Source organism: Cydia strobilella, chromosome 7, assembly GCF_947568885.1.
Source record: "Cydia strobilella chromosome 7, ilCydStro3.1, whole genome shotgun sequence".
In the NCBI taxonomy this organism is placed as follows: domain Eukaryota; kingdom Metazoa; phylum Arthropoda; class Insecta; order Lepidoptera; family Tortricidae; genus Cydia; species Cydia strobilella.
In genome coordinates, this window is record NC_086047.1 from 647321 (window position 1) to 791499 (window position 144179).

General features: G+C 37.9%; 3 protein-coding genes across 4 annotated transcripts; 2 read left to right on the plus strand and 1 right to left on the minus strand.

The window, feature by feature from the left end:
* The first annotated feature begins 274 nt into the window (after window positions 1–274).
* Window positions 275–10036, plus strand: LOC134742699 (uncharacterized). The gene is made up of 7 exons (XM_063675889.1): window positions 275–401; window positions 2351–2471; window positions 4002–4163; window positions 4558–4657; window positions 7712–7820; window positions 8364–8464; window positions 9042–10036. The coding sequence occupies exons 1-7, from the start codon at window positions 340–342 to the stop codon at window positions 9236–9238; spliced, it is 852 nt and encodes a 283-aa protein (XP_063531959.1). The 5' UTR covers window positions 275–339; the 3' UTR covers window positions 9239–10036.
* Window positions 10037–19646: 9610 nt separating this feature from the next.
* Window positions 19647–60817, minus strand: LOC134742739 (amiloride-sensitive sodium channel subunit gamma-like). Its single transcript, XM_063675926.1, has 16 exons — window positions 60800–60817; window positions 58940–59101; window positions 55967–56119; window positions 42569–42672; window positions 42037–42190; window positions 38356–38501; window positions 37371–37469; window positions 37096–37194; window positions 35427–35508; window positions 34250–34313; window positions 33908–34008; window positions 33418–33596; window positions 32159–32316; window positions 23685–23802; window positions 21129–21235; window positions 19647–19807 (listed from the first exon to the last, which is right to left on the minus strand). Exons 1-16 carry the CDS (start codon window positions 60815–60817, stop codon window positions 19647–19649), a joined length of 1905 nt encoding a protein of 634 aa, XP_063531996.1.
* Window positions 60818–86490: 25673 nt separating this feature from the next.
* LOC134742878 (uncharacterized protein K02A2.6-like) lies at window positions 86491–91108 on the plus strand. 2 transcript variants are annotated; one of them, XM_063676065.1, is made up of 2 exons: window positions 86491–87952; window positions 88916–91108. In XM_063676065.1, the coding sequence occupies exon 2, from the start codon at window positions 89122–89124 to the stop codon at window positions 90898–90900; it is 1779 nt and encodes a 592-aa protein (XP_063532135.1). In that variant the 5' UTR covers window positions 86491–87952; window positions 88916–89121; the 3' UTR covers window positions 90901–91108. Both variants share the same exon structure in this region, with proteins under 2 accessions (XP_063532135.1, XP_063532136.1).
* Window positions 91109–144179: the final 53071 nt, after the last annotated feature.

The window sequence follows — 144179 nt, forward strand, 5'->3', positions numbered from 1 at the left end:
TTACCCCACAGAATAATACCGTAATTCTATCTTCAGTCACCAGTGAACATGATGCATGTAACTGCGTCGAAATATCGGGAACTCATAAATAATACAAAAGGTAATCACGGTCTATATCCCGGTCAATATAAGTCTAGTGAAACTAACCGTGAATCATTCAAAACTCAAACAAAGTTTTAGTAAGTAATAACATAAATTACAAGTAATCCATAAGCGAGCATAACATTTTTATTAAAAATGGATGTCGGTATTTTTAACATCTGTTGACAGTTAAAGAAGCCATGTGACGTGACGTTGGTGAAGTGCCGGTGGTGGTCGAAGGAGTTCAAGTGTTCGGAAATGTTCCTCGAGGCGTCCACCATCGTCGGCCATTGCTGTCAATTTGACATAGCTCATTTGAAGTAAGGAGTTGACTTTTTAGCCCCCCCCATACATGGTTACGATTAATCGCTATGATCAATCTGACGGAAATCGTGACGATCGGTCGCTTTGAAAATGCCAGTTAATACACGGAGCAATTGGTCGCTCGTTACGATCGATGCGCGATCGAGGGATGCAGCGCGTGCGGCGTCTGCGTCAAGCACGAGACAAAAATAACATGGTTGATTGCAAAGAGCCATACAATGTGATACAAATGTCGAATAGGAATGTTAAGTTGCAGTTTGCAGTCCGTTTGTACCGACCCCAAATAATTTTTGAAATATAAAATACGTTAAAAATTAAAAATGAAAATGCAGGTAGTTTTATTTTCTTTACTTTCATAAGTATTTCCGTTAAAAAAAGATTACTTAACGGTACAATTAGCATCAAAAGCAGCGGATCAGACTACGCAGTATGATTGTGACAGATAGATGATGAGGGTGGCAGATAGGTACTTTTAATGCATTGTTTCATCCGCTACTATTGTTACTGACTGTACGTAGAGAGTTTTATTAGAATTATAACTTTTATTATAATGTATGTATAAGCGAACATTGAGGCAATTTATTTGTCTACCCCGAACATTTATATAAACTAATGTCGGGTAGTTTAGTGTTGTTTACCAATATCTCAATTGACATTTGCTGGGACGTCAGTGACCTAGTTGAAACGTCGGAAAAAAGGTAAAATAATGAAGTTTAATCACGTTACACCCCGTAATGACATTAATTATGTGTACAAACGCGAGAGCTTAGTGTTATAATTGATAGTAATTTGTTAATTATTGTGTCTTTGTACCTATTCTGCAAAACCACTTTGTAGTAATATAGTTAATCCAAAATAATATATTCCATGTATTAATAGTATCCATGTATTAGTAATTGATTTACCTCGCTGGGTCTCTTAAGCGGGACTGGGTTAAGGTATTGTTCGGATTCAGAGTACACCAGCAGCATTGCCGCAGCACTGCAGTAATGTCACGCTGCAGTAGGTACTGCAGCAGTAATGCTTAGCTGGTGTACTCTGTCTAGTTCACCCACCGGTGCGCGGTGCCGATCCGAGTTTCGTTGTGAAGCGAACAAACGATCGCAGTTTTATGTAAACCTTCTTCGGACAGAGATGCTACCACGAATATCGAATTTGTAAGATCCTCTATTCCATTAATGTACCTAATGGAGATGCAGGATAGGATGGTTCAAAAAACCTATTTTTATATTTTCCGGCGGGGCACCTCCATATTTTGTCACACTTTATGTCGTTAAATACGTCATTTAATCTTATTTACAAAGGGGTGCAAAACAACTTTTTTTTTATTTTATTGTTTTGTGAAATCCAAAAAAACATTTTTTTTTCGATTTTTATTTGTCGTTTTTAAGTTATGAAGTAGAAAAGCATTTTTATTTCTATTTTTCATAATTTTAAGCTGTCGTTTATAGCAAGTCGTCGATGTTGGGATGAAGACAGCCAGACTAAAGTGGGACTGGGCTGGACGTGTCTGCCGGATGAATGATGACAGATGGGCCAAAACAGCAACAAAAAAAAAACGAAAAAAGGCAAACGAAGCTAGCTGTGGTTAAAATACAACAAACTCAATTCAATTCAATTTATTTATTTAAGACAACACTGGCCCATAATGGTTAGTAACAAGATTTAAAACTAAAGCGAAACAGAAAGCGACAAAACAAAAACAGACAGCAATAACATTCTAACAACAATCACCTAATAGCGGTTATAACACACTCAAAATGCTGCATTATAGGTAAGTCGTATCGGCCCGCAACGTAGCCAGGATGGCCTGGGGTTGGAGCTGGCCCGCACTCTGCAGAGCAACGAGGCAATTTTCTTGCGTATTATGGCATAGTAGCCATCCGTGAAATTGTGTGAAAATATTTTCTAACAATACTCAGAGGGGAAAATTTACTTTTTTCAGACGTTTCGCTCCCAGCAAAACAAAGTTTGTACCCGGCAACACGATTTCCCAAGGACTCGAGCTTACTGTAAACGGTGTCAAAGAATATGCAAATGGAACTGTACGCGAAGGAGCAGTGTTGGTAAGTGAACGGTTTTGACGATCCTCTACCGGAGACACTATCTTAACATTATTTTGAAAAACCTACTAGTATCCAGTACTTATTTAATTTTTGAATTGATATTTTATTGATTATGTTCTTGTATATCTGTTTTGACGATCATAATATGAATTCTTGTAGATAGACATGCCTGCAATTTATAATGTAATCTGTATTGTGAAATAAATAAATCTAAATCTAATAATGTGTAACGTTGGAAACTGCCCTGAGGGGTAAATAAATGTCACACATCGAACGTATCTGAAACCAATATGCGTATGTCACTAGGTACACGGTAAATAGTAATTAAACGATTAATTAATATCCAAAATCTGTTCTCTTTAACCGCTTGGCTTGATTTGTATATTAATTATCCATGTTTTATTAATAGGCAAATCTGCCTTCTGATTTTTAGATGTAAATTAACGGTTTGGTTGTATGAACAAAATGTATTTATATTTAACATCAATGTAGGGGAAGGTTGCTATCATTGGACCACTTAATTTCGCTGCCTTATAATTTACACAATTCATGTAAGAAATTAAAACAAGATTGACAATTTTGAACCATTGAAATATATTTATTCGTTACCTTACAGACAAATGAATATAGTTTAATAATCTATGAAAAAAACGTGAAAAGGATTTTTCGCACAGTTGCCTTGTTTGGACCAGGGTCACCTTGATTGAACCACGGAGTCACCATCAATGGACTTAGGATTTTTTTACTGATGGTCCAATCAAGAAGACTTATAGAAATTGACATTTTTATTTCTTTTAAGATGAGATTTTTTTTATGATGAGATGACGGGTGACAGAGAGGTAAGGAAGAAAAAACCATGCTGCGCCGACCCCAAGTGAATGGGACAAGGGCAAGCGAATGATGATGATGATTTTTATTTCTTTTAAAAAAAATTTTTTTATTGAATTGATTTTTTATTTTTTATTTGCGTGAAAACAATTATAAGTAAATAAATATATAAATGGCAGACGTATGGCAGCCTTCTTTAGATGACATTTTTAAAACGAAAAAAAAGTTGACATGATTGGACAGGTCCGATGATAGGACATACATGCGGTTCATTGATAGCAACTTGATAACAAAAGAATAAAAATAACGAAATTAACCGGCTAGAAACTATTATTATAAATTTAATGATTAATAGATTTCTAACCATCATACGTCAATACATTCAAACAAATGCAAATATAATGACACTTACTTGCGTTTCTCCTTCGCGTAATTATTACATCGCCAACGCTCGAAACACACTTGCTCACGTCATCGTCACTCTTCGTCGAGAAGCGCGGCGCGACTGAGGAAGCGGCGGGGCCGTTTGGATCGCTTAAGGAGACTTTGTACCTTGTCTATCTCTGTCTAGCATGCGTAAGTTTTAAAATATTTCGATGGTCCATTCAAAGCGCCGGTCCAATGATAGCAACCTTCCCCTAAAATGCAAGAACGCTATATAAAAACTTATTATTTAAAGCATAATCTCTATTTTTTTTTCAGATGTACATTTTTGACCCTAACAACAAGGTCACCACTTTTGACAGCCCCATATCCCTCGTTTCATCCAGCTATTTCGAAGTGGAAATAGGGATCTTTGCCATCGATTCCTCTCCAGAGGTCAAAGCCCTGCCTCTGAAGACCAGGAAATGTTCCTTAAGTACAGTAAGTAGGGGAACATACCCATGCTACGTGACCCATTATTAAAAAACAGAAGTATACTTTCAGTTTTTGACGTAATACCCGAGAGATCGCCAAATATTCAGTCGCAAATTTCTAATTTGCTTTACGCCCCCTCTTAAGCATCTCTAGTTTTGTGATCAAGAAATCAATTCCAAGAGCAATTAAATACATCGCTTTACATATACTTACTTACTTACTTACTTATCGCTGTGGCGCGACGACCCGAAGTGGATCTTGGCCTCCGACACCAAAGACCGCCATGCTACTCTGTCCAAAGCCGTTTCTGTCCAGTCGACGGCGCCGAGTTCGCTGAGGTGAGGTGAGGTGAGGTGAGGTCATATAAATATATTAATATTCGAAAAAATATTTTTTTAAGGACCGAGACGTCGGAGCCAGTTTTTACCAAAAATGCCTTTCAACGCTGGTAATAAGAAAAGTCGTGAATATGTGCAAATGTCTCCCATTTTTCCATTCAGGTAAGTAACACTTGCTTTATCTTAAGAACATCCTGTTTTATCAATGACTTCTTTTGTTCGTTATAACCTCAGACCCTAAAAAAAAGAAAAATAAATTCAATCACGTAGTCAGCATCACTAAGTACCTAGCGGATGAAACAACTCTCCAAAAGTTCCTGCGGAATCCTGCCATCCTGGGATACTTTTTCAAATAGAGATATGAAAATGAAAATGGCTGTACCTGGGTCATACACATTCAGAATCAGAATCAGAATCGTTTATTGCACTCATATTAGTATACAGTTCTTAAAACTACTTAATACAGTTCCACATGAACCCTGTAAGGGTATAGCAATATACTAACTCATGAGATAACATGCGAAGACTGATGACTTGTCTCATGTGTTGTTGGAATGCGTCCGGAATTCGGACTTGAGAAAAAGACTTTTTGGTAGTCTGGGCTCCATGCACAATGGACAGATCAATTGTTGGTTGGCAGAGCCTATATCAGACAAAACAACTTTATTGAGCTCTCCCTTGAGTAGGGAACTATGTAAGCACCCACGAGGCTGACATGTTCACCTAGTGTCCAAAGCCTCAATAAAAACCAGATTACAAAAAAAATAACATGCATCATAGGCATAAGATAATTCCTAAGGACTAGAGTGTATAATTTATAAGAGCAATTACTACTTAAAACTTGTGACTCTTGTGAGAATCAAAAACATTTTTTTCCGCTACAAACGGGACGATACATTTCTTCAGGCTCAAATAAGAAAAACGTGATGTAAATGCACGTTAACTTTTAATTGTATTGTCCACAGAAGTGACCTTCTAAATTATGTTTAACCATACCACAGGCACTCGTACGCCGAGGATTCCGAACCATTGAGTTATTATTACTATAGAGAAGCCATACAATTAAATTCTCACAATCCCCACCTGTACAGTCACCATCAGATAAATCGGAGCGCCCGAGGTGTTCACAATATCTGAACACGCACTCTACAATAGAGGCGTGTTCAGATATTTGTGAGAGCCTTGACCGCTCAGATATATCTGATGGCGAATGTACAACGCGACCAAAACGTCGTAAGCCGTAAAATTAATGGCGCTTACGCGTTTAGGTCGCGAGATTCACGCTCCGCTTCTATGGTTTGATGAACAACAAAAACTCATAGCATAAAATACTGGTTATCTGTACCGGTTCAATACGTTAGTAATAATATTTCAATGATCGAATTTAAACTATCGTGAGACATATTAACTTAACTAACTTCGCGGTTTCACTCACGTATTTTTAGTCACTCGCGCGACATGTTTCGCCCACCCGTCGTGACCGCTACTCACTCAGGCACTGTAAGTGCTTGAAAATGGAGACCTAGGCTCTCCGAAACATGTCGCGCGAGTGACTAAAAATACGTGAATGAAACCGCGAAGTTAGTTAAATTAATATTTCAATGTTCTGAACTATACAAACAAAGCTGTATTTATATACCCCAACTCATGTTACGATTAATATTTTTAGCTGAAGACTTGTCAGTAGAAAACTACCCAAACTGTACTTTCGAGAGATACTTATGCATAATTCCACAACTGGGTAAGTGTCGATATAAGAAGCAACGGCCTGCTAGCCTAGTCGGTAGTGACCCTGCCTGCGAAGCCCATAATAAAATGCCGTAAGACATGACGCTATGGAAATATCCACAATACACCAGCCGTGCTGTCTCAACATCTGCAAGTTGATGGATTAAAATATTTATCAGTACGGTTTTTACTCACTGTTATTTTTAGTCGCTTTTGGCGACATGTTTCGGATTCTTTGGGAATCCATCCTCAGGCACGAGTGTCCGCGGCGGTTGTACGTCGTGCACTGCCCGCGCCGCCCGCCTCGTCGCTCGGCGCGGGGCAGTCCGCAGATGGAGTCGTCAAGTGAAGGTCTGGTAGGGCGGCTGTATCGAACGAAGTCAAGCACACTGCACTCACTATGTCCCCGCGATCGTCACAACACACTTGCCGCTTTTCCCTAGGTATTATAGGCTTCCATACACAGTTGATGGATTCTTTCAACTGCGTTCTGACCTTAGTCTACCTGCCAGTGTAGAAATGTGCGTACCCCACTGTAATTTTGAATCCACGGTTAAGCCTAGAAAAACGAACTAAGAATCATAAAAAAATACATTGTTAAAAATTGTGTAAACGTACGGAACCCTTGGAACGCGAGTCCCACTCGCACTTGGCCGGTTTTTTTTAGATAAGACTTCCGTGACTTCCAATTATTTAAAGAATTTTTGGTAGTCTGGGCTAAGCGGATCATTGACGTATTTTAAGTTGAAAATTTCTCGACAGATTTCTCTCTATAACGAGCTTAACGGGAGCACGCGTTGACGGACCGACCCAAAACGAGGGTAGTTTCTCGCCTCCCCTGTCGCCGCCTTCGCCCGCCGAGCAATCGGTCGCAGAGAGCTGCAGCCCACAGCAGTCTGCGTCGGGATATCCTGCCTTTTCGTCGAACTTCTTTTAGCCGAATTTCACTTGCCAACCAACGTTTCGCCGATGATTCACCTTGACAACTAACTATTGCCAAATTTTTGTATGACAACGTTTCATTTGGCAGAATTATTCTTTTAAAGCAGATTATTATAACGATTCACGATTGATGCGTATCTTTTTACATAAACGAAACTGCTTAATAAAACATTTGGTAAACATTAAACAGCGAGATGGATATTTCGCATACTAAACCATTCTACTACTCGAAACGTGGCATTTTGAAAAGTGACTTTTTAAAACACATACCAAACGTACAGTTGGTAACTGTAAGGTTGGGAAGTAAAACAAAATCTTCTGACAAGTTGGCACATGACCATTCCGCGAAATGAAATTATGAGAAAAGTTGGTTGGGAACTGATAATCGGCAATACAATTTACGGCGATAAATTAGTGAACCCTGCGTCGGTCCGCCAACGCTTGCTCCCGTTGATGCTTCTCTGTATGGAACGAAGCATGTCGAGCAAGTTTCTACTTAAAATATGTGAGTGACCCGTTTTAATATATCTTAATTCACTTTAACAGAAGTCACTTTTGCGGACATGCACTCACTCATTCGCATGAACGACTGTTACCAGAGTTGCGACTACGTGGAGTACAACCCGAAAGTGGAGTTCGTACGGAAATTGAAAAAGTAAGTTGGCTCACGTATCTTTATAATTCAAGATGGATTGACTGGACTTTAACAGAAGTCACTTATGCGGACATGCACTCACTCATTCGCATGAACGACTGTTACCAGTTTTTTTTTATATTATAAACTGATCGGCGATTGGCCCTAGTCACACCTGATGGAAAGTGAAGACAGGGCCTAAGAAAAATAAAGTTGCGACTACGTGGAGTACAACCCGAAAGTGGAGTTCGTACGGAAATTGAAAAAGTAAGTTGGCTCACGTATCTTTATAATTCAAGATGGATTGGGCTAGAAGCATTTTTATAAAGGATATTTTAGCTTAGGCACCTCGCCGTCTAAACATTGCTGTAGGTGGAACTGACTTTACATTTCCATCCAATTTCCATATATATTGAACATATTTTTACACAATTTGATGTATATTTACCAAAACGAAGGGGCATAGCATTACATTAGACCAAATTGTGTAAAAATATATGTATTTGTATGGAAAGGCGTTCTTGTGTGGTCGTCCACTTTCGTCTTAAACGTTTATGGTTGCAGCGCGAAGAACAAAAACTACACCAAACTAGCTGTCCACTACGCATCTACAACCTGCATGAAGCACAGGAGACAGATTATCTATACCTGGGATCAGATGTTAGGTACAAATATTCCTTCAACAACTTACTCTGCGTCTTACGTAGGCGAACACTCGCCAACGCGAAGCGAAGCGGCGCGGCGCGGCGCGGCAGGCCCAAGGCGTTCGCGTTTGCAACGAGATCGCCCACGTAAGACACTTCTATAGGTATCAAAGGATTGATTCACCCTGCGCCGCGCCGCGCCGACTCACGTTCGCGTGTTGTTCGCCTACGTAGTACGCTGCGTAGGTGATATTAGAAGGTTTACTTTGTGTTCAGTTTCGTGTTTCATTTTGCATCTTTCATTTAAAGTTACACGTTAGAACACAAAGTGAACCAAAAATTAAGAATGAATTAATTACTGAAATAATTCAACAATGTCGGATATTTTCATTTTTCATCATTCACATGCACTCCGAAATAAAAAATAACTTAAATAGCCTAAACATAGAAAGAACGTTTACTCTGATTCTACAAGTTAACATTAGGAGAGTTAATCCATATATATTTACTTCTCTTCAAGATGTATTCATATCTCTTATAAATAAAAGTTCTCCAAATACAGTAATTTTAAATTTGATGTGGCTTAATTTGTTCACAGCTAACCTCGGTGGAATATTCGGTCTCTGCTTGGGCGGCTCATTTATAAGTCTCATAGAAATTGTATGGTTCCTCGTGGACATCCTCGTCACCACAATTAATAGTTATAAACAGAAAAAAAAGAAGGTCTTGCTTTGTAACGAAAAAGATAAGAAACATGGCAAAAACGAAGATGGATATTATAAGTTTACACATTAATTTACTCGTTGGCACTTTAATAAGATAATGGACGACCGTGTCTTCTCAGTAGTCCCCATTTTCATCTCTATATATCTCTCTTTTATGGAAAATATACTCATGGCCAAATTAGAGGAACGCAAAAAAAAGGTTTAATTACTGGCCAGCAACTAAAGTAATTTCAAAATGTGTAAATAAACTTTTTTTTGCGTTCCTCTAAATTTCTCTATGAGTATAATTTTACACAATTTCATGTTTAGGATAACCAAAGTTATCGCCATTCGTTTGATTTTTTTTAAATTTTTTGATTATTAATAAATTGTACTATATGTCTAAATTAACATATTGCCAGTAACTATACGTTACTGCCTGCAACATAAATTTGCGACGCACGGAATTGCATAAATAGCATGTAAGCAATAATAGTCTATAAATAACTAATGTTTAGATTTATTTACTCTCTTAAATACTTGACTACCGATAATATAACACATATACGGAATGTTTGGTTTTAATTAAAAAACTCCATTCGACTTTCCGCTGCGCTACCAATTTATCTGATGGACAAGGAAAATCAAATTTCATACAAATAATAAAAAAATAACGAAGGGGCTATGGTTACTTTACATCAAATTAATCTAATCAGGTAACCTAAGCTATTGATAATTATTTTAAATGATTACGGATAATCAAATTATTTCTAACAATTATTTTGATCGCACTTAAACTATCGTGAGACATATTTCAAAATATTTAGACCAGTACGGTTTTTACTCACTATTATTTTTAGTCTGATCTAAATATTTGGAATTATTTTGATATTCGGCTACCTTTGTATTAGTTATTTTCAATTCTTTGAAATAATTAGAAGAAGACATAATAAAAAGTTATGGAGTATCTCTCGTCTTTTTATTTTTTGGCACACCTTACGTAAGGAAATAAAAATATTGGACAAATCGAACTAGAGCCCGATTCAGATTCAACAACTTGTTGCGGTTTTGATCTTATTTTTATACGACCTTGAACATCGCTCACGCTTATTGGTGCATGCAAAATGGAGTGAAAGTAGTGCGTGAGATGCGCGCCAATCCAATCACCGGGATTCGAACCCAGGACCATTTGGCTTAAGCTACTCTTTAGGGTCAGTGTGCAGCGAAAAACATCAATTAAGACACAAAATATGTATATATTTCTTCACCTTATTCCATTGCAATAAGGTGAAAAATGTATACATATCTATGGGGTCTCTATTGTTTCCCATATAGTTTTAAGTCATAATGTATTGTTTGTCCACAGTTTTGTTAGTCATAATTTGGTTTTTCTCAGAAACGCCAATTCGCCCTTTTCAGGAGCGCCATTAAACAAACCTAACCTAACCTATCTATAGGATAACCTGAGGAAAATCCTGAAAAGCTAACGGTTTTAGAATTATGACTAATGATAATATGACAATTAAATCATTACATTATGAGTTTCAATATTTATGTCAAACAAAGGGACCCCATATTTATGAACTCGATTGTACCTACCTACTTAATTAATAGTTGCGGCCTTTGCAAACACTATCAGTTATTGATAACTCGATATTTTGTGTGTTTTATTAATGGAGTAGAAAATTTTAATAATGTCCCATATAAGGAAGCTGGTTCTGTTTTATGAATTTAATATGGTTTTCATTTGGATACGACCTTGATAGCGAGCACCGATGCGGCTTGAATGGCTTGATAGCGGCGCACGAAATGCAAACGTAGTCATCTCAGGGTGCGTAGCCAACGTGCAATCTTTAACGCCCCGTAGCGAACGGAACGCATTTTGTCACTGTCGCACTTTTTTTTTTTTTTTGTTATGATGAATAGGCAGGCGTTTGACCACGATCCCACCTGATGGTAAGTGATGATGTGGTCTACGGTGGAGCACGCTTACCTATGAGATACCTATTAACTCTTGCCTTGAAGAGCCCCAAATTGTACTCATGCGGAAACACAGACTCGGGCAGGGCGTTCCACTCCTTGGCAGTTTTCGCATAAGAAATGTGGAAGCAATCCGCTTTGTGCGTATTTTTGGAGTTCCTACCATGAAGAGATTGCCGAGAGTGCCGTTTGTCGTGTGGTCCGATGGTAAAAATGGGACGGAGGAATAAGGTTGTGCAGTTCCTCGGCACACTCTCCGAAATGTATCCTATAAAAGATCGACAGGCTGGCAACTTTGCGACGATGCTCCAGACTTTGGAGTCGAGCATTCGTCAGATTGCTGTCATTGATGATTCTCTTGGCTCTCCTCTCAACTGACTCGAGCGCACTAGTGTGGAAGTGACAGAGAGAGACTACTACGATACGCTACGGAGCGTTAACGATTGGCACGTTGGCTACGCGCCTTGGGCACTATAGATAAGTCTGACAGAAGCTTAAAAACCGGCCAAGTGCGAGTCGGACTCGCGCACAAAGGGTTCCGTACCATTACGCAAAAAACGGCAAAAAAATCACGTTTCTTGTATGGGAGTCCCACTTAAATATTTATTTTATTCTGTTTTTAGTATTTGTTGTTATAGCGGCTACAGAAATACATCATCTGTGAAAATTGCAACTGTCTACATATTACGGTTCACGAGATACAGCCTGGGGACAGACGGATAGTCAGACAGCGGAGTCTTAATAATAGGGTCCAGTTTTATCCTTTGGGAATGGAACCCTAGATCCCACGTGTATTGTGTCGAGCATCGAGCAACCTGTACCCAGTAATACCATATTATACTAACCTATGACTACAGGGGCCCGTTTCTCAAAAGCTTGTAACTTGTAATATAAGTGGAAGTCCCTTTCTAACAAAAGCTGTCAAAAAGTGACATCCGCTTTGTATTACAAGTTACAAGCTTTTGAGAAACTTGACAACGTCAAATATTGAAATATTGAGGTTTGCCTAGAATTAAATTTTAGCCAATCAGGACTTTTATTGACCAATTACCAAAGATAGATATAACTCCGTAATAGATGGATACAGTATAAGGAAAAAACGTGCCTCGAAAATCACGAAAATTTGATTCTCGATCAGATGGCGCCACTATAGATGGCGTTGACGGTTTCGTTTGTTATTTAACAATTATAACGCATATTAGTGAAAGAACATGGGTCAAAATCATATAAAAATAATTAAGCAAATGAAAAAATCATTTATACATATTTAAATACATTTTAACGTATTTTTATAAATCTTCAATTTTAGTTTTAAAGTATGTCGATAGATGGCAGTGAATTTACAGTGGTTACAAAATTTACTATGACAGTACCGCTCTATCTTATTATATTCTCTTTGATAAAGGTCTTCTACTTCTTCCTCGGTCCCTCATTGCTGAGGATCGCGACCATGTATGGTCCGTCTCCATAGCCGGTCATAAGCCATATGAGTCACGCACTGCATGTTGCCGCCAACCACCCTCTTCACACCATAAGACCATCTCGTGGGTGCTTTTCCTCGCCCGCGCTTGCCATCCATTTGACCCAAGATAATCTGCCTTTCTAGGTAATTCTTCTTAGGCCGCATAATATGTCCAAAAAAGCTGAGTGCGCGTTCTTGACATATTGTAAAGATAAAGATATTATATATATTATGTATATTGTTGATAAAGGTAAAGATAGTTTATTTTTGAAGTAGGCATATTACAATGCGCTTATGAACGTCAAATAAAGCTACACCGGCTACCCTACGCCTACTTTTTTGATAGCGGGTAATTGTGTATTCAGAGCTGCGAGCGGGCATGGAGACGGGATATATATTACTTCTCTACATATCGCTGCCCTAATATTACAGGGTTCTATGTTACATTTTCAAGATAGTTGAAATTCGACTTAATGTTACTATGATAAAGTTCAAATTTCAGTTCGATAAAAGTGAAACATAGAACCCTGTAATATTAAGCCAGCGATATATGACAGAAATATGCCAGATAAGTGTCAGTCATACTCGTATGGATCATCTTTTGAAGTCAAAATGTACCGAGAGCTTTGTCTATACCACAGATATAAATATACCATAGATGACGCAAATGCATCTATTTCGCGTGTCCGAACCCCGACCAAGCGTCGAGGTTGACCGTCGCTCTCGACAGTCCACGCGCGTCAGTTGTTGCAGCCGGACGTCCGTGAAAACTTTAAAAATGCTTCGTTGCGTGATAATTAACTGGAACAGCCCAAAAATTGCGAGCACCCAAAGGCAAGGACCTCCTATCACATTTAAGTAATTTTAAAATTATATTATGCGTAAATTTTGTATGAAAAAGTCGACACGCTTGGTTTCAATACATATCGTGTTATTTGCGTCATCTAACGTATACATATATTAAAGCTGTGGTCTATATACCTAAGTATATTCTGTCCGTACCAAATATAAAATTTTAAATCAGAATTAGCCTCAAGGTAAACGGGGTGACACCTTGAATGATAACCTTAATAAATCACTCACAGTGAATAATTAACCACTTTAAAGCTGTCGTTTTAATTTTAAAGGAAATGTCCAAACTTATCTAATTTTACTGAAGGCGCCTCATTAGGTCGTTTCTGTCATTATTACTGCTGTGACATGACGAAATGCTGAATCTCTTAACACCCTTAAGCGCTATAATTAGGGACAGGAGGACATTAGACAAAGACTAGGTTTAACCTGTTAACCCTGGTTTGGTGAATGCTGCAAGTGGCCCTAAGCAATATTAATGAGCAAACAAAACCGGCCAAGTGCGAGTCGGAATCGCGCACCGAGGGTTCCGTACTTTTTAGTATTTGTTGTTATAGCGGCAACAGAAATACATCATCTGTGAAAATTTCAACTGTCTAGCTATCACGGTTCATGAGATACAGCCTGGTGACAGACAGACAGACGGATAGACGGACAGCGGAGTCTAAGTAATAGGGTCCCGCTTTTACCCTTTGGGTACGGAACCCTAGAAAACAAAGGAATTAATCACGACGCGATGGCGCTTCGTTCGGTCAATACTTTTAATTACTTTAAAATTTTACCGCAATAAATGCCAGATCATTAAGCGTCAGAACGCGCTTACTTCATCTACGGGACTGACAGGCAGGTGAAAAAGTTAATCTAATATCCCAACATATCATGAATATAGCTGCCTAAATATAAAAACGGCTGTGACAGGCAGATGCAGACACCGACCTGAGCCCATAAGCTGAATGATACGCATACACATTCCATTCCACAGTCAGTGTATGATATTACGAGTATATTATTATGTGATGTGTTACTTCTATTCTTCCTGTGTATATTTTTTCTTAAAAAAAATTTTGTGTAGATTTTATTCTTGAAATGATTTTTTTGTTAGCTAAAGTTTCTCGGTGTATTAGTATGTTTATGCTGTAATGCGATGAAACCATAATTGTAATAAATAAATTATACGGTTATGATATTATGTAGGGTAAGTGTATATGTACAACTGAAATAAATGAAAATTAGACCTGTCTAGGCTTTGAACATATTAATCACATTTACAATCGGGTCTATCGCGAATTTATTTTGTTACCATTATTTACCGACGCTTCGACACCGGTTTCACGGTCGTGGTCGCGGCTAACGGCTAACCTGTGTCGAAACGTCGGTAAATAAAGGTAACAAAATAAATTCGCGTTAGATCCGATTGTAAATGTGATTTAATAGGTCTCATATTAAGTTTTCGTGTTTTTTTTCTATCAAATCAACTTTGATATTTTAAGGTTTTGGTTCGAATCTGCCCTTGCAAATCTTGGTCTAGTTTTCGTGTAATTTTTTCCATGGAATTTTCTCTTGATTAAAATGAGTTATATTTCAATAAAACTATGTCAGGTGTGCAATTAAGAGTATTGTATTGTTTGTATAAAGCCTACAATTTAGTGTAGGCTACGGAGATTGCTTACCATCAGGCGGGCCACCATGATTGCGGGCGGGCATGCTTGTCTGTCAGACTGTCACCGACGTAGTATATATAAAAAAAACCGCCAAGTGCGAGTCGGACTAGCGCACCGAGGGTTCCGTACTTTTAAATATTTGTTGTTATAGCGGCAACAGAAATACATCATCTGTGAAAATTTCAACTGTCTAGCTATCACGGTTCATGAGATACAGCCTGGTGACAGACAGACAGACGGACAGACGGACTGACGGACAGACGGACAGACGGACAGCGGAGTCTTAGTAATAGGGTCCCGTTTTTACACTTTGGGTACGGAACCCTAAAAAGCTCTTATGCGCGCTCCATTCTTGGCCTGTTTGTATATCCGATATTTACATAGTAACCACATTACCTACTGTACCTACTTCCAAACTAGTATTTTATGCAATCGTGATATAATAGAGAGCTTTTCAGCCCAGTACCGTGTTTAGGCCATGAAGGTTTCTGAGTGGCCTAATGAAGGTACGAGATTGAAAAGCTTGATTATATCACTATTGTATACATAACTTCTTCTACGAGTCATCTAAAATAATACTTTTTCTACTATAAAACTTGGTAAGTATCTCAGTAGTACAAAAGACATTAACATATTACTCATGAAATAGTCGCGCGTTGTTGTCTTTTCTACAGGACCGCGACGCCACGTGATTAGTCAAATTCATTATAGTTGACTAAACCGTATCGAAATGGATAATCATAAGTTGAGTTGGGAGCCCATACATGAAAAGTACCCAATTACAGTTTGGTATACGAAATCTTAAGTGGCAGTGGGCGGGGCACATTGCTCGCAGAACTGATGGCCGGTGGGGCCGGAAGGTTCTGGAGTGGCGTCCGCGTACCGGAAGACGAACTGCCGGTAGGCCTCCAACGAGATGGAGCGACGACCTGGTGAAGGTCGCGGGAATTCGCTGGTTGCGAGCGGCACAGGATCGGTCGGAGTGGCGAGCCTTGGGGGAGGCCTATGTCCAGCAGTGGACGTCTATCGGCTGACATGATGATGATGATGATGATACGAAATCTTAATTCAACCATTACAGTTGACGAGTACAAGAAAAATATTTGATTTCTTTTTGTTCGTAATATACTTACGTGCTCATCCAACCAAAACGCCTCGGTTTACTTATTCCAAAATCTAATCTCGAAGTTAAGGGGCCCACTGATTAAGAGAGTTGGAACAAAAATTTGACAGTTCCGAACAACTGACAGGCCGATATCGTCCGGAGAACTGGTAATTAGTGTAGTAATGTAGGCGTGTAACAGAACGCAACTACAGACTGCTTATAATGACCCAATGCATACGGGAGTGGGGGCGACAACGAGCGTCGTTTCTTAGTACAGACGCTGTCAGATTATAATGAACTGTGTAACTATAGGATTAGCAATATTAGATCCCTCTCTCTTATCTGGACGATCAATGGTGGTGCTTGTGTAAACCATAACATTAAAGGAATATTATAATAAACACGGTGTTAACAGAAGAAACGTTTTATTACTAAACATTACAATTAGTAGGCCCCTTTATTATGAAAACCGTTTAGGAGATGTAACCTACATCTCGAATTTATTTGCAGAATAACACTTTAAACTCTCGCGTTTTGATTATATACATATTTATATTAAATCACATTTAGAAACGGGTCTATCGCGAATTTATTTTGTTACCTTTATTTACCGACGTTTCGACACAGGTTTCACTGGTCGTGGTCGCGGCTAACTGACCGGCGACCCCCGACCGACCGGCGGCGATAGACCCGTTTCAATGTGATTTAATATGTGTTCAAACCGCGAAAGTTTTAAATGTTATATATACATATTTAATTATAGAATTATTGAATACATATTAAGTTTAGTTCGCGTTTAATTTAATACTCTATTTGTATATTCTGCCCATGTCTGAAAGACTCGAATTATAACTTGTGTATCTTACTGAAGCTGAGTTCAGTAACTCTAGCTAAAATTAAACTTAATTTACATTCAGTAATCAGTACACAAATAAATTGACAAGACGGCGACAGCTAACTACGTACTTGTTAACAGTTTGTTAAGAAACATTTATTAATGCAAATGGACCCTTTGAAGCTTCACCCTTTCATGCTTTCACCTTTGTATCTAAATGCCATATACCTCTTACTAGAGTTAGACCTAGAAAAGTCTGCAGCGATTTTGATAGCACACGCAGTGCAAGTGTTATTTATACGTCATAATTTCATAGACGTTTGACGTTTAAAATAACACTTGCACTGCTATGCTGTCAAAATCGCTGCAGACTTTTCTTGGTTTAACTCTGCAATTCGAGTCGCGGGCTCAAAAATGTATCCCTTATATGTGAATCAAAACATTCGTGTTGCATCCCTTTATTTATATGGCAAATAACGGAAGTAAACTATGCAAACCCAAATCACGAAATAGATATTCATGTAGGATGATTAATCCTACGACTTGTGTACCATCAGCCGCAAAAGTGAATGGCGACTTTATCAATGAATTCATTCATAATTTCTCCATGCAGTTTCGCAGCTCACTGTACAATTTGATAGACAGATCTACAGACCAGTGTTACCGAAAGTTTCAAAAAAAGTTGAAGTTCTCGGGAAAACTCGTAGGAAACCAAGTAAACTTTTAGTTTGTAAATGAAAAATTTTAATTCACATACAAAACTATAATACATTTCTGAAAATTTTCCATGTCAACATTGCGCAATTTTAAAACTTTCAAATGCTTACTCCGCAGGACGCGATTTACTTGTACTGTTTTAAGAAGCAGGATTTTTTTAATGAGACATCCAATACCACTCGTAAGCACTAAATTAAGGAGAAAATGAACAGCAAATTGAACTCAGTTTAACACGAATTGACAGCATACTCTGTTTGCCACCGAACCACGTTCGACGTGTTGCGTCTCTGTCGCACTTGTAAATTCGTACGTAAGTGTGATAGGGTGATGTCGAACGTAGTTCGCGGTAGACCCTCAGGTATTTAACGCGTTTCTTGGCCTTGGACGGCTTGGATGGTACAGATATATCGGAGCGGCCGAGGTGCTCACAAATATCTGAAAACGCTTGTATTGTCAAGGTGTTAGAGTGCGTGTTCAGATATTTTTGAGCATCTCGGCCGCTCCGATATATCTGATGGCGACTGTTATATCGCAAACCTCCGCTTTTTCTGCATTTACTTATCATTGGTCGTTAAAATTGCATTCTACTTTAATGTTTCCTTTATTGCTCTACAGTAAATAAACAGCTAATTTACAAACATTGACGTGCAGGTATCTTACAAGTTATTTCAAAGTCTTAAAAGCCATATTCGTTTGATATTAAATTATAGTTAATTTGTTTAAAGGGCGCGAATTGAAAGCAAAGTTAAATGCGCGTGTTTTACGGTCTAGCTAGATACCGTCATTGATTTATGACTTGTAAAGTGTATGTTTGCCTTTGAATAGAATATAGAATAGAAAAGAATAGAATAGAATATTTTTTATTCGTAAACACACAGACAATAGACATACATTTAAAGAACATAGTAAAAATAAAGTGTCACGAAATGGCCCCATCTCAGCATGCTGCTGGCGACTTCCAGCGCTGATCTTCCGATGAGACCATCAGGTGAGAATCACGGAAGGTAACAGACAAAAAGAAAGCAACATAAAAGAAAGAGATAAAATATGGCGAAAAATAAAATTACACATCGTTTACACAAACTAATACAAAAAGAGATACAATATGACGACATAAGAACATAACATAAGTAAAATGCTTTGCGTAGTAAAATGTAAAATAAACAGCAATACATCATATTTATTTTCGCTGAACTACAATACTTATAAAATACCACTTAAAATATTATTCAAATTATTTTAAAATACACACGTGGGGGCTGCGGATAATGCGGCGAGACAAAAACACGCCAAGTACTCAAACTTAAAGTCGGTTTATGATTTTGTCCCTCTTGCTGTTGAGTCAACCGGCCTTGGTGTTCCGAGGTAAAGGGTTTTATGAGGGACTTGGGTAAGCGCTTGCAGGATAGGTTGCAATCCTAGGTCTGGTTCGTACCTGGTCCAACGTATATCGTTGGCTGTTCAAAAATCTGGTATCTCCAGCAGACAAACTTTATAAAATAAAAATACGTTTATTACCAGTTACAATTTAAAATGGTACAGCGATGGAAAAAAAAACACAGAAAAAGAAACATTATGGTGTAGGTAACTTAAACTATAGATTTTTTAGTGTTTGGTAAAAGGATACCAGGATGCTAGGTCAGCTGGTGACGCCCAGCGTTGATTTTCAGACTGTTCCCTCTGCCAAGCATTATCCTAGTATTACAATTTAATTAGTTGGAAAATTATGGTGCCATTTATTATGCATGTGCGGTATGCATGCAGCATTTAGTAGTGTGATTAGTGTGTAGTGTGTAGTGTGTGTGTGTGTGTATGTGTGTGTGTGTGTGTGTGTGTGTGTGTGTGTGTGTGTGCTTTACATGTAAATTTATAACTTTATATGTAAATTTATGTGCGTTTGGGCGAAACTTTGGCTAATCTTCCCAGTTTTCCGCTTTTTCTAATGAGATATATTTTTTCAGAGATCATAATAACTAATAAATATACTACTTCTGCTGCAGTTACTAGCGATGCTCCAAAACTTAAGCCGAGTACGCCTCCGTAAGTTGCTGAAAAAAAATGTTTAGAGTTAGACCAAGAAAATTCTGCAACGATTTTGATAGCACACGCAGTGAAAGTGTTATTTTAAATGTCAAACTTCTATGAAATTATGACGTATAGATAACACTTGCACTGCGTAAGCTATCAAAGTCGTTGCAGACTTTTCTTGGTCTAACTCTAGTTTAGCACCTCTTATATAATATAATATAATATAATAAATGTAATATAATAAACAGTTTAAATTTTAATTTTTTTTGTTTACCTACAGGCGTAATTTGGTTTTTATAAAAGGTTATGAATTTGATCTGGGTTATTTATGGATTGTAACTGTCAATGTACGTAAGTAAGTAAAGTAAATACACTTTAATGCACCACAAAAGAAAAATCAATAACATATTTACAAAGTAAATAAAGGTAGCAACAGGCAGGATGTAATTTTTTTACTTTAAGGGGCCCACTGACTATTAGTCCGTCGGACGATATGGGCCTGTTAGTTGTTCGGAACTGTCAAATTTTTGTTCTAACTGACAGGCCAATATCGTCCGGCGGACTGATAGTCAGTGGGCCCCTTTAGTATGTACTGCAGTCGTGGGCAATAATGAAACACATGAGAATTCTCGCTTTTCGATGTTTACGATAGGTCTTCTGGCAACGAACTAGAATAACTATAAAAGCCTGACTAGAGCTAAAAAACCGGCCAAGTGCGAGTCGGATTCACACAAAAAAACACGTTTGTTGTATGGGAGCCCCACTTAAAAAAATCTGTTTTTAGTATTTGTTGTTCTATAAGCAACAGAAATACATCATCTGTGAAAATTTCAACTGTCTAGCTATCACGGTTCATTAGATACAGCCTGGTTTTGGTCCCATAGTAAAACTTGTTCAGAGACCTACATATTCACCCCTCAGAGTATGGTCCGCATTTTCCTTGCGTTATCCCGGCTTTTTGCTACGACTCGTGGAAGATTGGGGTCCGCTTGGCAACTAATCCCAAGAATTGGTGTAGGCACTAGTTTTTACGAAAGCGACTGCCATCTGACCTTCCAAGTTCCAACCAGAGAGTAAACTAGGCCCTTATAGCGATTAGTCCGGTTTCCTCACGATGTTTTCCTTCACCGAAAAGCGACTAATATCAAATGACATTTCGTACATAAATTCGAAAAATTAATTGGTACGAGCCGGGGTTTGAACCCGCAACCTGATTGAAAGGACAGACATAACAAAATCACTATATATTTCGTGGCTGTCCTCTGTATATTTCGTGGCTGTCCTCTGTATATTTCGTCGCAGTCCTCTGTATATTTCGTGGCTGTTCTCTGGTAATCTTACCGATGAAGTAGTTGGCGTCCATGAGCAACGAAAGCTTGTAGCAGCTGCACGAAGACTTTCCAAAATATACTTTGATTGACGCGAGGTGGTCTACGTTTACACTTTTCCTGTAAATATCGTATTTTATTAACGCTGCGTATTACGTAAGCGAACAACTCGCGAACGCGAAGCGGCGCGGCGCGGCGGGCCCACGGCGTTCGCGTTCGCAACGAGATCGCCCACGTAGGACACTTCTATAGGTATCAAAGGATTGATTCACCCCGCGCCGCACTGCTTCGCTTCGCGTTCGCGTGTTGTTCGCCTACGTCAGGGGTTCCCAAACTTTTTTTAGGCACGGCCCCCTGCTGCCTGAAATGAAATTCCCACGCCCCCTTCCTTCCCAAAATGTTCTAGTTTTCAAAATCAAACAAGTTTAATTCCAGAGGCCCCGCGCCCCCACTTTGAAAACCCCTGGCTTACGTAGTACGCTGCGCTGCGTAAGACGATAGCGGGCGATCGTGAGAGCATCGAATAAATGTGCCATTTTCAATCAAAAGGTTACTTATTGTCGGTTGTCAATAAGGCGCTATTTCCATATAGCTTCAATTCGAAATCAACCTTATCGACAAGCGACAATGTGGTATCTTTTGGTTGAAAACGTCACAAATACCCACACAAATTGTATCATGTAAAATCTTATATTATGTTCAATTGCATTATACAATTTGCATGGGTTATCTAGTAAATGTCATTCCCAAGTTTCCATATTCACCCCGGTTGATGGTACATTAGAATTATTGGTGTACGAATACTATGGATGGACTACGTATTTTTAAGATATTATGTATTTTTAGGGTTCCGTAGCCAAATGGCAAAAAACGAAACCCTTATAGATTCGGCATGTCTGTCTGTCTGTCTGTCTGTCCGTCCGTCCGTATGACACAGCCACTTTTCTCTGAAACTATAAGAACTATACTGTTGAAATTTGGTAAGTAGATGTATTCTGTGAACTGCATTAGGATTTTCGCACAAAAATGAAAAAAAAAAAACAATAAATTTTGGGGGTTCCCCATATTTTTTTTTTCATCAAACCCATACGTGTGGGGTATCTATAGATAGGTCTTCAAAAATGATATTGAGGTTTCTAATATCATTTTTTTCTAAAGTGAATAGTTTGCGCGAGAGACACTTCCAGTGGTAAAATGTGTCCCCCCCCTGTAACTTCTAAAATAAGAGAATGATAAAACTGAAAAAAGTATATGATGTTCATTACCATGCAAACTTCCACCGAAAATTGGTTTGAACGAGATCTAGTAAGTAGTTTTTTTTTATACGTCACAAATCGTAAACCGCAATTTACCTTTCACTCACGTTTCACATAAAAAATACATTGTTAAAATTATGTAATGTACGGAACCCTCGGTGCGCGAGTCCGACTCGCACTTGGCCGGTTTTTTTTAATGCATCTCGCCAAGTTTTTGCTGTAGGGTTAGAACCGGTGGTAGTTTTTGAGATTCATAATATTAATATGGCAAAATTTTAGCAGTTACAAGCAACAGTAACATTAATTATTAATTTATAAAAGAATTAATTACATCACACATATAATTTTCGTAAAGACTCTTAATTCTTCATTACAAGTCATTAAAATCATTTTCAGTTAATACATAAATACATAAAATCCTTACATACAAATTACAATCTAACACAATAATAATAATAAATAAATAAAAGAATTTTATTTCGGACATAAATCCATAGTTGTTAGTTACATATTACATTAACTTATAAAATAGTGTTAGAAGAATTACAAAACTAATCTTAACCTACATACCTACGTATAAATTAATACAACAACAATACATTCAATAAAACCCTTAATAACTAATGGTTATCTAACCATATTGTTGCCCGAGGCATTGTTCCCAAGACACTGGCCGCATTTCCTCTTTGCAGGGCTAAGCGTAGTCTCTGGGCAAAACACGCCGAAAAATTGTAATAAATAAATTATAATGAAAATGGCTAAATTGAAGAATAAATACTTTCATTTTCACTTTCACTTCCGAATAATAGGAGAGACTAGGAAATTATAAAAAAACCATACATCGACACTTTCTAGAGAATTTGTAATTTTAAAATAAACAGTTTCTTCTAAACTGTTTATTTTAAAATTATAAAAAAGAACTAAGATTGCTCTTTCATTTGATATGTAACACGATATAGTTTGAAAAACTTTATTTTTTAATTATCTCATTTACCCCCCAAAAGTGGCCCTCATGTTTAAAATTCATTTGTTTACGTTACATGTCCGTCTTTGGGTTACAAATTTACATACGTGTACCAAATTTCAACTTAACTGGTCGAGTAGTTTTGGACAAAATGGGCTGTGACAGACAGACAAACAGACAGACAGACAAACAGACAGACAGACAGACAGACAGACAAACAGACAGACAGACAGACAGACAGACAGACGCACGAGTGATCATACCAGGGTTCCGTTTTTTTTTCTTTTGAGGTGGAACCCTAAATCCCTAAATGGAACCCTAAAAAAAAAGAAAAAAGAATGGTACTCACGTGTTGAGTTTACGGTGTTCCGAAGCATAGAACGGTAGGGTGTTTTTACTTATAGCGTAGCCTTTATCGCGGCACTCCACATAGCAAGGCGGGTCGCAGGGTATTCTTTTGCCGTTTACTGTAAATACAGAGCAATGTTAACCTAGTAAGTCCCCGTGTACTTGTACAAGTACAAATTAAATTCAAGTTTTGAACTCATAAAAATAAAAGAACGTTACAAATTAAAAAGCGCAAAAATTGTTATGGGTCTTACGAGTATAGGCGAAAGTGGAGGACCCGCGCGAAATCGCCTTTTTATACAAACTTAGTCCTCATTTTCCTCCCTGTTTTTTTTTTTATGAAATAGGAGGCAAACGAGCAGACGGATCACCTGATGGTAAGCGATTACCGCCGCCCATGGACACCCGCAACACCAGAGGGGTTGTAAGTGCGTTGCCGGCCTTTAAGATGGGAGTACGCTCTTTTCTTGAAGGTTTGAAGGTCATATCGGTCCGGAAATACCGCAGGCGACAGTTCATTCCACAGTTTAGCTGTGCGAGGCAGGAAGTTTCTAGAGAAACGCACAGTTGAGGACTGCCAACCATCTAAGTGGTAAGGATGGTAATGTTGTCGCGTAGGGCGATGGCGAAAAGAAGCGGCAGGGATTAATCCGAACAATTCCTCGGAGCACTCCCCGTTATACACATATAAACATTTTTTTAAATATTTTGAAACAATTTGTTGTATATTAGCGACTGCTATGCCACAGAGCGGACACGCTATACACATTAAAAATCACTTGCGTTTCTATGTGTGAACGGCACGTCTGTACACGCGGCATGCGTTATAGTGTGAGTAAGTTGTTTAAAAATAGTACTGAGCGGCCGGCAAACGGCCGTCAATCTGCTGTCGCGGGGCGAGGTAATTCGAGTTGGGGCGGGGCGGTGTGTGGCCGTTCCGTATGATAATACTATTACTTATTCTGTGGCTATGCTATGCCCCTACGTTTTTAATTTTTTTAATTATTATAACAGTTACAAGCATTTGGTTGTTACACGTAAGAATAGCATATTTTAAAGAAAATATGTAAACTTTATATCAATATACTTCGCAATTTACCTCTAGTTTCGTCAACCTAAATGTATTGTCATAAGTAATGTAATTGTAATGTTTAATTTGTTGTGTGAGAGACCCACTTAAATATTGATTTTATTCTGTTTTTACTAATTTGTTGTTGTAGCGGCAACAGAAATACATCATCTGTGAAAATTTCAACTGTCTAGCTATCACGCCTGGTAACAGACAGACAGACAGACGGATAGTGGAGTCTTAGTAATAATATGGTCCCGTTTTTACCCTTTACCAACGTCTAAACACAATTTTACCTGTCAAATTATACGTGCACGGTAAGTCTCCTAAATCGCAGAACCGGTTGGACACATCTATAATAAATAAAAAATACATAATTAGAAAAATCAAATACAAAACAACATCAAAATAGGTAGTTTATTTAGTTAGTAATTACAAGTTATAACACACATGTCATACAAAATAAAACATTACAAAGATCTTAACCTAAACTAAAACCTAACAAACACAAAAACTATTCACAAAATGCTCCCCGCGCCCCTCCAGATGCAAAGGAGCCCATCACGCTCGCCGCGTTGCCACGTTGAACAGCGATGGACAACCTTTGCAAAAGGAACGACCCGGAGCGAGGGTCATGACCACTCTCCCGCAACTAATAAACTACCTTAAGTGGATATCATTAACTTAAAATATAAAATGTTTATTTAGTAGATAATTCCTTAAAAGCATAATACATAATACAAGTTAAAATTGTACAATATTAAACATAAATCATTTTGAAACTGCGCATCCCTCTCAGAGTAAATACGCTCAAATATGTTGAGCAATAAAATAGTTATTTGTGCAACAAGAGAGGAAAGTTGGTTTTTCTTGCGAGTGTTTAATTTGAGTCCCGAGAAAGCGAAAGATTCTAAGGTAGAATCTTAAACGTAGCGAGGGACTCAAAAACACGAGATGTAAAATAACTTTGCTCTCGTGTTGCACACATAATTTTTCACCTCAGTAGTGAGAACATATTATTGTATTTCGAATTACACAGAATAAACAAAAAAAAAGTATTATAATATGTACGATACGATAAGATACGATACGATACGAGACGAGACGAGACCGGACCGGACCGGACCGGACCGGACCGGACCGGACCGTATCGTACCGTACCGTACCGTACCATAAAAAAAATGTAATAAAAGTATGAAGTTCATGGCCTTCACTAAATTAAAAAACTACATTGTACCGTACCGTACCGTACCGTACCATAAAAAAAATGTAATAAAAGTATGAAGTTCATGGCCTTCACTAATTAAATTAAAAAGCTACATTGTTTCACTCCCTGGAGTGAGGAAAGTCGCACTTTCCTCACTCCAGGGAGTGACGAAAGTAAGCTTGTTCGAGCTGCTGAGGTGAAAAAATGGTTGTCTGTAAAGTCGGTTTACGGAAGATAATTTTGCGTGATAACGTCATAAGAAAACATTTATAAAAATTTCATACTTTTGTTTATGAATTGAATTGAATTATTATTACTATTAATTAAATTCGTCGATTTATAAGACGTTATCACGTCAAAATACCTGCGAAAAAAAAAGAGGGTGTAGGTAAAAATACTGTAAGAACCGTTGCCAAACGTTGAAAAGGGCAAATAGAGGCATGGCATCTGTGAACTAACTCGGACTAGGTACATGATACATAATTATACCATTACGGCCCGGCCACGACGGCCGGCACGATGTCGTGGCCGGGTCGTGAGCCCGATTGAGATGTGACAACGTGTTTTGATCTCGTTTTGATACGACCTTGATGGTCGTCTTGGTAGCGCGCATCTCACGCACAACTTTCACTATTCCGTGTGCACCTATCAGCGTGAGTGATCTTCAAGGACATCAAAAAAAGATCAAAACCGTAACAAGTTGTTAAATTAGAATTGGGATCCCGTGGCACTGGCATGAAATAAAAGCTATCGAGATCGTAACTTACTTTCTATGCATCACGCTCGTACTCGCATATTAGTGCGAGCGAGATGTATAGAAAGTAAATTACTTAGACGTTAGCGTATATGACAGTTTCACACTATCAGTGACTCATGGTACGGACACAGGATAAATAATAGTACTAGGTCGAGAAGTTCCACTCTCTAACAAAACGTGTCTATTAAGACAGATATGACCGCTAGGTGGCGCAAGCGCGAGCTGGCGTCCGTTCCATAGCGATGCGCGGCAATTACTATGGCTAGACACCAAAATCGGTGTGGGCCGCATGTACATGTAGCGACACAACGAAATAGCGAAGTGAGCCACGCCTGGTACGGGTACCAGAGCAAATAAGGCAGAAGCCGAGTATGCGTCGTACAAATAATTTACCTTGTATGAAATATACATATTCCCAAGTCCTCTAATTAGCATACTTAATACATGCTTTTTAGAAGTAAGTAGAAAGGGAATCCCTTTGATTCGTAATATTATAATATTCTCTAAGAAGGTACAGATGTAGTGCATAATCGTTTGCTCTCGTATATTCTCGGAAACGTTCGTTTGTCATGCTACTTCAGTCAGTCTCAGTAATTTTTGTACCGAGCCTGACTGAAATAGCATATCACGTTCGTGCGTTTCCGTGAAAATACGATGATAAAAGATTATGCACCACATCTGTCTATATGGTAGTTGTGGATTTTTGTACATCAAAAATGCGTGCGTCAGCTATTTTTAGCCCTGAAATAATTAAATCTGAAATGGTAATTTTCTTAAAGGGGGCATAGTTGTTGTTTAACCCTTCGTGCAATTGATACCCGAGCAAGTGAAACATTCCAGAATTGAACCACGAGAGTCGGACTCGCCCACCAAGGGTTTCCGTACTTTTAAGTATTTGTTGTTATAGCGGCAACAAAAATACATCATCTGTGAAAATTTCAACTGTCTAGCTGTCACGGTTGATGAGATAAAGCCTGGTGACAGACAGACGGACAGAGGAGTCTTAGTAATAGGGTCCCGTTTTTACCCTTTGGTACCCAAAGCGCGAAGGTTAAATAAACTTTGATCCCGAGCGAAACACAAAATTTTATTGCGACAGCTGTTGTGCTTCCCAAGACGTCGGCGTCGGTAAGATGTCGGATTTAATCCAGTCAATAAAACCTAGCAACCAATCATTCATAGATGACGTTTATAAAAGAAACTAGCTGTTGCCCGCGACTTCGTACGCGTAGATTTGTATGTTGGTGTTGGTGGTTATATATTTTACATGAGCATAGAACATTATGCAGCAAAAGATATCAGTAGGGACGGTTAATCATTTGTTAATAAATTTGTCTTTCACAAAGTACGAAGTTACAAGCCCCTAATTGAAAAAAAATGTTCTCAATATAATCTCTCTAAACACTGGATTTTCAAGTCCACTATTTAAAAAAAAATGTTCGCTCCCGATGTCGCTTTATTAAGAGGCCGGTGTTGATTTTAGTCGCAAAAATGTAAAATTGATAGATTTAGTCGGTGAAATTGTACACCTTTTGTTACCTAATTGAAACAACAAGTACTGGTTTCTATTAGCGCATCTTCTTATCTTACCTTTTATCAGATCAATTTGTTGAAAACAGACTCACTAAATCAGTAATGTTTGCTTTTCTGATGGACGTTTAGGTAAACGCGCGTAAAGCACTGATTTTGACGCTCTTATTTGTAAATTTTGTAAAGTTTGGACGGATAAACATAGTATTTTTGTATTACATATATCCTGTACTTGACGTTTATCAGACTACATTTTTATTATTATGACTTTGAAGTAGTGTAAATGAAAGTTAGACGAAATCAATTTTCTCCAGAAATTACTTCAAAACAAGTGACAACTTCTCTGAAAATCGACTTAATTTCAACGTAATTTTGGTACTTAAACAATCTAAAACATTTGTTGAAACTATTCTTATACATCAATTTGTATAATTTACCACCATAAATTTTTGATGAATTTTTAAAAACTGCCCCTTGTTTTCATATATATTACCGGTGACGCACGCTTGCGACCTCATTATTAAAAGGCAAGATGAGAAGACGTGCTAATAGTAACCAATACTTGTTATTTAGATATTACGTAACAAAACGTGTATAATTTCAACGACTAAATCTATCAATTTAAAATTTTTGCTCCAAAATCGACTACGGCCCCTTAATACAAACTTTTCAAACACGGTGCAATTAGTTTTCGTCTATTTTAATAAATATAATGCCCTTTTACCAAGTTTCATGTTTCTAGCTTAAACTTGTAGTACATATAAACTTATATCCCCTTTTTAACCCCCTTAGGGGTTAAATTATTAAGAACGTGGAAATAACTTTTTTTGTAATATTATACAATGCCTTTCTAAGAAGTTTCAAAGCATTTGTAATGGTTTCAAAGTCTCAACCCCTTTTTAACCCTTTTAGGGGATGAATATTTAAAAACGCTTAAATTACTTTTCTTGTATTCTAATAATATGTCTTTATAAAAAGACTGAAGTCCTGTACTCAAAAAAAGGTTTGATCTCCATACAAATTTTCAGCCTCTTTTTACCACCTTGGGGAATTTTCAAAACTGCTAAAATAAGTTTTCTTCCCTTTTAATTTAATAACTTTCTACGAAGTTTCAAGTACCTAGCTTAAAATAAAATTAGGACCGCTACAAATTTTCAGCCACTTTACGGGATGAATTTTTAAAAACGGTGAATTTACTTTTCTTGTATTCTAATAATATGCCTTCGTGCAAAGATTCAAGTCCCGCACTCAAAGAAATGTTTGATCTCCATAAAGCATTTGTAATGGCTTCAAACTTTCAACTCCTTTTTAACCCTTTTAGGGGATGAATTTTTAAAAACGCTGAAATTAATTTTCCTGTATTCTAATAATATGTCCACAAAGTTATAGGTCCCGCATTTGATAAAATTGTTGATCTCATACAAACTTTCAACCCCTTTTCACCACCTTAGGGGATGAATTTTCAAAAGCGCTGAAAGTAGTTTTCTTGTTTTTTAATAGTATATTTTTTACCCAAGGTTCGAATTCATAGCTTAAATTAAAACTTGAACCCCATACAAACTTTGAACCCTTATTTCATTCCCTTAGGGTATGAATTTTGAAAAACCCCTTCTTAGTGGATACTAACGTTATAAAAACTACCTATTGAAAATTCAGCTCTCTTCCAACGGTTTGGGCTGGGCTTTGATTTAAGTGAGTCAGTTAGTCAGTCAGTCAGTCAGGACTTTTACGTTTATATATATATTGTATACATTATCGTGAAGCAAAATTCAGAGCTTTAGTAAACAAGTATTAAGTAAGTACCTTATTCGTATAGAAATTAATATTAGTCAATCAGTTCTTGTGTAAGAAAATATACTTAAAGGTTTTTATAAAGACGAAAATTCTTGCTAGGTTTAGGTGCCTTTAATAATTAGTTTTTCCAAGTTTTTTTATTCACTAGTACGTGTCAGCAGGAGAAAAAAGTCAATTGAAGGAGCATAGTAGGAGCAGGAGTACCCTAATGTTGATTTATAACCTTTGTTGTGTCTTCCATTCTAAATAAACAAATAACATGAAATAATACTAGTTTTTTTTACGTTTAATGCGATTTCCCGCCGCTTATACGACGCTTTCTTTCTCCCCTTAGAATTGTCTTAAGCGGGTTTAACTGTAGTTCGAATGCGTCAGGAATATTCGTTCAATTATCTTAAAATCAACCGATGCAGGTAATTGGCTGGCCTGTTCGAGGCAGCGTAATGGAACAACCGTCCAGCTTAGATTTAGATAGAGAACCGGATTATTCCTGAATAATCGGAACGAATGAGGAACGGTTTTTGAAAAGGACAGTGTTTCTTTCAAACATTTTCGGAATTCATGATAATAGATTGCATTTCTGTAGTATACAGTACGAGTAGAATGTGAAGGAGGCTGATATAATAAGTCATTGTATGGCGCTCTCCGATTTCCGGCAAATACATAATAACGCTTTTAAAAAAGTTCTGGGTGTTTTTTTAGGGTTCCGTACCTCAAAAGGAAAAAAACAGAACCCTTATAGGATCACTCGTACGTCTGTCTGTCTGTCTGTCCGTCTGTCACAGCCTATTTTCTCCGAAACTACTGGACCAATTAAGTTGAAATTTGGTACACATATGTAAGTTTGTGACCCAAAGACGGACATGTAACGCAAACAAATGAATTTTAAACATGAGGGCCACTTTTGGGGGGTAAATGAGAAAATTTAAAAATGAAGTTTTTCAAACTATATCGTGTTATATATCAAATGAAAGAGCTCATTGTGCGAATCTCAAATATATATTTTTTATAATTTTAGGATAAACAATTTAGAAGTTATTCAAGAAAATAGGCAAAAAATGACCATTCCCCCCTCTATCTCCAAAACTACTGGGTCTAAAATTTTTAAAAAAATAAACAAAATAGATCTTTACCTATAGATTATAGAAAAACCTATTAGAAATTGCAGTCAAGCGTGAGTCGGACTTAATTTCTTTGATCCGACCCCTACTGGTTTTTTAAAGACATTTCAGTCACGTTTCACATAAAAAAATACATTGTTTAAATTGTGTAATATACGGAACCCTTGGAACGCGAGTCTGACTCGCTCTTGGCCGGTTTTTTTTTAATAGACATGCGATATAGTTACAATATTATACGAAATAAGATGGGTTTGCACGGGACACCTCGTGAAATGCACCTCACCTCATGCAATGAATAGATATTACAACTTTGCTATATATAGGTATATAGTTATGCATATATATAGACTGAATCACGCAATTCACGCATGTGTAGGTCTCTAATTAATTACAGATCAAAGCACTACGTACTACGTACCAATATTCTAATTGGAAATCTGAGATACTGCAGGCTTATATCGATTTATCATGCTATATTTCTGATACAAATGAGAGCTACATGAGGTACCTAGCTATAGGGCGAGTAGCGTGAGTAACCATTTGAACCGATTTTTTTTAAATACACGACGAGCTTGACTTAATTATAAAGCGTTTCATAAAATATTTTTTCTACGACTAAGTACTTACTTAACACTTAAAACTCTCGCGTTTTGAACACATATTTAATGATACGAACGGCTCTACCGCGATTTAATTTCATTGTTTTACCTTAAATTCCGACGTTTCAGCTGAGTTGCACCAGCTGTGGTCACGGAAAAACTGACATCCCAGCAAAATGTCAACGGAGATCTAAGTAAACAATATTAACCTATCCTAAATTAGTTTGAATGTTATGTTCGGGGTAAACACGGAAATTGCAACTACCCATTTCTGACCACAGCTGGTGCAACTCAGCTGAAACGTCGGAATTAAACAATGAAATTAAATCGCGGTAGAGCCGTTTGTATAATTAAATAAGTACTTTAAAAAAAATGTTAAATTTATTAAACAACAATACTTTTCAATTCCCATACGATGACGCAAGTCTCGTCTAGTACAGTATCAGCCGTGTGTTGGATGTAGAAGGAACTTAAGTGGTAACTTCGGGGGTACTTGTAGGGCGTGCAGCCACATTCGGCGATGAAGTTAGCCATCACTCGGTGACGCAGGTCTCGTCTAGCACAGTATCAGCCATGTGTTGGATGTAGAAGGAACTTAAGTGGTAACCTCGGGGGTACTTGTAGGGCGTGCAGCCACATTGGCCATCACTCGGTGACGCAGGTCTCGTCTAGCACAGTATCAGCCATGTGGTGGATGTAGAAGGAACTTAAGTGGTAACCTCGGGGGTACTTGTAGGGCGTGCAGCCACATTGGCCATCACTCGGTGACACAGGTCTCGTCTAGCACAGTATCAGCCATGTGGTGGATGTAGAAGGAACTTAAGTGGTAACCTCGGAGGTACTTGTAGGGCGTGCAGCCACATTGGCCATCACTCGGTGACGCAGGTCTCGTCTAGCACAGTATCAGCCATGTGTTGGATGTAGAAGGAACTTAAGTGGTAACCTCGGGGGTACTTGTAGGGCGTGCAGCCACATTGGCCATCACTCGGTGACGCAGGTCTCGTCTAGCACAGTATCAGCCATGTGTTGGATGTAGAAGGAACTTAAGTGGTAACCTCGGGGGTACTTGTAGGGCGACAAGCCACATTGGCCATCACTCGGTGACGCAGGTCTCGTCTAGCACAGTATCAGCCATGTGTTGGATGTAGAAGGAACTTAAGTGGTAACCTCGGGGGTACTTGTAGGGCGTGCAGCCACATTGGCCATCACTCGGTGACGCAGGTCTCGTCTAGCACAGTATCAGCCATGTGTTGGATGTAGAAGGAACTTAAGTGGTAACCTCGGGGGTACTTGTAGGGCGTGCAGCCACATTGGCCATCACTCGGTGACGCAGGTCTCGTCTAGCACAGTATCAGCCATGTGTTGGATGTAGAAGGAACTTAAGTGGTAACCTCGGGGGTACTTGTAGGGCGTGCAGCCACATTGGCCATCACTCGGTGACGCAGGTCTCGTCTAGCACAGTATCAGCCATGTGTTGGATGTAGAAGGAACTTAATTGGTAACCTCGGGGGTACTTGTAGGGCGTGCAGCCACATTGGCCATCACTCGGTGACGCAGGTCTCGTCTAGCACAGTATCAGCCATGTGTTGGATGTAGAAGGAACTTAAGTGGTAACCTCGGGGGTACTTGTAGGGCGTGCAGCCACATTGGCCATCACTCGGTGACGCAGGTCTCGTCTAGCACAGTATCAGCCATGTGTTGGATGTAGAAGTAACTTAAGTGGTAACCTCGGGGGTACTTGTAGGGCGTGCAGCCACATTCGGCGATGAAGTTAGCCATCACGCACTCGGTGACGCAGGTCTCGTAGCTGTAGCGGTCCGTATGTTCCAGCTCCACCTAGATAAAGATAAATATAGCTTATTTTTCAAGTAGGCATATAGCAATGCGCATATGAACGTCAAATAAAGCTACACTGGCTCTAACCCTACACTTCTTTCCGAGAAGATTTAAATTCCGTCTTAATTGCAGGAAAGTATCCCAATATGGGACCGGCAAGAAACTCGGCGGGATATCTTTTCAAAATATTACATCTTACGTTTCTTCAAACGTCACTTTTGACACTGACATATCCGATCCATATTGTATCTAGACCTAATATTTGACGTATCTTAGTTCGAATTGGGCCGTACCGCCCGTACCGGCCGTACCTCATCATGGAACCAGCAGGCGCGGTGCGCGGGCGATACACGTCGTACATCTGCTTCGCTCTGGTACACTGTTGGCTCCACCTTTATGTCCACGGATGTACCTGGAGTAGAATGTTTCCTTTTAGGGTAGAGTATGAGCTCCCTGCCGAGGTTTTCTCTTCGGTTTTTAAATATTGATTAACATGTAATATTTAAAATATTATGAATAAAAATGTCTATGCCTATGTCTATTTCTATGTGTTGCTTGTTGAAGAGCAATGGTGCTCTCAAAACATTTCTACAATTTACACTGTAGAGTTTTTATGCAATATGCGTGGTGGCCGAGTTAACCTTAATATTTACCTAGAGTCACATACGTGTCCCGTGCAGACGTCTCTGGAAAGTCATTTGGATCATTTATAATAATCTGAAACAGGAAAAATAATCATTCATAAAATATATTACAAATAAATTCTCCTTTGATCTAGGGGAAGTGAAACTGTAACATGATTCCTTTACATAAAATTAGGTAACGTTTGTTTTTTGAAGTATTTCAATTAAAAAGAAACAAAATAATGTAATTTAAACATTGTTTTTGTTACCGCCATAGTTACTTATGAAATAATATATAATTCGCCAATAAGCATCCGACAATAGACAGGCCTAACTTCTTCATGTCCCCTCTGGATTTTTTCAGCCAAGTAAGGTACTAAAGAAGGCCTATCGTTATTTTTATTTTTTATTCTTCTTATGTTTAATATGAACTTGCAGTTTTATCTATGTTACTAGCGAACATGGACGCAAAATTCGAACCCATTCACACTTATAAGTATGAAATTTTGAAAATAAGCAAGCTTATAAGAACCAGGCCTTCTTTGGTGCTGGTACCTTTATTAGTGGCCCACCTTTCCCTCTTTTTGGAGCCATGCAAATTAAGGCACTTATGTACGACATGATTTTAAGGTCTACGCGTAATGGACATGTTACCTTAGTCTGGATTATGTTCTAGCCTGTGGCCCTGGGGTTAAAAAGTTTGGAAACCCCAGAGACAGAGGATACGTATAGATCGAATCATATAAACTGAGCTAATGCACTTACCTGTACTAACAATGGCATTGTATTATTACAATACTATTATCCGCTTTTCCTCGTAGCCGCCAACTAGTTACTTACAAAATAAGTTAGAAGTGTATTGCATGTATATTTAATTTTTAACCTTATTCCTTGTTGAATGGGGTTAAAATGGTCTAAAAACATATTGTAACAAATGGTTTTCTACAGAGTGCATTCGTTTTGGGTGTCGACGGTTGTATAATGCAAATAAAGTTATGTTAGCCATTATTTAGTTAGTGTATTTTGTAGCCTATTGTTATAAAATAGAGTCGTTAATCTATACTTACATTTCAAGGCGGTTATAATCTGCTTTACTACGAGGTAGTTATCCTAATTTGTGGTTTACCACTCAATGGCATTGTATTCTTGAGACTCTTTGAGTAAACAGGTAAGTGCATTAGCTCAATTGATATGATTATAACTATACCAGCGCGCCGTAGTTGATGGCACGGGACCAGCCGGGATAATCGTCGGGTTCGACGTTGAACACGACGGTAAGGCCCGATGTCCTGGAACAATCAGTGTAAACTAATACATAGGGTAAATTGTAACTGGTAGCTTTACTAAATAGGCCACAGGTACCTATCGGTGCTATAGTTAAATCTAAAACTCGCTTGCCATATTCGTGTGCAGCGAGTGTTTAAATAAACTATAGTTTGGAGATTGTACTATACTAACTATAGTTATACAGGGTGACCTTAGCCATTGGACAAACCCTGAAATCCCACGTAGGGTTACTTCTCAGGAATGCTCTAACGTTAATATTTTTTTATTAGAACAAAATATAAAAAATAAATTTTCTAACGAAATTAATTCCAATGATCGACAACAAAAAGAAACATGATGTATTAATCATTGGCAGTGTTATTGACAATTTGTTCGAAAATGTGCGGCAATGATGACATTTGTCAAAAGTCAGAATCTTATTAATGTCATAAATAAAACGGTTTAATATCAATTATAAATGTATAAAAAGCAATATTCTTGTTACAAACAGACAGAAGATAAATAAAAAGGTAGGTCAAAGAAGGTTTCATACTATTTATTACCTCAGGAGCTACTAACACATACAGGCTGCTCCAAAGTAAAAAATCGTAATTCGTTAATTTCTTCGTAACCGCTACACCGGTTGTTATGATACTTTGTATAGTGGTTCTAAATACCCTAATGCATAATTATGTATATTTCGGCTTGTCCATTGGCTAAGGACATCCTGTATATCGAAACGGCCGAGGTGCTCAAAAATATCTGAACATAAATGTTATTAATATTGTGATATTTAAAATGTTGACAAATGTTGACGTGTAACTCTGTTATTAATAATAAATTTAATTTAATTTAATTTAATTTCATTTCATGGACTTTAACGCCTTACCGTCCCGATATAATTATATCTGATGGCGACTACAACATTCTTTATTAAAGAATGAAAATAATTTTGTATACATATTGACTGGTAACGCTATTAAAGTACCCAACCGATTTGAAGATACGTGTGTAGAAACATTTCGCGATATTGTGCTATTTTCTGCATAAATTTGACTGCTATTACATTTGCTTAGCTTTCAGAACGTGACGGACCGTCAAATACATCACAGGAAAACCTTTTAGGCTTTGATTTTTTTTTCGATAAGATGAGGTCCTAATAGGGAATTTTCCGGTACACGTTGGTTTTGTTTTATTTCGCGAGAACAAGGAATTTCAAGGAAAAAAAAAAAAAAAACAAATCAAAATATTTAAAAAAATAATTTGATTTGTTCTCAAACTTGTTCAAGGAATTTCCGGTTCCGGTAGATACTGTATAGGAAAATTATCTCAAAATAGTCCGGTCCGGTAGTCGAATTTTAGCCACGCTGACAATTTTCTGTACATTTTCCGGACGATGAGGAAGTTGTGTCGATCCATTTACTTGTTGGGACAGCAATATACGGCAAAGATGGAAATATTTTGACGCAGCTCTTGGTACATTTCCTACTTCGAAATACGGTGGATTTAACTGACACTCATCTTGTCAGACTTCTAAAGTTATTCCAGTCCGTTGTCGGCAAAAATTGCCATTTGACAACTGTCACAATGATAAAACCGGGGTCAGGTACCTGCCAGACTCTGACGTGGCTATAATGGTGCCCGACACGTGGTCAGATTCTTCGTCGCCGTCGTAATACTCCAGGGTGTCATCGTGAGGCAGGAGAGAACTGTAAACAGACTACATGTGATGAAACGGGGGCCAGGTACCTGCCAGACTGACGTGGCGATAATGGTGCCCGACCATGGTCAGATTCTTCGTCGCCGTCGTAATACTTCAGGGTGTCGTCGTGCGGCAGAAGAGAACTGTAAACAGACTACATGTGATGAAACAGGGGCCAGGTACCTGCCAGACTCTGACGTGGCGATAATGGTGCCCGACACGTGGTCAGATTCTTCGTCGCCGTCGTAATACTCCAGGGTGTCATCGTGAGGCAGGAGTGAACTGTGAACAGATTATACAATTAGAACCTTATTGTTGAAGACATAAGGTGCATCGACGGTCGGTTGGCTTACTGCTCAAGAAGGCTTGTGTTGTGTATACAAATATACAAATATACAAATCTCATCACACAAATAAATGCTTTTACCGGGAATCGAACCCCGGACCATCGGCTTCATAGACGGGGTCACTACCGACTAGGGCAGACGCACAGATTAATAAATAGTTACGTCAAATATCGTAGAATTTCAGCGTAGATAATTTATTAGCTCGCTTCAAATACCCATCCTTAATTAAAAGTACTCTGGTAAATAATGAAATGTTTCACGTATCGGCTCGGACCCGCCTTGTCAAAGCCAAATTATGTCAAAGTGAAAAGGCGTGTATAACCTAATGAGGTGCAGGCGTGGCCGTGAGCGAAAAATGTGTGCCAGATTATTTAAATTTTGCAAAGCCTTAAAAATTTTACACTAAAGCAGTGTCGCACTTATGTGTGAATTTTAATGAATGATTAATGGATTTTAATGAAAACAAGACCAGCGGGAAGTGATTTTCGATACGATATACCTGAAATATCTGATTTCATAGACATAGTTAAGTAATTTTGATACTTGATACTAGTATGTAAAATAAAGTAACTATTATCGAAATTACGAATGATTTTTCTATTATCAGAGACTATTAAGTTTGAGTTTGTTGAGTGATACGTGCAGGGAGGTAAAGTCAATACGGGTAGGTACGTTTGGCTGAGGGGTAAGTGTTAGGGAAACCCGCACTAAACACTAATTAATGTGTAAACAGGCCCCATGAAGGCCAGTTCCTTCCACAGCCAGTTCCCTATATACATTCAGTAGCCAAAGTAAAGTCTACTTATAACATATTTACTTACAGTTCAGATGCGTCGTTTAAGGCGGCGTAGTTAAAGGCGCAGCAGTGGCCCTCCCCCGTTTTTATCAGAGTAAAAATATCCGTACACTGCTTTGCCTTTCTATTAAACTCGCAGTACAACAAGAGGTTTTCGCATTTTTGAATAACCTTGAAAAAACGTAACACTGATTTCAACTTTCACGATTTTTATACATTTCTTAATTTAAAATGAGACTGGAGTCTAGCAAATGCACAGTTGCAGAGGGTTAATTTGAAATTGTGATTTCTGCAGCTGAGTAAAAAAGTAAACGAAGCATAACAAGTTACTTGCAGAGTAAAATGAATAAAGATGGATGTTGGTTTTCCACTTGGGGACAAAATTAGATGGAAATGGAATGCACGAAAACAATTATTGCTACATCTATATTTTAATAATAGCACATTGTAGGAGAGGCCGGAAAACCCCCTCAAAGACGGACCAGTGAGTTTGAGGGCCGACACGTTAGTGGAGGCCGAAATGTACATAAATGCATTAGGGTATTAAAAATCAGTATACAAAGTATCATAACAACCCCCCGGTTGTTATGATACTTTGTATACTGATCGGCGGCTGTAGCGGTTACGAAGAAATTAACAAATAACGATTTTTTACTTTGGAGCAGCCTGTATGTGTTTATAGCTCCTGAGGTAATAAATAATATGAAACCTTATTGATTGTCTTTTTTTTAGGGTTCCGTACCTCAAAAGGAAAAAACGGAACCCTTATAGAATCACTCGTGCATCTGTCTGTCTGTCTGTCCGTGTGTCACAGCCTATTTTCTCCGAAACTACTGGACCAATTAAGTAAACAAATGAATTTTAAACACGGGGGCACTTTTGGGGGGGTAAATCAGAAAATTAAAAAATAAAGTTGTTCAAACTGTATTGTGTTATATATCAAATGAAAGAGCTCGTTATGCGAATCTCAAATATATTTTTTTAATAATATTAAGATGAACAGTTTAGAAGTTATTTAAGAAAATAGGCAAAAATTACCATTTGACCTGTACATCACAGGAAAACCTATTAGAAATGTGCAGTCAAGCGTGCGGGCTTAATTACTTAGTTTTTTAACCGACCCATACGGGTTTTTAAAGACATTTCACTCACGTAAAAAATACATTGTGTAAATTGTGTAATGTACGGAACCCTTGGAACGCGAGTCCGACTCGCACTTGGCCGGTTTTTTATTTATGACGACATTAATAAGATTCTGAGTTTTGACAAATGTCATCATTGACGCTCATTTACAGTATGTTTCTTTTTGTTGAAGATCATTGAAATTAATTTTTGTTTGAAAAACAAAAAAACGTTCTAATTATAAAAAATATTAAAGTTAAAGCATTCCTGAGAAGTATCCCTTCGTGGGATATCAGGGTTTGTCCAATGGCTAAGGTCACCCTGTATATCAGGGGTCGGCAACCTTTTAGCAGCCAAGGGCCACATAGTAGTTAACGAAATTGACGCGGGCCGCACTTTGTTAATATTTATGACTTTATCAGGTATTGTCGTTTGTCAAAATTATATACAAAATAGCCAGGGAGGCTCGCGGGCCGCAAGTGAGAGGTTATATAAAGTTTTAATTTATCCACGTGCAATGGTTAAAGTCTGTGACCGTTTTTATTTCCGTTTATTATCTGCGTCTAATCCTTTTGATTTAAGTGGAAATAAAGAAAGCACTTTGCGTACTTAAATGGGTACTTAAGAGCGCTTTTGAAAAGCTCACTGAGCGACCTGAGCTACAACGTTTCGGTGTTTGTTTTTGTATGGATTACCGTAAAATCTGCCTTCTTTGATCCCAAATTTGTTTCGAAATTATTATTTTTTGCAGACGGATCACCTGATGGTAAGCGATCACCGCCGCCCATGGACACCCGCAACACCTGAGGTGCTGCAAGCAGGGACCGGCCCGCTATCCCTTATCGGGGTTTTATAAGGGTATTGCATAAGGCTTAACTCACCATACCCTTTGCCAGACGAAACCCTTTGTTTTGCTTTTAAAAACCCTTATATAAAGCTACCACATTTGAGTAATCGGTAGCCCAAATACCCTTACAAAACCCTTATCATCCGCTCACCAACACCTTGCATATTGCTTATAAGGGTTAGCCTTATAAAGGGCTTCACTTTTAGCATATAAGCGTGCTAATTTAAGTCGTCTATGTTCCTTGTTCATACTTGTTCATAAAGCACACATTACTTCGAATCCGAGCGATCGTCGGCGGCGACGGCGGCGTTCTTTGACTAGGCACGTATTTTCTTTCCTTTTCATACACTACCGTAGACTAATCCTGTCTCTTTCACGCAAAGGGAAACCTTTATAAAAAGCGCTTAAAGATAAGGGTAACCCTTATTAAGGGCTAGCCTTATTTTTGGTTAGCTTTTCGGTAAGGGTTAGTCAAAGGTAGGGGTATGAATGGGCTTGCAGTTCAAAAGGGAAAGTCTTTCAATGTATTAGCCGTGTTTAAGTGTCGCCCATTGAAAGGGTTTTATCGCGGAAAGGGTTGTCCGGTCCCTGGTTGCAAGTTCGTTGACGGCCTTTAAGATGGGAGTACGCTCTTTTCTTGAAGGTTTGAAGGTCGTATCGGTCCGGAAATATCGCAGGTGACAGTTCATTCCACAGTTTAGCTGTAGTTTAGTTTAGTCACAGAATAACTAATAGTACTACCGGTTTAGTGTATTGTATTGTAGTTATTGTACAATAAAGAAATATCTTATCTTATCTTATCTTATCTTATGTTGATTGTCTTGTTTTAGCACCTTTATTATATCGAAGTTATTTATTATCAAACCTCGGTAACACGAGTCTGTGTCTGTGTCATCTTCACGACTAAACCGCAGAACAGATTTAGTTGAAATTTGGCACAGAGATAGTTTGAGTCCCGGAGAAGGACATAGGATAGTTTTTATCACGAAAAACATCCCTTAAGAGGGTCGAAAGTGGGGTGGAACTGAAATAATTAATGAAGTGCCTGATAATTTTTGTATGTACATAAGTAATTAAGCATATGCTCAAATTGCATGATTGCTATTACACTTTATCCAGGCGCTATTATTACTCTAGCTGCGGCTACTAAGTGCACGCAGACGAAGTCGCGAGCAAAAGGACAAAAGGTCAACAAGATTAAATTGTACTTGACGCGTTTTCATGATTACCTCTTTAATACCATTTTTCATTATTTTTCCCTCAGTAACTCGAAACCTCTGTAAGACGAACAATATAACCTATAAATATAAGAACCTCTCTGACTTAAACTTGTCGAACTTTTTAACAGATTTTGTCTTGAGATTCGTGATATCGAGTTTCCACAGTAAAATAATACCTCGTTTCATGGAGACTGTATAAAGGAGCCAAATCTCTATGTATGAAAAGTGTCCATCAAAAAACAGTAATTAGGCGGCGCCACCATACACCGAAATACTATCAAAAACAACCTACGTAATTTGGTCGGGTTATTTGTTGCCTTATATGGTTCATGTTATACTCATGTCCCAGAGCCTAAATAGCGCCACCGGAGAGATTAGGAACTATTATTTAAAGCTTAACGCGGTCACTTTTACAACAATTCTGCCACAAGAGATTGCGATCCTTTCTATACCATCCATACCTCGTTTTCATTTGTATTTTATAAAATAGAAAATGTTATGTTCCCGCAAACTTCACCTCTTCCATAATGGTGTCCATGGTATAGAAATATCCCTTTAGGATGTTCATTATATCCGTGGCGTTGTGCGCGTACGGCGTTATATTGTGTTTCAGTTTCGGTAAGTCTTCAAGGAACTTACCGATCTCTTTTTCTGTTCGGTTGTGTTTCTTCCTGAAAATTAATAATAAATAAATAAATATTATAGGACAATTTAACACAGATCGACTCCAATTCGAACGCGCACTGACAGCAGAATGCTGAATGACATCATTTATCTGTTCGAATTGTCCTGGCAGTCCCACGGTAAATTCTGCTTTATTCTATTATTATTAAACTGTTCTATTATTAAACTGTTTGTGCTCATGGATTACTTACTTACTACTTACTTCGCTGGCTCAGCGACCCGAAGTGGATCTTGGCCTCCGATACTAGGTTTCGCCATTCGTTCCTATCCATCATCATGTATTAGTCATATAAATTATATTCTGTATAATTGTAAGCTGTTTGTCTTCCAATAATAAAATAACACAGTTGTTTACCCATACTTACAAAAGTTCAGCGATATTGGCAGTCTCTCTAACGGAGACCATGTTCATGTTACAGATGCTGATGCAGGGGAAAGGCACCTGGTTCACCTGGCAGGTCGAGTCTACCTGGAAAACGATCATGGTCATTGTTAGTTCGCCCAGAGCAGACCGCTCGACCATTTATGGGGCCCACTGATCAGTCCGCTGGACGATATCGGCCTGTCAGTTGTTCGGAACTGTTAATTTTTTGTTGTAACTGGCAGGCCGATATCGTCCGGCGGACTTATAGTCAGTGGGCTGGGCCCCTTTAGGCTCTAGGGTGTGCGGATGAACACTGCCGACGGCGAGCGGTGCGGTGCGGTGATAGTAAGTGGCATTTGGCGTCATTCCCAACAATTCTTCAGAGTACAGCCCATTGTACAAGCGATAGAACACACATCAGAGTATCCCTAAATACTTCTACATAGGACCTATTGGGGACGTGGTGAAATGATATGCAGTTTGATAGTAAGACTACGTACAAGGGTGGTTAGATAGCGAGAAGCATGTGTATTAGAGCGTAATTGCATGGATCGGCTCACATGGCCGCTTCCCTCGATAGCCGACAACCGGCTTATATCACTCTGTCACAGAATAAATAATAGTATTATCATACAGAACGGCCACGCATCGCCCCGCCCCGATTCGAATTACCTCGCCCCGCGACAGCAGATTGACGGCCGTTTGCCGGCCGCTCAGTACTATTTTTAAGCAACTTACACTATGAACACGACGCGTGTACAGACGTGCCGTTCACATAGAAACGCAAGTGATTTTTGATGTATAGCGTGTCCGCCCTGTGACTCTGTATTCATAGTATGACATACTACTCTTACCTTCGTATATATTTGGTCACTACGTAATTTTTCTTGAATTATCAGTATAAAAACTCCGGTTACAACAAGAGTTGCCGCCATCGCCATCCACCATAGTGCTCTGTGTCTTCCTGATTTCAGTTGGAATTGATTTGTCCCGTGAATTGTAGTGACATTTTCTAAAAACGTGCTAGTTTTTTCTTTATAGATTTTTTGTGACTTTTCTTGTTTTTTACGCCATTTAAGACCCATGTTAAACAGCTTAGTTAATTAAGTACAGAATTGTCCTAAACTTATTAACTCAAAAATAGAAAGTTCTAAATATGAGATTGAACCATCTGTTACGCTTACTTGTAGTGCAGTATCCAACAAAGAAATCAATGTTTTAACTCGTAGTAAAATAATTAAAAACTACTTTGGTCGCGTTTTATGTAGTTCCTTTAAATCATAAAGTTAATTAGTTTTTGTTTCAAAAAGTTTCACAGGTATTAAAACAGCATTAAGTAAAAAACCTATCAATTTTGTTAAAACTAAAAAATAGAAAGCTTCCTTGTCAATTAAATCGGGTATTAGAAGGTTTTGTAGGTTTGATAGGTACCTACTGATCTATACAAAATATTTGCTTACAACATTTGTTCATGTTTATTCCGTCGTCGTCGTCGTTATAAATACAAGTTGAAAATAAACGTAATTGAGTTACAAAACAATCAAAATAATAATTAATGTCATTAACGGGACTAACGTCGGGAAAAAGGTAAAATAATGAAATTTAATAGCGTTAGACCCGAAATTACATTAATTATGTGGACAAAACGCGAGAGTTTAAATGATCAAAACAATCTTATGTATTAGGTTATGAGTCCCTGGCAAGCTCGGCCGAATAGCACCTTCCCATACAAACGTAGTTCCGCTCTCATTTTAAAACTACGCGTTGGACTGTAATAAAACTTTGCCATGACATGAGGTATATCTAGGTCTGAAATTAGTTTATATAGTTCCAGTTTATGAAACAAACGAAATAGAGCAAAAACAAGTTTTTGTATGAAAAACTTAAATACGCTGTATTTTTTTAACTATGGTATCTGAAGCTACATAAACTAATTACATCAGACATACATGTGTAACTGTGGAATGAACTGTCGCCTGCGGTATTTCCGGACCGATATGACCTTCAAACCTTCAAGAAAAGAGCGTATTCCCATCTTAAAGGCCGGCAACGCACTTACAACCCCTCTGGTGTTGCGGGTGTCCATGGGCGGCGGTAATCGCTTATCATCAGGTGATCCGTCTGCTCGTTTGCCTCCTATTTCATAAAAAAAACATGTAGGTATATAGGTATTATTATTTTCTTTATAGATATTTGTGTAAATATAGTATCATAGTAGTCTGACTTGGATCTTTTTCATATTTACTCTTTACAATCCTGCATCAAACTAACTGTCTCTGTTTAGCCCAATGGTTGACTGGTAGAGAATGCCTCAAGGCGTTAAGTCCGCCATTTGTACTCTTTTTGTGTAAATTTGTGCAATAAAGTTTAAATAAATAAAAAATACCTTATCCTATTGTAAGTACAAAGTTTCAGAGCAATCTAGCTAGTAATTTTAAAATGAGAGCGGAACTACGTTTGTATGGAGAACCGAGCTTGCCGGAGACTCTTAAGAGTTACATGAACGCATGAACGCACCGCCAAAAGCCGCTCCTATATTATGTACAATTGAAGTTACGCACTCATCTTAAAACGTCATGCTTAAAAATCTTAAAATACATGAAAATTGGTATGAAACGTATTTTTATGTCGGGTATAAATTTTTAGTTATGCCGTTCTCGAGACCGTTCTCCATTTTGTATGGTTCCATGCTTCTTTTTTTTTTATACTACGTCGGTGGCAAACAAGCATACGGCCCGTCTGATGTTAAGCAGTCTCCGTAGCCTATGTACGCCTGCAACTCCAGAGGAGTTACATGCGCGTTGCCGACCCTAACACTCCTCTCCCTCGTTGAGCTCTGGCAACCTTACTCACCGGCAGGAACACAACACTATGAGTAGGGTCTAGTGTTATTTGGCTGCGGTTTTCTGTAAGGTGGAGGTACTTCCCCAGTTGGGATCTGCTCTAGATCTGGAATGACATCCGCTGTCCTGTACCACACAAAGCGAGATGTCATTCACAGTGCCCATGCCTCTCTTTTGGACGAAGTTTAAGGACATACCCGGGTCCGGACGTAGTTTAAGGACATACCCGGGTCCAAAGGACACGTTCTCTGAAACGTTTTTATTTTGTCCTTTACCTTATTCGAGAATTTCCAAGTTTGTATGTAAGTTGATATGTAATGTATGTACAAATGAAGCGATATTAGGCCTCTGCAAAAACGCCATTCATTTCTTCCTGAATTTGGTCGCTAATGTCGCTATACAAAACAGATTGCCAGTTAAGTGGAGACATGGAATCGGTCATTTCACAGCCCATTGATTTCGTTACAATCTAATCAACGGTCTGTTTACTTGGCCTTTGTTTTATTGTAATACCATTAGGGCTAATTTATATTTGTTCTTTATTTCTTGTTTTCGTCAGATTTCGATAAAATTTATTGGATAGATATAGTTACAGTTCCCATTCAAAACTATATGTCACAATCGAATTATCCATACTAATATTATAAATGCGAAAGTCTGTCTGTCTGTCTGTTACCTCTTCACGCTTAAACCGCTGAACCGATTTAGTTGAAATTTGGTATACAGATAGTTTGAGTCCCGGGGAAGGACATAGGATACTTTTTATCCCAGAACTCACCCTTCAAGGGGGTGAAAAGGGTAGTGGAAATTTGTATGGGGAATTAATAACCGCTGAACCGATTTAGATGAAACTTGGTATAGGGATAGTTTGAGCTGTGGGAAAGGATATAGAAAAACTTTTATCCCCGAAATCATCCCTTAAGGGTGTAAAAATGGGGTGGAAATGTATAGTGTGGACCAATTTGGGGGTGAAAAAATTTGTTTAAGAATTAACGTACCCAAATTACTAGTTCCACGCAGACGAAGTCGCGGGCAAAAGCTAGTTCTACATATAGAGAAAAAACCCATTTTGTTATTAGTCCCAATAGCCTCTTGAGAGCAATCCTTGAAAAATATGACTGCCATGTAATGAGAAAATGGAAATCAGTTCATACAAGCGACAGACCTCATATTTTAAATGTAAAATAGTTATGAAATGTAAAGTTAATTACCTATTTAATCATCTATCATTTTTGACAGTAATGCGCAAATCTTGACTAGCCTTGATATTAGGCTTAAGATGTCAATAGGAAAAAGTAAAGAATAAAATAACTAGCGTGGCGGGGTGGCCTAGGGGTTCATGGCGTTAGCCGCGATAGCTAAAGACGCCGGTTCGAATCCGGCCTTCACCACTGGAGGGCTTCGTCACTTTTTCTTCAATATCTATTACAGTTTTTAATAAAATAACTACTTAAAAATAGCAAATATCAAGCGCTCTACACTGATATATTACGAGTAAAGTATCAACCCGATATCTAAAAAATGTCATTTAGTTATCATGCATTTCGCTCGTTACGGCGAAGGAATTAAAATTCAGTACCATTTCGTACCTTGTCACAGTGACAATAGCATGCAAAAGAAAAGGATGAGTATAGTTTTTTTGAAAGAAATTGAATTATTTGATTGTACCTTACCCTTACCTATATTTGGTCAACAAAAAAAAAACTATACTCATCCTTTTCTTTTGGGTGCTAGTACTAGTGTAAGACAAAGATAGTATGATTCTCTCTGTCTATGTTTTAAATGAGACAGTCCCTTGGCAAACTATATTATATTAGCTCGCGCCAAGGGCGAGACGCACGATAACTGTAATGACATCACATTATCACAGTATAAGTAGTGACATTATGTCAGTGAGGGGTAAACTTGCATTATTTGGTGACACCCCTAATTCGGTGATACAAGTTTTGAAGCATGACACCCAGGAAAGCTAGTGAACGGCAAAGCCGCCGAAGGGAGGTCCCATTTAAATTCACTAGCTTTCCTGGGTGTCATGCTTCAAAACTTGTATCACCGAATTAGGCGTGTCACCAAATAATGCGTTTACCCTACGTTCGAATTGGCCTCACAAACTTTTTGCGTGTTATTTTTCGTGACTCAATTTACTGTGGTAAGTAAAATTAAAAACAATAAATAAAACAAACAGAAAATTTTCTTACATTTTATTTTAGCATTTCTGGTGGTTTAAAGAACCCTGTAACCTAGCAAATCCGGCTCTCTTTAGCATTAGTGCCGGATTAGTAAGATTTATTTATTTATTTATTTAATCTTTATTGCACAAAAGAAAATACAATCGTACAAAAGGCGGACTTAATGCTATGAGGCATTCTCTACCAGTCAACCTTCGTAGATTGTAGGTACTGTAACAATAGTTATACCACAGAATAAGTAATAGTATTAGTTATACTTTTCGATGTCAATAAAATCACGGGACAAGCTTTGCCTAGTGTGGGGGTCAGTATAAATTGCAAATGCTCTAATATTTTTCTGGAAAAAAAAACAATTGTATTAAATTTGTATTTGTAAAATTGGAGGAGGAAATTAGTTCACAAATTTGTATCTAGCGTTTTCACTTTTATCATTCTTCTTAGCAAGGCTTTGTTCGATGACAAATATCTTTGTTGTAGATTTATTTCCTTTGAAATTGAAGGTTGTGACGAGCAAGTCTACTAAAAACCATACAATTTCTATAACGCTTATGATGGAGCCGCCAATACAGAGGCCGAATATGCCGCCGAGATTAGCTGGAAATAAAGAAATAAGTTATTGGGGAAAATATATTTTTTATAAGCTTTTATTACTTTTAGAGGTCGTAGATTTAAGACATTTTATTAGTTTGTTTACTCTAAGTTGTTTACTCTGACAAGAGTGTACGACTGAGAAGAAGAAACGTGCGAAACGCACGCGCGACTAACATCATTTAGATATCCATACTAATATTATAAATGCGAAAGTGTGTCTGTCTGTTACCTCTTCACGCTTAAACCGCTGAACCAATTTAGTTGAAATTTGGTATAGAGATAGTTTGAGTCCCGGGGAAGGACATAGGGTAGTTTTTATCCCAGAAATCGTCCTTTAAGGGGGTGAAAAGGGGGGTGGAAGTTTGTATGGGAAATCGATAAAAATGATAAAGCAGATTGGATAAAAAATAAACTACTCAAATTACTAACTCTGCGCAGACGAAGTCGCGGGCAAAAGCTAGTAATCATATAATGTTAATATCAGAATGCTAGTTTTAACCGTCTGGCCTCTATGCTCGTACCTAACATCTGGTCCCAAGTGTAGATAACCTCTCTCCTGTACTTCAAGCAGGTGCTGGCTGCGTAAGCGATCCCCACTTCTGTGTACGTGTCATTCTTACCACTGGAACAGAATCGTAGTCCGTTTAAGCTAACTTTAATATACACTCATGGACAAAAGAGGAACGCAAAAAAAGTTTAATCTCTAGTTTAAGCTCTATTGAAAGATCAAGTGATATTGCTGACCATGCTATGGTATTTATGCTTCAAGGAATATATCGAAAATTCAAGCAACCTACAGGATTTTACTTTGTGAAAGAAACCATTTTCACAAAAAAATTGTCAGTGCTTATAAAATCCATACTAATATTATAAATGCGAAAGTCTGTCTGTCTGTCTGTCTGTCTGTGTGTTCCCTCTTCACGCTTAAACCGCTGAATCGATTTAGATGAAATTTGGCATAGAGATAGGTTGAATCCCTGAGAAGGACATATGATAGTTTTTATCCCGAAAATCATCCCTTAAGAAAGTAAAAAGCGGGGTGGAATTGAGATAATTAATGAAGTGTCTGCTAATTTGTGTGCATATTATGCTCAAATTGAATAATTGCTATAAGACTTTCTCCAGGCGCTATTCTTACTCTAGCTAGGGTTACTAAGTCCACGCAGACGAAGTTGCGGGCAAAAGCTAGTATATAATAACCGCCGTAAATGCTACGGGGCACAAAATACTGGCTACGGTCTGCGATCAAGGACGTTCCTTCAAGTGTGTTAGCAAAGATAGATATAACTCCGTAATAGATGGATACAGTCTAAGGAAAAAACGTGCCTCGAAAATCAAGAAAATTTGACTCTCGATCAGAGGGCGCTACTAGCTTTGGCCTACTGTCGTATAGATGGCGTTGACGGTTTCGTTTGTTATTTAACAATTTTTACGCATATCAGTGAAAGAGCATGGGTCAAAATCATAAAAATAGTTAATGCAAATAAAAAAAAACATTTATCCATATTTAAATAAATTTTATCGTATTTTTATAAATCTTCATTTTTAATTTTAAACTGTGTCGATAGATGGCAGTGAATTTACTGTGGTTACAAAATTTACTATGACAGTACCGTTACTCTCTCTAGTATAAGTTACTCTATGGTGTTAGAAAACTCCTTCGTTTTAAATGGGTAGGAAATATTTACCCCCTTATTCATAAAGGTCTACTAAAGTTGAGAAGCCGCTAATAACCGTTTGTCCCTTTCCGACGTACTGGTATGATGGAAAGGGACAAACGATTATTAGCGGCTTCTCAACTTTAGTAGACCTTTATGAATAAGGGGGTAAATATTTCCTTCCAATTTAAAACGAAGGAGTTTTCTAACGCACTTGAAGGTATTTTTTTAGGGTTTAGAGTAACCCTCTATTGATATATAATTATTGTTATAATTTTAAAATTACTAAAAAATTTCTGTGAGTGTAGTGGAAACTTTCTGAGTTGATTTTTTGGGTACCTATAAATAATCTGTTAAACAAAAGCCTTTGTTAGGGTTCCGTACCCAAAGGGTAAAAACGGGACCCTATTACAAAGACTCCGCTGTCCGTCTGTCTGTCACCTGGCTGTATCTCATGAACCGTAATAGCTAGACAGTTGATTTTTTTACTCAAAACTTCAAATGTATTTATGTTGCCGCTATAACAACAAATACTAAAAAGTAAGGAACCTTCGGTGCGCGAGTCGGACTCGCACTTGGCCGGTTTATTTTTATGCAGTGGTCAGGGTGGGTATCTTTCGGATTCAGACTAGATACACCAGCATTACAGCTGCAGTTATGCGGCGCGAGTGGCGCGACATTGCTGCCTGATTTTGGCGGTTTTTTTTTTAAATACCATGACGGTGGCAAACAAGTATATGGCCCGCCTGATGGTAAGCAGTCACCGTAGCCTATGGACGCCTGCAACACCAGAGATATTACATGCGCGTTGCCGACCCTTTAAAAACCTGTACACTCCTTTTTTGAAGAACCCCATACTGTAGCCCCTCGGGATAACCTCGGCAGGGAGCTCATTCCACAGCCGAAGCGTACGCGGGAGGAAATTCCTCTTAAACCGCACAGGCGTTTGCGGCAGCAATGCAATTAACAATAATATCGCGCTGCAATACTGCAGTAGTAATGTTGCAATAATCCCTCACCCGTATTATGTAGCAGTGACACAATAGTATTTTGTGCAACAGGCACATAATATGGGTTCTTAAAATTCAAGGGGCGAAGTTACAAATCGAGTATTTGCACCAATTTGCACACAATTTATCTCTAAGACTGCGGCAAAGACTTAAATGATAAATAAAATCAAAGTAAATGCATATACAAGAGTAAATTCAATTTGGTGTTGATCTTTGCCTAGAATAAGAATAATAATAATTTATTGAGATAACAGCATTTAAAAAAAATAACAGTTGTACATTTAAGGATGACTCACGTTAGACCGGGCCGTGTCCGGGTCGGAGCTTCCGGCGCTTACTTTTCTATGACATGACAGGTGGTCACGTGATGCTTTCCATAGAAAACGAAGCGCCGGAAGCTCCGGCCCGGACACGGCCCGGTCTAACGTGAGTCATCCTTTATGATGACTATTTTGGGCCCGGCACCCCACACGCCGCGCTTCTAATGAAGTTTATATAGATATCACTGGCAGTCATTTAATTGGCAAATAGAAACGGGTCTATCGCGAATTTATTTCGCCGAACATCTACTTACATGCGGCGCAAATCACTGGATTGAGCTTCATAAACCAAAAGTTGTCTCCACTGAACGCCATTATTATCCTCGAGTTGTGCGAGAAGCGATTGAAATCAAGAAGCACCCCAGAAATTTTAATAGGGAAGATGGTTTTAACTTATCGGCAACTTGGGGACCAGTGATCCAGAAGTTAAAACCAAGGGGTCTATCTTCGGATGTGTGCGCGGATGTTGTGAGTGTTGTGTGTCGGACTATTGACAATAATTAACTTTTTTGTGTAGTGGGTGGTTTGAAAATGTGATGTCTACCTCGAACTTTAAATGCACTTTTCGTGGGGTAGTCACACAAATCTCTGTTTTGACATTTTGCTGGGACGTCAGTTAGCCGCGACCACGACCAGTGAAACCTGTGTCGAAACGTCGGTAAATAAAGGTAACAAAATAAATTCGCGATAGACCCGTTTCTAAATGTGATTTAATATGTGTTTAAACCGCGAAAGTTTTAAATGTTATATGGCAAATAGAAGTGCTGGAGTAGATAAACCACAATTACGTACGTCCTTATCATTTTTAAGAACTCCGCCTTCGGGTCGTACTCCACGTAGTCACACCTCTGATAGCAATCATTAATGCCGATAAGCGATTGCATGTCAAACGAAGATTTTTCTGAAATAAGCTAACGTTAAAAAAATTACATTAAGGCGGTTCCCTGAGCCAAAAGGCGAAAAATCTCCTTACATGATCATGTTTCTCTAAGAGGCGTTGATATTAGTAGACGTGGAAAAAATATATGTAGTTCTTGACTATATTATCTTTAATAACATAGCTTCCTATACACGAATTATGACACTTCGCTCGATACAATTAATTCCCAAAGTAACCTCTAACTCGGACTTTTAATCCAACTTTACTCGGTTATTTATTATGTGATATATAAACAAAAAAGAAGAAAAAACAATCTTAACTTAAATAGTAATTTCATAGCTTTCGAATTTCGATATTGTAAGGTAACGTTTTTAAAATAAATAAAAATCGACAAAATTCGATCAAAATTAACACTTGGCGTGCATTATCTTTCCCGTTCTTTCTTGAGAAATGTGACAGTGACAGCGGCAAACCGATGGAATGGCCTTAAAGGAAAAATTTAAAAATTCACCGCTTCCGGCGTGACTCGAACTTGCGATCTTTCAGAACACCAATCGCTCTTAATCAACTCAGCTACGGAAGCTACACCCTAACAGCATTTATTCGCTGACGTCATTTAGCTACCTGGGCAGAAGCGTGCCAATCTTTCCATTCCTTCGTTTATTTTATTTTATTTATTCACTTTAAATTTAAATACACCACCATGCCACTATTGTCTATATGAGAATGACACATGAGAATCGTGTTATCAATGGAATAAATCCTATCAGTCTCTTTAACTGGGGACTGAACAATCGGCTCTTAATTGTTAACGCCACTTACCATACTGCGAATTGATACATAAGTGCTGCTCCCATGTGCAATTTGGAAAATTTTCCACGTATAAATCTTCAGCTAAAACATTAATTCTATTAAAAACTAAGGCTTATTTTCATCTTCGATACTCCATCCATCTCCTTAAATGTCATCGTCCATTATGTCAATTTTCTAACTTTATCTTTTGTTATGAATACTTATCAATATCCTGAGTTAAATATAAAGCATCTCTCCTTTTCCCATTAGAGCAGCAATTCAGTAAATAAGTAAAAATAGAATTACATTTATTTGAGTCAGATGTAAAAATAAATACCTATATAAAAGATTGATTGTATTTAAAGGACAAATCCGTGTTTCGAATTGAACAGCTAATGAAAGAAAGAAAGAAAATACCTTTATTTATTTACCTACCAATAAATAATATAGATGACGCTGTACGGTTTTGTATTTCAGAGTAAAAATGCTATAGAAGCGATAAGGGGGGACGGGGGAGATGACCGAACGAGATGGTCTTATGGAACTTTCCAGTAGGCAACAGTGCAGGTAACAGAGAAATTATTGTTTGCCCTTGTCAGTCTCAGTTTTCATTTCTGAATACTTCTTAAAAGTTCTGCTACGTCAAAAGGGTAAGATGTATTGTTGTTACCTACCCACCAGAGCTTGGTGGGCAATAATGTACCCGACTATATCACGTAGTAACGTGTTTTTGGTATGTTGCCAGGTATGTTAAACGTGTTTTTAATTTCGTCGCATTACGTATTAATTTAATCGCGTATTAATAATTTAACGCCCGGTCGGGCTCGTTCCGAGCAGACGTGTCGCTGGACGCGATCTAATGACAATTAATTAAGACAATTGTTTTGACAGCAAATCATACACGGATACAAAAAGTATACCAGTATTGTATTCAAAATTAAATAAAATTTGCGTAATAGCCGGGTGATATAATGTCCATTCTGCCGTTACATTTTTTATTATCTCTATTCATTCGATTTTGCTTCTTATCAAAGAAGTTAGAGTAGTAACTAAAATTGTCAATCTGATTTAAAAACTTCTAAAATTCAGTTTAACTTTACGAAACGAATATCTCAATAAAGGAAATAATACAAAAGAAAGCTAGATCAAATGATATTTTCTCTGTCTTTTTACAATGTTCCTTTTTCAGTCTCACTTCCTTAAAGACGGCCAGTAGTTAATACAAAACTAAAAAAATGACACCTTAAAAAAACATTAGGGGTCGCTGACCTATCCTAATAAATTGAGGTAGTGTGCGAGAAGTGTGTTGGTGTGTGTGAAGTGTGTTGGTGTGTGTGTAATGGGGTAATTTGACAGAGTCTGTAAACTTACCATCTGCTACGGACTCTGTATACAAAATTAATTTTGTCTTGTCAAAAAATGTGGGGAGATAACAAAATTGTAAGCTCGAGTTATTAAAAATCTCAGCTTTGATCTCGGATTTATATTTAAGCTCAAAAAATGACGGCCATTTCATTCTTATTGTAGGGTACCTATTATGTACGGAGAAAAAGCGACTAAAAATATGTTTAGCTTAGAATAAATTTTTAAAAGTGGAAAAATTACTGCCTTGGGTGACACTTGGAACTCCGGTGGCCGTTTAAGAAGTGTAACACTCTTACGGTAGATGTCGCTAGGGTCCCCTAGACCCATATAGTGGGAAGATTTGCTGACTATGGATTAGGTCTTGGTGGCTCAGTTAGCAGAGCGCTGGAGTATCGATCCAGAGGCCGTGAGTTCAAGTCTCACCCAAGGCAGTAATTTTTCCACTTTTAAAATTTATTCTAAGCTTAATAGCATCGATCGCAGATGTTTCTGCTTGTTAAAAATTAATTTAAAAATATGTTGCTGAAAAACCTGGCAGTAGCATATCGGGCTATGCTTATTGCAGGGTTCTGTAGTTGGCCGTCCGTCACAGTACACAGATTATAAAGAACTTCCTTTTACTAAGAAGTGTAAGAAGGAATTACTTTTTGCGGACCTCAAAAAGCGTTTTTTTTTTATACAACGTCGGTGGCAATCAATCATACGGCCCACCTGATGGTAAGCAGTTACCGTAGCCTATGGACGCCTGCAACACCGGATATATTACACGCGCGTTGCCGACCCTTTAAAAACCTGTACACTCCTTTTTTGAAGAACCTCATACTGTAGCCCCTCGGGAAAACCTCGGCAGGGAGCTCATTCCACAGCCGAAGCGTACGCGGGAGGAAATTGTCCGTCTGTCTGTCACCTGGCTGTATCTCATGAACCGTAATAGCTAGACAGTTGAGTTTTTTACTCAAAACTTCAAATGTTTTTATGTTGCCGCTATAACAACAAATACTAAAAAGTAAGGAACCTTCGGTGCGCGAGTCCGACTCGCACTTGGCCGGTTTATTTTTATGCAGTGGTCAGGGTGGGTATCTTTCGGATTCAGACTAGATAGACCAGCATTACAGCTGTAGTTATGCGGCACGAGTGGCGCGACATTGCTGCCTGATTTTGGCGGTTTTTTTTTTTTTAAATACCACGACGGTGGCAAACAAGTATACGGCCCGCCTGATGGTAAGCAGTCACCGTAGCCTATGGACGCCTGCAACACCAGAGATATTACATGCGCGTTGCCGACCCTTTAAAAACCTGTACACTCCTTTTTTGAAGAACCTCATACTGTAGCCCCTCGGGAAAACCTCGGCAGGGAGCTCATTCCACAGCCGAAGCGTACGCGGGAGGAAAACCGCACAGTACGCGACCATTTAGGTGCTAGGGTGTGAGGATGAACACCCTGCCAATGGCGAGCGGTGCGGTGATAGAAAGCGGCCGTTGGCATCATGTCAAACAGTTCTTCAGAGCACAGCCCATTGTACAAGCGGTAGAACACGCATAAGGAGGCGAAGGTGGCGGTTTAACCAGACATGCTCATTACTTCATATTTTTTATGGTTTTTGGACTTGCGGTTCATAAATTAGGGGGCACTCATTTATGTCCACTTTCGAAGCGATTATTTCCGAAAATTTCCGATTCGATTATTTCCGAAGAATTAGATATGGCAAACCCTCCGAAGACCAGAGGACAACACGGCCAGGATCGCTTACAAGTGGAAGCCGCACGGGAGCAGGCGACGTGGCCGGCCGGTGCTCACATGGCAGCACTGTCGACGCTGAGCTGCGGGCAGCAGGACTGAGTTGGAGGGACGCGGAGCCCGAGGCACAGGACAGGAGCGGATGGCGACGTCTCAAGAAGGTCCTCTGTACCAATGGGGTACCATAGGACGACAACAACATTTCCGAAAATATTTCTTTTATCAAACAAATAGTTATGGAGTACCTACTCGTATTTACACAGCCTCTTAGTTACTACATAGAGAAATACGTTAGCTTAGAGTGCTCGCTCCATACATTAATAATATCTTTTTTTTATACTACGTCGGTGGCAAACAAGCATACGGCCCGCCTGATGTTAAGCAGTCTCGGTTACATGGAGTTACATGCGCGTTGCCGACCCTAACACTCCTCTCCCTCGAGCTCTGGCAACCTTACTCACCGGCAGGAACACAACACTATTAGTAGGGTCTAGTGTTATTTGGCTGCGGTTTTCTGTAAGGTGGAGGTACCTCCCCAGTTGGGCTCTGCTCTAGATCTGGAATGACATCCGCTGTCCTGTGCCCTACCACACAAAGCGAGATGTCATTCACAGTGCCCATACCTCTCTTTTGGACGTAGTTTAAGGACATACCAGGGTCCAACTCATTTATATTAAATTTTAAGCGAGGTTTGCGAAACATTATTCATAATATAACTTTAATCTTAATAAGTGTCAATTTTTAAGTTAGTTTAAAATATTTTAATAGTATATTATAGGAACCATACCTCCTATACAACATATTGTTTATTAATTAAGGATACTGATGTATGGAGTGACTTATTTATATCTTTTATTATTTATGGAACCCTAATAAACATATAATAAAAAAATATTATTCACGCAAAACCCGGCAGAAGTTATAGAAAACTTTCCAAGCACTTGTTTGCTTTTTGGGCCTTATTAACTTGCATGATCTGTTTATGGTTCTATATTTAATATTAACGTAGGTTACTACGTGTATAAGTAGTTATACAGGGTGTTTTTTTTAAGTCCATTAATTACAAGAGTGCATTCCTGAGCTTAAATTAAGTAACTTTCTCGAAGAAACTGGTATTCTAATTAACCTGATTTGTCCATTTTGGAGATAATTAATGATTTATTAGGGTTCCGTACCTCAAAAGGAAAAAACGGAACCCTTATAGGATCACTCGTGCATCTGTCTGTCTGTCTGTCCGTCTGTCCATCTGCGTCTGTCACAGCCTATTTTCTCTATCTATCTATCTAAGTTTGTGACCCAAAAACGGACATGTAACGTAAACAAATTAATTTTAAACATGGCGGCCACATGTGTCCCCTTGGGTCCTTGTAATTTAAATGGTGGAAATTATAGGTACCACTGGTACTTCCCATCCCAGGTCGAAGATCCAGGGGCAGACCAAGATGTAAGGATGTAGTGCTAAAGGACATGAGTGAGTGCAAGTTATCAGAGGACGATGTCGTGGACTCTTGAACAGGGCTAAGTGGAGAAGGTTAAGCAGGAAAGCTGACCCCACCACCATGTGGAATAGATAGCTAGGAAGAGAGAGAGAGAGAGAGAGAGAGAGAGAGAGAGAGAGAGAGAGAGAGAGAGACTGGTGTTAGTGCTCTCAATATATATATATGATCGGGTGAGCCGTTTAATGGAAGTCATTAAGTAAAATAAAGTTAGTACTTACTTAAAGGAAACAAAAGTGCTGCCAAGATTTAGTACCCACGAATAGCATATAGCAAGCAAAAATTATGACTGAATGTATACACGGTGGCTAAAAAATAAGTGCATTCCCGTTGCCAGGAAGGTTTTGGGAATATACTGAGCCACTTTTACTATGGGACCAACCCCGAAATCACGAAAACAAATTTGGATTTTTATACATTTTGGCTGGTCCATTTTCTATGGGAGGGTAAATTTTCTTTTCGCGATTTCGTTGTTGTTCCCATAGTAAAAGATGCTCAGTATAATCCCAAAGGGAACGCACTTATTTTTTTGCCACCCTGTATAACTACAGAAGTTCTTTTCAAGTAGGTATTGCCTATTGTGACGGACAGACAATTACGAAATCCCACACTGAGCATGCTCTTAATATTCATTACCTGGAAACAAACCAAAGTATTTTATGAAAATATTTTGATTTGTACTGTTCCACCTTAAGAGTAGATCATAGGGCGTAAGACTTTAAGAGATTGTATATACTCGAGAAAATTCGACCCATACCGTCGTGACTCGGGTCTGATGATCTGGCCCGAATGTAAAGGACGCTGGTTCAATCCCAGCCCTGTCCAGGGCTGAGATTGAACCAGCGTCCTGGAGGCTTTGGTTACTTTTTCTTTCGTATATGACATCTATTTCAGTTTATTAATTACCTGTATACATAAAAGGTAGACATCTACAGTAGTGCACTACTTTTATCATCAACAACATGGAAATACAATTTTGATTTGCACTGATGCCTTGGTCCTGAAGAAAATAGAAAGCCATTCTTTAAGCAGTTCACATGTAAAATTAGGTACATCAAAACAATCGCAATATTCAATTTAAGAAACCATACAATAAAATTATACACACGCAATCATACAATAAAAACCGGCCAAGTGCGAGTCGGACTCGCGCACCGAGGGTTCCGTACTTTTTAATATTTGTTGTTATAGCGGCAACAGAAATACATCATCTGTGAAAATTTCAACTGTCTAGCTACCACGGTTCATGAGATACAGCCTGGTGACAGACGGACAGACAGACGGACAGCGGAGTCGTAGTAATAGGGTCCCGTTTTTACCCTTTGGGTACGGAACCCTAAAAATAGACTTTTTTTGTATTTGCAAAAATTGGATCTTGTCGTGGGAAAGGGCTCTAACCCGACTTTTCTGATACCGCGCCGCGGCGCGATAAGAAGACGGGGCTATAATTTGTCGTTATCAACGCTTGTCGTGCTACTTTCAGAACTTACGCTGTTTAGAGAACATTTCCTCTTCTTCAGAGAAAGCGCCTTGACATCCGCCGATGACTCAATGACAAATAAATCAATGTCAACATTATAGTATTTGGACTCCGACATAGTTATGAAGTTGGTAATCTTGGATACTTTGTTGTCTGCGTTGAAAACGTACATCTGAAAGTGTTTTGATACAGTTGCTTTTAGTAGTAGTAAATTACTACTTTTAGTAGTAGTGTATTACTACTAGTAATAGTAAATACTTTATTGTACAAAAATAGGTTCACATGAAATTCACATAAATTTAGGAAAGGAAAAGGCGGAGGAGGCTTTTAATGCCGGCTACACACGTTACTTATACATCGTAGCGATTTTAGACTGTGCAGATAAATCTAAGGTTTAATATATGAACGATAATCTACAACTATTTGTCATACACATGATCGATAAATCTGTGCAAATCTGTTTATTAATAGCTACGATATATAGTTACGTGTCTACTTGCCAACCAACTTTTCGCATAAGTTTCATTTGGCCGAATAACTTTTAACAAATAATTATTTCGCAACCATTTTATTTCCCAACCCCATAGTTGGGAAATGAAAATGACGTACTAGGTTGGGTTAGCTTAGGTTGGATTATGTAAAGTTAGGAAATGAAATTCGGCCAAATGAGACTTCTGTGAAAAGTTGGTTGGTAAATGAAATTCGGCAATACAATTTTCGGCGAAAAGGCAGAGAACCTTAACATAATAACGTAATCATGTTTTTGAACCCTTCACATATATTAAAAAACGCTAGCTTTGTAATTCAAAGAGCAAATGCTCTTCAAACAACTAGTAAGCATCGCATTGGATCGCCGCGGTGCCGAGACTCCCGGCGAGAGGCTCTAGATGAGTGTGTATAGCCGACATAAGACGTACGTATCTCCATGAAAGCAACAAAGACTTTGTTTAACCTCGTAACGCCCACCATACAAAGTTTTCCTATTTTTAATTTAAACCTTGTTGTATAGTAGATTAGGGTGACTTTCGTTTGTTTTAGAAAACAATGAAACATAAGAAATGCTACTTAATTCAGTTAGTGTAAAGTTGAAATTAGATTGAAACAGAGTGTACATTGTAATGCACATTGGGCCTTACGAGGTTAAAAGATTAGGGCCCGGCCGAAAAAATCATTTCATAAAATTCCCAGGGTATTAGCCATTGGACAAACCCAATATTCCCACGTAGGGTTACTTCTCAGGAATGCTCAACGATAATACTTTTTTAACTAGAACTAAAGATATAAAAATACATTTTCAAACAAAAATTAATTCCAATGATCGACAACAAAAAGAAATATACTGTATTAATCATTGGCAGTGTTTTAGACAATTTGTTCGAAAATGTGCGGCAATGATGACATTTGTCAAAAGTCAGAATCTTAATAAGATTAATAATATCAAAGATAGATATAACTCCGTAATAGATGGATACAGTCCAAGGAAAAAACGTGCCTCGAAAATCACGAAAATTTGATTCTCGATCAGATGGCGCCACTAGTTTTGACCTACTCTCGTATAGAGGGCGGTGACTGTTTCGTTTGTTATTTATAATTTTAACTTATACCAGTGAAAAAACATGGGTCAAAATCATATAAAAATAATTAATGCAAAAAAAATCATTTATCCATATTATAATACATTTTGACGTATTTTTATAAATCTTCATTTTTAGTTTTAAAGTATATAGATAGATGGCAGTGAATTTACAGTGGTTACAAAATTTACTATGACAGTACCGCTCTATCTTATTATATCCTCATTGATATTATTAATGTCATAAATAAAAAAGATAATCAATAAGGTCCAAAAAGGTTTCATACTATTTATTACCTCAGGAGCTATTAACATTTTGGAGTCTTTCTAATGCTTGGTTATGGTTATCAATATTAATTAGCACCTTGTAAAAAAAATTACTATTGTAACATTTCGTGACTCAACCGTAACTTTCAAAACTGAAATATTTCACACATGAAAAAATATTTGATTTAGCAAATTTTCCATCACCAAATGGGCCCCAAGAAATTAAATTAAGTAAAACAATACCTCCAAAAAGGGCCGCTAATAACGTTACCGAAAGGTAAATTCATTATTGTTCTGTTAATTAGGGTAAGACCTCCAGTGAATGAACACTTAAGCAATTATCCAAGTTTAAAAAATCATTTCTCGGCGTTCATTAATAATTGGAATAATTAACTGCAATTTAATCAATCCTCATTTAATAAATAAGAAAGTTATTTCTGGGATTTTTTATTACTTTTATAGTTTTTGAGTTATAGCAGAATTTATCAAAAACTACCTAAAAACCTAATGACCGAACAATAAAACTAGTGAATGAACACCTTAAAACCCAGTGAATGAACATTATTTAGATATATTTAATCAGCATTAAAAACATTTTGAACACAATAATCGTTTCCAGCTCTATTTTACTAAGTATAGCAAAAGCGTTCATAACTTTTTATCCGAACAATATAAGAGAAAAAAAATGGTTGTCTGTAAAGTCGGTTTACGGACGATAATTTTGCGTGATAACGACAAGAAAACATTGATGAAAAGGTCGTAACGTTACCATGGAGATCTGTCCACAACGTTACCATGGAGATCTGTCCACAACGTTACCATGGAGATCTGTCCACAACGTGACACTTTTTCATGCATGCTACCGGTGTTCATTGATTTATAAGACGTTATCACGTCAAAAATACGACAAGTCGTAGAAATTGCTATAATTATTTCTTATTTTAGGCAAAAAAAACGTGATTTTGTTCATTCACTGGGGGGTTTACCCTACCACTGTCTTCCAATTTGCCAAGCGCATCACGGAATGTACCTACCAACCGCACAGTATAAAACTAATCAGTAGGGAAGAATCAGACGGTTTCTAGTAAAATCAGACGCCACTTCGTCAGTGGGGCGCTAATCGACGAATTGAAATCGACGCCGCTATCACAGCCGTAAAGGGGCCCACTGACTATCAGTACGCCGGACGATATCGGCCTGTCAGTTGTCAAATCGTCCGGCGGACTGATAGTCAGTGGGGCCCTTAAGGCGGATATACACAGCCCGATTCGAACGTTAAGATACGTCAAATATAGATACGATATGGATTAGATATGTCAGTATCAAAAGTGACGTTTTTGTTTAGCGAAACGTCACTTTTGACACTGACATATCTACTATCTATCTTATATCTATCTTCTGAGGTTCTAGTATATTGTGGCAAATGTCACCGGCTACTTGAAATCAAATTAAGTTAAGAACAAAGGATGAAGTTACATTGTTTATAGAAATAAGCGCATTTACCCATTATTTGTTTTTGATTGGGTTTATGTTTAAGGTGGTTCGATTTTCATACAAAATTCAATTTGCTTTAATTAAGGCACTACACACTATTACTACAGAAATATTTGCTCATTTATCTACTTTCGAATATTCGTTTGCGCTAAATTAATAGAAAAACTTTGTTTCATACAGAAATCATACATAAATCAACGTAATTTTTTCATCGATTTTACGTATGTGTGTGTCACAAATGTCGTGTACAAATACGTTGCGTGCGGCGTTGCCACTCTATGACGTTGGCGACGTTGCCTGGCCGACCTGGCAGGATTTGCTGTGCCGTCATGTTTAGTGAATTTTTATTTGACAGTGTTGACACTGACACATAGGGTCATGTTTATTGTGACATCAATTTGTTTGTATAAATTGAAACTGATAGCAACGTCTAAATCAAGTTACAAAAACCATCGGTGTTCTGGTCCGCGAAAATCCAGAAAAATTCAGACTCAATTGAAGCGGAATTCATGATGGTGAAGTTTCGTAAGGTAGGTACAGTTTCATTCCTTCATTGTACATTGTAATTTTCTCGTGCCGATCTTTTTAGAAAATAATTCTCACTTCTTCCGTAATGGTAGATATAAGCAGTGAACAATACCTATATAATGTAATTATTACTGTTTTGGTTGCCGAATAGTCAATGTGTCACTAACTCTAAGTTTTTTTAGGTATTGTGCAAAATTAAGAGGCATTCTTGGAAATAAAATGTTTTCCTTCATTAGCCAGAAAAAATCAGGACATCCTCACTGCAATAAAGTAAAATAAAACATTTCCTGGGGATGAAAATTATGGAATTTTGTCTATGAATGAAAAACACAATTATTACTAGGTAAGTAAATGATAACTTTATTAGAATCCATATTGTTGCATCATCTTTCTTCCTATAACATTAGAGAATTTGTGCTATCATGATATTATTTTTCTTTCAGGTACAGGGACAACTACGGATAACAAATATGAAAAAATGTTATTTCATTTGTTGTGTGAATCCATCTACACCAACAAGACATCCACTGCTGGACATAGGCCTCCCCAGGGATCTCCACAACGACTGGTCTTGCAAGACCGGCCAAAATATCGAGAAATAAATAATATAAATAAACATGATAAATATCCCGTTTTCTATAATAGTTATAATTAGAAGGCCATGCAATGTTGTTACTCACTGTACCTACTTGAATCCAAAAAAATAAATATAAAAAAAGTTTTTATTTTATTTTACCATTACTACTTTATTATTAGTACATTACGATACAAGTGCGAAAAGTAGGAAATTGGCAACGAGTGGCGATAAATTGAAACACGACCGAAGGAAGTGTTTTAATCGACACGAGTTGCGAATTGCCTTTTCGCACGTGTATTGTACAACGTTTTACAGTACATAATTATGGCCCTTTACATTTTCGACATATGCACGTATTGTACTAATTACCGCACTAGGGCGGTAACGTATATGTAGCACCATATGTACTAAAAAGTATTTTACAGTACATATGGTGCAACTTTCTCGCCCTAGTGCGTAAAGAGCACTTTTCATGCATATGTCGAAAGTTTAAAGGGCCATATGTACTGTAAAACGTTGTACGATACACGTGCGAATAGGTAATTCGCAACTCGTGTCGATTTAAAACACTCTCTGCGGTCGTGTTTTAATCTGTCGCCACTCGTTTCGAATTTTCTCTTTTCCGCACTTGTATCGTAAATAACTATTTCAAACTGCAAGGGTACGATGATAGATCTCAATTCAATATAATTTTGCAACATTTGGCATTATTAGGTTATAAATTGTATGGAGATGAAATCTATCATCGTACCCTTCCAGTTTGAAAAATACTATAGAGGCTGGGCAGTAAGGGATTGCTTTACTTGTAGAACTATATTTAGCGCTTTAAAAAAAACTGATACCTGACACTTACAAACCTGGACTTCCTTGGGCTAGTGCTACTAAGAATCGTCAGTATTCTCCATCCTTTCTGAGTTGGAAGAACCCAAAAAGGTGAGATTTGTGAAAGTCAGGTTTTCAATATATGTGGCGTTTTCAACCAAACGGGTACCTACTTATTGTTGTCATATTTCCATAAAGCTTCAAAATGAAATCAACCTAATCGACAACCGACAATGTGGTACCTTTTAGTTCAAAACGTCACATATTTTTATTAAATGTTATAAACTAATTTATTAATAATAATGAATATCTGGGAGAAAAAGAAAACATAAGTAAAAACTCAAAAATGCTCGTTTTCCCAGAGATAAGACCTAGCTAGATCGAACCCCTTACAGCAAATTTCATCGAAATCGTTAGAGCCGTTTCCGATATCACTGAAATATATTTCGGTTATATCGGAATCGGACAAGAATTCGAAGAATAAAAGGTATAAGAAACATAAGATAACACAAAAAGGACAAAAAAAAGTACCCCTGTCGTAAGTACCAGTCTCGAACCCGAATCCTCTTGCACGTATTTCCACGAACATACCGCAACGCCATTGCAGCATACTTACACTGCATGAAATTGTCTACTACAAGCAATCACGGAAACACTGTTTGCATGTGTGAGTAATAGTAGGAAATAGCATGACAGAAACACTCTGTCGACTTTAAAAGTGTTTTTTGCACTAATGAAGTATTCAATGTTTATTATAATAGTTCAATATTTGTGTAAAGAGTGCGCTAAACATACTTTTAAGTATACAGATACCAACACTATTCCACAAAAAAATAAAACCTGAAAATTTGCGAAAGTGACGCCATCTAGCGGGGTTTAAGCTTTGGGTAACCTAGTCGAACCACCTTAAGGTTTTCCAATATTTATTTTGTATCACGTTTCATGAACTAGACTTGTTATTCATAAGTGCCAGAAATTATGCAAAATTGAACCCTATTACATTGAAAAAAGTTCAAAACCATGTGGGTCAATATCAATATACATCGCCATCATCATCATCATCATCATGTCAGCCGATAGACGTCCACTGCCAGCAGTCCAGACATAGGCCTCCCCCAAGGCTCGCCACTCCGACCGATCCTGTGCCGCTCGCAACCACCGCATTCCCGCGACCTTCACCAGGTCGTCGCTCCATCTCGTTGGAGGCCTACCGGCAGTTCGTCTTCCGGTACGCGGACGCCACTCCAGAACCTTCCGGCCCCACCGGCCATCAGTTCTGCGAGCAATGTGCCCCGCCCACTGCCACTCAATATACATATAATTAATATAACCTCGTGCTTACTTCTGAGAAGTTACGCCCGCCGAGGGTTCCGTAATAATTTAACTTTTTATTTTATTTATTTTTTACAAATTCAGTTTTCAGATTTTGAGTAGTAGTAGGTAGTAAACTCTTTATCGTACAAAAATACATATTAAAAATAACATACAAAGGGGTGTTCTTTTTATAACTTCAGTATATTTTTTTCTTTTTATATAGTTTTTCTTTTTATATTTAGCTTTAATTTAGTTTTAATATAGTTTTATTTAACATTAATTTAATTTTTAAGTAGATATATAGCTATATTTATTGTATACTTATTTAATAAAAATTGTAAGAATGAAAAAAAAAACATACAAATAATAAGATGTAGAAAGGCGAACTTATCCCGAGGGATTTTTCCCTGTATTATTTGTAGTGTAAGACGATATCACTTGGAAAGTACCCTATCAATTTTGATTCCCTTGAGAGTGTCGAAATATATTATTTTTTGCGGCATAAACGGCCGTATCTTTTTTTTACGTTAACTTAGAAGTTTGATTTTTTCACATCTTCAAGGGACCGTAGGTAGACCTAAAAACTAACACGGGACTTAATCGCGTACAAACTTACGTTTATTTATGGCCTGACGTTTCGAACGTGACGTTACGTTCGTGGTCACAGGCAGACAGCCCCGCAGCTGCCGCAGGCAGCCGCGATTAAGACCCGTCATCATTTTCTTTGGGTTGTCCCGGCATTTTGCCACGGCTCCATGGGAGCCTGGGGTCCGCTTGGCAACTAATCCCAAGAATTGGCGTAGGCACTAATTTTTACGAAAGCGACTGCCATCTGACCGTTCAACCCAGGGGGGAAACTAGGCCTTGTCGGGATTAGTCCGGTTTCCTCACGATGTTTTCCTTCACCGAAAAGTAAATCTGGTAAATATCAAATGATATTTCGTACATAAGTTTCGAAAAACTCATCGGTACGAGCCGGGGTTTGAACCCGCGACCTCCGGATTGCAAGTCGCACGCTCTTACCGCTAGGCCACCAGCGCTCTTAAGACCAGTGTTAATTTTAAATTATGAGTGAAAATCGTGTTAGTTTAAATCAGTATACTGAGTTCTTTCATACATATATTATATGTTTGAAATTTCAACTCGATACCTCCACGCTTTCCCGAGATTTAAAGGGTCTTCACAGACAGACGCAAGGACAGACGGACGGACGGACAGCAAAGTTCCGTTTTCCGTTTTTTCCTTTTGAGGTACGGAACCCTAAAAAAGGAAAGAATATTCCACCACCTAACTCAATGATTTTTATTTCACAAAAATTTACTCATACTTGTAGTTATGGTTAGTAAGTACTAATAGTTAAGTTAAAATCTATAGTTTGTCAAAGGACTGTCTCATTTCAAATATGGACATAGAGAATCATACTATCTTTGTCTTACACTAGTACTATCACCCAAAAGAAAAGGATGAGTATAGTTTTTTAGGGTTCCATACCCAAAGGGTAAAAACGGGACCCTATTACTACGACTTCGCTGTCTGTCTGTCTGTTTGTCTGTCTCCAGGCTGTATCTCATGAACTGTATAGCTAAACAGTTGAAAATTTCACAGATGATGTATTTCTATTGCCGCTATAACAACAAATACTAAAAACAGAATAAAATAAATATTTAAGTGGGGCTCAAACGTGATTTTTTTGCGTAACGGTACAGAACCCTTCGTGCGCGAGCCCGACTTGCACTTGACCGTTTTTTTTTGTTCTTATTTACTGACAATTTGGTTTGACCAACTATACATAATTATTAATGGCTAGCTATTTGTGTTTTCGAAATTCAACTAATAACCCCTCGGGCGGCAAGCTACCTCGAATGGGACGCTCTCTGACAACCGCGCGTATGGATGGTATAGAAAGATGCCAATCTCTTATGGCAGAATTGTTGCAAAAGTGACCGCTTTCAGCTTTAAATAATAGTTCCTAATCTCTCCGATGGCGCTAGTTAGGCTCTGGGACATGAGTATAACATGAACCATATAAGGCAACAAATAACCCGACCAAATTACGTAGGTTGTTTTTGGTAGTATTTCGGTGTATGGTGGCGCCGCCTAATTACTGTTTTTTGATGGACACGTTTCATACATAGAGATTTGGCTCCTTTATATAGTCTCCATGACCGCGCGTGTGGCGGGCCGCCATTTTTAATATGGAAAACACGCCCCCTGGCGGCTGCGCGCCGCACGGCGCGAAAATTTAAAATATTTCTTTGCCGCTCGAGGCGTTATCGATCAGTCTTAAAAAAAAAAGTCTAAACATTACAAATGAATTATATCGAGGTACTTTCACTTGGATGAATTTTTCCACTGGATAAACCGGGAAACCCACATCTCCGGTAGCCCGATTCAGATTCAGCAACTTGTTACGGTTTTTATCTTATTTTGATACGACCTTGAACATCACGCTAATTGGTGGATGCAGTCGTGCGTGAAATACGCGCCAATCACGAGACAATTGTCAAGGTCAAATCAAAACCAATTCAAAACTATAACAAATTGCTGAATTAGAATCGACCTTTGGGATTTTGCATAGCAACCACAAAGTGCGATGACCCGTGAATGTTCTTTTTCACTTGTCTAATCGTCTTAGGAAGGAGTTGGTAAAATACATAACAAAACAATGTTTACCATGATAAAACGACGCTTGCCTCGTTACGCAGCGTACTACGTAGGCGAACAATACGCGAACGCGAAGCGAAGCGATGTAGCGCGGGGTGAATCAATCCTTTGATACCTATAGAAGTGTCCTAGTGGGCCCGCCACGCCGCGAGTTGTTCGCTTACGTAAGACGCTGCGTTAATATTGTTGTAGAATTTGTAGATGGCGCCATTTACGATGATTAAGAGGAAGCTCAAATTTTTAGTTTTTATTGAATTTTATAGTTTTACGGTTCTACAAAGGAAAATACCACGAAAAAAATCACAAGGAGAGACTCTAACCAAAACTCGACAGCCATTGCGTGAAACGAGGTAGCGCTACTCTAACCACCCCAGCTCCTCAATGAAGCCTAGCAATGTTTTCAGATTGCTAACTGCCTCTTATAATGTGCACGGAGTCTAGGTATTTGCTCCTGTATACTTCTACCTGTTTGCAGTCTAGGAGAATGTGTTTTGTTGTTTCCTCTTCTTCCATGCACGCTCTGCACATGGGGCTGGCTGTTTTACCCATATTATGGAGGTGTTTGTTTAGTGTGTTATGTCCTGTAATTAATCCTACTATTTTGCGTAGTTGGTGTCTATGTGTTTTCAGTAGTATTTATTTTGGTGAGTTTGTAGTTCAGTTCCGGTAAAATATCCTTGGCAACTAGCAACTTCTTGAATATACTTACTAAAACAGATCCGGCTCTGACAGTTCCATTTGAGAACGATTTGATTCCATTCACGATAAGTTCTAGACTCTCTGCCGCTTTGATACCAGGCTTCAGAGTCGTATTAACGGGGACATTTTGTCTGAAACAATAAGTCTCATTTAGGGCGTCTGTTAGGTGGCGCGGGAGCACGGAGCGGGGCAGAGGGTTAACAGAAAATAGTATCCCACCAAAAACATTTTCATGTAAAATGTTGCCAAGACGAAACCATAAGGCTAGCACTGTCAAAAAGTTATCAGATCTCTTGTAGTTATCACAAACTCTACACCTTAGTCAAAATATGTAGCTTGGCTGGCGCGGACGTGTGCGGCGGATTTTACCTGCAATTGGCTGACGAACTGGCAGGAAAGTCAGACGACAGTGGCCACCTCACGGATCATCTCCGAGCAATTGCACTGCTTGGGCCGCCATCGGCATATAAATAGACTAGATTAGGTTATGTATAGGTCTGTGGATACTAACCTGAATAGAGCCATGTCGAACTGACAGCAATGTCCGACGACAGTGGCCACCTCAAGGAACATGTCCGAGCAATTGTACTGCTTGGACCGCCATCGGTATATAAATAGAGTAGGTTAAGTTATGTGTAGGTCTGTGGGGATACTAACCTGAATAGAGCCATGTCGAACTGGCAGCAATGTCCGACGACAGTGGCCACCTCACGGAACATGTCCGAGCAATTGTACTGCTTGGGCCGCCATCGGCATATAAATAGATTAGGTTAGGTTATCTATAGGTCTGTGGATACTAACCTGAATAGAGCCATGTCGAACTGACAGCAATGTCCGACGACAGTGGCCACCTCACGGAACATGTCCGAGCAATTGTACTGCATGGACCGTCATCGGCATATAAATAGACTAGGTTAGGTTATCTATAGGTCTGTGGATACTAACCTGAATAGAGCCATGTCGAACTGACAGCAATGTCCGACGACAGTGGCCACCTCACGGAACATGTCCGAGCAATTGTATTGCTTGGACCGCCATCGGCATATAAATAGACTAGGTTAAGTTAAGTGTAGGTCTGTGGGGATACTAACCTGAATAGAGCCATGTCGAACAGGCAGCAATGTCCAACAACAGTGGCCACCTCACGGAACATGTCCGAGCAATTGTACTGCTTGGACCGCCAAAGGCATTTCACCAAGGTAACGCTGCACGGCTTCCTCAACTGTCAACGAATTAAGACGAAAGTGAAGGACCCGCGCGAATCGCCTTTTCATACAAACGTAGTCCTCATTTTCCTCTCTGGATATTAACATTGTTCAAAATATTTTGACACAATTTGTTCTATATCAACCTCTCTTAATTTTGGATTTATAATTATTATAAGAATCATTTAAAAATTTGTATGAAGTCGGTTTTTCGCTCCTATTTTTACAATAATTAAAAAACCAAAAAAAGTCAAACCTAGAGGCATAGCTACGGTTAATATACATCAAATTATGTAAAAATATTTTTCATAATGTCAATAGCCAGAGAGGAAAATGGGGACTACGTTTGTATGGAGAAGCGGCCGTCCTCATATCAGTTAGCTGACATTCGCGTGGACGTCTCGCTCGCACTTATACATGTATATGTTGTGTCAGAGCGAAATGAACGCGCGATAACAGCTAACTGATATGATTACAATATTATTCAAATAACGGTTTAATCTCAGGTGCACGTTCGAATTAGTTAAGATAATTTAACAGGATCTAATATGTTTTTTGTAAAAAAAAAAAACATTTATTTAAGCTTTTATCGCTGACGTTACTTTTATTTCAATGGTCAACAACTAATACTCGATGAAACAATTCTTACAAACCCAAACATATATAGGATATTTTATCGTCAAATTCGCAATTTTCTTGTTTTCCATACTTCAAGACGGCTTTGAGTGGTCGTGACGTCACGATCACTTGCCGTTTTGTTAGGGGCGTTTTGTGTGTACAGTATAATCAGATTTCTGACGTTTGTATTGATTTAATGCAATGGGTCTCATACCCACAAAATTCATCGTGGTAAGCGTCCTTTCTTTACTGTTAGAAGTATTAGAACAAATTAAATTATTTACAGAAAATACTTTAATTTGTTTTTATTTTAAGTAGAAACACTACTATATAAGGCACCTGCCGCGATAGCAGAGGACGCTGGTTCGATTCCAGCCTGGGGCACTGGAGGCCTTGGTCATTTTTTCTTAGTATATGACATTTATTTCAGTCCTTTCTTTAGCCGATTGCTTACCGTTGCAAGTAAAGTTTCCAATGTAAAACCAAGATCGTTCAAAAGAGTATGCATGTTTTTAATGTACATCGGAGGGACGTCGGAAGTGTTCTTGATACCCGAAAAACTGTTGAAGAACTCGTCAATTTCCTTTTCGCCGTAGGCATACTTGGTTCTGAAACATAATAGGTACAACTTAACAGTGATAATTAAAGTTAAAGAGATAAAGAAAGTTTATTATTCAAGTATTATTGCGTTTCTCTAGAAACTTCCTGCCTCGCACAGCTAAACTGTGGAATGAACTGTCTCGCCTGCGGTATTTCCGGACCGATATGACCTTCAAACCTTCAAGAAAAGAGCGTACTCCCATCTTAAAGGCCGGCAACGCACTTACAACCCCTCTGGTGTTGCGGGTGTCCATGGGCGGCGGTAATCGCTTACCATCAGGTGATCCGTCTGCTCGTTTGCCTCCTATTTCATTAAAAAAAGGCATATTACAATGCGCTTATGAACGTCAAATAAAGCTACGCCGGCTCTAACCCTATACCTCTGCCCCGAGAAGATTTAACCCCCCCCTCAATTGGAAGAGGGTATCCCAACATGGGACCGGCAACAAACTCGGCGGGACACATCTTTTCAAAACAATGCATCCTATACGAGTAAATAAGAAAAAATACAATTTAAATTACTATAGAATTCATGCAATTACATACAGTAGGTACTTTTCCTTGTAGAAATTTGATTTAAAAATATATATGTACATCAAATCATACAAATACTCTTTCAGGAAACTCTTTTTCTTTCGTGGTCAAACGCCTGCCTATTCATCATAAAAAAAAAACAAATTTTTAAAAATGGAAAAGAAAATAAATAAATAAAATAAATGAGATTATATAAATATTATATAAATCTGACTGATTGTTATGAAATACTTACATAAAATATTTGATGGGCTTAAAACTAATAAACACCTGCCAGGAACCCGGAGCAAGTAATAAACATAACGATTCGCGAAGAATTGAATTTGGTCTATAAATTGCAAACGTTCTTCCACGTTAATTTGACTAGCAAATTACAATTCAAATACTTAATTAAATTTAATAAATCAATAAATCGATTAATGAAATATGGAGCCGACGCGATGTAGAGGCGACGGACCAAAGTCGTAGACATCGGCCGACGGATTGCAACTCTGAAATGGGCCTGGGCCGGACACGTATGTCGCAGGGATGATAGAAGATGGAGCAAGCGTGTCCTAGCGTGGAGGCCTCGCTCAAAAAGACCAGATCACAGACCTCCAAGAAGATGGGAGGATGATATTAAGGTTCCCATACCCAAATGAAATCTAAAATCGAGCCTCTCCTTACGCCACCCGTCCCGCCCCTCGGTACAATGACGATACAACAGCGCCACGTAAGAAGTGGCGACTTAAATGAACTAACACGACACTGATTTATAAAACGTTATTACTAAAGACCAAAAAAAAAGCATGCTGGATCTCATAGATGGCGTTAAAGTTAAAATTGAATAATAGAATAAAGCATAGTGTGAATTAAATATTCATTTTAATGAAGTCTTTGCGGGCCCACTCTGGAGGAGAGAAGCAGCAAATCGGGCTGCTTGGAGGAGTTTTGGAGAGGCGTATGCCCAACAGTGGGCGCATACTCGCTGAGGAAGAAGAAGAAGAGGGCCAAGTATAAATATTTTTCGACGTTTTTTAATGCTTAATCTGGTAGGTAAGTGGTCACTGAAAGAATTAGATTTCTCAGTTTACAGAATTAGTTTCCGAAGAACCATGATTGTGAATACGCCTACGCTTAATATACCTCGTTCTATTAATTTATTTATTCATACAGTTTATTGACCTGAAAAATACCTAAATATTAATTTAGTATTCCAAGGCTTATTTATACAAGAATTATTACGCAATGTAGCAATTTCGTATGGTTTTACAAAGATAATAATATTTATTTGGGTCCACATTTACTTTAATTCTAAATGGTTTCATGATACTGCTACTTTATTTAACATTCCATTTCTATCCGAGTTAATGAAGGGCAAATTCCTGTAATTAAGTCTTAAATTTATTTTTCATTCATTTATTAACAATGTATATACATTCTACAAACTATGACAGCAAACAAATAATCGCTCTTATTTACTCTTAATACTATCTTATCTCATATATAATTTTTTAAGCTATGGAGTATGTATTTCATTTCATGAAGTCGGCAATCATGTTTGTTCGAGATATGAGACATTCCTTTAAGTATTTACTCCCAGTTCAAAATATGTGTAAACTAGCCATACTAACAGAAGAATATCACCATGTTACTAAACTAAAAGAACACAAAAGATGTACAAAACTAAAAAGTTTACAGAACCAAAACAAATATTGTATACCCAAATATAACAACATATATGGAACTAGGCTGTACACATATATATTACCTAAAATATTGAATGATCTGCCAGAAGTTGTTTGTGCTAAATATTTAAATGGTAAACATATAAAAAAAGTCGTTAAAATGCACTTATTAAAAACTAACGACACAAGCTATGTATACTAAGAATCATATTTATGATGATATAGGATATATGATAAGATATAGGATATAATATTGTTTTTCTTTATGTTATCCTCGAACTCCCCATCGGCACACAAACCTCCATAAGGTTTTGCCTACGATGGGTCTTGTAATGATCTAAAAAACTGTAATTTGCTTCCTTATTCAATAAATTAAAAAAAAAAAGTGTGACGAACATACAGTATGTCACAGACCATGGGGCTTTAAATTCAGGGCTCGATTCTACTCGCTAAACCGAGCTACTTTTATGATGGGATCAGCCCTAATATCGCGATTTTTTTTTGCTTTTCTATAGAAAACGTCGACATCTGATCAGCCAAAATGTATGAAAAAGCCAAGTTTTTTTTCGCGATTTCGGGGTTGGTCCTATAATAAAAGTAGCTCAGTTTAGCGAGTAGAATTGAGCCCTGAATTTAAAACCCCATGGTCAGAAACATCCTGTATAATTTAAACCTAAGCAGTGTCAATATGATATATTCGCTAAATAATGTGTCTGCGTAACTTATATTCTATATATCTCGCTCGCACTAATACCTAAAGCCTATTTTTTTATTGCGTAGACTAAAATGACATTTCATGTGTTGCTAGTTTTTTACGTCTTATAAGACACACACATCACACACACATCACACACACATCACACACACACACACACACACACACACACACACACACACACACACACACACACACACACACACACACACACACACACACACACACACACACACACACACACACACACACACACACACACACACACACACACACACACACACACACACACACACACACACACACACACACACACATCTATTTATAAATAGCGATGTGCTACAACCGGTACTAACCGAAAATAAACTATTGGGAGGTACTTATATTTGTTGATGTAGTGTCTGTAACACAATGAATGGATAATCGAAATTCGAACTCGTGCATCACCCGCTCCTCCTAGCGAAGTTGGACCATTATGGTGTGACAGGTAAACTTCATCACATGATCGCCTCTTTTCTCCAGGGACGTAAACAACTAATGTCAGTCAAGGGAGAACGATCAGAGCTCCTTGACCTCGGAAATTGTGCTGTACCCCAAGGCTCCACAATGGGAAATAACCTGTTTCTCATTCTTATGAACGACTTCTCAGAAGCATCCAATGAAGCTGGGTTTGTCCTTTTTGCCGACGACGGCTGTGTAATTGTTGCAGCCGACAACCAGGACCAACTAATACTAAAACTGGACACAGTGATGCAGCAGGTTGCGACGTGGTTCGCGGCGAACGGTATGTCCCTCAACATTGAAAAAACTAATATTGTCCATTTCGGCCTAAGGGGAACTAGAGAGCACACCCTTAACATCACATGCAACGGATTGCTAGTGCCGCAAGTCGACCACGTAAAATATTTAGGCCTTACATTCGACTCTGGCCTAACATGGGGACCACATATCGATTCTCTGTGTGACCGCCTTGCTGCCGCTTGCTTCGCGCTCTCAAGGTTGCGCCAAAGTCTGCACCCCGACAACGTCAAAAAGGCTTACTTTGGCTATTTTCACTCCCTATTAACGTATGGTATAGACCTATGGGGTGACGCCGCGGAGCGCGAGAGAGTCTTCAAACTACAGAAGCGCGCAATTCGTGTAGTCGCCGGTGTCAAATGGGACCACCCTGCCAAAGAACTGTTCACTAGTAACAAAATACTAACGCTACCCTGCCTTTATATCCTAGAGGTAGCTAAACAGGTAAGGTTTAATTACGAACAGTTCCAGTCTAACGCTGCGGAACCCAAATACAACTTAAGGCGCCGCCACGAACTTCGTCCACCCCGCACACGGCTAGCTAAATCTAAAAAATGTCTGCACACAATTGGCCCTAAAATCTATAACCGAGTCTCTGAAGACATAAAAACTGCGAATAGCTACAATTCTTTCGTACTCAAACTTAAAAAATACCTAGTCTCTGCTGCCTTTTACTCGTTAAACGAATTCTTCTGATAGGAATAGAATGTCACATGAGTCCCGCATATTTAAAACATTATAATATTATATATAATAAACATTTGGTTAACAATTGTGTACCGAATTTATAATAATGCATTGTAATTTTTATAATTTAATGTATGTGAATAATAATGTAATTTAGAATAGCATTGTAAATTACTATGACGTGTAAAATTTTAATTTTATTAATAAAAGATTGTATTGTATTGTATTAATCCGTGACGTGCTAAAAGGGGACACTAGGAGAGGTATTAAAAAGGGTGAAATAGTGTAGGTAAAAATGTGAGGTGACTACTTAAGGGGGGTTCTGGAATAAAAAGTACCCAATGTCCTTCCCCGGGACTCAAAACTACCCCTATACCAAATTTCAACTAAATCGGATTAGCTGTTTAAGCGTGAAGAGGTAACAGACAGACAGACAGACACACTATTAAGTATGGATTTCCTATCATGTAGCGAGCAGATTTCATTTATTGTTTATTTTGAATCTAAAATTAATTTAATATTTATCGGTTATTCACAAACCGAAATCAAAGATGGTATCATTATTTCTACGTTTGACATTTGTGGTTGTTATTTTAGTCTACGCAATTAAAAAATAGACTTTATGTTCGTTCAAAAGCTAAAAATATGAAAATTGCTTCTAAAAGTGAGCAATTTTATTTTTGAACTCATCCAACCCTTTTTTTTAACTGACAAGTAATTAAAATTTAAAACCATTATATCCGCGGTTCCGAGCTCGCACATCCATCTCGCTATAAATACTGTCGAACCCTTCAAAAGAAAACTCGAACTTTTAAAATTAAGCTAACTTATCTTCAAGTTGGTCTCCTTGCCTTATTTGAGTGCTATCTTTAATCAGCTATCCGGGCACGCGAACTGAATATTGGTTCGCTTTATTGGCGGCATATAGTAACCTATACTAGAGCGGTACTGTCATAGTAAATTTTGTAACCACAGTAAATTCACTGCCATCTGTCGTCACACTTTAAAATTAAAAATTAAGATTTATAAAAATACGATAAAATGTATTTAAATATGGATAAATGATTTTTTTTAATTTGCATTAATTATTTTTATGACTTTGACCCATGTTCTTTCACTGATATGCGTTAAAATTGTTAAATAACAAACGAAACCGTCAACGCCATCTATACGACAGTAGGCCAAAGCTAGTAGCGCCCTCTGATCGAGAATCAAATTTTCTTGATTTTCGAGGCACGTTTTTTCCTTAGACTGTATCCATCTATTACGGAGTTATATCCATCTTTGATTGGCGGCATATGACAAAAATGGTGCGGCTTTGGAAATATCGGCGGAAATGGGGTGAAACCGAATAGCGGGTAAAACTAGAGGGCGCTATTTCACGTTCGAACTATGTATAATACATATATCTGACTCGTACTGGCAAGTTAGATTGCACAGGCGGATAACAATTATCAGTTTTTTTTATTGATTGATGCAAAAATAAGTGTGTCACCCAGAAATTTAGTTGACGAGTAACCAAATGGATTAATTTACTTGTCTGTATTCTGTACAAACAGTCTGCCGATTTTTGCAGGGGAGCCGCACGTCAAATGTATACGTAACGTAGAAATGTCAGTCCATACAATGTGCATGACTATTGATCATAGATCATAGAGTTTTGACAGAGGGGAACGCCCATGGAGACTGTATAAAGGAGCCAAATCTCTATGTATGAAAAGTGTCCATCAAAAAACAGTAATTAGGCGGCGCCACCATACACCGAAATACTACCAAAAACAACCTACGTATTTTGGTCGGGTTATTTGTTGCATTATATGGTTCATGTTATACTCATGTCCCAGAGCCTAACTAGCGCCACCGGAGAGATTAGGAACTATTATTTAAAGCTTAACGCGGGCACTTTTACAACAATTCTGCCATAAGAGATTGCGATCCTTTCTATACCATCCATAGGAACGCCTGTTAATGGCTACTCCGTTTGGTTATATCCTCCAAGACGAGAAATGTAGTGTACATTTCTCTAAACTTTTTAACTAAGTTTGGCAGTGCCCTCCTCTCCTCTCCTCCTCCTTTAACGTTATATTTTTGTAGAAATTTGACGTTTTGATGACACTGCTTCACTTTGTCATATCATAGTCCGTGGAGATTAGCTTGTTCCGAATGTAATTAAAAAGTAAATTTTTATATGAAAAATAATCTTTTGAACGAAAAAAGTATTTTCTTATCAACGCCCACTGATGTTAGCGTTGCGTAGGAGTTATTAAGTGTTCGGTGTTCGGATTACTAAATTTTATAGCACTAAAAATAAACCTCTTTTTCTTCTCGAAGTTACTTCTGAAAATCCGGTTTAATTTTATTCCAATTCTACTAAAATACTAAAAGTAAACCGGTCTCAACTCTACTGGAATCTAAATTTGAAGATACCGGCGGCTGGATTAAGAGGCCTAACGCAAAATATTAGTTTTTATATTGAATTTTTACATGTTTCAATGAAAGGCAAATGCATGGAAAAAACGTAAAGTAGACTAGGTAGGTATATTTGCAACGGCAGACTTCAACCGAAACCTTGAAAGCATGGAGACTATATAAAGGAGCCAAATCTCTATGTATGAAAAGTGTCCATCAAAAAACAGTAATTAGGCGGCGCCACCATACACCGAAATACTACCAAAAACAACCTACGTAATTTGGTCGGGTTATTTGTTGCCTTATATGGTTCATGTTATACTCATGTCCCAGAGCCTAACTAGCGCCACCGGAGAGATTGGGAACTATTATTTAAAGCTGAAAGCGGTCACTTTTGCAACAATTCTGCCATAAGAGTTTGGCATCCTTTCTATACCATCCATACTTGAAAGGTTAAACTTCTTTGACGATGACGTTTATCGCTATATTGGCACTTTGACGTGTGTCCTATAATATTGTGCGTGTCACTACTGAGCGTTACTTCCGTCAGAAAAAAATCTCAGACCCTCTAGTCGCGCCTAAATAAGTTTTACTTCAAAAAAGAAAACAATGTCAAGTTTACATTTATTTTTAATTGTGTGCATACCACAGCAGAATAAAATGTGGTATTTTCTATAAAAAGGGACCTTATTGTCGATGGCGCTTACGCCATTATAAACGATGCTCCGAAATAAATACAATGCCGCGCGACGCTGTGCGGCGTAACCGCCATCGACAATAAGGTCCCTTTTCATAGAAAATGCCCCAAATATAGTCTAAAAAGCTTGTGATATCCTCGGTTATATTGACAAGCAAAATTTGAATCAGAACAGGGTTATTGAGGTAAAACTAGCACTCGCGAGGTCGCCAAATCTTCCGTCGCAAGTTTCGCGCGGTGCGGAGCGCCATATCTTTTAAGGGTCAAAATAGAAGCCGGTCTTGTGGAAGTTTTTTCTCTGCGGCGTTGTCGTTCGGCAAGTTATATGTATCCTGTTCCCAAGTTTTACGTTTCTCGTATATTTTATCTTTATTTTTATAATAATGTAAACGCCTAGACACTTTTTAATTTTTAAACTGATTTTACGGTTTAGCTCACGTGTTTTTAGTCGCTCGCACGACATGTTTTGGAGAGCCACATGTATATATATAGTGTAGTGTTGTGTATATGTAGTGAATATATACATATATAATATATGTACAGGTGCATGTGCAGGGTAACTAATATAATAATTCCTGCTGGACTTGTTCTAGTAGGACGTGCTTATGAAGTTTAATGTTAGTGTAACTCACGATATTTTAAATTGATTCTGAAATCTATTTTAATATTTGTATACTTACAGTATATTAGACACATTTGTCGTTTTGGGCCCGTAGACTGGCTGCGGGTCACATATCATGACAGCGGGGAAAGTAATCAGGTCACTCTGGTAGTAAGTGGACTCCACCTAAAGATAATGCAAATTAACGTCAGATTTTATGCAGCTTGATAGTTAATTAACTATTCAAAGATTTCAAAGTCAAAATATTTAGATCACTACGGTTAAACTCAATAGTATTTTTAGTCGCTTTTGGCGACATGTTTCGGAGTCGTCGGGAGTCCTTCCTCAGGCTCGAGTACCCGCGGCGGCTGTACTCCGCTGCACTAGAACAAAAATACTATTGCTTCTGCTTCCTTTAAAAAATGGCTTTCATCTAATTCATGATGATGTCGCCAATGTCATGTGTGCTCGTAGAGCAATGACGTTGTTCGGTAGTTGCACACACACACACACACACACACACACACACACACACACACACACAAACGAAGTATAAAGACTAGTATGTAGGTACTTTTGACGCGTAGTCTGATCCGGTATTTTTGATTCTGTGTACCTTAATTTAACAATATGTAAAACACAGTAATTACCACGGTGACGGTAGGATCCGTGCTATACTTATGCCAGATCATCTGGCTAAGCACACCCATCAGCGCAAAACCGGCAGCCATTATGGCGCCCCAGGTGAAGCAAGCGGCTCGGCCTCTCGGCAGGTAATATGCCCCGTGGAGCGTACAGTATGTGCAGAACAGACGTAGCTTCTCTGAGAGAATCCGCTTGAGGGCTGGGTGCATTTTGAGCTGAAAAATACCTAACCTCTAAGGAACCTTTTTAAGATCGTCAAGAAAGTGCAATGAAATCAAATTTAAATGAATAACAATAGGTGTTCTGCCTTTTCGCAGAAGTTTTATTGTCCGAATTTCATTTTCCAACCAACTTTTCGCGGATGATTTACTTTGGCAACCAACATTCGGGAAAATTTTCATTATAACGTTTTACTTGGTAGAATGATTGTTAAGCAGATTATTATTATGACATACAACATTTGTAATACATTTTTTTCGTTTCATTCATTCTTTTGGCTAAATATTTTTAATACGATAACGTCTAGTCATTTGACAGAGTCAAGATAGGTGCGACGATGAGCGAAGCGAGGCGGAGCGTGCGTTAGATGAACTGGAAAATGGACCTAACATACAATTTATTTTACAAAATCAGGACTGAACTCAGACTATAAGGCGGTCGCTCCCGAATAAATGATCCAACAAATTTTATACCAAGTGTTTATTGTGTTTCTTACGGTATGTTATCCTTCTCTAACTCGCTACCTAATTTTGCGCGCTAGAAGAGTGTAACAATACTTAAATGCGTTCAATTTCATCTCTAAATACGGCAACACCTCATTAACCACTCAATGGTGGCCGACAGTTTACTGGTTTTCGCATCAACCCGTGAGTAGTGGGCCGCCAGTTTACTGCTTTTCGATCCGACAATTCACGGGTTGACCGCCACTTGAAGAGATATTAGACTCCCTAAGTCATTTTGCTACTAAAACATTGCGTTTTGGAAAGTGTCTTTTTAAGTTTTTAAAATTGTTTGGGAAATGACATTCGGCATATAATTTTTCGGCAATTATTTAGAGAACCCAAACTGGATATCTAAAAACATCGAATTTCTAAGTTAACTAAATCAAATCATACGACCTGGCCGTTTATAAAGCAAATTTTAAAACATACAATAAGGGAATCGAAACCTACTTACATCACTAGGCACTTCTTGTTGACCTAGAAATATGGATGGTATAGAAAGGATGCCAATCTTTTATGGCAGAATTGTTGCAAAAGTGACCGCTTTCAGCTTTAAATAATAGTTCCTAATCACTCCGGTGGCGCTAGTTAGGCTCTGGGACATGAGTATAACATGAACTATAATATAAGGGGATCAAATAACCCGACCAAATTACGTAGGTTGTTTTTGGTAGTATTTCGGTGTATGGTGGCGCTGCCTAATTACTGTTTTTTGATGGACACTTTTCATACATAGAGATTTGGCTCCTTTATATAGTCTCCATGCCTAGAAACTTAAATTTTTACAGAAACAATATCTTATCTAACAAAAGACGTAAGTAGTAGCAAAAAATAACGGTTCTTATTTCTTACCGGATCTCTTGTACGGAGTCGTCGGCGTGTGCTTACTTTCTTTCACCGTTGCCTAAAACTAACCTTAGAATAAGGTAAACGTTCATATTAGGATTTACACTTATGGTGAACACCCCTAATGGACGTGGCACCAATAATGATAAGTAAACCACAAATTCTGTAATCAGTATTAAACATCAGTTTTTAAACAATGGCAACATTTTACCATAAACAAAAGCCAAGCTGCTTAATAATTTATTATTTTCAGCCTTTTCTTAAATAAATGTTGTCCATGATAGGAGAAAAATAAAGATACTTTTAATTTGTTTATTATGTTGAAATTTCAGTATCAGGCATTAAACACGTCGAAAACATAAAAGACGAATATTTTAACGCGCAAAGATAGGGAAATTTTACACGTATCGGTAAAATATCAAAAATACTCCACGAAGCTTATACGCCTGCATACTCGTATACCACCGTAAAAAATGGAATATAAAATTCCTCACTTAAGAGGCCGGTGTCGATTTTAGTCGCAAAAATGTAAAATTGATAGATTTAGTCCGTGAAATTTTACACCTTTTGTTACCTAATTGAAATAACAAGTACTGGTTTCTATTAGCACGTCTTCTTATCTTGCCTTTTATCAGATCAATTTTTTGAAAACAGACTCACTAAATTAGTAATGTTTGCTTTTCTGATGGACGTTTAGGTAAACGCGCGTAAAGCACTGATTTTGTCGCTCTTATTTGTAAATTTCGTAAAGTTTGGACGGCTAAACATGGCAATTTTGTATTACACATATCCTGTACTTGACGTTTATCAGACTACATTTTTATTATTATGACTTTGAAGTAGTGTAAATGAAAGTTAGACGAAATCAATTTTCTCCAGAAATTACTTCAAAACAAGTGACAATTTCTCTGAAAATCGACTTAATTTCAACGTAATTTTGATACCTAAACAATCTACAACATTTGCTGAAACTATTCTTATACATCAATTTGTATAATTTACCACCATAATTTTTTGATGAATTTTTAAAAACTGCCCCTTCTCTTCATGCATTACTGGTGACGCACGCTCGCAACCTCATTATTAAAATGCAAGATGAGAAGACGTGCAAATAGAAATCAATACTTGTTATTTAGATATTACGTAACAAAACGTGTATAATCTCATCGACTAAATCTATCAATTTTACATTTTTGCTCCAAAATCGACTACGGCCTCTTAATTAACACGAACAACCAGAAAAGAATAAAACTATTAAAAGTAAATCTAATTCCTATTAACAAAGCAAACTTTTAATGAAAAGCTTCCATAAGTACTTAAAATATTTAGCGATGAAATGAACGCTAATGAAAAAACTTTTAAATAAAATACACTTGAAGCTCTTAAAATCTTAGAACAATGCACACGAAGTAATAGAATCAATGCTTTTATTTTTCTAATGCGGTCCAAACACTTTAGACGGTGGCTAAAAAATAAATGCATTCCCTTGCATCTTTGAATGTAGTTTTGTTTCCTTTTAAAAATAAAAGAATGTTTCCTTTGAGCAAAATGAGCTAACTTAAGCTTTTAAGGCACTTTCCCTCCAGGGCCCATTCATTATTTCCACACTGTGTGGTAAAGTTTTATATTACTTACGTTTGACTTCATTACCTAAGCGGAAAAATGTGGCCACTATTTGCCGTTTAATTGATAACGCACAAAATAAGCAAAATAAAACTATGTGACAAATGCCAAAAGTTGGGGAATTATTAGTACTAGCATAGAGTAACTTATACTAGAGCGGTACTGTCATAGTAAAATTTGTAACCACAGTAAATTCACTGCCATCTGTCGACACACTTTAAAACTAAAAATGAAGATTTATAAAAATACGATAAAATGTATTTAAATATGGATAAATGTTTTTTTTTTATTTGCATTAATTATTTTTATGATTTTGACCCATGTTCTTTCACTGATATGCGTTAAAATTGTTAAATAACAAACGAAACCGTCAACGCCATCTATACGACAGTAGGCCAAATCTAGTAGCGCCCTCTGATCGAGAATCAAATTTTCTTGATTTTCGAGGCACGTTTTTTCCTTAGACTGTATCCATCTATTACGGAGTTATATCTATCTTTGGTACTAGGACAATAATATAAATATACTGATATATACAGAAATTAATTGGTATATTAGAAAACACAATTCCCCTAATGGGGGCGCCGGACGATGGCCTCTTTAAGGCGATTAAGAAATAGATGTTATATCTTATACCTTTTAACGAGCAATTCTTGTATATATGTATATATTTAGGGGATCTCGGAAACGGCTCTAACGATTACGATGAAATTTGCTTTATGAGGGTTTTCGGGGGCGAAAAATCGATCTCGCTGGGTCTTATCTCTGCTCCCAGCTCTGCTCTATCAAAGCTCGGTCTCCCAGATATTACTAAAATAAAGTGACCAAGCCCTCCAGTTGAGTGGCGGAGGCCGGATACGAACCGGCGTCTTCGGCTGCTATCATGGCTAACGCCTACCTACCTAACGGCTTACTAACCCCTAATATAAATGTCATTCGATAACGTGTCGAGCGTTCGCGTTTACGTTATGTCTATTTTGGATTTTGGGATGGGATTGGAAACTCAAAATCCCATACAAAATGACACATAACGCAAACGCGTACAGTCGCGCTATCAATTGAAACTTAATTACACTAGGTGTACGGAGGGCTTTCTTTATTTATTTATTTATTTATTTATTTATTTATTTATTTAATCTTTATTGCACAAAAGAAAATACAATCGTACAAAAGGCGGACTTAATGCTATGAGGCATTCTCTACCAGTCAACCTTCGGGCAAAGCAGATAATTTGTAGGCGGTGCAACATAGTGATTACATATATATATACAAGTATAGTTAAATAATGGACAGGCATAGACATACATACATATATCTGTATATATAATATTCATATAAATACATACAATATACATACATACAAATACATAAGATATCAGATGAAACTTTCAAAACAGAAACACTAAGAATTCATCGTTCTGCCAGCAAAGTACTCACGTAAGGATTTTTTAAATGCAAATCTATTCGGACACTGTCTAATTTTAACAGGGAGACTATTCCAAAGGCGAGCTGCCTGAATAGAGAAAGAATAGGACATGAAACCTGTTCGGTGAGATGGTATGGACAAAGAAAGGTTGCCAGTAGAGCGAAGTTGACGGACACGAGAAACACCAAAGTAGTTGAAGAAAGATTTGAGATATTCGGGAGATTGGGGATCATTAATAACAGAAAAGAGGGTGCAAAGCATGCGAATATTTCGACGAACACGTATAGGAAACCAGCCGAGTTTAGAGCGGAAAGAGGAGACATGGTCGTATTTACGAAGACAGAAAATGAAACGAATGCAGTTATTTAGTAAACGATCTAACTTGTTCAAGAGCTCTTCATTTAAGTCTGGATAACACACATCACCGTAGTCAATTATGGGTAGGATTAATGTCTGTGCTAATAATATTTTTGTTTTAACGGGTAAAAAGTGTTTAAGTCTGTTAAGGGCATGTAGAGATCCAGTGACTTTTCGGCAAATTTCAGCTACCTGTATCTTCCAACTCAGGGTGCTGTCTAAATAGACGTATAGTATATGACATTTATTTAAGTTTATAATATAACATAATATTGTCTTCGGTTACCGCGATAGTTACTCATGAAATAAAACTACGTGGTCAACGGGCGACCCCGTCACCCGTTGACCACGAACGCTGTAACGGCCCGACCACGACATCGCGCGCCGGCGGCAGAGGCGAGCGGCGGCCATAGGTGGGAACGAAAGGTCCGACCGCTGTGTCTCGCTCCAACCTATGGCCGCCGCTCGCTGCTGCCGCCGCCGCGCGATGTCGTGGCCGGGTAAAGGGTTCGAAACGTCGGGATGAATTATAAATTCAATATACGCGATATAATCCGTTTTCATAGTTTTATTTCATTAATATAACAGTTCTCATTTTGTACTCATGTAGCTGTGTTCTAGTTGCTAACTTTAGAAACATAACCAGAGTTAACAGCAAATTTCAGCTGAAATTGGTAACAAACTTATAGACCTACGCAAATAATTACGCGCATACATTATTCAAGAGACAGAACCTATTAGAATAATAAATTGAGTAATAATGCCAAAGGTAAGCCCTAGTTAATATAATAATCGGTATTTCAAAAATAACTTTATACTTGAGAATAAGTTGTCACTATCAGTATTTGAACTAGTACCTACTCATAATTTATTTATTTATAACTTCATTGCATAAAATATATACAACAGGATACCATCATCAACAAATAACTAAGTTATGTCATTCGTTTGCCTTAGTATTAGTACACCTATTGTTCTTTTATCTAGTATTAATCATTTCCCATGAAAAGAAACTATGAAAACGGATTATATCGCGTATATTCAATTTATAATACATCCCGACGTTCACCCTCAGTCAGTCACCCGTTGACCACGAACGCTGTACAGGGTTCGAAACGTCAGGACGTATTATAAATTCAATATGTACACGATATAATCCGTTTTCATAGTTTTATTACATGAATAACTATCGCGGACGAAGACAATATTATTAATCATTAATTTTTAACAAGCAGAAACGTCTGCGATCAATGCTATTAAGCTTAGAATAAATTTAATTTATAATGGCAAGGCAGTAATTTTTCCACTTTTAAATTTATTCTAAGATTATTAATCATTTCCAACTAATAGATTATTTAATATTCTGTTTTACTACAACTGAAGCAGTCTTCATAAACACCACAAAAACCTTGACCTTTAATATTCCTTTTGTTTTCTCATTATTTTACAGAAAACAGTTTGTGGTAACTAAACGCTGTCTGCTCCGCCCCTCCCTCTCTTGGGTTAAAGACGTTGAACTAGTAAGATGTGCTCTTATCATTTATTACAATAAATAATAGTTAAACAGTTAGTATTGGTATTAATTAATTACCGGATACAAATAAACCCATTCGAGCATCCCAACATCACACTGGCGACGAGAAGGTTACGAATCGACGTGAAACTGTATGTATTTTAACATCTTGCAATTAGAGGTTATCAACATAATTTCAATCCCCAAAACGTCACCACAGAGCAATTAATTGACAGTAAACTTGAAGGAAATCACAATCAGTCGGTAAAGCAGAGCATATATTCAAGCAATATCAAAACGCAAACGTCAAACGCCACTATACGGCAAGTGTCATAACTCTGTCGGTAAAACAGACATGGCAGCCGCCATCTTATTTGCTACTGCATACAACTGAAGTGAAGATCGACAACAAGGAACAATCGATAATGTCGCTTGAAGAATTTCAAAGTAAAATTGCAAGTGGTCAAACGTCGTGGATACAAGACGTACCAAAAGATACATTATCAGAACTCTTAACACAATTAGGATTAACGACAGGCCCAAATCCAAGTATCGACGACCTACGAAAAGCGCTTCGGGAACACGTAAAAACAAAAAAAATAAAAATGACGCACCAGTCAACGCTCCCTATTACAAGCTTAGAAAATTTCAGTGGTGGCAATTGGAGGAGCTACGAAGAACAACTCAATTGTTACATGTTATTGCATGACATCTCTGGAGACAAAAAGGTTCCGCTCTTGATTACGAAGTTAACAAGTAACGTGTATGACACATTGTCAGGGTTATGCGCCCCAAACATACCAATTAAAAGTACATACGAAGAATTATGTAAAAAGCTGCAAGAATTTTACCATCCCAAAATAAATCTAGCAGTGCACAGAGCGAGATTCATGGACAGAAAGCAAGAAGAAGGTGAAACGATAAAAGAATACCTGTTAGCGGTTCGCAAACTGGCTAAAGACTGCGATTTCAAGGATGTAGATGAACACTTAAAAGAAAGATTGTTGAATGGTGTCCACAACGAGACAATCAGATATGAAGTTTTGAAGATGGCTGATGCGACCCTGGCAAAGCTAACAGCAGTCGCGGAGACAGCAGAGATGGCTTTTAAACTATCAGCAAAGCCAGTTGATGTGTTCAAGCTCTCTACAGATCGTGGGAAGGCGAGTCTACAGCCTCAAAAAAGGCGTCAACAACAACAACAGTCAAAGTGCCTGTGCTGCGGCAAGACAGGACATTGGAAGGATCAGTGCACCTTGCGTTTTAAGTACTGTTCGGAATGTGGCAGGAAGGGACACATATTTAGGCTATGCCCCCTAAAGAAACCAAGCCTAAAAACGGTGGTTTGCTCTGAAGAAAAAGAAGAAGATGTTTGTGAAACGAATAATCTAGAAGACATGTACCAAACACTTAATTTGGGATGTAAGTTATTTAAAAAAGTACCATCTATGTTTTTAAAGCTAAAAATTGAAGGGATTCCATTTGATTTTGAGGTGGACACAGGTTCAGATATAACTACAATAAATAAAAGTGACAAAAATAAATTTTTCCCACAAATCAACATAGAAAACTCTACAATGACTATGATCAGCTTTGACCAGTCCATTTCAAAACCAATTGGATTATTAAAGAATTTGAATGTGATATTTAATGAATCAAAAGTTGAGGATATGACCCTCATAGTTGTAGAAGATGGGTTGCCAAGAGTAATAGGAAAAGATTGGTTAAAAAAATTACAGTTGTGGCCGTTCAAACTACAACAAAATATTAATGTATGTAGTAAGGTTCCAACCAAACAGGCCTATCTAGATAAAATAAAAAAAGAGTTCCCTGTTGTATTCGAACCTGGGTGGGGTAATTTTAAAAAGGCAAATATAACCCTAAAATTAAAACCAAATGCTAAGCCAAAATTTTTGCCAGCAAGAAATGTGCCTTTTGCATTAAAATCCAAGGTCGAAACAGAAATAAATAGACTGTTAGCAAATGGTCGTATTGCTCCAATAGAGTTTAGCGAATGGGGTACACCAGTGGTACCAGTTATGAAGGGTGATGGCTCAGTGCGCCTCTGTGGGGACTACAAAGTAACTTTGAACCCTAACCTAGAAATAGACCATTTTCCTCTCCCGACAATAAATGACATACTGTCAAATTTTGAAGGAAATAGTTATTTTTGTGAGCTGGATTTGAAAGAAGCCTACCTTCAAGCACCACTTGATGCAGACTCACAAGAACTAACAACAATAGTGACTGAAAAGGGCATATATAAATACTTATATCTGCCCTATGGTGTCAGCACTGGGCCGGGATCTTTCCAACGCCTGATTGTTCAGTTGTTGTCGGGACTGGAGGGTGTGAAGGTTTACATAGATAATGTTTTCATTGCAGGAAAAACAATAGAAGAAGTAAATTCAAGATTAAAATCTGTATTGCAACGCTTCACAGAGGCAGAGTTAAAATTAAAAATATCAAAGTGCAAGTTTTTTGAAGAACACCTAACAGTATTTGGATATCATGTGTCAGGTGAAGGGATCAGCGTAATTAAAGAAAATATAGAGCCTTTATTGAAAGCACCCCAACCCGAAAATATAAAAATGTTACGTTCCTTTTTAGGAAAAGTAAATTATTATAATAGATTTTTAAAAGATATGGCCACAATACTACAGCCTTTGTATAATTGCCTTAGGAATGAAAACTTTTGTTGGACCCCTGAATGTAATAACGCCTTCTTAAAAATAAAAGGAGCTTTAACAAAAACAGCCACTTTATCTCATTACAGCAATGAACTGCCGATAATTTTAAGCTGTGATGCCTCAGACTGTGGGGTGGCCGCTGTTCTTTCTGTGAAATCTGAGGATGGTGTAGTGAAACCAGTAGCCTATGCCAGTAAAAAATTGAGTGATACTCAAATAAAGTATCCAACTATAGAAAAGGAAGCATATGCTATAATCTTTGGAATAACTAAATTTTATGAATATTTGTTTGGACGGACATTCGAGTTACAAACCGATAATGCGGCTCTAGTTACTATATTTGGCCCTAAAAAAGGTATACCAAAAATGGCATGTAAAAGATTACAGCACTGGGCTATATTCTTGTCAGGGTTTAACTACACTATCCAACATATAAAAACAGATTGCAACCCCGCAGACTATTTGTCTCGCAACCCCACGCCAGACAATAGTACTTTTAGCCATCCAATATTAGACAGTAGTGAATTAAGTGTGTTAAAATTCTTGTCATTATCAAATTTTGAAAATGTAAATTGGAAAATGGTGGAACAAGAAACAAAAAAATGTACTACCCTATCAACTGTAATGAGATATTGTACTGATGGTTGGCCTGATAAAGCAATGTTAAATGAAGAATTAAAATCTTTTTATGAAAAACAAAATGAAATAAGTATTGACCAGGGTTGCTTACTATGGGGCACACGAGTCATAATTCCAAAAAGTCTACAGAATCTAGTAATGAACGAATTACATGCAAGCCATTTTGGAATAAATAGAATGAAACAAATCGCTAGGTCATATTTTTGGTGGATAACTATAGATAAGGATATCACAGATATAACAAATGCATGCATGATTTGTTTAGAAAACAGAAAGGCCCCCGAAAAGGTACCCCTAACGCCCTGGCCACCGGCCCATACAGTTTGGGAGCGTTTACATGCGGATTTTCTTGGACCTTTCTGTGGTAAGATGTTTTTAGTGGTGATAGATAGTTTTTCAAAGTGGCCAGAAGCATATGTGATGTCTAATATAAAGGCTACTAATACACTAAAAGTTTTTAAGTCACTATTTGCTCGGTATGGTTACCCGCTCCATTTGGTGGTGGATAATGGGACAACGTGGACGAGTTCTGAATTTCAAGATTATTGTAAAAGTAAAAATATAAAAATAAGTTACACCCCACCTTATTATCCCGCAACGAATGGAGCCGCCGAACGTTTTGTACAAACCTTTAAAAGCCATGTAAAAAAAATTATAGCCAGTGGCAAGCCACTGGAAGACGCCATAAATTTATTTTTAGTCGATTATCGAACAAGTGTAAATAGAGCCACTGGTGTCAGCCCCTCGAAATTAATGTATCAGCGGGAGTTGAGAACTAGATTTTCTTTACTTAGACCACAGCCAGTAAGTGCTAGGTTGCAAATCAATAATGAAAAATTAGTAGAGTTCAGTAAGGGAAATCGAAACGTGACTTTTGATGTGGGGACGAAAGTCATGGTCAGAGATTATAGAGATAAAAAACGAAAGTGGATTGCGGGAGAGATCAAGGAGTGTCTGACACCAGGGGTTACATATTTGGTAAATGTGGAGGGGAGAGACATAAAACGCCATGTTAACCAAATGTTAGCTATAAGTAATTAGTGTAAGTTAATTTCTCGCTGTTCTTTTATAAATGTGCTGGGGGAGAGTTGTGGTAACTAAACGCTGTCTGCTCCGCCCCTCCCTCTCTTGGGTTAAAGACGTTGAACTAGTAAGATGTGCTCTTATCATTTATTACAATAAATAATAGTTAAACAGTTAGTATTGGTATTAATTAATTACCGGATACAAATAAACCCATTCGAGCATCCCAACATCACACAGTTTTAAACAATTTATCGTTTCGTTTGCTCTTGCAAATTGCAAAATATCTTGGATTTAAAAAGTTACATGTCACCTAAAATTCTATTGGATATAAGTCTATTAGACATTGAAAAACGAGCTTTGAGTTCAACGAGTAATAGTAAATTAGGAGATACCCGAGTGCCTGAAAGTGAAGATTAATAAATGATAAAGACTTCTTATCGTTTTCTAATCTTGAGACCTATAGGCTTATTTACTAGTTGCTTTGTGAGCTATAGACCTCGCGAGCATGGCTTAAAACTAAATAAATGTATATGGCCACGCCATTTTGAAAAAAATATATACATATTATTGAACCTGCTCACATAATTTCACGAAAATCGGTTGTAAATTGCGACCTGTACAGAAGAACATACTGTAACAACAAAATAAATGCGACCTGTAGTGAAGAATATCCGGACATACTGTAACAACAAATTTTTATTACCTCTATTATTAGTATTAAAAAACCGGCCAAGTGCGAGTCGGACTCGCGTTCCAAGGCAAGACATTACACAATTTAAACAATGTATTTTTTATGTGAAATGACTTTAAAAAACCCGTAGGGGTCGGATCAAAAACTAAGTAATTAAGTCTGACTCACGCTTGACTGCACATTTCTAATAGGTTTTCCGGTGATCTATAGGTTAAGATCTATTTTGTGTATTTTTTTCAAAATTTTAGACCCAGTAGTTTCGGAGATAAAGGGGGAATGGTCAATTTTTGCCTATTTTCTTCAATAACTTCTAAACTATTTATTTTAAAATTATAAAAAATATATATTTGAGATTCTCACAATGAGCTCTTTCATTTGATATATAACATGATATATAGGTAGTTTGAAAAACTTTATTTTTTAATTTTCTCATTTACCCCCCAAAATTGGCCCCCGTGTTTAAAATTAATATGTTTACGTTAACATGTCCATCTTTGGGTCACAAACTTACATCTGTGTACCAAATTTCAACTTAATTGGTCCAGTAGTTTTGGAGAAAATAGGCTGTGACGGACAGACGGACAGACAGACAGACAGACAGACAGACAGACAGACAGACAGACAGACAGACAGACAGACGAACGAGTGATCCTATAAGGGTTCCGTTTTTTACTTTTGAGGTACGGAACCCTAAAAAGAATGTAAACAGTATCATCCATCGCGGGGTTTTCTTTTAGCGAGCCCTTTAGCAACAGACTTGTTAGCTAAAGAAACTGGTGGTTGGACATCCTGTTTTTTTATTGTACCTGCGTGTGTTAATTTCAACTTTTCATTAAGCATAGCATTATTTATACCTACTGTTATAACCTCTAGGGATAAAAATTAGGTTAGTCACAGGTGTCAATTGACTTCTTATATACTTATCTGATATGTCTGATAATATTAATATAAAGAACTTACGTTATACATTTAATTTCCTAGTACTGCAATGCTGTGACCAATATTGAGACTTAGTAGGTTTTATTTCATAGATGTGTACCTATAGTTGTACTGGGTAGTCAGCACGCAGTCAAGTGTTTGATTTTTTTAAATCTTTCCTTTGGGTTAAACCTATTTTGTGTTAATTTGTTAAATCTTTTAGTGGACTGGACAGTTTTAGTAATATTTGAAAAATGGAGGACCGCCCCATAAATTTCAATCTGTTACATGAAGACGAATTAGAGTATGAGGTGGGGGTAAGAGAAGCTACTCCTGCGGATGATGTGAACGGATTAAAGGAGCAAATTAGGAAGTTGGCGAGGGATTTACCATCAGATGACATTGAAGAATACGTTTACGTTTCTCGTATATTTTATCTTTATTTTTATAATAATGTAAACGCCTAGACACTTTTTAATTTTTAAACTGATTTTACGGTTTAGCTCACGTGTTTTTAGTCGCTCGCACGACATGTTTTGGAGAGCCACATGTATATATATAGTGTAGTGTTGTGTATATGTAGTGAATATATACATATATAATATATGTACAGGTGCATGTGCAGGGTAACTAATATAATAATTCCTGCTGGACTTGTTCTAGTAGGACGTGCTTATGAAGTTTAATGTTAGTGTAACTCACGATATTTTAAATTGATTCTGAAATCTATTTTAATATTTGTATACTTACAGTATATTAGACACATTTGTCGTTTTGGGCCCGTAGACTGGCTGCGGGTCACATATCATGACAGCGGGGAAAGTAATCAGGTCACTCTGGTAGTAAGTGGACTCCACCTAAAGATAATGCAAATTAACGTCAGATTTTATGCAGCTTGATAGTTAATTAACTATTCAAAGATTTCAAAGTCAAAATATTTAGATCACTACGGTTAAACTCAATAGTATTTTTAGTCGCTTTTGGCGACATGTTTCGGAGTCGTCGGGAGTCCTTCCTCAGGCTCGAGTACCCGCGGCGGCTGTACTCCGCTGCACTAGAACAAAAATACTATTGCTTCTGCTTCCTTTAAAAAATGGCTTTCATCTAATTCATGATGATGTCGCCAATGTCATGTGTGCTCGTAGAGCAATGACGTTGTTCGGTAGTTGCACACACACACACACACACACACACACACACACACACACACACACAAACGAAGTATAAAGACTAGTATGTAGGTACTTTTGACGCGTAGTCTGATCCGGTATTTTTGATTCTGTGTACCTTAATTTAACAATATGTAAAACACAGTAATTACCACGGTGACGGTAGGATCCGTGCTATACTTATGCCAGATCATCTGGCTAAGCACACCCATCAGCGCAAAACCGGCAGCCATTATGGCGCCCCAGGTGAAGCAAGCGGCTCGGCCTCTCGGCAGGTAATATGCCCCGTGGAGCGTACAGTATGTGCAGAACAGACGTAGCTTCTCTGAGAGAATCCGCTTGAGGGCTGGGTGCATTTTGAGCTGAAAAATACCTAACCTCTAAGGAACCTTTTTAAGATCGTCAAGAAAGTGCAATGAAATCAAATTTAAATGAATAACAATAGGTGTTCTGCCTTTTCGCAGAAGTTTTATTGTCCGAATTTCATTTTCCAACCAACTTTTCGCGGATGATTTACTTTGGCAACCAACATTCGGGAAAATTTTCATTATAACGTTTTACTTGGTAGAATGATTGTTAAGCAGATTATTATTATGACATACAACATTTGTAATACATTTTTTTCGTTTCATTCATTCTTTTGGCTAAATATTTTTAATACGATAACGTCTAGTCATTTGACAGAGTCAAGATAGGTGCGACGATGAGCGAAGCGAGGCGGAGCGTGCGTTAGATGAACTGGAAAATGGACCTAACATACAATTTATTTTACAAAATCAGGACTGAACTCAGACTATAAGGCGGTCGCTCCCGAATAAATGATCCAACAAATTTTATACCAAGTGTTTATTGTGTTTCTTACGGTATGTTATCCTTCTCTAACTCGCTACCTAATTTTGCGCGCTAGAAGAGTGTAACAATACTTAAATGCGTTCAATTTCATCTCTAAATACGGCAACACCTCATTAACCACTCAATGGTGGCCGACAGTTTACTGGTTTTCGCATCGACCCGTGAGTAGTGGGCCGCCAGTTTACTGCTTTTCGATCCGACAATTCACGGGTTGACCGCCACTTGAAGAGATATTAGACTCCCTAAGTCATTTTGCTACTAAAACATTGCGTTTTGGAAAGTGTCTTTTTAAGTTTTTAAAATTGTTTGGGAAATGACATTCGGCATATAATTTTTCGGCAATTATTTAGAGAACCCAAACTGGATATCTAAAAACATCGAATTTCTAAGTTAACTAAATCAAATCATACGACCTGGCCGTTTATAAAGCAAATTTTAAAACATACAATAAGGGAATCGAAACCTACTTACATCACTAGGCACTTCTTGTTGACCTAGAAATATGGATGGTATAGAAAGGATGCCAATCTTTTATGGCAGAATTGTTGCAAAAGTGACCGCTTTCAGCTTTAAATAATAGTTCCTAATCACTCCGGTGGCGCTAGTTAGGCTCTGGGACATGAGTATAACATGAACTATAATATAAGGGGATCAAATAACCCGACCAAATTACGTAGGTTGTTTTTGGTAGTATTTCGGTGTATGGTGGCGCTGCCTAATTACTGTTTTTTGATGGACACTTTTCATACATAGAGATTTGGCTCCTTTATATAGTCTCCATGCCTAGAAACTTAAATTTTTACAGAAACAATATCTTATCTAACAAAAGACGTAAGTAGTAGCAAAAAATAACGGTTCTTATTTCTTACCGGATCTCTTGTACGGAGTCGTCGGCGTGTGCTTACTTTCTTTCACCGTTGCCTAAAACTAACCTTAGAATAAGGTAAACGTTCATATTAGGATTTACACTTATGGTGAACACCCCTAATGGACGTGGCACCAATAATGATAAGTAAACCACAAATTCTGTAATCAGTATTAAACATCAGTTTTTAAACAATGGCAACATTTTACCATAAACAAAAGCCAAGCTGCTTAATAATTTATTATTTTCAGCCTTTTCTTAAATAAATGTTGTCCATGATAGGAGAAAAATAAAGATACTTTTAATTTGTTTATTATGTTGAAATTTCAGTATCAGGCATTAAACACGTCGAAAACATAAAAGACGAATATTTTAACGCGCAAAGATAGGGAAATTTTACACGTATCGGTAAAATATCAAAAATACTCCACGAAGCTTATACGCCTGCATACTCGTATACCACCGTAAAAAATGGAATATAAAATTCCTCACTTAAGAGGCCGGTGTCGATTTTAGTCGCAAAAATGTAAAATTGATAGATTTAGTCCGTGAAATTTTACACCTTTTGTTACCTAATTGAAATAACAAGTACTGGTTTCTATTAGCACGTCTTCTTATCTTGCCTTTTATCAGATCAATTTTTTGAAAACAGACTCACTAAATTAGTAATGTTTGCTTTTCTGATGGACGTTTAGGTAAACGCGCGTAAAGCACTGATTTTGTCGCTCTTATTTGTAAATTTCGTAAAGTTTGGACGGCTAAACATGGCAATTTTGTATTACACATATCCTGTACTTGACGTTTATCAGACTACATTTTTATTATTATGACTTTGAAGTAGTGTAAATGAAAGTTAGACGAAATCAATTTTCTCCAGAAATTACTTCAAAACAAGTGACAATTTCTCTGAAAATCGACTTAATTTCAACGTAATTTTGATACCTAAACAATCTACAACATTTGCTGAAACTATTCTTATACATCAATTTGTATAATTTACCACCATAATTTTTTGATGAATTTTTAAAAACTGCCCCTTCTCTTCATGCATTACTGGTGACGCACGCTCGCAACCTCATTATTAAAATGCAAGATGAGAAGACGTGCAAATAGAAATCAATACTTGTTATTTAGATATTACGTAACAAAACGTGTATAATCTCATCGACTAAATCTATCAATTTTACATTTTTGCTCCAAAATCGACTACGGCCTCTTAATTAACACGAACAACCAGAAAAGAATAAAACTATTAAAAGTAAATCTAATTCCTATTAACAAAGCAAACTTTTAATGAAAAGCTTCCATAAGTACTTAAAATATTTAGCGATGAAATGAACGCTAATGAAAAAACTTTTAAATAAAATACACTTGAAGCTCTTAAAATCTTAGAACAATGCACACGAAGTAATAGAATCAATGCTTTTATTTTTCTAATGCGGTCCAAACACTTTAGACGGTGGCTAAAAAATAAATGCATTCCCTTGCATCTTTGAATGTAGTTTTGTTTCCTTTTAAAAATAAAAGAATGTTTCCTTTGAGCAAAATGAGCTAACTTAAGCTTTTAAGGCACTTTCCCTCCAGGGCCCATTCATTATTTCCACACTGTGTGGTAAAGTTTTATATTACTTACGTTTGACTTCATTACCTAAGCGGAAAAATGTGGCCACTATTTGCCGTTTAATTGATAACGCACAAAATAAGCAAAATAAAACTATGTGACAAATGCCAAAAGTTGGGGAATTATTAGTACTAGCATAGAGTAACTTATACTAGAGCGGTACTGTCATAGTAAAATTTGTAACCACAGTAAATTCACTGCCATCTGTCGACACACTTTAAAACTAAAAATGAAGATTTATAAAAATACGATAAAATGTATTTAAATATGGATAAATGTTTTTTTTTTATTTGCATTAATTATTTTTATGATTTTGACCCATGTTCTTTCACTGATATGCGTTAAAATTGTTAAATAACAAACGAAACCGTCAACGCCATCTATACGACAGTAGGCCAAATCTAGTAGCGCCCTCTGATCGAGAATCAAATTTTCTTGATTTTCGAGGCACGTTTTTTCCTTAGACTGTATCCATCTATTACGGAGTTATATCTATCTTTGGTACTAGGACAATAATATAAATATACTGATATATACAGAAATTAATTGGTATATTAGAAAACACAATTCCCCTAATGGGGGCGCCGGACGATGGCCTCTTTAAGGCGATTAAGAAATAGATGTTATATCTTATACCTTTAAACGAACAATTCTTGTATATATGTATATATTTAGGGGATCTCGGAAACGGCTCTAACGATTACGATGAAATTTGCTTTATTTATTTATTTATTTATTTATTTAATCTTTATTGCACAAAAGAAAACCTTACAGTACAAAAGGCGGACTTAATGCCATAAGGCATTCTCTACCAGTCAACCTTAAGGCTAAGCAGAGAAATTGTGGGCGGTGCTACAAATACAACAGCAAAAATAAAATAAAAATAACATATAATCACATATATACAAATATAATATACATATATACTATATATAATATATATATATATATATATATATATATATATATATATATATATATATATATATATATATATATATATATATATATATATATATATATATATATATAAATAACGACGAGACTCATTATGACTTATGACTTATGACTTAAACTAATAAAAATACACTAAGAAACTTTCTTTCCGCTAGCATAGAAAGCACGTAAGGATTTTTTGAACGCGAACTTATTTGGCGCATTTTTTATGTTAAAAGGAAGTCCGTTCCAAAGGCGCGCCACCTGCACAGTGAACGAATACGACATGAACCCGGTTCGGTGAAAAGGGATGGACAGAGACATATTGCCAGAAGAGCGAAGTTGGCGGTCGCGAGAAATGCCGTAGTATTGAAATAAGGATTTGAGGTACTCAGGAGAGTGTGGATCGTTAAGCACAGAAAAGAGAGTGGAAAGCAAGCGAATATTGCGACGTTGTCGAATTGGAAGCCAGCCAAGCTGAGAGCGAAAGGAAGAAATGTGATCATATTTGCGGAGGCAAAAAATGAAGCGAATGCAGTTATTCATCAGCATTTTTCGCCCCCGAAAACCATCTTTATGAGGGTTTTCGGGGGCGAAAAATCGATCTCGCTGGGTCTTATCTCTGCTCCCAGCTCTGCTCTATCAAAGCTCGGTCTCCCAGATATTACTAAAATAAAGTGACCAAGCCCTCCAGTTGAGTGGCGGAGGCCGGATACGAACCGGCGTCTTCGGCTGCTATCATGGCTAACGCCTACCTACCTAACGGCTTACTAACCCCTAATATAAATGTCATTCGATAACGTGTCGAGCGTTCGCGTTTACGTTATGTCTATTTTGGATTTTGGTATGGGATTGGAAACTCAAAATCCCATACAAAATGACACATAACGCAAACGCGTACAGTCGCGCTATCAATTGAAACTTAATTACACTAGGTGTACGGAGGGCTTTCTTTATTTATTTATTTATTTATTTATTTATTTATTTAATCTTTATTGCACAAAAGAAAATACAATCGTACAAAAGGCGGACTTAATGCTATGAGGCATTCTCTACCAGTCAACCTTCGGGCAAAGCAGATAATTTGTAGGCGGTGCAACATAGTGATTACATATATATATACAAGTATAGTTAAATAATGGACAGGCATAGACATACATACATATATCTGTATATATAATATTCATATAAATACATACAATATACATACATACAAATACATAAGATATCAGATGAAACTTTCAAAACAGAAACACTAAGAATTCATCGTTCTGCCAGCAAAGTACTCACGTAAGGATTTTTTAAATGCAAATCTATTCGGACACTGTCTAATTTTAACAGGGAGACTATTCCAAAGGCGAGCTGCCTGAATAGAGAAAGAATAGGACATGAAACCTGTTCGGTGAGATGGTATGGACAAAAAAAGGTTGCCAGTAGAGCGAAGTTGACGGACACGAGAAACACCAAAGTAGTTGAAGAAAGATTTGAGAGATCATTAATAACAGAAAAGAGGGTGCAAAGCATGCGAATATTTCGACGAACACGTATAGGAAACCAGCCGAGTTTAGAGCGGAAAGAGGAGACATGGTCGTATTTACGAAGACAGAAAATGAAACGAATGCAGTTATTTAGTAAACGATCTAACTTGTTCAAGAGCTCTTCATTTAAGTCTGGATAACACACATCACCGTAGTCAATTATGGGTAGGATTAATGTCTGTGCTAATAATATTTTTGTTTTAACGGGTAAAAAGTGTTTAAGTCTGTTAAGGGCATGTAGAGATCCAGTGACTTTTCGGCAAATTTCAGCTACCTGTATCTTCCAACTCAGGGTGCTGTCTAAATAGACGTATAGTATATGACATTTATTTAAGTTTATAATATAACATAATATTGTCTTCGGTTACCGCGATAGTTACTCATGAAATAAAACTACGTGGTCAACGGGCGACCCCGTCACCCGTTGACCACGAACGCTGTAACGGCCCGACCACGACATCGCGCGCCGGCGGCAGCGGCGAGCGGCGGCCATAGGTGGGAACGAAAGGTCCGACCGCTGTGTCTCGCTCCAACCTATGGCCGCCGCTCGCTGCTGCCGCCGCCGCGCGATGTCGTGGCCGGGTAAAGGGTTCGAAACGTCGGGATGAATTATAAATTCAATATACGCGATATAATCCGTTTTCATAGTTTTATTTCATTAATATAACAGTTCTCATTTTGTACTCTTGTAGCTGTGTTCTACGTGCTAACTTTAGAAACATAACCAGAGTTACCAGCAAATTTCAGCTGAAATTGGTAACAAACTTATAGACCTACGCAAATAATTACGCGCATACATTATTCAAGAGACAGAACCTATTAGAATAATAAATTGAGTAATAATGCCAAAGGTAAGCCCTAGTTAATATAATAATCGGTATTTCAAAAATAACTATACTTGAGAATAAGTTGTCACTATCAGTATTTGAACTAGTACCTACTCATAATTTATTTATTTATAACTTCATTGCATAAAATATATACAACAGGATACCATCATCAACAAATAACTAAGTTATGTCATTCGTTTGCCTTAGTATTAGTACACCTATTGTTCTTTTATCTAGTATTAATGATTTCCCATGAAAAGAAACTATGAAAACGGATTATATCGCGTATATTGAATTTATAATACATCCCGACGTTCACCCTCAGTCAGTCACCCGTTGACCACTAATGCTGTACATTGTTCGAAACGTCGGGATGTATTATAAATTCAATATGTACACGATATAATCCGTTTTCATAGTTCTATTACATGAATAACTATCGCGGACGAAGACAATATTATTAATCATTAATTTTTAACAAGCAGAAACGTCTGCGATCGATGCTATTAAGCTTAGAATAAATTTAATTAATAAAGGCAAGGCAGTAATTTTTCAACTTTTAAATTTATTCTAAGATTATTAATCATTTCCAACTAATAGATTATTTAATATTCTGTTTTACTACAACTGAAGCAGTCTTCATAAACACCACAAAAACCTTGACCTTTAATATTCCTTTTGTTTTCTCATTATTTTACAGAAAACAGTTTTAAATAATTTATCGTTTCGTTTGCTCTTGCAAATTGCAAAATATCTTGGATTTAAAAAGTTACATGTCACCTAAAATTCTATTGGATATAAGTCTATTAGACATTGAAAAACGAGCTTTGAGTTCAACGAGTAATAGTAAATTAGGAGATACCCGAGTGCCTGAAAGTGATGATTAATAAATGATAAAGACTTCTTATCGTTTTCTAATCTTGAGACCTATAGGCTTATTTACTAGTTGCTTTGTGAGCTATAGACCTCGCGAGCATGGCTTAAAACTGAATAAATGTATATGGCCACGCGATTTTTAAAAAACATATACATATTATTGAACCTGCTCACATAATTTCACGAAAATCGGTTGAAAATTGCGACCTGTAGAGAAGAACATCTGGACATACTGTAACAACAAAATAAATGCGACAGTAGTGAAGAATATCCGGACATACTGTAACAACAAATTTTTATTACCTCTATTATTAGTATTAAAAAACCGGCCAAGTGCGAGTCGGACTCGCGTTCCAAGGGTTCCGTATATTACACAATTTAAACAATGTATTTTTTATGTGAAATGTCTTTAAAAAACCCGTAGGGGTCGGATCAAAAACTAAGTAATTAAGTCTGACTCACGCTTGACTGCACATTTCTAATAGGTTTTCCGGTGATCTATAGGTAAAGATCTATTTTGTGTATTTTTTTCAAAAATTTTGACCCAGTAGTTTCGGAGATAAAGGGGAATGGTCATTTTTTTCCTATTTTCTTCAATAACTTCTAAACTATTTATTTTAAAATTATAAAAAAAATATATTTGAGATTCTCATAATGAGCTCTTTCATTTGATGTATAACATGATATAGTTTGAAAAACTTTATTTTTTAATTTTCTCATTTACCCCCCAAAAGTGGCCCCCGTGTTTAAAATTAATACGTTTACGTTAACATGTCCATCTTTGGGTCACAAACTTACATATGTGTACCAAATTTCAACTTAATTGGTCCAGTAGTTTCGGAAAAAATAGGCTGTGACAGACGGACAGACAGACAGACAGACGAACGAGTGATCCTATAAGGGTTCCGTTTTTTACTTTTGAGGTACGGAACCCTAAAAAGAATGTAAACAGTATCATCCATCGCGGGGCTTTCTTTTAGCGAGCCCTTTAGCCACAGACTTGTTAGCTAAAGAAACTGATGGTTGAACATCCTGGTTTTTTATTGTACCTGCGTGTGTTAATTTCAACTTTTCATTAAGCATAGCATTATTTATACCTACTGTTATAACCTCTAGGGATAAAAATTAGGTTAGTCACAGGTATCAATTGACTTCTTATATACTTATCTGATATGTCTGATAATATTAATATAAAGAACTTACGTTATACATTTAATTTCTTAGTACTGCAATGCTGTGACCAATATTGAGACTTAGTAGGTTTTATTTCATAGATGTGTACCTATAGTTGTACTGGGTAGTCAGCACGCAGTCAAGTGTTTGATTTTTTTAAATCTTTCCTTTGGGTTAAACCTATTTTGTGTTAATTTGTAAAATCTTTTAGTGGATTGGACAGTTTTAGTAATATTTGAAAAATGGAGGACCGCCCCATAAATTTCAATCTGTTACATGAAGACGAATTAGAGTATGAGGTGGGGGTAAGAGAAGCTACTCCTGCGGATGATGTGAACGGATTAAGGGAGCAAATTAGGAAGTTGGCGAAGGATTTACCATCAGATGACATTGAAGAATACGTTGGGCAGATTTCGCCGGATCTTGCCATTATTCAAAATAAATTGATTGAATTGGAGAATTTGACCAAGGCCGCCAAGACTCCCATAACTTTGAGTTAACCGGGTATAGGTTTTAGGCCACCATTTGTACCATCGACTAACACGGATTAACCCGGAGGGGTCCGCAGATGTCACCTTGCATTCGGGGTTAACGGAGCGACTTATGCGAATCCTTTCAAAGTTAGATAATATGTTATCGGTATTTGTGTCGACTAGTTCTAATGCTGGGTTTGATGATGCGGTTGAAGGGTCAGCGAACCCAGTCCAACCTGAGATAATGTGATTTCATCGAAGGCTCCTGTTGCTTTGTGCTTTAATAAATATCAGACGGTTAGCTCCTTAAATCTTAAATTTTATAGCCGCACTTGCTTTAAGGCTTTTTTACAGCGAGGTGAGGAGTTAGCAGCTTCACGTCGTATTGCGGAAGCTAGGCTTTTAGCTTCGGCTAGAATTATTTGATGGTGACGCACTTATGTGGTACCGTGGTATACGCACTGATAGACGAATTTTTGGCATTTGATTATGACAAGCGCTTATTAAAAAAATAAGGAACCGTACTCAGGATTCTAATGAGAACATTCGTACCTACATTAGCATTATGCAAAATGATTTTAGCCGGTTGAATAGTGAATTGACGGATCAGGAGAAATTTGACATAGTTTCAATTAATGTTCGTCCGTAGTATACAGTTAAGAACCTTTGGCTATCCGGTCGGTTACTAACTTAAAGGATTTGAAGAGGGTGTATCGCGTGCTTGATGATGGCCTGGCAGCGGGCCAATGCCTTTGTGGAGCCTCCCAGACCCTCATAGTTGACCTTGGCCGCGGACCTGAGTTGTAAACTCTCCTCGCGTCCTAAAGTTGAGACAGCTAACCCTCTGGAGAAGCCGTTCTGTGTTCGTTGTCGTGTATTTAGATACGCACAGTCTAATTGTATAGTTTGTTTCAAATGTGGTAGGTTGGAGGTGTCTTACCCGGATTGTCCCAATTGTTTCCCTCGGGCTTTCTACCTCGCCGGATACGGGTGCTGTGTCTATAGTGTTCCAAAAAACTAAATATTCTGGACTGCCGAATTTCGAGTCCCTACGATTCGGAGTGTGGAAACTCATGTAATTTGGTCGATTTCGGTAAAGATAATACTCGTATTGGGGTTAGGTAATCTAGATTGTCCTGATTACCCACTTAATTATAGTTAGTACTTTAATGTCTCTTCCCATTTCAGTGGTTCGGAGTCGGTTCATTAATGCCTTAACGCATCACTGTATGTATGTATTAACAGTCCTTATTTTTTAAATCATCTCTGTGACTAGAATGGAATTGGTAAACAATACCAAGAAATTGCTTTGTCACTGGAACCAAAGTTTAATAGAAATTATTTTAATATCCACGCTATCCACCAATTTTGGGAAGGGCAAATTGAAAGTCATCCGGATGAAATATGGGTAAAATAATAAAAGGCTTGTAGAACACTTTAGAAGGCAAACAGACCAAATTGAACGTACAGTGACATTAGAATGATATTTGAATCATGTTATTTAGCTATCAAGCATTTCGCTCGTACTTGTCCGTACGTGTATGTTACTAATGCTAGTACTTACTTAAAAACTAGGATGATGATAGTTCTAAAAACTATGTAGTTACTTATAGGTGATTTCTTTTACAAGGCTTCTGTAAATCTTCAGCCAATTACTTTGCTGGATATCGCAGCCAAAATATGTCACCATGCACTTTCCTTTAAAACATTTAAAATTGTTTAAGTCTATCATTAAATAGAGCGCTGGTGGCTTAGCGGTAAGAGCGTGCGACTTGCAATCCGGAGGTCGCGGGTTCAAACCCCGGCTGGTACCGATGAGTTTTCGGAACTTATGTACGAAATATCATTTGATATTTACCAGTCGCTTTTCGGTGAAGGAAAACATCGTGAGGAAACCGGACTAATCCCGACAAGGCCTAGTTTCCCCTCTGGGTTGGACGGTCAGATGGCAGTCGCTTTCGTAAAAACTAGTGCCTACGCCAATTCTTGGGATTAGTTGCCAAGCGGACCCCAGGCTCCCATGGAGCCGTGGCAAAATGCCGGGACAACGCGAGGAAGATGATAAGTCTATCATTAAATATGTCAATTCCGACGGAGACGGATAGTAAAAATCAAAGGACGAATAGTTTTTACTTCAATAATAGAAATAATTTAGTCGTAAGCACAGAAGAACAAAATAGAAAATTATATTAAAATAGAAAAACATAAAAATGAGAAAGTGAAACGAAATCCGAACATCGATTATAATTACCAATTATTACACATTTTGCTACGCCGTACCGCGTAGCATTACCAATGTAGTGGAGGATACTTAAAATGTAGTGAAGCGGCATTAAGATTTAAAAATATCGCCTGTCGCCATCAGATATATCGGAGCGACCGAGGTGCTCACAAATATCTGAACACGCCTCTATTGTCAAGGCGTTAGAGTGCGTGTTCAGATATTGTTAACACCTCGGCCGCTCCGATATATCTGATGGCTACTGTACAAGGTGATCCATTTTCAGTGGTTTTGCAGTTTACATAATAAATATTCAAATGCAACCTACAGGCGACATCTATGTTAAAATCAAGTAACTGTTTTGGTCGTCGCGGCGCATTCAAGTCCTGAAAGGCAACGTTTTTCACAGACGAGGTATTCTCTTCTATTGACAACAGAGGGCACTACTGAAAAGTGTTGGAATAATATTTAGGATGAAACTACAAAGATTTTTATTGAAATACATTCTATGTTTAGAATAATATTTAGGATGAAATTATAAAGATTTTTATTTAAATACATTCTATGTTTAGTTAGTCAAAATATACAAACTTGGTAATTTTATTAATTTTTACTGCAATTAGTTAATAGAATCAAGCGTTACTTTGCCGAAATCAAAGATAGATATAACTCCGTAATAGATGAATACAGTCTAAGGAAAAAACGTGCCTCGAAAATCACGAAAATTGAATTATCAATCAGATGGCGCCACTAGCTTTGGCCTACTCTCGTATAGAGGGCGTTGACGGTTTCGTTTGTTATTTATAATTTTAACGCATATCAGTGAAAGAACATGGGTCAAAATCATATAAAAATAATAATTGCAAATAAAAAAATCATTTATCCATATTTAAATACATTTTAACGTATTTTTATAAATTTTCATTTTTAGTTTTAAAGTATGTCGATAGAAGGCCGTGAATTTACAATGGTTACAAAATTTACTATGACAGTACCACTATCTTATTATACCCTCTTTGGCCGAAATCCATACTAATTAAAACAAAAATATTACTTTTGCTATTTTCTAATCTGTGAAATAATAACGTGCTACTCAATCAGTGCCAAGTTGCCAACCTGTTATAGCTACTTACTTGCGTAGTTATTCATGCAATTAATGTTACTTTTGTCTTTTTGGACATTGGTTAAAATTTATTTACTTACATTTATTCTACATACCAGGTACTTAGGTATAATTAATTTTAAACTGGTTAAGTATTAATAGTGCTACATATTATGAGTAGTATATGTCCAAGAATGCCCCCCTGTTGCTTCACTACGGTTAACAACCGTAAATAATCTCGAAAATCAGTTAGATCTTGGAGAGAGTACTGTATACAAATGAATGGACATTTAATTAAACCAAATGGATACAGTCTAAGGAAAAAACGTGCCTCGAAAATCAAGAAAATTTGACTCTCGATCAGAGGGCGCTACTAGCTTTGGCCTACTGTCGTATAGATGGCGTTGACGGTTTCGTTTGTTATTTAACAATTTTAACGCATATCAGTGAAAGAACATGGGTCAAAAACATAAAAATAATTAATGCAACTAAAAAAAAAAACATTTATCCATATTTAAATACATTTTATCGTATTTATATAAATCTTCATTTTTAGTTTTAAAGTGTGTCTATAGATGGCAGTGAGTTTACTGTGGTTACAAAATTTACTATGACAGTACTAAGGTAGGTAAGGTAGGTAAGGTAAGGTAGTAAGTTACTCATGCTTTTTTGAGCACGTCTGTCCGTACCTCTAGACACACATGATATACAAAGTAGCAATTGCTCAATAGTGACATACTTTCGTGCTAGTAATCAGCATGTGTAACAGTAGCTTTAGGTTACCCTACAAGTAACCATAGTCATTTATTTTATAAACTATAAGAAGCTCAGTAGCAAAATGTCATAGTAAGTAGGTAGTAGCATAGAGTAACTTATACTAGAGCGGTACTGTCATAGTAAATTTTGTAACCCCAGTAAATTCACTGCCATCTGTCGATACACTTTAAAACTAAAAATAAATATTTATAAAAATACGATAAAATGTATTTAAATATTTGCATTAATTATTTTTATATGATTTTGAGCCATGTTCTTTCACTGGTATGCGTTAAAATTATAAATAACAAACGAAACAGTCAACGCCCTCTATACGAGTGTAGGCCAAAACTAGTGGCGCCATCTGATCGAGAATCAAATTTTCGTGATTTTCGAGGCACGCTTTTTCCTTAGACTGTATCCATCTATTACGGAGTTATATCTATCTTTGGTAGTAGCGAAAACTAAATAGATTTCAAAGGGTTTAAGGAAAGCACACGCTGAGAAATGGCGTCAGTAGCTTACCTGAATTTGTCTTCGTTTGTGTTTGCATACTGTACATGTACATACTCGTATGAGCTTAACCAGTTGAAGTGAGCTTACTTAGCATAGCTTTAAGTAAGCTGGAAGTATTTATTAATTATTATTAAGTATCTCCGCTGGAGAGACGAAGTGCAGAAAGACCTCAGCGAACTCGGCGCCTTCGACTGGACAGAAACGGCTTTGGATAGAATAGCATGGCGGTCTTTGGTGTCGGGGGATCCACTTCGGGTCATCGCGCCACAGCAGTAAGTAAGTATCTACGAAACTCATCTTAAAAATGCTGACGATTTTGGAATCGTAGGGGCTACGTGAGTACCTAAAAACAAACTTAACCGTTGGGTAGACTAGTGTCCGACCGAAACCGGATTTTTTCCCCGAAACCGAAGATTCGGTTTTGCTATAGTTGCGGCCAAAACAGAACCTTCGGCCGAAGCAAGATTTTTTTTGCCGAAATTTGGAAAAACCGCAATTTCGGTCAGAAAACACAGTTTCGGCGTGGCATATAAGCAGAGTAGATTTTTGGTGAACCGTGATTTTTATACCGAAACCAAAACCGAAACTTCGGTGTCACACTAGTGAAGAGTTTAAGAGTTAATGGAATTTAAAATATACTTGGATAGGTGAGACGGATGGAGTAAAGGATGACTCACGCTAAAACGGCCCGGGCCCGGGGCGCCCTACACTTATTTCTCTATGACAGGTGACGGTGATCACGTGATGCTTTTTATAGAAAACTGCCCAGTTAGCATTTATACGACATCATGAAGTCCGTTACGTCATTATAACGTATAAATGACGTCATTATGACGTTACTGACATCACATTCCTACCTGGGTGAAGTGTCGGGCGCCCCGGCCCGGGCCCGGACCGGTGTAGCGTGAGTCATCCTTAAATTGTAATTTCATGGTTATTTATAATGTTGTAAGCTAATAAAGTATACCTACTAGTAATATTCTGAAGTTGATGTCACATCCCGTACGCATATATCTCCGGGCGTGCAACCTGGGTAAACTACTTTACCCAAGATCTTGATAAGCTCGCGTCTACGCGGCAGGTTGCTGCAGGATATGCAGGAGATAGCAATAATTGTAGAGAATACAGACTTCTTATCGAGATACGTTTTCGTATGTGGGTAGTTGTTTTCAGAAATTGTCATGAACTTGTAATTGAAATGTTGGTACGTATGTATCTTGGTATCAACTAAAAAAGTATTTTTGTAGTTGATAGGTACCAAATATCTAATAAAATCGTTCTTTTCAGAAAATTTACTTTAGAACTCAGGAACTTAATACAAATAAAGAATATCTAAAGATACCGTTCGGGTTCAGAATGCACCAGAATTACTGATGAAGTATTGCAGCGCAACATTACTGTCGACTGCATTTCTGTCGCAAATGTCAAAATCAATGTTGCTACGAAAAACAAGCCTCCCGCCTCTTCTGTCCGCAACACAGTTCGACTAGCTTTCGTAGTAGCTTCCGGTATGCTGACACGCGATGCTGGAATAACATCCCTCCGCCTATAAGAAACGCTGCTTCACTTTTTTCATTTAAAAGCAAATTAAAACTTACATCAAACGTCTCACTCCTAGTCGCCTGCGTCTATTTATTGTGGTTTAAAGTTCATGTTGCATAATTAAATTCTCTATTCATCTCCTGTTCACATTCTACCTTTTTTAGAATAATTCAAATGTAGTTTTTTGCTGGCTATTATTTTTGAAGACTATCTGCTCCGCATTGTTTTTTATTATTCTTATGTTGTAACATATTTTATTTCTAAATGTAAGGTTTACGTTTTAAGTTTAAGGGTCCACTGACAATCAGCGTCTACTGTCCGCGCGCCAATTTCGTGCATTCGGAGGTCGAGGAAGTGGGGGGGGGGGGTTGTGCGCCGCGCCCGTATGTACAAAATGACACTACCCTGTCATGACGCCCAACATTTCTTAACATTCCTCAGCCGTGCACGGAATTCGCGCGCGGACAGTATGTGCTCCGAATATGCGGTATCCTCTTTGACACAACAAGTTACAAAACTATGTCATATGGGTATTTAATATCTGTTAATTTTAAGATTGTTGTTTCAAATAAATCATTTTCATTTTATTTTCTAGATTGACATTTGCGGCAGCAATAAAGTCGGCATCAATGACGCGCCGGCTTACTAGTAATAACATAGTAATTCTTCAAAACTGTACAATCCAAAAACAAAGCAGTAACGGAAGTACAGTCGGAGATAATAAATCACGATCCAAAGAATCACGTCGCGCGCGGGGACTGTTGTTCGGAATTAAATTTTTAGCAGCCCGCCTTGTGTTCGAGCGGACATGGTTCGACATGATTATTTGGTGGTTTTTTGTGTGTTAGAAAGTGATCGACCTTATTTTTTTCCTTCATACTATAGTACATTGTTGAAAAGGCTAGAAAGTGAGATATAGGTTGGACGAGAAAGTTTGAGGGCCTGCCCGAAAGGGGATGCCTTCGATGATACGGTCTAATCTTTTGCATTTTCAGCCGTCGTTACAAAATGGGGGAGGTGGGTATTTTTTCTATATTAGTAAAAAAATTAAGTAGTTTTATTTTAATAGACTTATATGACCGGGATATAGACCGTGATTACCTTTTGTATTGTCCCGGTTAATATGTCTAGTGAAACTAACCGTGAATCATTCAAAAACTCTTAGCTTTATTTTAATGTTAGTTTAGTTTTAATTTGTTTAGTTTATAGATAGTTTTAATGTTTTTAAGGTTCCGTAGCCAAATGGCAAAAAACGGAACCCTTATAGATTCGTCATGTCTGTCTGTCTGTCCGTCCGTATGTCACAGCCACTTTTCTCTGAAACTATAAGAACTATACTATTGAAACTTGGTAAGTAGATGTATTCTGTGAACCGCATTAAGATTTTCACACAAAAAAAAACAATAAATTTTGGGGGCTCCCCATACTTGGAACTGAAACTCAAATTTTTTTTTCATCAAACCCATACGTGTGGGGTATCTATGGATAGGTCTTCAAAAATGATATTGAGGTTTCTAATATATATTTTTTCTAAACTGAATAGTTTGCGCGAGAGACACTTCCAAAGTGGTAAAATGTGTCCCCCCCCCTGTAACTTCTAAAATAAGAGAATGATAAAACTGACAAAAATATATGATGTACATTACCATGCAAACTTCCACCGAAAATTGGTTTGAACGAGATCTAGTAAGTAGTTTTTTTTTAATACGTCATAAATCGTAAACCGCAATTTACCTTTCACCGTTTCGCATAAAAAATACATTGTTAAAATTATGTAATTATGCTTAGAATAAATTTAAAAGTGGAAAAATTACTGCCTTGGGTGAGACTTGAACTCACGGCCTCTGGATAGATACAAAAAAATTAAAACTATGTAATGTACGGAACCCTCGATGCGCAAGTCCGACTCGCACTTGGCCGGTTTTTTTATATTAGTTATTGTGGAATTAAATCTATATATACTTACAACATTATTTTCATGACTACTACTACTACTGTGAGAAAATTAATTAGTTTTCTTAGAAATTACATGATTGCGTGCGCCCCGCCCTTACATACGGTGCTGAATGCTGGCCAGTGAAAAAAGTCCATACCACTAAAGTGCATACGACGGAGATGAAGATGCTGAGATGGGCGGGAGGTGTCACCTTGTTAGACAGGGTCAAAAATGAGTTCATCCGTGGCAGTTTTAAAGTCAGACCCATTGAGGAGAAACTCGCTGAAACCTGTCTAAGGTGGTATGGACACGTAATGAGGAGACCCGAGGATCATATGACCAGAAAGGTCCTCAGTATAAACACCGGTCCGAAGAATCCCGGTAGACCCCTTCAAACTTGGATGTCTGTCATCAACAATGACCTAAAGAAAGCCCAAATCAACGACACGACGACCCAGAACCGAAGAGTGTGGCGAAGATTGACGAGGAGAGCCGACCCCAAATGAAATGGGACGTGGCTAGGCAAAGAGAGAGAGAAATTACATGATTGTTTATTGTTTTTTTTTTCTTAGCCCATTTGAGTGTCCCACTGCTGGGCAAAGGCCTCTCCCCTGGTTCTCCATAACTCCCGGTTTTGTGCTTCCTCCGGCCAGCTTAAAAGGAAGGTGTCAAAGTCGCCTTTATTGTTTTTAATCATAAATCATTTATTTCGTGATAAACTTACACAATAGCATTACAAGGAAAAAAAAAACATATTTGCAGTGTTTACCACGAAATGGGCTCGCCTCAGCATAATGCTGACCCAAGTGCCAGCGCTGATCTTCAGGCGAGTCCATTTGTGGGCCACGATAGCAGCTGTACGGCACGGCCTCGTAAAATTGAACGCATCCAGTTGTGGACCGCGAGCCAGGCGCAAATTTCGTCAGTCATCGCCTCCCGGGCGAAAACTCGTATAGCGGTTAACGGCTATGTATGATGAACCCTCGTGAACGTCAGCTGCCGCTCCGTTGGTGGGTTGAGGAATGGCAGCTACCGAAACGCGTAACACGGTCTTTCCACCGCGATACGACCGGCTGGCGATTTGTTTTATTAACAATAGCATCTAAACTATCATCTGACAAAGTATCAAACTGGAGGCGATGACGCCGATGACTGAAAAGAATTTTCTTTTTTACATGTTCATGTGACCAGCTGACGGTCTTTCCACAGCGATACAATCGGCTGACTATTTTGTTTACTCACAATAGCATCTAAACTATCATCTGACAAAGTATCAAGCGGGAGGCGATGACAAAAAAAATTTTATAGACTTTATTTGCTGCCATTCCTCAACCCACCAACGGAGCGGCAGCTGACGTTCACGAGGGTTCATCATACATAGCCGCTAACCACTATACGAGTTTTCGCCCGGGAGGCGATTGGTCATGGAAATCTGTTCCTGGCCCGCGGTCTATTGCGGCGACTGACAGCGCCGTCGGAGCTACGGGTATGACAGATAACCTAAAAAGACCTTACCGTACAAGATGCTGAATATATAACAATTGAGAATATTGGAATTTTTAAGCATGAAACACATGAAATAACCGTGAAAACATTACAAATATTCGGATACAATTATGCAACATTTATAAACATACAACAAATTGCAGATGGTTTATGTTTTGTATCAAAGTAATAAAAGTCTTTCTTGAGGGTTAATCCGATATTAGTATGCTTACAGTACCTATAAATAACACCGGCTCTAGTTAAAAGGGGTACAAGTCTAGCGCAGATCAGAAGAAAATATGTATCTGTTAATTATTACGAGCCTATTGTGTCCCACTGCTGGGCAAAGGCCTCCCCCCTCTTCTTCCACTCCTCCCGGTTTTGAGCTACATCTGGCCAGTCGCTCAAAAAGGAGTCCCAAGTTATCCCGCCATCGCCGTCGAGGTGTATGTATGAGGTGTATCTGTTAAGTATACTTAAAAAGTCTACGCCACTTAGGTCGTTTTGCACCTGAGCAGCGACAAAGACCCTCAAAAATCCTACTCGGCAAATATTTATTTACCTTTAAGTCCGCAGCAAGCTTGGCCGAATTTCACCTTTCCATACAAACGGAGTTTCGTTCTCATTTTAAAACTACGTGTTGGATTGTAATGAAACTTTGCACACACAACGAATCTATGCCTGTAATAAGTTTATATAGCTCGAGCTTATAAAACAAAGGAAATAGGTCAAAAACAAGTTTTGTATGAAAAACTTTAATTCGATGTATTTCTATAAAACTATGGTATCTATCTGAAGCTACATAACCTAATTACAGGCATATGTATATATACCTTATCCTATTATAATAAGTACAAAGTTTCAGAGCAATTTAGCTAGTCGTTTTAAAATTAGAGCGTAACTACGTTTGTATGGGAAACCGACCGCAGGTTTAGATATCGTTGAACGGTAGTGAGTCCAGCCAAGCTTGGGGAAAAAACCAGCAACACTTGTGTGTATATTATTTTTACCACACCAGCTCGTAAAGGCTCTCTTTATACTTCAAAAACTGATGAGAATCGCATTTTATCCACAAGTGGCAGTGTTAGCTGGGTAGGATTTAGACTAAGTGATGATTTTAAATGATAAATAGTTCGTGGCATTAATGAATCCTAATGAGGATTTGATTTGTAATGTTTTACAATTAGTATTTTCCTCGCGTTAGTGAAAAATTGTATGTTTCACTCGGTAGCAAAGTTTGTTTAACCCTTTGTTTTGAAACCCTCGCAACGCTAAAGATTCCACTTTTCGAACCAAGCGCTGCGCTCGTTAGGTATCAATATTAGCAGGAGGGATTGCATAATAACTTTGCCATCTTGAAAAACAAATAACTATTACCGACCATTCTCAGAAATACATAGACAAAAAAAATTAAGCAAATATAAAACTTGTTTATCATAAGTTTAGCCATAGCTCCCATAAAACTTATTATTATTAAGTATTTCCATCCATGTTGGAGTCAGCACTCTATTATTGCCTAAACCCTTTTGTTGAGGAGACCATGCTAGGTAGACATATAAATACCTAAAAAGGATCTATGTAGGATGATGATTCAAACTTGGCCAGTCTTTTACGTGAATGTTTTTCCTGGGATTAAAAAATAACATGAGCCTAAGCAATCCGCCGCGTAGGCAGTATTCGTAAATTACCTTATTTATCGCGAAGCACGCACGTGGCTAAAATCGTGGGCCGTATTTTAGTGGCGGAGCTGGAAAACATAAAAAAAAGTTCCGGTTAGACTGTTTTTTCAGTTAAGACGATAGTGGACGACCACTCGATACACACGTAGATCTAGAGCAAAGCCCAACTGGGGAAGTAACCACCTTACAGAAAACCGCAGCCAAATATCACTAGACCCTACTCATAGTGCTGTGTTCCTGCCGGTGAGTAAGGTTGCCAGAGTTCAACGAGCAACGCGCATATAACTCCTCTGGAGTTGCAGGCATACATAGGCTACGGAGGCTGCTTAACATTAAGGCCGTATGCTTGTTTGCCACCGACGTAGTATAAAAAAATGATTAAAGGCTGAAAGAACATCAGTTCCTTATAATTCCCCACCGTATAGTTTAAGAAACGAAGCAAAATAAATCATCGTGTTTGAAAAGCACGCGTGTGGCCAAAAATAGCTGTATTTTCTTAGAGGCTTGAGAAAATAGTGATAATGGAAGTTTCGAGAGATAGTTTGAAAAGCGTGCAATTCGAAAAAGAAACGACTTAGACCTGAAGTTGAGACTATGTTCTATCGTGTAGCAACATAACAACGTGCTTTAGGAATTATATAAATGAAAGATGACATCTTTTTGACTCAAGGAGATCGAGAGGCTACCTACAGTTCTTTTGATATACAAAGCGACTTCGCGGTTTAACAAAAATGACAGGCATGGTATTCCTATTAGTGTATAAACTGAAATCAATGTCATAATTATACTAAGAAAAATGACTAAGCCCTGCAGTGGCCGAGGCCGGAATCAAACCAACGCCAGCGTCTTCAGCTTATTGTGCGGCTAACGCTGCGTCTTACGTAAGCGAACATTCGCGGACGCAAAGGGAAGTGGCGCGGCGCGGCACGGCGAGCCCAAGGCATTCGCGTTCGCAACGAGATCGCCCAACGGGCCAATTCGAGCAATGATCTAGATATGAAGATATGATCCACTAGATATGAAACAGAAATGATAACGAAATATTTAAGAAAGTCATGTCAAATTTGACATTTCCGCGATTCCGAATGTCCTCTTGAACGATCTCTTTAAGATTTGCTTAAGATATTACTTAGACATCCAATGGATATCTAATGGATATCCCAAAATGTCACAAAAATTGTAGCGTTAAATGACAATTGGTTTCTCGAATCGAACTGCAAAAGATAACTAGTTGAGAACTAAACTATAACGTATCTATTAGATCTCGTATTGTTCTCGTATGTAATTAACACGTTGTTCAAATTGACCGGGTATCATAATGTCTCCGGTTACCGCTATAGCTGTACTCATGAAATAAAACTATTTAAATGGATTATATCGCGTGTAATGAATTAAAATACATCCTGACTTTTCGAACCCTATACAACGTTCGTGGTCAAACAGGTAGACTGAGGAAAAATATTCACCTCTGTCAAAATTATATTGGGATGCATGGAGACTGTATAAAGGAGCCAAATCTCTATGTATGAAAAGTGTCCATCAAAAAACAGTAATTAGGCGGCGCCACCATACACCGAAATACTACCAAAAACAACCTACGTAATTTGGTCGGGTTATTTGTTGCCTTATATGGTTCATGTTATACTCATGTCCCAGAGCCTAACTAGCGCCACCGAAGAGATTAGGAACTATTATTTAAAGCTTAACGCGGTCACTTTTACAACAATTCTGCCATAAGAGATTGCGATCCTTTCTATACCATCCATATTGGGATGTATTTTAATTTCATTCTTTCATAAGACCCTAACTAAGTTGTCAATTTAGAGACAATACTTCAAAATTATGTTAAGATATAAATACGTGTAGTTCAGGGAACAGCGAACTAGTGTTTTTACAACAATTTCGCAATTGTACACGTACGCTCGCCCTGTACAATTTCGAACAAAGTTATAAATTGCAGCGGAGCGACGCGAAATGATTGTAAATAGCTTGCGAATGGCTTAAAACACGAGTTTTGTATTGAGCAACAATAGTGCGCCTGTTATTGGCAGTTAGGGCAAAAACATACGGGATTGCATCTTGTCTAACTTGGCTGGTTTTTATTTGAAGAAACGTCACTTTTGACATATAAATAAATAATAAATAAATAAATAAAATCGTTTATTTCAGATCTGTATGCATTGATCCATAACGGTGTTAGTATAAAAAAAAAAAAACCTAAAACCTATCATATCCAATCCATATCGTATCTAGACGTATCTCAAAGTTCGAATCGGGCCGTAAGTACGCTTTATGCGTTTTTAGCAAACGAGTTTTCCTGAATATAAAATCTTGTTCAAGACCGACTCGCAAGCTCAAAGTATAGTGCCAAGGTGCCAACCGGAATAGAGCATACAACTTGGCATTGTCACTGTGACAACGTACGGAATAACGCAGTTTTAGAAAATAAATCATTGCGCCAGAATAAAATGAAAATGAAAATGAAAAAAAAAAGCGTTTATTGGTTACAATATTGTGTACAGCAAATTATGGTTGGAATCTCCAAGTAAGTAAAATTATACTTGTGGCAGGAGATCCCGCTCTTCCTACCAGAGTTACATACAAAGTAACCGAGTATACTTAAAATGAATATCTTACAAACTAAACTAAAATTAATTAAAGCTAAGATGTGTGTGTGTGTGTGTGTGTGTGTGTGTGTGTGTGTGTGTGTGTGTGTGTGTGTGTGTGTGTGTGTGTGTGTGTGTGTGTGTGTGTGTGTGTGTGTGTGTGTGTGTGTGTGTGTGTGTGTGTGTGTGTGTGTGTGTGTGTGTGTGTGTGTGCATGTTTGTAGTTGTGTGGGGTGTAAACACATATATATTTATTATTTATTTTTATTTATTATTTACTGTCTTTGTAAAAGTGCTTCTGTTTACATTAAACATTAAATCGGTACAACTGCTAGATACTTATTGTACCTATGCGTGTTGGAGAAGTGCAATTGAAGCATATAATTGTGAAGTGTTAGTAGGTATTAAGCGAACTTTTGACTAAAGAGAAAAATAACTTAAGCAGCAAATCAAACCAATGATATTTTACATCTGTATACAAAAATGCATACCTAAATCGCATCGCGCACTCCAAAACTCCATCGACGTACGTCCCCTCATCTACATTTATTGGCTCGAGCAAGATCGTTCTTTTCAGAAAATTTACTTTAGAACTCAGGAACTTAATACAAATAAAGAATATCTAAAGATACCGTTCGGGTTCAGAATGCACCAGAATTACTGATGAAGTATTGCAGCGCAACATTACTGTCGACTGCATTTCTGTCGCAAATGTCAAAATCAATGTTGCTACGAAAAACAAGCCTCCCGCCTCTTCTGTCCGCAACACAGTTCGACTAGCTTTCGTAGTAGCTTCCGGTATGCTGACACGCGATGCTGGAATAACATCCCTCCGCTTATAAGAAACGCTGCTTCACTTTTTTCATTTAAAAGCAAATTAAAACTTACATCAAACGTCTCACTCCTAGTCGCCTGCGTCTATTTATTGTGGTTTAAAGTTCATGTTGCATAATTAAATTCTCTATTCATCTCCTGTTCACATTCTACCTTTTTTAGAATAATTCAAATGTAGTTTTTTGCTGGCTATTATTTTTGAAGACTATCTGCTCCGCATTGTTTTTTATTATTCTTATGTTGTAACATATTTTATTTCTAAATGTAAGGTTTACGTTTTAAGTTTAAGGGTCCACTGACAATCAGCGTCTACTGTCCGCGCGCCAATTCCGTGCATTCGGAGGTCGAGGAAGTGGGGGGGGGGGGGGTTGTGCGCCGCGCCCGTATGTACAAAATGACTCTACCCTGTCATGACGCCCAACATTTCTTAACATTCCTCAGCCGTGCACGGAATTCGCGCGCGGACAGTATGTGCTCCGAATATGCGGTATCCTCTTTGACACAACAAGTTACAAAACTATGTCATATGGGTATTTAATATCTGTTAATTTTAAGATTGTTGTTTCAAATAAATCATTTTCATTTTATTTTCTAGATTGACATTTGCGGCAGCAATAAAGTCGGCATCGATGACGCGCCGGCTTACTAGTAATAACATAGTAATTCTTCAAAACTGTACAATCCAAAAACAAAGCAGTAACGGAAGTACAGTCGGAGATAATAAATCACGATCCAAAGAATCACGTCGCGCGCGGGGACTGTTGTTCGGAATTAAATTTTTAGCAGTTCGCCTTGTGTTCGAGCGGACATGGTTCGACATGATTATTTGGTGGTTTTTTGTGTGTTAGAAAGTGATCGACCTTATCTTTTTCCTACTATAGTACATTGTTGAAAAGGCTAGAAAGTGAGATATAGGTTGGACGAGAAAGTTTGAGGGCCTGCCCGAAAGGGGATGCCTTCGATGATACGGTCTAATCTTTTGCATTTTCAGCCGTCGTTACAAAATGGGGGAGGTGGGTATTTTTTCTATATTAGTAAAAAAATTAAGTAGTTTTATTTTAATAGACTTATATGACCGGGATATAGACCGTGATTACCTTTTGTATTGTCCCGGTTAATATGTCTAGTGAAGCTAACCGTGAATCATTCAAAAACTCTTAGCTTTATTTTAATGTTAGTTTAGTTTTAATTTGTTTAGTTTATAGATAGTTTTAATGTTTTTAAGGTTCCGTAGCCAAATGGCAAAAAACGGAACCCTTATAGATTCGTCATGTCTGTCTGTCTGTCCGTCCGTATGTCACAGCCACTTTTCTCTGAAACTATAAGAACTATACTATTGAAACTTGGTAAGTAGATGTATTCTGTGAACCGCATTAAGATTTTCACACAAAAAAAAAAACAATAAATTTTGGGGGCTCCCCATACTTGGAACTGAAACTCAAATTTTTTTTTCATCAAACCCATACGTGTGGGGTATCTATGGATAGGTCTTCAAAAATGATATTGAGGTTTCTAATATATATTTTTTCTAAACTGAATAGTTTGCGCGAGAGACACTTCCAAAGTGGTAAAATGTGTCCCCCCCCCTGTAACTTCTAAAATAAGAGAATGATAAAACTGACAAAAATATATGATGTACATTACCATGCGAACTTCCACCGAAAATTGGTTTGAACGAGATCTAGTAAGTAGTTTTTTTTTAATACGTCATAAATCGTAAACCGCAATTTACCTTTCACCGTTTCGCATAAAAAATACATTGTTAAAATTATGTAATTATGCTTAGAATAAATTTAAAAGTGGAAAAATTACTGCCTTGGGTGAGACTTGAACTCACGGCCTCTGGATAGATACAAAAAAATTAAAACTATGTAATTAACGGAACCCTCGATGCGCAAGTCCGACTCGCACTTGGCCGGTTTTTTTATATTAGTTATTGTGGAATTAAATCTATATATACTTACAACATTATTTTCATGACTACTACTGTGAGAAAATTAATTAGTTTTCTTAGAAATTACATGATTGCGTGCGCCCCGCCCTTACATACGGTGCTGAATGCTGGCCAGTGAAAAAAGTCCATACCACTAAAGTGCATACGACGGAGATGAAGATGCTGAGATGGGCGGGAGGTGTCACCTTGTTAGACAGGGTCAAAAATGAGTTCATCCGTGGCAGTTTTAAAGTCAGACCCATTGAGGAGAAACTCGCTGAAACCCGTCTAAGGTGGTATGGACACGTAATGAGGAGACCCGAGGATCATATGACCAGAAAGGTCCTCAGTATAAACACCGGTCCGAAGAATCCCGGTAGACCCCTTCAAACTTGGATGTCTGTCATCAACAATGACCTAAAGAAAGCCCAAATCAACGACTCGATGACCCAGAACCGAAGAGTGTGGCGAAGATTGACGAGGAGAGCCGACCCCAAATGAAATGGGACGTGGCTAGGCAAAGAGAGAGAGAAATTACATGATTGTTTATTGTTTTTTTTTTCTTAGCCCATTTGAGTGTCCCACTGCTGGGCAAAGGCCTCTCCCCTGGTTCTCCATAACTCCCGGTTTTGTGCTTCCTCCGGCCAGCTTAAAAGGAAGGTGTCAAAGTCGCCTTTATTGTTTTTAATCATAAATCATTTATTTCGTGATAAACTTACACAATAGCATTACAAGGAAAAAAAAAACATATTTGCAGTGTTTACCACGAAATGGGCTCGCCTCAGCATAATGCTGACCCAAGTGCCAGCGCTGATCTTCAGGCGAGTCCATTTGTGGGCCACGATAGCAGCTGTACGGCACGGCCTCGTAAAATTGAACGCATCCAGTTGTGGACCGCGAGCCAGGCGCAAATTTCGTCAGTCATCGCCTCCCGGGCGAAAACTCGTATAGCGGTTAACGGCTATGTATGATGAACCCTCGTGAACGTCAGCTGTCACTCCGTTGGTGGGTTGAGGAATGGCAGCTACCGAAACGCGTAACACGGTCTTTCCACCGCGATACGACCGGCTGGCGATTTGTTTTATTAACAATAGCATCTAAACTATCATCTGACAAAGTATCAAACTGGAGGCGATGACGCCGATGACTGAAAAGAATTTTCTTTTTTACATGTTCATGTGACCAGCTGACGGTCTTTCCACAGCGATACAATCGGCTGACTATTTTGTTTACTCACAATAGCATCTAAACTATCATCTGACAAAGTATCAAGCGGGAGGCGATGACAAAAAAAAAATTATAGACTTTATTTGCTGCCATTCCTCAACCCACCAACGGAGCGGCAGCTGACGTTCACGAGGGTTCATCATACATAGCCGCTAACCACTATACGAGTTTTCGCCCGGGAGGCGATTGGTCATGGAAATCTGTTCCTGGCCCGCGGTCTATTGCGGCGACTGACAGCGCCGTCGGAGCTACGACGGGTATGACAGATAACCTAAAAAGACCTTACCGTACAAGATGCTGAATATATAACAATTGACAATATTGGAATTTTTAAGCATGAAACACATGAAATAACCGTGAAAACATTACAAATATTCGGATACAATTATGCAACATTTATAAACATACAACAAATTGCAGATGGTTTATGTTTTGTATCAAAGTAATAAAAGTCTTTCTTGAGGGTTAATCCGATATTAGTATGCTTACAGTACCTATAAATAACACCGGCTCTAGTTAAAAGGGGTACAAGTCTAGCGCAGATCAGAAGAAAATATGTATCTGTTAATTATTACGAGCCTATTGTGTCCCACTGCTGGGCAAAGGCCTCCCCCCTCTTCTTCCACTCCTCCCGGTTTTGAGCTACATCTGGCCAGTCGCTCAAAAAGGAGTCCCAAGTTATCCCGCCATCGCCGTCGAGGTGTATGTATGAGGTGTATCTGTTAAGTATACTTAAAAAGTCTACGCCACTTAGGTCGTTTTGCACCTGAGCAGCGACAAAGACCCTCAAAAATCCTACTCGGCAAATATTTATTTACCTTTAAGTCCGCAGCAAGCTTGGCCGAATTTCACCTTTCCATACAAACGGAGTTTCGTTCTCATTTTAAAACTACGTGTTGGATTGTAATGAAACTTTGCACACACAACGAATCTATGCCTGTAATAAGTTTATATAGCTCGAGCTTATAAAACAAAGGAAATAGGTCAAAAACAAGTTTTGTATGAAAAACTTAAATTCGATGTATTTCTATAAAACTATGGTATCTATCTGAAGCTACATAACCTAATTACAGGCACATATATATATACCTTATCCTATTATAATAAGTACAAAGTTTCAGAGCAATTTAGCTAGTCGTTTTAAAATTAGAGCGTAACTACGTTTGTATGGGAAACCGACCGCAGGTTTAGATATCGTTGAACGGTAGTGAGTCCAGCCAAGCTTGGGGAAAAAACCAGCAACACTTGTGTGTATATTATTTTTACCACACCAGCTCGTAAAGGCTCTCTTTATACTTCAAAAACTGATGAGAATCGCATTTTATCCACAAGTGGCAGTGTTAGCTGGGTAGGATTTAGACTAAGTGATGATTTTAAATGATAAATAGTTCGTGGCATTAATGAATCCTAATGAGGATTTGATTTGTAATGTTTTACAATTAGTATTTTCCTCGCGTTAGTGAAAAATTGTATGTTTCACTCGGTAGCAAAGTTTGTTTAACCCTTTGTTTTGAAACCCTCGCAACGCTAAAGATTCCACTTTTCGAACCAAGCGCTGCGCTCGTTAGGTATCAATATTAGCAGGAGGGATTGCATAATAACTTTGCCATCTTGAAAAACAAATAACTATTACCGACCATTCTCAGAAATACATAGACAAAAAAAATTAAGCAAATATAAAACTTGTTTATCATAAGTTTAGCCATAGCTCCCATGAAACTTATTATGATTAAGTATTTCCATCCATGTTGGAGTCAGCACTCTATTATTGCCTAAACCCTTTTGTTGAGGAGACCATGCTAGGTAGACATATAAATACCTAAAAAGGATCTATGTAGGATGATGATTCAAACTTGGCCAGTCTTTTACGTGAATGTTTTTCCTGGGATTAAAAAATAACATGAGCCTAAGCAATCCGCCGCGTAGGCAGTATTCGTAAATTACCTTATTTATCGCGAAGCACGCACGTGGCTAAAATCGTGGGCCGTATTTTAGTGGCGGAGCTGGAAAACATAAAAAAAGTTCCGGTTAGACTGTTTTTTCAGTTAAGACGATAGTGGACGACCACCTCGATACACACGTAGATCTAGAGCAGAGCCCAACTGGGGAAGTACCTCCACCTTACAGAAAACCGCAGCCAAATATCACAAGACCCTACTCATAGTGTTGTGTTCCTGCCGGTGAGTAAGGTTGCCAGAGCTCAATGAGCATCGCGCATATAACTCCTCTGGAGTTGCAGGCATACATAGGCTACGGAGGCTGCTTAACATTAAGGCCGTATGCTTGTTTGCCATCGACGTAGTATAAAAAAATGATTAAAAGCTGAAAGAACATCAGTTCCTTATAATTTCCCACCGTATAGTTTAAGAAACGAAGCAAAATAAATCATCGAGTTTGAAAAGCACGCGTGTGGCCAAAAATAGCTGTATTTTCTTAGAGGCTTGAGAAAATAGTGATAATGGAAGTTTCGAGAGATAGTTTGAAAAGCGTGCAATTCGAAAAAGAAACGACTTAGACCTGAAGTTGAGACTATGTTCTATCGTGTAGCAACATAACAACGTGCTTTAGGAATTATATAAATGAAAGATGACATCTTTTTGACTCAAGGAGATCGAGAGGCTACCTACAGTTCTTTTGATATACAAAGCGACTTCGCGGTTTAACAAAAATGACAGGCATGGTATTCCTATTAGTTTATAAACTGAAATCAATGTCATAATTATACTAAGAAAAGTAACTAAGCCCTGCAGTGGCCGAGGCCGGAATCAAACCAACGCCAGCGTCTTCAGCTTATTGTGCGGCTAACGCTGCGTCTTACGTAAGCGAACATTCGCGGACGCAAAGCATCGCTGCGCGGCGCGGCGCGGCACGGCGAGCTCAAGGCGTTCGCCTTCGCAACGAGATCGAATGATCTAGATATGATGATATAATCCACTAGATATGAAACAGAAATGATAACGAAATATTTAAGAAAGTCATGTCAAATTTGACATTTCCGCGATTCCGAATGTCCTCTTGAACGATCTCTTTAAGATTTGCTTAAGACATTACTTAGACATCCAATGGATATCCCAAAACGTCACGATAATTGTAGCGTGAAATGACAATTGGTTTCTCGAATCGAACTGCAAAAGATAACTAGTTGAGAACTAAACTATAACGTATCTATTAGATCTCGTAGTGTTCTCATATCTAATTAACACGTTGTTCAAATTGACCGGATATTATAATGTCTCCGGTTACCGCTATAGCTGTACTCATGAAATAAAACTATTTAAATGGATTATATCGCGTGTAATGAATTAAAATACATCCTGACTTTTCGAACCCTATACAACGTTCGTGGTCAAACAGGTAGACTGAGGAAAAATATTCACCTCTGTCAAAATTATATTGGGATGCATGGAGACTGTATAAAGGAGCCAAATCTCTATGTATGAAAAGTGTCCATCAAAAAACAGTAATTAGGCGGCGCCACCATACACCGAAATACTACCAAAAACAACCTACGTAATTTGGTCGGGTTATTTGTTGCCTTATATGGTTCATGTTATACTCATGTCCCAGAGCCTAACTAGCGCCACCGAAGAGATTAGGAACTATTATTTAAAGCTTAACGCGGTCACTTTTACAACAATTCTGCCATAAGAGATTGCGATCCTTTCTATACCATCCATATTGGGATGTATTTTAATTTCATTCTTTCATAAGACCCTAACTAAGGTTGTCAATTTAGAGACAATACTTCAAAATTATGTTAAGATATAAATACGTGTAGTTCAGGGAACAGCGAACTAGTATTTTTACGATAATTCCGCAATTGTACACGTACGCTCGCCCTGTACAATTTCGAACAAAGTTATAAATTGCAGCGGAGCGACGCGAAATGATTGTAAATAGCTTGCGAATGGCTTAAAACACGAGTTTTGTATTGAGCAACAATAGTGCGCCTGTTATTGGCAGTTAGGGCAAAAACATACGGGATTGCATCTTGTCTAACTTGGCTGGTTTTTATTTGAAGAAACGTCACTTTTGACATATCCAATCCATATCGTATCTAGACGTAATATTTGACGTATCTCAAAGTTCGAATCGGGCCGTAAGTACGCTTTATGCGTTTTCAGCAAACAAGTTTTTTTCTGAATATACAATCTTGTTCAAGACCGACTCGCAAGCTCAAAGTATAGTGCCAACCGGAATAGAGCATACAACTTGGCATTGTCACTATGACAACGTACGAAATAGCAGTTTTACGAAATAGTATCTCAAAGTTCGAATCGGGCCGTAAACAAGTACGCTTTATGCGTTTTTAGCAAACGAGTTTTCCTGAAAATATCTTGTTCAAGTCCGACTCGCAAGCTCAAAGTATAGTGCCAACCGGAATAGAGCATACAACTTGGCATTGTCACTGTGACAACGTACGGAATAACGCAGTTTTAGAAAATAAATTATTGCGCCAGAATAAAATAAACATTATATCGGTACAACTGCTAGATACTTATTGTACCTATGCGTGGTGGAGAAGTGAAATAGAAGCATATAATTGTGAAGTGTAAGTAAGTATTGAGCGAACTTTTGACTAAAAAGAAAAATAACTTAAGCAGCAAATCAAACCAATGATATTTTACATATGTATACAAAAATGCATACTTAAATCGCATCGCGCACTCCAAAACTCTATCAACGTACGTCCCCTCATCTACATTTATTGGCTCGAGCAAGACTGCAAGACATGATCATCATCATCATCATCATGTCAGCCGATAGACTTCCACTGCTGGACATAGGCCTCCCCCAAGGCTCGCCACTCCAACCGATCCTGTGCCGCTCGCATCCACCGAATTCCCGCGACCTTCGCCAGGTCGTCGCTCCATCTCGTTGGAGGCCTACCGGCAGTTCGTCTTCCGGTACGCGGACGCCACTCCAGAACCTTGCGGCCATCAGTTCTGCGCTACGTGGGCGCTAACGATGGGCCTCTTAAGAAGGCTCAAGGTCACGCAAAGGACAATGGAGAGAGCTATGCTCGGGGTTTCTCTACGTGATCGAATCAGAAATGATGATACCCGCAGTAGAACTCGCGCAGAATTGCGAATCTTAAGTGGCAATGGGCGGGGCACATTGCTCGCAGAAGTGATGCAAGACATGATTAGGATATAATTTTGATGTCAAACATAAGTTTAAATTGTCTGAATCGCACCGTGAACGGCCGAACTTCCTTGTCGTACGTCCCTTCATCTATTCCCAGTTAGTTGCCATTCGCGCCACGGGCCGCTCGTAAAACGTGCGCCACTGTCGCAGGTGCCCCGACATGCCCCATGTTATTCAAGTACATATTGCAACACGCTCATTTACTAAATAAATTTAATATTTAAAGTAGATACCTACAGATTGGGGACTTCACACGTGAATTTATTCGCAAAATTTCCTTAAAAAAAATTACAATGTTAAAAGTCTCCAAAAAACTTATTAGTACTAGCCGTAGTAGCATCAGCTGCTGATGTATTCTAGATCCTTTATAGGGTTCCGTACCTAAAGGGTAAAAACGGGACCCTAATATTACTAAGACTCCGCTGTGCTGTCTGTCTGTGTCTGTCTGTCCCTCTGTCACCAGGCGGTATCTGATGAACCGTGATATAATGATGAACCTGTTGCCGCTATAACAGCAAATACTATCTAAAAACAGAATAAAATAAATATTTAAGTGGGACTCCCATACAACAAACTTGATTTTTTGCCGTTTTTTTGTGTAATGGTACGGAATCCTTCGTGCGCGAGTCCGACTCGCACTTGGCCGGTTTTTTATACACTAGGTAACGAGGTTTAGGGTAGTCCATTTTAGTCTCGAATAATTAGTAGGACAGGTAACACACCGGTAGGTTACACAGGTAGGTAGGTAGGGTAGGTAGGTAAGGTAACAAAATAAATTCGCGAGACCCGATTGTAAATGTGATTTAATATGTGTTCCAAACGCGAAAGTTTTAATTGTTATAATTAGTTCGTACCGTATTAACCATAAAATATAACCGAATTTCGTGTGTAATGCTTCATTGTACAGTCGCCATCAGATATATCGGAGCGGTCGAGGCGCTCACAAATATCTGCCGCCTCTATTGTCAAGGCGCTATAGACCGCGGGCCAGGAACAGATTTCCATGACCAATCGCCTCCCGGGCGAAAACTCGTATAGTGGTTAGCGGCTATGTATGATGAACCCTCGTGAACGTCAGCTGCCGCTCCGTTGGTGGGTTGAGGAATGGCAGCAAATAAAGTCTATAAAAAAATTTTTGTCATCGCCTCCCGCTTGATACTTTGTCAGATGATAGTATAGATGCTATTGTGAGTAAACAAAATAGTCAGCCGATTGTATCGCTGTGGAAAGACCGTCAGCTGGTCACATGAACATGTAAAAAAGAAAATTCTTTTCAGTCATCGGCGTCATCGCCTCCAGTTTGATACTTTGTCAGATGATAGTTTAGATGCTATTGATAATAAAACAAATCGTCAGCCGGTCGTATCGCGGTGGAAAGACCGTGTTACGCGTTTCGGCAGCTGCCATTCCTCAACCCACCAACGGAGCGGCAGCTGACGTTCACGAGGGTTCATCATACATAGCCGTTAACCGCTATACGAGTTTTCGCCCGGGAGGCGATGAGTGACGAAATTTGCGCCTGGCTCGCGGTCCACTAGAGTGCATGTTCAGATATTTCGGAGCACCTCGGCAGCTCCGATATATCTGATGGCGACTGTACATTATAGAGCGTCGTTATACAAACAGTAACGAGATATTAATGAGTAAATAAACATCTGAATATAATAGAGTTATTACTGTTATTGATAATCAGATGCAATTACCAGGCGAATAAGTAATTATTATAAATTATTGTAATAAATTGTGTACCCAGTGGCGGATTTGCCCTAAGGCCCAGTAGGCTTAGGGCGGCAAGGCATTAGGAGCGGCGTCTATATGATGCGTGCTGAGAAAGGGGCGGCTAGTAGTTACTACAAGGGCCTGGGGCCTAGGGCTGCTAACATTGCAAATCCGCCACTGTGTACCTACACTGATATGTTTTTACTCGAAGAACTAGAATAACTATAGAAGTCAGAGTAGAACTCAAAAACTCGGACTCGGAGTCGGACTCGCGCACGAAGGGTTTCGTACTATTACGCAAAAAACGGCAAAAAAATCACGTTTGTTGTATGGGAGCCCCACTTAAATATTTATTTTATTCTGTTTTTAGTATTTGTTGTTATAGCAGCAAGAGAAACATCACCTGTAAAAATTTCAACTGTCTAGCTATCACGGTTCATGAGACAGACTGGTGACAGACAGACAGACAGACAGACACAGCTGTCTGTCTTAGTAATAGGGTCTCGTTTTTACCCTTTGGGTACGGAACCGTAAAGATGACCCCACGCGTATTGTGCCGTGAGCGACTCAACTGTTATGTAGGTTCAGCGACAGCGTCACAACGATGTGACTTCGGTATTTATCCATGAGTTTTTACTTCCTACCCATCTCTAATAGCGTCACAACGATGAGACTTACGGCCCAATTCAAACAATGTTAATAAGATTTAATAATATTGATAATGTTAAGATACAATGTGATATGCAATAAAGATTATGAGTATTGAGTATGAGTATGAGATATCAGAGCGATACGATACAAGTATCGCTGTGACATCTTACAAGCATTGTTCGTATTGGGCCGTTATCTATCTTCCTTTTTGATTATCATTTAAATCGCAAAGATAACAAACCCTTATATTTCACCTCAAGTTTCGTTAACACCATACCATAAAGATAATCTTGTGAACTTTTCAAGACCTATTAAGAGCGGCTGTCACAAACTATAACCCTGAAAGTGTCATAGATAAAATGGTGCAATTTTTTGTGTTAACTTGCGTTAACAGCGCCATCTATGGGACACCCTCTATTCTGTATCGAACCCTTGATGACTTATTTTACGCACCCACCAAGGTACGTAGTACAAGAGCCCATAGGTGGCGCTTTAATCAATAGGTTAGGGTAGTAATAAGAAAGTTGTAGTCTTCCACTTTACCAATAGACGCTATTCGATACACACGCTGGTTTTTCTCTCCGACTCCTGACTCCTTCGATCTCCGCCCACGTGCCATAAATTTGTTTTTACAATAAAAATATTTTTTTGTAGTATTGTACTTTTTATACTTGGTTATTATTAATTTTGATGACCAGCGGGCTGAGCAGAGTCGCATATTTATCGCCTGTCACGTTCTATCAAGTATATGTAAGTGCGAAAGTACAGGCTCAGTGACAGGCGATAAAATGCAACCATGCTGCCACCGCAGTAGGGGCTGCAAGGCTCGGAAACCGGTTAAATTTCCAAACCGTTATCATGTTATTGGCGCAAAACTTTTTTATTTCTGTTTCGTTCGTGAAACCGTTATTTTTAAACCGGTTTTTAGCCGGCTGTCTTGCCCGTCGTCAAATAAATCGGTTCATTTAGGATATAATAAAGTTCTTAAAACATTCGTGTTTTTAAGGTAGTTCGGAGTAAACCGAAATAGCCCGGTATTTTTTAAATGGGTTCCGAGCCTCGAGGGCCTAGCACAGGAGGGGGCGAGAGTATCTCGCCCGCGAGATAAACTACCCATCCCGCTCTAATTAATACATTAGTTTATCTCGCGGTCGAGATACTGTCGCGCCCCTCCTGTGCTAGCCCTACTGACGCATATAAAATAGGTAAAAGTTTATGGTAGGGTTGTAAAGTAACACTAAAGTTTGTAAAGAAGCTTTCTCTTGTAAAATCATGTTTAATTAAAAAAAATATCCGATCTTTCCAGGTTTTCATTTTTAGCAACCGGGTCAGCAATAAATCAGAAGTGCACAAAAGGGGCCACGCAAGAATAATAGACCGTTTCGTTCAAGACGACAACGATAACTAATTTAGCTGCTTGCGAGCTGGGTGTCTCGGGTTCGATTCCCGGTAAGACTGATAAGATTTGTGTACGTAAAAAGAACGAAAGTTAAATACCAATAATAGACTATAATTATAATATGTGTGATGTTCATTGTCCATACTTTTATTTTTGGCAGTGGACAATTTATGAATTTTTAGGTGACCAAGAGCCCATAAACGTGTTCACTAGCGCCACTGCTAAATAATTGTGATTATTTAAATTTAACGATATATATTTAAAAAAGGGGGCCGCTACGTACTGTAATTTGTATTTAAGTACCTTTTGAATACATCAAACGAATTTTTATGTTGCTGGATTCGTCGATCTATGAACTCAAAACAAAAACGGCCGTTTTAACTGCGGACGCCTAGATTGACGAATCCAGCAACGTAAAAACTATTATAATGAATTCAAAAGGTACGTAAATACAAAATACAGTACGTAGCGGCCCCCTTTTTTAAATATCTATCGTTAAATTTAAATAATCACAATTATTTAGCAGTGGCGCTAGTGAGCAGGTTGATGGGCTCTTAATTCTATTTCAAAACTATTAGGTATGAAATAGGCACATTTAACGGTATTTTAACATCTTGAATTATAGTAAATAGCCTGTTAAATTATTTTAAAACGGGTCACTCACGTATTATTAAGTCGAATAGCTCGACATGTTTGGATCCAATTTACGAGGATCGTCTTCACGGAGCAACGACACGTCTTCACCGATCGAGGGCGCGTCCGACCCGTTTTAAAATAATTTAATATGTTTGAGTCTCACAGCCGTTTTATAGTAAATAACCTGTTAATTATTAGTATTCTCAGTATATTTCCCGCAAAATAACAATATAAGGAAATTATAAACATTTCCCTTGGATCAAACCCTAACGTCCTTTAATACCAGGCTTTATGAAGGCCAGGGCCTGTTTCTGTCAAAAGGGCTTGTTTTTAATACTTTAACCCCCGTTCTTTACATCGCATAGATGACTTGTCTACTAGATAAGCCATGGGTTATCAAATGGCTAACCGCCGATCTATTTTGTGCTGTAGGTACATAACATTGCTTATTTAATAAACTCGAGTAGAAACGGACTGCGACGGTCATTTTATTTAAAAACCCGAACCCCTGAAGAAACTAATTGGTGACCCCTGAGATAGACCACAAGAAAAAAAGTAAATAGATTTATTTAAGTACTAACTTTACACATGTTAAAATAACATAAAAGAGGGTATGAAAGTGATGGACGATAGAAATGACCCCTCCCCCCACCACTAAGCGTAATGCCACGGCAAGCCGTGTGCCATTTTTAGTGGGGACTTAACTTATTAACTAGTGGCTCTGTGAGCTGTATAGACCTCGCGATGATAGTTTTAAACTGAATAAATGTATGGCTCCGCCATTTAAAAAAAAAACTTAAACGAGAAAAAAAAACATCGAAGCTGCTCACCAAATTTCATGAGAATCGGTTCGACCTGTAGAAGAGAACATCCGGACATACAAAAACATTTTTGCCCAAGATGAAACGTAGACTAACTAACTTATGGCTAACGAGTGACACAAATACGAACAAAAATTAAATGAAAGCCATCCCGGAACACTGGTGTTCCGGACATTTGGGAGGCGTGCACGGAGTCGAAGCCAACACGTAGAATCCCTTTTGACACTTTAATGAGATGTAAGGGGTGTACCCCTTATGAAGGCCCATGATGAATGTGGTCGTTGCCAATTTGCGAGCTGGACAGTGATATCATGGGCGTGCGATAGAAATAGGAACAGGCGGGTCAATGTATGAAATTATTCGAGCTTAGCGTCCTTACTTTATGCGGAGTCTAGTAGAGGAAGTTTATGTCACAACCCTTTATATACTTACGGGTATTCATTTGTTCACGTATTATACTTATTAAGTAAGGTTGTTATACATTATTTGGACGAACCAGCATTGTTCAAACGATGACGTAGTTAAGCAGAAAGAAATATCGAATAAATATGATCGTATTTAAAATTTCACGGTTAATAAGAAATAAAGCGAAATAATAATAATAGGCTAAATAAAAGAGTGACCAGTTGCATATAATCCTCGAAAAAAACTTGACCTTGTATACCTGTAGAACAATATTACACACACTTCTAACATCGTTGTTACAATTTAGGACATTTAATAACTCCACGTGACGGGACTTCCAGTTCGAACGCCATCTTGATAGTAGCCTCGTGATTAATTCCTTTGTTTTTTGCTCATTAATATTGTTTAATGTGTAATATCGATAGCTTTATTATACAGTAATCTAATGTGGTATAGTATGCAGTGAATTGAGAATTAATCTCAAAGTGTGTTTAACCATTTTGGAGTCAACGGCCGGCAGTCCACGTGCTTCTCGTAAAATCTAGCTATCGGTTTTACGAGACAACTACAACAACCACCGAACAACGTCGTGCTCTAAGAGGATTTGTTCCTACCTTTTTACGTGACATTGGCTACGGGCAACACCGCCCTCAAGCATCAAGAAGATAAAAAAAAACTCCACGGCCGATACGGCCACGGCGACTGCTTTGAACTCCGTTGCTGTCGCTGGTGTGCTCGCAAGTGGCTGATGTAACCGATCTTGTTTGTAAAAGTTCGCGAACATTGCGACTACCCGAATACTAAGCAGTAAACCAATATAATTATGCGCGTGGGATAGAGATAGGAAATGGCGGGTCAAATTCTTCGTGGTTAGCGTCCATGCTTCACAGCAGTATCTTTCTAGCGTCAGTTACTCAGTTCCAACTAAAAGATACTGGCCCCGTAGTGAATTCGGTACGTGGTGTTGAATTATTTAGGCGACCGGCACACGAAGTAAAACTCCGGCGGAACTTGAGGCGTGTGCAACTTTAAAAATAGGCAGGACTTGAAAAGCATGTTACATTGAATATCCCGTTTCTATACAGAATGGCTTCTCTGATGGATAGCTGGAACGCTGAAATTGGAAAATAAATGTAATGGAAGAATCTCTATATATTTTTTTGAAGAATTCATAGAAAGCTGGAAATCATTTGAATACGTTCATTTGGTCCTAAATGCGTGTGATCCGAGTTTGCTCCATCGCAGCAGGAGGATGCATTAATTGTTGCTCGTTTTGAGTTTTTTGCTTATAGATCGAACACGGTACGGCCGACAGAAAATTTGCTGTACTTAACCATGATGAAAATTTATATCTGAGGATCCGAAAGGTACCTTAATATGAAATAATATAGATTCGTAGTCAAATAAGTATTGTAAAACAATGGCCGCCACTTTGAATTTTTTTTTGTATAATCAATAATGATGTTACAAATCCGAAAATGCCTTTTCACCAGTGTCTGATCCACCAAACCTTCCTGGTATCGCCATTTGATTGTAATTGATGGTGGGTTCCTTCTACATCGAGTGGTTGGGCAATCCAAGGAGAAATCTCCTAAGGCTCCCAAAAGTTTACACACTTCCTGGGATGGAGGAGTTCAGATATGTATTTAGGACCAAAAATGGAACTATTAAAACGATTTCCAGCTTGCCGGAATTCATTCCTCACAATGCTATTTTTGGAACTAATTTGATTGGCCTAATAATAGCATTATGTGCAAGGGTTCTTATAATTTAAGGGCCGAAGTATCACAATATCTTTTTAGGGTTCCGTATGGTAAAAACGGGACCCTATTACTAAGACTCCGCTGTCTGTCTGTCTGTCACTAGGTTGTATCTCATGAATCATGATAGCCAGACAGTTAAAATCTTTACAGTTGATGTATTTCTGTTGCCGCTATAACAACAAATAATAAAAAGTACGGAACCCTCGGTGAGCGAGTCCGACTCGCACTTGTCCGGGTTTTTTTAAGAGAGCAGCAAACACCTATTCTAAAATGACAAATGACATCGAAGTAATCAAGAGTAAATTAATTTGATTTGTACATTTTTGCCCAGAAGTTAACCATTAAATAAATACATTACAACAGTTGTATGTACTGATGTATTGCATGAATATTCATAATAACTGCTATTATGATCCTATAGAGGGGTTGCACAATTTTGGGGTTGGTTTTATTAAAAAGTAGCTCAGTGTAGCGAGTAGAATCGATATCTGAATTTAAATAACCATGGTCAGAGACATACTGTAGAAAGTTCATGTGAAATAGGTGGTCACCAACGTTATCAGGTACGAGTACCTAAGTCAGGTACTAAAGCCAAGAAACATTTGAAACGTCGCAGTTAATCGTCCAATCACTATGACCTATCGTTTTCAACGCCCAACCAATTGGGTAAGATATATCTACCAGCTTACCTAAGATCTGCAGTTTAGTACTGTCATTATAGGTCTCGAGATCGCGTTGAAACTGGTTCTACAAGACGGTTACTCGGCCAAAAGAATGATAAGCTGAAACGTAATTTTTAGTGCATTTTAGATTGTAGCTGAATGTAAGAGTATTTTCACATTGTTAGATCCGATATAGGATGTCGGATACGACCAGAAAGGAGTAAAAAAATGTCCTTATTTATTCATTTATTAAATGTTTCTTGTTCAAAAGATAATCAAAAAAGAAGGACTTGATGCCATAGGGCACTCTCTAGCAGCTACTTTTCTTTAAGGATCATCTGACATTCGATGTCGGATCGGACACTGAAAATATGAGACTTTACAGAAAACTGCAAAGATGTAGAAGACATGGAAGAAGAGAGTCCGTCTAAGCTAACTTTGCACCGAGTTATATTGTAAAAATGTAAAAACCTGTAAAAATAGTTGGTGTATTTAATAATAAATAAATAATAATAAACAAACAACTGATCCTAACAAGGCCTAGTTCCCCCTCAGGGTTGGAAGGTCAGATGGCAGTCGCTTTCGTAAAAACTAGTGCCTACGTCAATTCTTAGGATTAGTTGTCAAGCGGACCCCAGGCTCCCAGGAGCCGTGGCAAAATGCCGGGAAAACGCGAGGAAGAAGAAATAATAATAAACAAAATAAGGCAGGTTTTTTAATCCCATAGCTCAGTACTTAGTCCATAGCTTTCACCCAATAACCTAGTTAATTTTAGATTCCATCAAATCTCAATAGTCCTTACACCCTGGCGGGTGCTGCCTCTGCGTGCGTCCCATGACACGGGCAAGGGCAGCATCCACTCGGTGTACCCCTTATATTTCACTAAAGTGTCAAAAGGGCTATGTTTTGGCTTCGGCTCCGCGCATGCCTCCCAAAGGTCCGGAACACCATTGTTCCGTGATGGGAAAGATACAATAAAAAAAAAATTAAACTGTATTAAAAAAAAAAAGAAATTACAAAATTTACTCTTACTTAGCCTAATCTACACTCTAATAGATTGTACTTACATATGCATTAGGGTATTTAGAATCAGTATACCAAGTACGTACATATGCATTAGGGTATTTAGAATCAGTATACCAAGTATCATAACAACCGGTGTAGCAGTTACGAAGAAATTAACAAATAACGATTTTTTACTTTCGAGCAGCCTGTATGTGTTAATAGCACCTGAGGTAATAAATAGTATGAAATCTTCTTCGACCTTATTGATTCTCTTTTTTATTTATGACATTAGTAAGATTCTGACTTTTGACAAATGTCATCATTGCCGCACATTTTCAAACAAGTTGTCGACTTCCGGTTCGAGCGCCATCTTGATAGTTAGCATCGTGATTAATTACTTTGTTATTTGCTTATTAATATTGTTTAAAGTGTAATATCGATAGCTTATTATACAGTAAACTAATGTGGTAGTGTGCAGTGAATCGAGAATTAATTTTGAAGCGCGTTTAACCACCATCTTGGAGTCAACGGCCGGTAGTCCACGTGCTTCTTGTAAAGTCTAGCTATCGATTTACAAGAGCTAACAAATCACCGTACACTGTCTTGTACAACCGTACAATTTTTGTCGTTTGTAAACCTCTCAATACCTTGATACTGGCGAAATAGTCCCACTGGGCTGAAGCCATAATTTTAAAAGAAGAAGAAGAACAAGTTGTCAAAAACACTGCCAATGATTAATACAGTAAAATAAATAAATATTTTTGTAGAAAATTTACATTAATTATGATAGTACCACACTTTGTCATTGCAAACGCCATGCAGACTTAGCTTGGTCGGACTCTAGTCAATGCTGTTATAATTTCTCAGCCTCTTCATAACTCGCAATTGACTAGTTTTTGTTAAGTTCAGAATCGTAAAGCATCTCACAACATCCCAGAACTGAAACACAGAAACAGTGGGTCTGGCTGCAAGTTGAAAGCAAATAATGGCCCATTAAACTAACAGGCCCATTTGAAAATGTAAGTTAGTTATCGTGCGTCTCGCTCGCGCCAATACATATTGTACGCACAAGTAATGCACGATAACTAAATGACGTCATTTAGATATCATTCTGATGTGCACGTTCGAATTGGCCTGTATCTCACAGTGTGCTTGTCGGGCAAGAATCTTTAAATTTTATATTTTAAGTATAAATACCGTTATTATTTACCTAGGGTGCTTTGGGGTAAGATTGAAGGGTTTTTATGAGGGGTAAGTGGGGGTAAGACAAAAAAAATCCGTATGCCAAATCATTACGGACGACTTTTCATCTTACCCCTGATAAAAAACCCTTCAAACTTACCCCAACGCACCTTTTATGAATAACGCTAAGTATTTTCAAGATGAACATCAAGTAATAAATATATTATGTAAAATCTAAATTCTTAAGCCTTCGAGACGACGGGGTGTTGGGGCCTGAAGCCATAGCGTTTATTAGGGAGGTGGGACATAGAATTAGGGAGAGGACCTCTGATGCTCGCGCGGGTTCGTACCTGGTGCAATGGTTCCTGGTGCCATCGCTATCCAACTTGGTAACGCGGCAAGTGTAATGGGCACCTTTGCACCCGGTACAGCTCGCGGAGGTCTTTTTGAATAAAATATTTTAGTTACTTTTGTAGTTTTTTGTTTAATTTAGATAAGTTTGTTATTTTTTATGATTGTATATATACTATTAACTGTACGTTTTTAATTAAATATATATATAATTTAATAATTTAGCCGTTTAAATAAACGTTTAATTATATATATATATATATCAATTATTATATATTTATAAAAATATATGCCCTCACGGATATTGCTATAGACAAATTATTAATTCTTTGTCTATAGACAAATTCGGCCTGATTGGAACTTTACGATATGTCAAAAATTTGCTTAAGATACGATACGATTTTGATCGGATATGCCAAGTGCTTTTTTCTTTGTACAAGCTCCACTTTCGACACTGACATATCCAATCCATCGATCGATCTTTAGCAAATTTTTGACGGATCTAAAAGTTCGAATCAGGCAGATTCATTCAAGTAATAATTCGAGTCATTTAAATATGTCTTTGATTTAGTAGGTATCTTTTGTAGTTTCAGTTCAGTCAACGACTAACTTTCTTTTACTAAAAAAATGTGAATATTCGCAGGTTGATTGCAAAAGAGCCAGTTGACTCGAGTACCTATTTTCCGCGGCACGTACTTTCTACGTATTACGTGCGGTAGTATAGTATTATATAATCTGTGGTACGGTTGTCTACGTATCTCAATGGCATCTAAGTTGGCCTCACTCAACAGTATTTTTAACTTCACGAAGAATGAGCACGATCCTTTTTTCGAAACAACTTCTTTGGATCCATAATAAATCACATTTATAATCGGGTCTATCGCGAATTTATTTTGTTACCTTTATTTACCGACGTTTCGACACGGGTTTCACTGGTCGTGGTCGCGGCTTCTTTTGATTCTTTAGAGCCATATATACGTTTCAGCGTGTGATATCCTCGTACCTACGGAAGTGGGTCAAAGCGTTTGAGAAAACCGCTATTTTTTCTGTGGACACGCAAAAGTTGACAAATTGGTTATATTTTACTTACGTTACGTTACTTAATCACAGTTATTTTAATAAGATGTAAAAGGTTTGAGAATGCCTAAGACATGTTCCCTTCGTAGATGGCACGATGGTCATTTGCTCAACTGTGCATTTCTCCAGAAACTTCCTGCCTCGCACTGTCAAACTGGGGAATGAACTGTCGCCCGTGGTATTTACGAACCGATACGACCTTCTAACCTTCAAGAAAGAAGCGTACTCCCGTCGGTCGGTCGGCAACGCACTTCTAATCCTTCTGGTGTTGCAGGTGTCTATGGGCGATGGTAGGTAATTGCGTAATCAGGCAATTCTTGTTTGCTTCCTATATCATAAAAAACCGGCCAAGTGCGAGTCAGACTCGAGCACGAAGGGTTCCGTACCAATCGTTTATCTATAAAAACGGCAAAGAATCACGTTTGTTGTATGGGAGCCCCCCTTAAATATTTATTTTATTCTCTTTTTAGTATTTCTTGTTATAGCGGCAACAGAAATAAATTATCTGTGAAAATTTCAACTGTCTAGCTATCACGGTTCATGAGATACAGACAGCCGAGTCTTAGTAATAGGGTCCCGTTTTTACCCTTTGGGAAGGGTTCCGCTTAAAGACTTAATTTCAATTTTGTCATTTTCTATAAAGTAAACGCACTGTCACCAACTCCAATAGCCCCGTGACCCGTATAACTCACCCCGCCAACCGCCATCTGAATAATTAATACTTTACACTCTAAGTGTTGCTAAGATCAAAATTTCACTACGAATGCTTAATTGTGGAGGGTTGAAAGCCTTTTTAGGGCTCACTTGGTGTGGGAATAAATAACATGCGTAAGGTTTTAACGGTGTGCCGTAGATTAAAATATAAATAGTGCTATGTAGACCATTTTGAACAGAATAGAATAGAATAGAAATAACTTAGCACAAACACAAAATGAATAGGAATAAGAATTTTAGTAGGAATGATAAACACAAAAATAGAAAATTATACAAAACAGATAAACATAGAAAGAAAATGCGCCACGAAATAGAGTGGATGGATAGTTTGGAGAGACGAAGTGCAAAGACCTCAGTGAACTCGGCGCCGTCGACTGGACAGAAACGGCTTTGGACAGAGTAGCATGGCGGTCTTTGGTGTCGGAGGCCAAGATCCGCTTCGGGTCGTTGCGCCACAGCAGTAAGTAAGTAATACCATTTTTATTACTCTTGAATTTACCTGCATATTTGCCCTAAACTACTATATTGCTTATAACAGATATACAGAGGGTGAATTAAATATGTCTCCAGTGAGAATGTGAATCGGTAGTCTGGCAGTTAGTTCGCGCAGTAATCACCGCGGGCGCTGCGCTGAGCGACATCATGGACGCGGCAAAATAGCTAGTTTCACAATTATTTGTAACACCAAAGAGGATATAATAAGATAGAGCGGTACTGTCATAGTAAATTTTGTAACCACTGTAAATTCACTGCCATCTATCGACATGCTTTAGAACTAAAAATGAAGATTTATAAAAATACGTTAAAATGTATTTAAATATGGATAAATGATTTTTTTATTTGCATTAATTATTTTTATATGATTTTGACCCATGTTCTTTCACTGATATGCGTTAAAATTATAAATAACAAATCAAACCGTCAACGCCCTCTTTACGAGAGTAGGCCAAAGGTAGTAGCGACATTTGATCGAGAATCAAATTTTCGTGATTTTCGAGACACGTTTTTTCTTTAGACTGTATCCATCTATTACGGAGTTATATCTATCTTTGGTAACACTGAGAAAACCTGTTTTTGTCTATTGATTTGAGTCATCAATCTATCTGTTAATCAATCTCAATTCGATTTGAGTTGACTCTAGTGAAAAAGCTGGTCAAGGGGATTGGCGGTCTAGTGTTATTAGTCTATGACGTTGTCTAAGTAAACCAAAGATAGATATAACTCCGTAATTGATGGATACAGTCTAAGGAAAAAACGTGCCTCGAAAATCACGAAAATTTGATTCTCAATCAGATGGCGCCACTACCTTTGGCCTTACCTCTCGTATAGAGGGCGTTGACGGTTTCGTTTGTTATTTAACAATTTTAACGCATATCAGTGAAAGAAAATGGGTCAAAATCATATAAAAATAATTAATGCAAAATAAAAAATCATTTCTCCATATATAAATACATTTTATCGTACTTTTATACATCTTCATTTTTAGTTTTAATCGTGTTTCGATAGATGGCAGTGAACTTACTGTGGTTACAAAATTTACTATGAGTACCGCTCTATCCTATTATATCCTCTTTGATGTAAACAAAATGGCGCGGTCTCCTAGAGGGCGGTGATTGAAGGAGCATTATTTATGACTTATCCTTACGGTACCGCTAATTTTCCTAGGAAACAAGAGCTTATTCATATCTGAACGGTAACGGTAACTTTCTAAGTGGAAACTTGCATTGAGAAATAGTATATATTGAAAGTTTCCATAAATTGCGGAAATTTAGAGAATGTTCTGCAACCATTCACATTATTACCCCTACACCAAAATTACTAGAACCGAATATTCTATGAATCGTTGTCCTAAGAAATTATTTTTAATGAGGAGTTTACTTTAAAAAAACTTTTAACAAAAACATTAAACCGCCTCTATTTAACTCTATTTAACCTTAATAACCATAGAGTAACTTATACTAGAGCGGTACTGTCATAGTAAATTTTGTAACCCCAGTAAATTCACTGCCATCTGTCGACACACTTTAAAACTAAAAATGAAGATTTATAAAAATACGATAGAATGTATTTAAATATAGAAAAATGATTTTTTTTATTTGCATTAATTATTTTTTATGATTTTGACCCATGTTCTTTCACTGATATGCGTTAAAATTGTTAAATAACAAACGAAACCGTCAACGCCATCTATACGACTGTAGGCCAAAACTAGTAGCGCCCTGTGAACGAGAATCAAATTTTCTTGATTTTCGAGGCACGTTTTTTTCTTAGACTGTATCCATCTATTACGGAGTTATATCTATCTTTGTTAATAACTAAGTTCTTAAACTAATGTAAGTATAACTCAGTAATGTTGAGTCGGCGCATTTTTTTTCCAAATTTATATGGGACCAACTTAGGGGTATCCTTTCCAATAAAAAAAGAATTATCAAAATCGGTCTACTCTAAAAAAAAGTACGCGTGGTCACACATAAAAAAAAGTACGCGTCGACTTCAGAACCTCCTCCATTTTTTCGTCAGTTTAAAATAAAAATAAATCCGTTGATTGACTATTTCATAATTTTTCCGTCCGAAATGCCGCGTCCACGCCGCGCCGTGCCGCCTCGTTACGCTGTTTACACAAACGGCCAATCCGATTACCCCGCTCTTGCACTTCTTAATTTGTAACTGCAACTTAATAGGCGAGGACGACGCTAATTGGTCAAATAACAGCGTTTAACACTTCCATTTTTAATTTTATATGAGAGAACGTTTTGTTATTTAATATTGTCTTCGGTTACCGCGATAGTTACTCATGAAATAAAACTATTAAAACGGATTATATCGCGTATATTGAATTTATAATACATCCCGACGTTTCGAACCCTTTACAGCGTTCGTGGTCAACGGGTGACTGAGGAAAAATTACAAAGTGCAAAAATACCCACATACTAAAATAATGAACATTACCTATATAGCCTTAAAGTTTATAGTCATAAAGTTTATAGTCTATGATTGTTCATTATTTTAGTATGTGGGTATTTTTGCACTTTGTAATTTTTCCTCAGTCACCCGTTGACCACGAACGCTGTAAAGGGTTCGAAACGTCGGGATGTATTATAAATTCAATATACGCGATATAATCCGTTTTCATAGTTTTATTTCGTTTTGTTCTTTATTTTAATTTGATGCGACGCAACTAATGAAGTCATCGCAATGACAAAATTTTCTATAATGTTAATATCCAGTGAGGAAAACGGAGAAAAACAACCGGCCAAGTGCGAGTCGGACTTGCGCACGAAGGCTTCCGTACCATTACGCAAAAAACGGCAAAAAACTCACGTTTATTGTATGAGAGCCGCACTTAAATATTTATTTTATTCTGTTTTTAGTATTTGTTGTTATAGCGGCAGCAGTAATACAACATCTGCAAATTGTCTAGCTATCACGGTTCATGAGATACAGCCTGGTGACAAACGGACAGACATACAGACAGACAGCGGAGTCTTAGTAATAGGGTCCCGTTTTTACCCTTTGGGTACGGAACCCTAAAAACTACGTTCGTATTGGGAAGCGGTCACGCGACTATATCCTGTCCTTCTAATGATGAGATCACCACACTTTGTCATTGCAAATTCCATGCAGAGTTAGCTTATCCCGACTCTAATCACCTAGTTTATAGGCTATAAACTGTATAAAATTTATACAGTAATCACATCAATCAAACTAGTCTTATTTAGAGCTCACAGCTGCTTCAAAAATCAATTTACGGTGCGCACTTTACGATGTATTCGTGATCTGGAAATTTCATTTATTTAAACATGTTGTTCAGAACGAGGGCAATAAAAATATACATTACTTTTGATGATATCGAATCATATGAAGCAGACGGGAGAAAAATAACCACAACGTGCATTGATGTTTATTATTTTAACCTTATATTCTAATACACTGAAAGAAATGCATTACAGTAACAATAGTATATTGTGTCACATTGTTATATAAATGAAATAAAAAAAAAATGGTAAATCTGAATTGGCCTCAAGCTGTAATGACAAATATCTCATTCAAAAGTGATGTGTAAATTGATAGAAACTCTGATTTAGGTACCTACAACTGATTTGGCCATCTCATTTTGGGCTTCAAGGGCTTAAGGTTTAAGGTTAAGGTTAGGGATTTAAGCTGTGTAAGTTTATGTCTAATTTTCATCCCTTTTTATCTATTTTATATAAGAAACTTTGCATTGCTCAAACTACACTTAATCGTCAAATTTGAGAAGAATGACAAATTAAACAACGTGATTTTGTTATGTCTGACCGTATCTTGAGGGGTCAATATGTAGGTCATATCATAATGAACAACTTTTACTACCAGGGCAAACTCCGAAAATGCAAAAGAATGCTGTTTTTTTGCTTTTAAACATCAGTTTTTTTTATCGTTATTTTATCGTTATGTTATAGTAAGTCATAAAGTAAAAGAAGGAAAATCGATTCCCGCATACGCAATGAATGGGGCACAATAAACTTTCCTCTTATTTACATATTATTTTAACATATGTATAAACAAAGTGCAAACACGTTACCGATCTAGTATCGAGTATCAGACGCTTATCGGCAAAAAACACACCCGTATATTATATTTCTGCTCACGATTTTATCGTAAATATGAAGGGTAGGGTAGGCCCGCACCTTCTGGAAGCTATTGCAAAAAGAGCGTAGCGCACTCTCCATAAAATATATATATGAGGGAATGTGGGGTATATTCTGGGTGTATAGTGCGATCCTACAGTTTCACTGTAGACATTCTGATGAAGACAGAAATACTTTCAGCAAGCGTTTTGTAATTAACCATCTTTGTACTTTTTTCTATAGGTAAGATCGTGTCGGAAGTACATTTCTTTCAAATAAAAAATTGTTTAGAATTTTTATGAAATCCTCGCGGTATCGGTACGCGAGTCAGATATACGAGTTTCATGTCTGTTATTTGACGCGCACAGTTTCACATTATACCAAATTTGGCAAAAACGGACTCCATAATTACAACGATGTACGAAATCGACTTTGATCTTTGACACATTTTTGTGCAAAGAAAAGCATTTTCATTAAGCACAGACAATATATATAAAAACGCTCAGTACCAAAACGAGCCCTCGGGTGAGCATTAAATAAAATCACCTAGAATAAACACTGCAGCCGCCTCACTATCATCGGTAATAACACGAATTTCATTTATTAAGCACTAATAATAGTACAGCCTGACCAGAAATATATGATCATTATCAAGAGGGCGCTGTTATTCTCATGTATAGAGTGACAGTTAAGTATAGTATGAAAAAAATTGTCCCAATGAAATTCCACAACATGGCGCGTGATATTCCTGGTCAGGCTTTAATCCGATATTTTGGATAGAAACTTGGTGATAACCTCTTTCAGGTCTTCCATCATTCACTGACACGGTCGTGCGGTTAAACTCTGGATCTAGTTTTGAAATTAATCATGTTACCGCGTCAGACCGACACCGATAGTTTGTGCGGTTGATTAGGATTTGTAAGCCTAGAATTGTTGTTGTGTCCCGGCTCAGGAAATGTCTGTATTGTATCCAAATTTACTCTATTAAATATTTATCATTCAAAATCACCATTTAAAAGTCAATTCTACCAGCCAACATGAGAAAACAACTCAAAATTTGCGTGAAATTATTTTGCCACCTCTGCGGATAAAATGAAAATTTCTCATCAGTTTTTAATGAATATAGAGAGCCAATTTAAGTATCAAAACTTCCGTGAGACACGACGAAGAAAAGAAAAAATTGAAGATTTTTTTGGGGAAAAAAAAAGGTACAGGCCAATAAAATTTACAGGCAAAACTATAAAAGTACATATTATAGTCTACATCCTAAGACAATTGAAGATGATTCTCGTTATGGAGCGACACATGTCGAGAAATTGTCGACTTAAAATACGTGAGCAACCCGAGTTAGTAACGTGAGGAGCGAAAAACAAAC

Bases quoted from the DNA above. Each gene is read 5' to 3' on its own strand.
- LOC134742699 (XM_063675889.1), top strand. From the start codon at position 340: ATGTTCCTCGAGGCGTCCACCATCGTCGGCCATTGCTGTCAATTTGAC. The intron at 2,472-4,001 runs GTAAGTGAACGG...TTTTTTTTTCAG, and splicing joins TACGCGAAGGAGCAGTGTTG to ATGTACATTTTTGACCCTAA. The intron at 4,658-7,711 runs GTAAGTAACACT...TCACTTTAACAG, and splicing joins TCTCCCATTTTTCCATTCAG to AAGTCACTTTTGCGGACATG.
- LOC134742739 (XM_063675926.1), bottom strand. The intron at 37,195-37,370 runs GTACCTGGCCCC...GTCTGTTTACAG, and splicing joins GCCACGTCAGAGTCTGGCAG to TTCTCTCCTGCCTCACGATG. The intron at 32,317-33,417 runs GTGATGGCCAAT...ATACTGTGCTAG, and splicing joins GACGAGACCTGCGTCACCGA to ACGAGACCTGCGTCACCGAG.
- LOC134742878 (XM_063676065.1), top strand. From the start codon at position 89,122: ATGTTACGTTCCTTTTTAGGAAAAGTAAATTATTATAATAGATTTTTA.